General features: G+C 53.6%; 6 protein-coding genes and 2 non-coding genes across 27 annotated transcripts in view; 3 read left to right on the top strand and 5 right to left on the bottom strand.

Moving 5' to 3' along the window:
• The window catches only part of DISP2 (dispatched RND transporter family member 2), a 14,360-nt gene extending 4,691 nt beyond the window's left edge, over positions 1 to 9,669 (bottom strand). The window contains exons 1-8 of one of the 3 annotated variants that reach the window (XM_043471471.1): positions 9,504 to 9,669; positions 4,897 to 5,226; positions 4,581 to 4,610; positions 4,315 to 4,438; positions 3,945 to 4,060; positions 3,488 to 3,618; positions 3,021 to 3,118; positions 1 to 2,570 (exon numbers count right to left, since the gene is read on the bottom strand). The exon at positions 1 to 2,570 is cut by the window's left edge and continues 4,691 nt beyond it. In XM_043471471.1, the coding sequence (XP_043327406.1) occupies positions 1 to 2,570; positions 3,021 to 3,118; positions 3,488 to 3,618; positions 3,945 to 4,060; positions 4,315 to 4,438; positions 4,581 to 4,610; positions 4,897 to 5,226; positions 9,504 to 9,616 (3,512 nt within the window). In that variant the 5' untranslated portion in view covers positions 9,617 to 9,669. Of the gene's footprint in view, positions 2,571 to 3,020; positions 3,119 to 3,487; positions 3,619 to 3,944; positions 4,061 to 4,314; positions 4,439 to 4,580; positions 4,611 to 4,857; positions 5,227 to 9,503 lie in introns of those variants that run through there. The other 2 variants (XM_043471472.1, XM_043471473.1) reach the window with 2 other exon arrangements.
• Positions 9,670 to 27,672: 18,003 nt separating this feature from the next.
• Positions 27,673 to 37,000, top strand: CCDC9B (coiled-coil domain containing 9B). 11 transcript variants are annotated; one of them, XR_006269996.1, is made up of 13 exons: positions 27,679 to 28,170; positions 28,960 to 29,073; positions 29,357 to 29,455; positions 29,573 to 29,650; positions 30,033 to 30,188; positions 30,279 to 30,404; positions 31,059 to 31,258; positions 31,569 to 31,627; positions 32,240 to 32,293; positions 32,391 to 32,490; positions 33,065 to 33,107; positions 33,192 to 34,153; positions 34,500 to 37,000. XR_006269996.1 is itself a non-coding variant. In XM_043471463.1 (12 exons), the coding sequence occupies exons 1-12, from the start codon at positions 28,159 to 28,161 to the stop codon at positions 33,738 to 33,740; spliced, it is 1,581 nt and encodes a 526-aa protein (XP_043327398.1). In that variant the 5' UTR covers positions 27,673 to 28,158; the 3' UTR covers positions 33,741 to 37,000. The 11 variants fall into 11 exon arrangements, 8 of the variants coding, with proteins under 8 accessions (XP_043327398.1, XP_043327397.1, XP_043327399.1 ...); XR_006269998.1 differs by having other exon boundaries at positions 33,192 to 34,961; positions 36,117 to 37,000; XR_006269997.1 differs by having other exon boundaries at positions 33,192 to 35,970; positions 36,117 to 37,000.
• Positions 37,001 to 41,916: 4,916 nt separating this feature from the next.
• INAFM2 (InaF motif containing 2) lies at positions 41,917 to 45,139 on the bottom strand. The gene is made up of 2 exons (XM_043471461.1): positions 43,909 to 45,139; positions 41,917 to 42,230 (listed from the first exon to the last, which is right to left on the bottom strand). The coding sequence occupies exon 1, from the start codon at positions 44,510 to 44,512 to the stop codon at positions 44,057 to 44,059; it is 456 nt and encodes a 151-aa protein (XP_043327396.1). The 5' UTR covers positions 44,513 to 45,139; the 3' UTR covers positions 41,917 to 42,230; positions 43,909 to 44,056.
• Positions 45,140 to 57,412: 12,273 nt separating this feature from the next.
• PLCB2 (phospholipase C beta 2) lies at positions 57,413 to 79,066 on the top strand. Of its 3 annotated transcripts, none has more exons than XM_043471458.1 (32): positions 57,413 to 57,788; positions 61,377 to 61,454; positions 62,082 to 62,150; positions 62,727 to 62,864; positions 62,992 to 63,071; positions 63,156 to 63,209; positions 63,518 to 63,593; positions 67,917 to 68,017; positions 68,187 to 68,353; positions 68,442 to 68,588; positions 68,733 to 68,890; positions 69,176 to 69,258; positions 69,532 to 69,616; positions 70,187 to 70,349; positions 70,494 to 70,603; positions 70,692 to 70,788; positions 71,699 to 71,783; positions 71,893 to 72,017; positions 72,556 to 72,710; positions 73,251 to 73,415; positions 73,992 to 74,091; positions 74,812 to 74,916; positions 75,085 to 75,179; positions 75,303 to 75,378; positions 75,654 to 75,695; positions 75,806 to 76,037; positions 76,127 to 76,292; positions 76,439 to 76,515; positions 76,608 to 76,703; positions 77,243 to 77,300; positions 77,536 to 77,622; positions 77,986 to 79,066. In XM_043471458.1, exons 1-32 carry the CDS (start codon positions 57,705 to 57,707, stop codon positions 78,187 to 78,189), a joined length of 3,558 nt encoding a protein of 1,185 aa, XP_043327393.1. In that variant the 5' UTR covers positions 57,413 to 57,704; the 3' UTR covers positions 78,190 to 79,066. The 3 variants fall into 3 exon arrangements, with proteins under 3 accessions (XP_043327393.1, XP_043327391.1, XP_043327394.1); XM_043471456.1 differs by having other exon boundaries at positions 75,651 to 75,695; XM_043471459.1 differs by lacking the exon at positions 75,654 to 75,695.
• LOC122444421 lies at positions 67,099 to 67,201 on the bottom strand. Its single transcript, XR_006270260.1, has one exon. It is a non-coding gene; the product is annotated as a U6 spliceosomal RNA (small nuclear RNA).
• A 3,889-nt stretch (positions 79,067 to 82,955) lies between the features above and the next one.
• Positions 82,956 to 88,543, top strand: ANKRD63 (ankyrin repeat domain 63). Its single transcript, XM_043471460.1, has one exon. It carries the CDS (start codon positions 84,376 to 84,378, stop codon positions 85,522 to 85,524), a length of 1,149 nt encoding a protein of 382 aa, XP_043327395.1. The 5' UTR covers positions 82,956 to 84,375; the 3' UTR covers positions 85,525 to 88,543.
• Positions 88,544 to 89,385: 842 nt separating this feature from the next.
• PAK6 (p21 (RAC1) activated kinase 6) lies at positions 89,386 to 128,023 on the bottom strand. Of its 6 annotated transcripts, none has more exons than XM_043471451.1 (11): positions 127,333 to 128,023; positions 126,470 to 126,549; positions 116,524 to 116,641; positions 102,142 to 102,350; positions 100,600 to 101,253; positions 94,778 to 95,275; positions 94,538 to 94,671; positions 94,046 to 94,172; positions 93,831 to 93,956; positions 93,220 to 93,354; positions 89,386 to 90,933 (listed from the first exon to the last, which is right to left on the bottom strand). In XM_043471451.1, exons 4-11 carry the CDS (start codon positions 102,343 to 102,345, stop codon positions 90,766 to 90,768), a joined length of 2,046 nt encoding a protein of 681 aa, XP_043327386.1. In that variant the 5' UTR covers positions 102,346 to 102,350; positions 116,524 to 116,641; positions 126,470 to 126,549; positions 127,333 to 128,023; the 3' UTR covers positions 89,386 to 90,765. The 6 variants fall into 6 exon arrangements, with proteins under 6 accessions (XP_043327386.1, XP_043327387.1, XP_043327388.1 ...); XM_043471452.1 differs by having other exon boundaries at positions 127,517 to 128,023; XM_043471453.1 differs by lacking the exon at positions 127,333 to 128,023 and adding an exon at positions 127,098 to 127,198.
• LOC122444501 lies at positions 120,061 to 120,167 on the bottom strand. Its single transcript, XR_006270319.1, has one exon. It is a non-coding gene; the product is annotated as a U6 spliceosomal RNA (small nuclear RNA).
• Positions 128,024 to 137,513: the final 9,490 nt, after the last annotated feature.

The following is a 137,513-nucleotide window of genomic DNA, read 5'->3' as shown; positions in this document are numbered from 1 at the left end:
CGGCGTCGTGCCAGGGGCTGTAGCTCGTACTGCTCTGAGCAGGACCCGGGCACCCCTCCCACCGGCCCTGGTCGTGGGCGACCTGCCTTCTCCCCACCAGGCTCCCCAGTGCCGGCATCCCACGGCAGGTGTGCACAAGGCCAGAGGATCTGCCCACAGTTCTTCTCTGGTCCGAAGAAGCAGCAGAGAGATTGGAAGAAGAAGCTGGCGAAGCCGCAGCTGACGCACTTCACCATCATGAGGACGATGCCCAGCTTGCGATAGAGCAGCACCGTGGCCGGGAGCATGAGGACGCCGGCTGCAAACAGGGCCGCGGCCCCCACCGCCGTGGCGCAGCTGCTCTGGCGCAGCGAGAAGGCCACGCGACTCAGGCGGTCAGGGTGCGGGCACAGGTGATAGGAGATGCAGTAGTTGACAGTGAAGTCCACGGACAGGCCCACCGAGGCAGAGAGAAAGAGGGCCTCGGCAGTGTTGAGCTGCCACTCGAGCAGAACCAGGAGCCCCACGGTGAGCAGCACAGTGCCTGCCACTGCCGCCACTGAGAACAGGCTAAGGGGAACATTCCAGGTGCCCAGCAGCAGTGTGGCAAAGGCCAGCGCCAGCGCCAGGCCCAGCACCACTGCAGGCTCGGTGCTCAGGCTGTGCTGCAGGCTGTACAGCTCCAGACGGCTGGTGAACCAACCCCTGCGCAGGCCAGGGGGTGCCCTGCCCAGCTCTGCGGCCAGCCAGTGGTTGACCTCAGTGTAGAAGTGGTGAGCCTGGCTGTAGTCTGGACTGTAGGGGAAGTTGGTCTGGAACTGCAGGACCAGGGCAGCCAAGCCGCCCTGGGTATTGAAGCGGGCTCCCAGGTCCCGGGGGCTCTCGGGGCCTTGCTCCAGAGCCATCATCTTGAGGCAGTGCAGGAAAAGCTGCGGGGCCCAGGGGAAGCCCGAGTGGCCACAGCAGAGGCCCGGCCCCAGGCGGGCACAGCCGGGGCTCTCCATCCAGCGCTGGAGAGCCTCCACGAAGCACAATGTGGGCCAGCCCTCCGGCTGGGCCCCGAAGAAGCTTTGATTCCGAGCTCCGCGGCAGAGGGCCAGCAGCCAGCGCTGGGCCTCAGGACCGCTGGCTGAGAAGGCAGGGTCGCTCACCAGCGAGCTGTTGCTGCGAGGGTCCAGGGGGTCGCCCGTGTCCACGGGCAGGATGCCCCACACCAAGACCACGGGCATGTGGCCGCCCTCGCCCTGAGGCAGCCGCTCAAACAGAAACTGCTGACGGTACTCGGCGTCGAAGCGCTCGAAGGGGTGGCTGGGCCGGAAGACCTGGCCGCGGGGCGGCGGCAGCGTGGGCAGCCGCAGGCGGGGGCTGACACCGGCGATGTAGGCGCCCCCAGCCGCCAGCGCGGCGAACCAGCAGATCCAGATGTAACGGAACTTGATGACGCCGCAGGGCAGGAGGCGCTGGAAGAGCAGGCGCGAGGTGCTGGAGGCCGCCCTCCGGAGGCCGCGGAGCCGTCGGTGGAGGGCCAGTGCCAGTCGCCGGGGCGCGCTGCCGGCCCACGGGCCACGCGCCTGGGACGCACAGCCGCGCGCCAGGTAACGCTCGTGGAGCACCGCGGAGGAAGGCAGCCAGGCCAGCGTGAGCGCCAGGTGCGCCAGCACAGCCGTTCCCATATAGAGCGCGAAACAGCGCACGGCCGGGAGGCGGCTCAGGTAGCTGGCGTAGAAGGCCGCGCCCGTGGTGAGGCCCGAGACCAGCAGCAGGTAGCCGAAGTGGTGCATGGTGCGGCCCACGCGCTGCGCCAGCCCCCCGGACGGCAGCTGGCTCTTGCTGAGGCGCCAGAGGTCGAAGAAGATGAGGGTGTGGTTCGCGCAGACGCTGCTCAGCAGGACGAGGGCTGCCAGATTGACGAAGGGGAAGTAGGCCATCCGGAAGGCCACTCGGTAGAGAAAAAAGGCAACCAGCAGGGAGCCCAGCACCCCCAGCAGCACCATGAGCGTGAGGAAGAGCGAGCGCAGGTAGAGAGCGATGCTGAGGAAAATGGCAGCCAGGGCCAGCAAGGGGTACACCGTGTCCTGGGCCAGGTAGTGTCTCAGCAGTTCCTGCTTGAGGCCCAGATCCATGCCGGTGACGGATGTGTAGTTGTCGGAGAGCCCCCAGGGCATAGCGAGGCGGTCCAGGTAGATGCCCATCATGGAGGCACCCTTCAGGGTGGGCAGGAAGAGCAGGCTGTACTTGAGGGAGGGCACCTGGTAGTCAGCAGTTTGGGGACTCAGAAAGTCCCTGTCCAGCAGGAAGTGCAGGAGTTGGTAGACAGCACTGCTCTGGGAGCACTTGGTGGGAACCTGGGTACAGCGTGGGGGCTTGTCCTTTCCGGGTCCCAGACAGGAGGGCACCAGGGCACCACGGTGATAGTAGAGGGCACAGGCCCGCAGCAGGGCCAGCGTGCGGGTTGTGTCAGCTTGAGTAATGTCTAGGCAGGAGGAGCGATTGGAGAGCACAGCCACGTAGTTGCCCAGGGACCAACTTGGGCAGCACTCGTTGGCTGCCGTACGCTGGCACAGAGCCCCAAAGCTGGGATGGGAGCGGATCTGTAGGGCACACACAGCAGGAGAGAGCTCAGGGGAACTGCTGGGGCCCAGGTTTCCAAGCACTGTCCCAGGCTCTCTCACTTCCTTTGAGGCAGCAGGGCAGAGGCAGAGAGGTATCTTGACCTGACTGGTCAGGCCCCTGTTCCAGCAGCTACATCTTGACTGCTTCAAGGAGGAGCCTCAGGACCTTTTGAAAATCCCCAGGCTCTGAGGGTCTGTCTTCCAGCAGCTATGTCTTGGCACTTCTGGAAGCAGCTGACTCTTCACTTTCCTCTTCCCCCACAACCTGGAGCCTCTTAGCAGGGTTGCAATAATTTTCTAAGCAGGGAATGCTCTTTCCTAGCCCAGCCTGGCAAACTTGGTTCAACTGTATTTCCTTATGATCAGGTCCCTGGTGTCCCTGGCTCTCCCCACCCCCACCAAGCCCCGGCACCCCCTCAGCCGGCTCACCTGGTCATGTTCCATGCGACACATAGAATGAATGGCGTGCAGATTCCAGAGGCTGCCCGCTGAGGTGGACATGAACACCAGCTGTGCATAGCTCTTCTCTGCAACACACGGCCCAGAGGTTAGTGCTTTGGCCCCAGATCCTGGGCCCACCAAAGGGAAGATGCTTACTCCAGGCCATATGAGGCTCAGATTCTCAGGATCCTCAAACCTGTGCCTGGCTGCCTGATGCTGGGCCTGCATCCCTCCCCTGTGCCACACCCCCATCCAGCTTGACCCTTCCTGGCTGGAGCAACTGAGACCTGCCTCATCCTCCCAGCTGTAACCCTATTTCCTTGCCTTGAATGTGACTGGCCAGTCTCCTTCCCCTTCTGTCTGCCCAGATTTGTTCTCCTGGGCCCTTCAGTTCTAATAGGTGGGGAGAGGGAGAACCACCATTAAAGCCAGGAACTGGCCAGGCTGCAGCTTACCAGGGGGGCCACAGAAGAAGCTCTCCTGCCCTCTGTCCTCCAAGGACTCCACCATCCTTCGAGGCCGGACCAACTCCTCTTGGGCACTGCTCCAGGGTGTGGCGGGGCTCAGAGTGGTGTGGGGGTTTGAGCTAAGGTAGAGAAAAAATCTGTATCAGGCACTGTCCAGAGGTGAGGGGCTCAGAAGAGGCCAGATACCATTGCCCAGGGGGTTCCAGCAAGGCCCTCTGACCTGCCTTTTTTTGTTTTTTTTTTAAACTCTTTTTTGACTGCACTACATGGCACGTGGAATCTTAGTTCCCCAACTAGGGATCAAACCTGTGTCCCCTGCAGTGGAAATGCAGAGTCCCAACTGCTGGATAGCCAGGGAAGTCCCCTGACCTGTCTTTGGCTCCTCTCTGGAGACCTTGTTCTATCTCCGGTTTCCCCCAAAAATGGAAAGATGGGAAGCCATTACCTGTTCAGCTCAAGGTCTGGGGAAAGGGAAAGCAGCTTCTTGGGGCCTGTGAGGGCCTGCAGTGCTCTCCAGACCACTAGCTTGCGCCCAATGTCCGTGTCCCGAGGCTCAAAGCCCTGTAGGGAGGAGGGCAGAGAAGATCAGACCAGAAAGAGGGGGAGTTCTTCCTTCTCAGTTCTGCTCCTTTGGGTCCCTGGAGCAGGGAGGCCTGGCCTGCCTGCCTGTATGGTTGGACATGAGGATCACCTCTGTACCCTTTCTGAGCTCTCACTGGAGAGTCCACTGCCAGCAGGGCCACTCCAAAGTTCTGCCCCAGACCGAGCTGAGGTGGCCAGGCATGGGGGCCCCATCCCTCCCTGTGGCCCCTCACCAGTAAGGGCTTGGAGAAATCAGGTAGCTGGCCCCCCAGCAGTCCAGCCAGGGTGCAGAGGAGGATGAAAGCCAGACACAGCAGCAGCACGGCCACTGGGCACTCCGCAATCAGCTGGGAATAGCTGGGAAAGAGGAAGAGATCCCACATGAGTTGGTGTTGGGCATGGTAGCAGGGAATGGGTGAGCTTAGAAGCCACCAAGAAGGGATGGTGGAGCTAAACTGGGCCTGGTCACCCCATGGGTCCAGAGAAGGCCCAGGCCTACCTCTTTGGCATCCGGAAGGCCCGTTCCTGCCTATGGGAGAGAAGAAAAGACACTTGCTTGCTGGAGTCCTCTTGTAAGGTGGGAGGTTGGAGTAGGGGTGGAGGGTAGAGGAAGTTGGCATCGACCCTTGCAGGCCTCCCCACTCCCGAGTTCCAACCCTTCCTTCCTCTTCCCTCCAGGCTGCCTCCTCCATCAGAGGCAGGAGACACCTGGGCTGCCTCCCAGTGAAGGAGTCTAGACCCCGGGGAATTGGCCCCACTTTGAAGCCCTGCCCTACCTTCCAGGGCAGCTGGCCAACTGCTGGACTCCTCCTTACCTGACGCTGACCACATGGTGCTGCACAGATGCTGGCTTCCAGGCCCCATCACGCTGTGAGGGGGCTGGGGAAGGGCTGAGGCTGGAGCCATGGGAGCACAGCCCTGCCCGGTCCCCGAGCCCTGGCAGAGAGCTTCCCCCCCGGTACTCCTGCGGTGCTCGGGGATAGGTAAAGTGAGCAGGGGCCAAGGGGCTGGATGGGCCCACAGGCTGGAGGGTGGAAGTTGCTGGTGGTGGTCCAGAAGAACTGGAAGGGTCCTCAACGGGGCAGCTGTGGAGGGAGCAGCTTCTCTCTGGACTGGCCTCCGGGGCCACAGCCTTGCTCTGGGACCTGGGGGAGGAGGAGGCAGGGAAAATGGGAGTGGGACAGTGGTGGTCCATACCATGCCCCAGCAGTGTTCAGTGAGCTGAGATGGATGGGGCTTGGGTTTTTCTGTTACTGGTTCTGGCAGGAGGTGACGAGGATGGGGACTCAGGGTCTACACCTCCAGCCTGCTTCTTGGGGTTCATTGTCTCATTCTCTTGTTGGTTCCTGCACCCCCAAACACATATGATCTTATTTGTGCCTTTAAAAACCATACAGGGGAAGTACTTTCCTTTTATAGATTTGAGAACTGAGGTTCAGTGAGCCCTGAAGAGCCGGGCCTTGAGCCCAGCTCTGTCTGCTGCAATCGTCTCTTCATTCTCTTGTCACACGCTGATTAAGCACCTGCTGCACTTTTGTTCCCACCTTAAAAGCCAGGGAAAGTTTGGCATAAGCAATTACTGCCTTTTTACCAACCCTGGGACTTGGGGAACAGGTTTGCTGTGCAAAGGTGTGCACAGTTGGGAGAGGGAGTTAGGACCCCCAAGGAACTTGCCAGGGAGGAATCAGCAATAGATTTGTCTTTCCAAATTACTCATGGGGGCAGTATTCTGTGCATGGACCCAGCCCCACTCCTTGGGTGCAGGGGGAGTTGGAGTCTACCCCAGTGGCAGGATTGCTAGACCTAGGACAGATGCCAAGTGCCTAAGAGCCATGGGTGATTCCCAGAGGGTTCTGGGCCCACCAGTGAGTCTCCTTCCTTCATCCTTCTGGCTCACCTGGCCTGCTAGAATTTGCATAGCTCCCATGGGACAGCCAGATGTCTGCTGAGCCAACCCTGGCTTCCAGTCTTGCCTGCTGCACTGCTGAAGGGGCCGTGGGCCAGAGTCCTGGCTGTGATGGCAAGTGGACATTGCCCACAGAGGCTGGGTTCTGCCCAGAAACCAAGTAGAAGAACTGAAAAAAAGCAAGCTCCTTCTCTTCCTGCCAGAAAGCTGGGTGTCAGACAGTCGAGGGGCAGGGGATAACCCTCATGCTGAGACTAAAATGGGGGAGCAGTGGAGGTGGGATCCTGGCCCCATCATCCTTTAGCTCTGGGGTCTTGGGAAAGATACACAGTTCTTGGAACATTGGCATCCTTGTCTGCTGAGTGAGGGTATGAGGATAAGGTCCCCCTCTCAAGTTAGTATGGGAATTAACTGAGGTAAGATCCGTGAGGTGCCTGGCATGGAGCCTGGCATGTGGAAGACATTTGCTTTCCTGCCTCTTCACATTCAGTGCTGCAGGAAGTATATAGATTAAGAAGTATATTTATATTTACAATTTGAACTCTTTAGGCACTTCAGATAATATGTCTCCATTTGAGAACTTCTCACACCTTAAGAATCTGTCTACATACATAATTATAATTACTTTTCTTTTTTTTAATATTTATTTGTTTCTGGTTGTGCTGGGTCTTAGCTGCAGCATGTGGGATCTAGTTCCCTGACCAGGGATAGAATCCAGTCCCCCTACGTCAGGGGCATGGAGCCTTAGCCACTGGGCCACCAGGGAACTCCCAGTACTTTTCTGTTTGTTATCAAAAGCTGCATTAGAATTTGTCTCATGATTTAAACCACTACTTTTTCTTCTTCTTCTTCTTCTTTTTTTTTTTTTTACTAACTGTGCATTTAGAAAAATAGGAATTTGACTGAAGCAAGACCTCAGATGACCCCATAAAGTTAATGACATAGCAACCAGTGTCCTGGCAGATAAATCCCTCATACCTCCATCCCTGTGGGCCAAAGGGAAGCTGGAAAAATGACCTGGGTTTCATATGTATAAGTGGGGATATCTATTTCTTTAGGATTTTTATTCTTTTCTGAGCACTTGCCATATGCTGGGCACTGTGCTTGGTCTGGGTTGGACCCTGAAGGCATGAAGGTGACCCATTTTATTTTGTATACATTTTTGGTTGCACCCTGTGGGGTGTGGAACCTTAGTTCCCCGATCAGGGGTTGAACCCATACCCCTGCCTTGAAAGGTGGAGTCCTAAACACTGGATCACCAGGGAAGCACAAGGTGACCCATTTTAGTCTTGGTCTCCCTCTTTAGACTAGGGCCTGCTTTCCAGATTCAGGAGGGTGGGGCAGCCAGGGTGCCTATTTCAGCTGCCCGTGATCTTAAAGCATCACTGAGCTTTGGGCTTGTCTTAGGAGTCAAGTCCCCACTTGGAGTGTCAGTTTCTTTTTCATGAAGGGAAGCCAGCACTCCAGGGAGTTGTGGCTGAGAACTGAACTCAGTCCTCCTTAACCAGCCTACCAAATCTCATCAGCAACCCCCTTGCTTAGCAGGCTCCTGTTCAAGGGGGATTTCAGTCTCCACCATTGGTTTGCTTCTACTGGGATCTCCCTAGGCCAGCCCCTTCCTGTCAATCCCTTTTATCCCTCTCTAGGAACCTAGGATCAACTATCTGCCTTGCTTCCCCTGGGGGCTTTCTTTCTCACCCTCTCAGTTCCATGGCTCTGACTGGGATGACCAGTTTCCTGGGCTGCTTGCCTGAGCACATTGGCCTGTAGGCCAAGTGACTGGGGCAGGTAGGAAGGTTTAATGAAAAGTGAAGACACAGGTCTGATTCATGGCCATAGAAGTCAGGGCCTGGCTAATAGTGCCCCAGACCCTCACTTGGGAGCCCTATAAGGGGCAAATTAACCATGCCCCAAGCCCACAAACATATAGCTATATGAACATCCATGTGATCAGGCAGAATGATCAGGACAGATGAGGGAGTAGTTCATGCCACTAGGAAAATAAAAAGTAATTTTAAAGACGCAAAGAATGAACCATTTCAAATTGCCCTGTTGTCTGTACATTAGTAAATGTGTGTGTGTGCACGTGCATGCGCTGTTTTATTTACTCTCCACAGTGCTGCTTAGTTCAGCAGGGATGATTTTTGTTTCTTGGACTGAAATGAGTCCCTTTGCCTGATTTGTCTCTGGGGAGGTACAGAGAGGGGCCAGAAGTCTCAGGTAGTTACTAGAAGACAGCAAATAGTTCCTGTGTCCAAGTATGAGCCCTATGTGCAGGGGAAGTGAGTAGATCAAGATAGGGCTGATCCTGGGCAAAATATCGGAGGCAGCAAAAGACTCTCCAGCCCCTTCTAGGGATGCTCCTGGCCCCTTCCCTATCACTGTCTCTGCCTTGGCCATCCTTGGCTCTTTGGTTGGGCCATAGTGCCAGGCAGTCGCCTGGTCCAAGGAGCACATTAATCCTGTCTCTCATCCTATTGAAGAAAGTTCTGTGCCTTTCAGTCTGAAAGGTGGCTAAATCTATCCAGGCTGGTTTGACAATAGAGGGAAGGAAACATTTCTCTCTGCTTTTGGGATCTCCTCTTCACTCTGCGGTACAGAATATACATTTAACTGGGGCAGTCTGGAGATAATGTGTCCACCTCTGCTTTTTCCCCCAAAGAATGCTTCGTATTTCAGTCCAGGCAGGAGAGAGAGGCAGCGTCATGTCAGGTGAGGGATCCTGGGGGCGGCAGAACAAGCAGGGCACAGAAATTGCGCCATATTGTTACCTGGCTGGGCTGTTCCCTCACACATATGGTGGAGGAAGGGAGAGGAGAGGCACCAAGATCTGGGCCCTCAGCAGGAAGGTGTTCCTTCTGTCCTGCCAGCCTGGTGCTCCTTCAGGGAAGGTACTGACCGCGACCAGAGTCTCAAAGCCTGCCAACCCATCACATCCAAAGAGTGCAGGTGGCTGCCACACGTGGGGACTCCAGCCCACACGTGCGCAGCTGGCCATGCAGGGCGGCAGACTGGAGACTGATGGTGATGGACAAAGACAGACCCTAGTTTGGCGGCCGAGTGTCTGCCCTCTCCCTAGGACATACACCTTGGTGAGCCCACCTACAATACACACGCACCCTCGAGCACATTGACATGCTGGAACCCGGAGTGAGGTTGCTGCAGGCTTGGGGCTTACAGAGAAGACGTGGGGGCAGGGCCTAGAGGGAGGGGCTCTGGAGGCCGGAGGGGCGGGGGGAACTCGGGGTCTTAGAGGTAAGGTAGAAACAGTGGGTGGGGCAGGTCCCTGGGGCAACGAGGGCGAAGGGGGTTGATATTAGGGGGTATCAGGGAGAGTGAAAATCGACTCTGCAGAGAGAGGGCGTGGCCAGGGGGCCAGGAGTCTGGAGGCGCCAGAACGGGCTCTGGGAGGGTCTGGGGAATGAATGGGGCGACATATGGCGGCTACTGGGAATATCTGGGGCGCGGGTTCTGGGAAGGACTGAGAGCTGGGTCTGCGGAACAGTCCGCCCCTACCTGTCCGGGGAGCTGCCTTCTGGGGCCAAAAGCTCCCCCTCGGGCCGCTGCTCCCCTTCCGGACCCGGGCCGGGAACCGGATCGCTGCTGCTGCTGCCGCCACCACCGTCCATGCCCGTGGGCGGCGCCGCTGTCCGGGCGCTGGTGCTGAAGCGGCGGCGGCGGCGCGGCGGCGGCGGGTTCCTGCGCATGCGTCGACGCCAAGCGGGCCGGTCGCTGGGCGGGGCCGAGGAAGAGCTTGGCCAATGGGCGCGTCACTGGGGGGCGGGGACGGAGGCTTCCCGCCGCGGCGCTGTAGGAGCTGGGGGCTCTCTGTCTTTAAAAGACTCCCCAAGCTGGTGTTGTGGGCCCCTCTACCCAGGACATGTCTGACAGCTGCTGTTAGGAGTCTGGCCATCTGACTGTAGCTCGCACACCGGCGTTTCTGGGGGGGATCGGTCTTCCGTGAGGGAACAGGAAACGCGACCCCAGGCTCCGTGTCGAGAGCCTCATAACTTGTAACGCTGATTCTTCAAGCCCAGAAGAGCAGGCAGCTCCATGCCGGCACTTTACTGCTCAGGATGCTGAAGGGTTGAAAATTTGGGCTACTTTTACTCCCACATTTCTCTGAGCTTCCCTCAGCAGACCCCTACCACTTCCTTCCCAGTGAGGCTAGGCACCTGTTCAAGTTCGGTCTTTCTCCAAGTTGGTCTGGACCTGGGTCTGTGCACCTCAGATGTGGAACCTCGATTCTGTTATTCAAGTGCGAGTATGACCCGGAAGAGAGAGAAGCGACTCAGAGAATCCCCAGCTCTTTTTCTTATAACTACCCCACTTCAACCTGGAAATGTACTCATTAGCCACTCATTTCTGAGTTCTCGCTGCCTCCCCTATTAGGGAATGGATGTGAGAGAGGGGCAGTGTGTTGGGAGGTGGAGAGGCATGCTCCTAGAGCTCTGGTAGCACTAGAATAGGTAGGGTCCCTGTGAGAAGCCTAGGAATTGGGAAGTAGAGAGGCCCCCAAATGTGGAATTTGAATGGGTAGAACAGGTTTTACAGCAAGCAGGCTGTCTATATGTTTGGGAGATGCCTTGGCTGAAGAATAGGGCTGGGAAGAGTCAGAACCCAGTAGTGTCTGGACTCTGGGTATCCCTAAACTGTGTGCAAACACCACTCTATGCAAGGTATAGACCAGTAGGGGATGAGGGTGGGGGAGTCTAGAGGTGTAGAAGTGGTGGCCCTTCCCTGAGTAGCTTAATTTGGTTGGAGAGATAGAAGCTGTCCCATTAGTTGATGCCAACTGGGTAGGGTGTGGTTGGGCCCATGCAATGGTCAATATAAGCTGCAGAGAAAGGAGCAATGTGCAAAGACAGAGAGGACCTCACTCATCCTAAAGGGCTCTAGGGAAGGCTTCATGTTGATGGTAGAGCTTTAGCTGGCTTGGAAGGAAGGCATTCCTGACCGGGGCTGAGGTGGAGGTGGTGGTGATGGGGAAACTGTGCAAAGTTAAAGAGTCTGGAAAGTTCTATATATTTTCAGGTGATAGTCAGTTCAGGATCTGCTGAAGGCTTCTGTGGATCCTTCTAGAAGGAGGCATGCACAGCCCACCGTGTCTGAGTGTATATGATGTGGTAGAGGTGATGAGACCATCCTTGAGACCCTTTAATGGGGAGTGGGGCAGAAGTGAAAACAAAGGAGGGGTGACCTTATTCAGTCATGTGCTGTGGACACCACTGAACCAAACTACTGAGTATGCCTGACTGGGTATCAATTTCATAACTAGGAAATTCAGAGACCACTGGGCCCCCTGAGTGTCAGGTTGGATGTGAAGGAAGACAGGCTCTTTTAAGAATAGAACGTGGCCTCTAGGAGGCTGTTTATTAGGAACAGAAGATTCTGGTTCAGGCTCCATGCTAGATCAGGCTCCACATTCTTGAGTCCTGTTTCTTCTGCTTCCTCAGTGATGTGGACCAGGGGGGTGCCCAGGGGGGCCTGGTGGGTGGCCCCTTCCAGGACAGTGCCCTGATCCAGGGTGGGGACATGGAGGGTGGTTTCCAGGGCCAGGGGGGTGCCCAGGGCCATGGCTGTGCCCAGGGCCAGGGGGATGGTGGTGCCCAGGGCCAGGAGGGTGCCCACCTCCATGGCTGTGCCCAGGGCCAGGGGGGTGCCCATGGCCATGTCCCTGTGGAAAATCAGATGAACAATATTAGAGTCAGAGGTCAGTGACAGTCTTACCTGAGATCAACTCCTCCTCTCCCTTCCCCTTGTCTCTCTGCTGCTCCTCCTCTAGAGGACTCAGGATTCCTGGGCACTAGTAGGGGCTCACGGTAGAGGTCTGGGAGACAGAGATAGCAAGTGACTGCTCCTAGTTTTAGGCCTTTTGCCTTGATGAAACCAGAGCACAGAGCAGACACAACGGGAGGAAACTAGATTCATTGGGTTCTATTCCTTGAGCTGATATGACTCCCACCCTCTGGACCTCGGCTTTTTTTATCTGTGACTAAGAAGCTGAAGTATCTCATCTTCTCCCTTCCTTCACCCAAGAACCCGTGAAGAGTGATTAGAGGTTTTGCCATGTTGACTACTTAGAAATGAAGGTAGGGCTGCGGGAGGCTACAGAGGAACTCAGTGAGGGCCAGGACCATGGAAGAGACAGGAGGCACAGTGAGGAGGGATGCAGGAGCCAAGGGGAAGGAGGAGTCAGCTGAAGGGTGGGAGGAGACAAAGGTAAGGATGTGCTAGTTCTCTATGTAGGTACTACATGTGTGCAGGTAAAGATATGTACTGCCTCTACATAAAAATAGTTATGTCTGTATACATGAGCCTGTAAAGGCCTTTTGTGTACACAGGTACATGCCTATGGGTGCATGTGCCTGGCTACGTGTATACATGTCAATAGGAGTACATGTGAGCCCATGCCTGTCCCTGAGCAGGTGCCAGACTCATGAAATCAGGAAGAATAGAGGGTAAAATCAAGGTTTTATTGCTTGAGACAGAAGACTCCTGGAATGGGTGGTTTAACCTTCTGTCTTGGCTGGAACCACTCCTGAGGCCCCGAGGCCAGAAGAGTTTCTTTGCCTGTTGGCACAGGCCCAGGGAAGAGAGGAGACACAATTTTGCTTCCGGTGCTGGGCACTGGGGGCCTGGGACCCCCAAGGGAGCAGGCAGTGGAGGGTTATAGCCCCACTCTGTGTGTGTGCATAAGTTGCTTCAATTGTATCTGACTCTGCGATCTGACTCTTCTCTTGCCTAGAACTGGAGTGGGTTGCCCTGCCCTCCTCCAGGGAATCTTCCTGACCCGGGTATCAAACCATGTCTCTTAAGTCTCCTGCATGGGCAGGCAGATTCTTTACCACTGGCGCCACCTGGGAAGTCCCTAGGGGTTGGATAACTCCCCAGTTTCTGCTTCTGCTTCGTAGGACCTGATAATGGCCTATAACCTTCGGGAAAGAGGCAGGCTCCAGGGTTAGGAATCTTTCCTGTGACAATATTAAGGCAGCCACTGCCCCATCCAGGCTCAGTGACGCCTGGAAATTGCCACTTCCCACCCTGCTTGCCTCTTCTATGACTCTTTTGTGGTGGGGGCATTCCAGGCCTAGGAGTTGGGTCTGCTAGTGGTGGGGGGCTGGGGGAGGGGAAGCAGGGAGGAGGGCAGGCAGAGGCAGGTCATGGGAGGCCTGCAGTGTGGTTGGGATTTGGGAGTAAGCCAGCCATCTGAGAGGGCTGTGGGTAGCCAGGAAAGCAGAGAAGCATGGAACAGGAGGGGAAGCAGCAGGAGAGAGGATGAGCTGCTGAGGCAGGGAGGGGATGTGAGAAAAGGAGAGGGACAGATGGGAAAACTGGGGAGGAGTGGAGGAGAAGGCCTCCGCCGGCAGGGGATGGACTTGCACTGTGATACCCTCCGCCCTGGGGCTGAGGCCTCCCCGGACATTTGGGGGATGTCCGGGCTACATTTGGGGGATGTCTGGGCTACAGCCAGATGGTCTAGGAAGGAGGCTGACAGCAGGGAGGGAAAAGGGAAAAGGGAGATGGCTGGAGAACTTTCCTACCTGTGGGCCTGTGGGAGAGGAAGAAGGAAAAAAAAACAAAAAACAAAGAGCTTTGGTTATTTGGTGCTGCAGTGAGAATCCTTTCTTCTTCCTGGTGCTGATTTTGTGCCCACCTTCCACTGCCCTCCCCCAACAAGGCTCCTCAGACTTGACCAGTTGCCTGACCATCATTCCTTCGTTCATTCATTCACTCAACACACATATGTGTGTGTGTGTGTGTGTGTTTGTGTGAATGCAAAGCTCAGTTGTGTGTCCCTGTTTGCTCAAGAGTTGGCTGAGTTCTCCTGGGTGGGGTGGGGCTGGTTAGGAGGTGTGGGTTCTTGTCCTCACTCTGTCAGCTGTCTGCCTCCCTGACCTTTTTTTTTTTTTTTTTTTAATTTTTTAAATTTATTTGACTGCACTAGGTCATAGTTGCAGTGTGTGGACTCTGAGTTGTGGCATGTGGGATCTAGTTCTCGGAGCAGGGATCAAACCTTGACTTCCTGCACTGGGAGCACAGTCTTAGCCACCTGGCCCACTAGGGAAGTCCCTCAACCTTTTTAAAAACAAAATAATTTAATTTTATTATTGGAGTATAATTGTTTTACAATGTTGTGTTAATTTCTGCAACACAGAAACTGTACGAAGTGTACCCTCCCAACCTATGTCAAACTCCATGACACTAAAGCAGGCGCACTGGTTCTTTTATTTCCGCCTTCAGGTGGGCCCCACATAGCCTCCTCCTCTGCCCCCTCCCCCCAGATTCCACTTTTCTCAGCCTGATCTCTGCTCAGCTCCTCAGCTGTTTCTTTGCTCCTGCTTATGACCTTCTGGTTCCAGCTCTCAGACTTTGCTCTTGTAACCTGCCACTTGGAAATCTTTCTTGCTTCACTCTGTGTTACATTCCTGCAGGAAGTTCGCTTGGATTGGACCGTCCTGCCTGCCTTGCCTGCCCAGCTTCAGGTCCAGTGGGCTCATTCTTGCCATAACCTATCTGACTGGTCCTGAGTATTGTGAAGTGCTCTGTTGGTGGGAATCACCTACTTGATGAGATTTATATTGAGGGCCATCATGGTCTTTTGTTCCTTTTGAGGGGAGCCAATGGCATAGCTGCCGAGAGCTGAGTTCTGAGCTCCAGATCCTGCCACACCTCCAGGGCCTCACCCTGAGAAAGACTGATAACTTCCTTGGAGCTCACGTGTACAATGGAGGGAGCCCCTGCCTATTTCATTCCTGAAGTCAAAGACCTAGTAACATGAAGGATGTATGGGCATGTTTCTTAAAATGTAGAGTATATTAAAAACATAGGGCTTGTTTTCATTTTGGAACCCTACCACCACACACACACACACATGCGCACACACACACGGCTCACAATAGATGTGACTGACTGACTGCCCCTGACTTCATGACCCTCCCTTCCTTCTTATTCTTTCTTCTATACTACGGCCTCCCACCACAGTACTTACGTGGCTCCATCTTTTTGGAGCAGTCACAGGGAATGACAAAAAGAACACCTATGAATCAATGGGTAAAGTTTAGTTTACTGTAATCTAAACCTCAGTCTCTCCTTCTTCCTCCCAGGGATGTACACACATAGCCCCTTAAGATATGAAAGGGATAAACTGCTCCCTCTGGCTTAGCTTGGGGCTCAGTATGGAGCTGGGTACTGAGTAGGTGCCAGGTATGGGTGTTGAGTGAATGCAGTGGGTTTATCCATATGGTATGTAGACAGAGACATGAGAACATTATGTATCCCTGAACCATATACCCTTACATGTGACCTCTCAAGATCCAACCTCAGACTCACAATCATGTATTAACTCGTTTCTACTTGGGTCAATTTCAATCATGTTAATTATTTGTGTAGCATGCCTGCCATGTGTCAGTTTATAGTACTCAGTCAGTCCCTAGAGACTCTTGTCCCTGTGTGGATGTCTGGCATAAAGGCAGAGGGGGAAGCTTGGAGATCAGTGCACCCAGAGCTGGGAGGACTGGGTTAGTGGGTGGGGGCTTCTGGGGGATGCAGGGGACCCTAAGACCTGTGCCTCCAAGGCACAAATGAATGGAAACCTTCCCTGATCCAAGCTGCTTTTCCAACTCTTCCCACTAGGAGTGGAAGCTGGCTTGGTGGTCTGAGTCAATTTGTCATCTGCCAACAAGTGTGCTATCAGAGGATGGATCTTCTGGGCTTCTGAGGTACTCTGGTGCCAAGGCTGACATTGTCTTGCATGGGGCTGGTGCATAAGTCATAATGGGCAATTCCAGAATGGACCCAGTGCAAATGCAGTATATTCATTTCCCTTCTGACCCACAACTCAAAATATAATATGTAACATACAGACCAAATGCCTGACATCAGGGCACTCTGGTTGTTGAACATGGAAGCACAGATGTTCACAGACCACATACACATACACACATACATCTGTACTGCAACAGCCCAAGCCTCTTGCAAGACAGAACCCTGGCACCTTTGGAGTCACCCGCGTCATTGGCTTTTACTTGGGCCCCAGATGTTGGGCTGAGGTCAGCCTCTGAGCTATGCTATGATCCTCCCTGCCCCCTCCTCCTTCCCCTTAATGAGTGATGAGTCTGGAAGAAATTCGTGGGACTAGTTCTGGGGGAGGGAGTGATAAAGAAAATGTTAGGGCCAGCCAGGATCTGACTTGGAAGAAAGAGAAAAGACTGGCCTTGGAAAAAAAAAAACCACCCCATTAAGAAATGGGCAGAGAACTTGACATTTTTTTCCCAGAGAAGACAAACAGATGGCCAGCAGGTACATGAAAAGTTGTTCAACATCAGTAATCATCAGGCAAGTGGAAGCCAAAACCACAATGAGATATCACCTCACACTCACTAGAATGGCTATTATCCAAAAAACAAGAAAGATGTTGGCGAGGATGTGGAGAAAAGGAGATGTAAATTGGTACAGTCACTACAGAAAACAGTATGAGGTTCCTCAAAAAATTAAAAATAGAACTGCCATATGATTCAGTAATTCCACTGTTGGGTATTTATCCGAAGAAAACAAAAACCCTAACTTGAAAAAATATATGCACCCTCATATATTCATTGCAGCATTATTTACAATAGACAAGACATGAAAACAGTCTAAGTGTCCATCAACAGATGAATGGATACATAAAATGTATATTAGACACAATGAATAGTATTTAGCCATAAGAGAGAATGAAATCTTGCCATTTGTGACAGCATAGATGGATCTTGAGGGCCTTATGCTGAATGAAATAAGTCAGAGAAAGACAAGTACTGTATAATCTCACTAACATGTGGGATCTAAAAAAATCCACAAACAAACAAAACTTTGAGCTTATAGAATCAGAGAACAGATTGGTGGTTGCCAGAGGTGGTGAGTAGAGTTTGGGTGAAGTGGGTGAAGGGGGTCAAAAGGTACAGCTGTTGTACACCTGATATCAATATTGATATCGATAATTAATATTATCAATAATTATACCTCAATTTAAAAAAAAAGACAGGCCTTAGACTGTCCCTCCCCAGTTCAGGCTAAGGTGCTTGAGGGATAGGAGTTGGTGGCTCTGGAAGGGAACTAATACAATCCCTTCGACCTCAGCTAAACCCCTGTGCCTGGCACATTAGAGGCTGTAAATTCAATTCTAACTCAAGTAGAGAGCAGACCTAGGAGTGGGGGCAGGGCCGGGCAGGGGGCAGGCACCTAGACACACAGCACACAGACCGACATTGCATTTATGAGAGATACAGACCAACACACACACACACACACACACACACAAGACACAGTGACACAGATACCAGTTCAGTACACAGACATGCATACCCAGGGAGACCATGATCACACAGACCCACAACACAAGCTCACAGAGCCCCTCCTGTCCCCTCCCACAGCCCACAGAGCTGGACCCTTACCTGGCAGTGCAGAGCAGGGGGCAATAGGCAATCTAAGGCGCTGTCTGTCCTCAGGAGTATTTGTAAAGGATGGGGAGGGGCTGGCATAGTCAGGTTCACAGGGAGGATCTGGGCAGAGGGTGTGGAGGAATGAACAGGGTTGGGCTAAACTTAAACAGGGCAAAGAGTGGTTGGAAGCAGGGTGTGTGTGTGAATGTGTGTGTGTGTGTGTGTGTGTGTGTAAGGAGGCTGGGTGGGAGGGAGCAGGGAAGAACCCAGTACCCCATCAGTCTGGTAACAAGCTGCCACAGAACTAAGGCAGGGGGCCCACACCATGGCAAGGCTGTTTAGCACCCAGGGGCCATCTCTGAACACTGACGGAGCTCCTGCTGAATGTCAGGCCACGAAGTGCTTCACACTCTGTAGTTAACCCACTGACTCATACAGAACAGTGAGCTTATCGCCTGTTCCCATGGGTGGAGGAGGCAACGATGCGCCTGTGGAACCTTTGCCCTGCACAGCAAACCCCAGGCCTGAGCTCTCCCATGTGCCACCCCAGCTGAGGGAGCTGCCTGGGGGTGGCAGCTGAATGAGTCAGGAAAAAAAAACACAAAACAAAGCCTGTGGTTGTCAAAGAGGGGAGGGACACATCAGGGGTATGGGATTAACAGATACAAAGTACCATATATAAAATAGATAAGCAACAAAGATAAGCAACTATACTCATCATCTTGTGATAACCTCTAATGGAATATAATCTACAAAAATAATTGTAAAGCAACTGCATTTCAATTTTAAAAAATGTTTTAAAGCAGGACTAGGGATAAGATTAATCATTTGCCAGGATATTGAAAAAAAAACAAAACAAAGGCGGGACTTTGGAGATGGAATATCGACAAGCAGGAAGGGGTTTTGCAGTCCAGGCTGCCAGCTCGCTAGCTGTCTGTGCTCTGTAAGCCCCCCGTGGCCTGGGCCTGCAGAGCCCTCTGGCCTCTGCTATGTGCCACACCCCTTGACCTCCCTTAGGCCCTTGCAGACAGACCAGGTGCCCCTGTTACAAGCTCCCCTCTCTCCCTTGGTCCTTTCTTCTCCTGTCTCCTGCTCCATAGGACTGTCTGCTCACCTTTGTATTCCCAGGGACTGGCCTTTAGCAGATCTCCTGGCTCTCAGCAGGTGTTATCACCAGATGACAATCTGGTGAATGAAGGCAGGGTTCAAGGGTAGTCGTGTGCTCTCTGCTCAGTTGCTTAGTCATGTCCGACTCTTTGCAATCCCTGGATTGTGTAGCCTGCCAGGTTCCTCTGTCTGTGGGATTTCCCAGGCAAGAATACTGGGATGGGTTGCTATTTTCTCCTTCTGGGGATCTTCCTGACCCAGGGATGAAACCTTTGTGTCCTGAATTTCCTGCATTGGCAGGTGGATTCTTTACCACTTTCACCTGGGAAGCCACTAAATCAATACAGCTGATAATTTAAAAGCTTAATTCATAAGGGAAAAGTATCCACTCTATAGTCCTGGAAGCAATCTTTATGTTCATCAATGCACACCCATCACTTGAATCTGTTTTAGGTAGTTACTGTTGGGTTATAACTGGTCTTGATTTCTGTGGCTTATATTTTGTGCTTATTTTTCTCTCTTTTTTACAAATTTAGGCTTTTTTTTTTTTTCCTAGAGAAAGGAGCAGGAGGATCTCTCCCAGAAAGGCAGCTCCTCGGCTAACGTGAGTTCAGGCTGCCTACCCTTGGGCTCACCCGTGCTGGATGAAACAGGCCAACTGACACTCCCACCCTCAGCCAGGCCAAGGGGTTCTGTCGGGCCCTGTTTCAATCCAGGAGAACAATGATCATGTGAAATCTAGAACACACAGGAGGAAGCACAGAGGTTAAAGCAGCTGCTGTCCCCAGGGTGGCCTGGAAAAAGCCTGACTGAACTGGATGCCCCTGAACTGCATTAAATTCATTTTTAAAAAGTAACCTAGGACTCCCCAGGCGGCCCAGGGGTTAAGTATCCACTTTTCAATGCAGGGGACACAGGTTTGATCCCTGGTCAGGACACTACGATCTCACATGCCATAGTGAAAGATTCCATACAACCCAAGTACCCTGAGTACTGCAGCTGAGACCTGATGCAGTCAAAAAAATAAATAAATATTAACAAAAGTAAGAAGGGAAAACCTGGGCCTCACTAAAGTTTATACTTGAATGTTCATAGTAACTTTGTTTGGAATAATTAAAATGGCAGAACTTCTCAAACATCCATCAACACGTGAATGAATAAATGGGTCATGGTACATGAACTCCATGGAAAGCGAAAGAAAGTGAAGTTGCTCAGTCGTGTTTGACTCTTTGCAACCCCATGGACTGTAGCCTACCACGCTCCTCCATCCATGGAGTTTTCCAGGGAAGAGTACTGAAGTGGGTTGCCATTTCCTTCTCCAGGGGACCTTCCCGACTCAGGGATCGAACCCGGGTCTTCCGCACTGCAGGCAGACGCTTTACCATCTGAGCCGCCAGGGAAGTCCCCGAACTCCACGGAACCCCAGAGTAAAAAGGAACGAACTGCTGATACACAGGAGACCATGGCGGAACCTCAAAATCACTGCTGGTGAAAAAGGTAAGACATAAAGCATCCACACTATATAATTGTCTATAGAATTCTAGAATGGTGTAAAATTCTAGAAAATGCGAACTAACTGATAATGATAGCGGATCAGTGGTTGCTCAGGGAAAATGTGGTAGGAAGGGGAGGGGCTGGAGGGAGCCGTTAGGAAGGGACACAGGACAGCTTTGCGTTTCAGGGATGTGTTCATTATCTTGACTGTGGTGATGTTTTCATGGAGTAAACTTATTAAACTGTATAATTTGTGCTGTTTCCGGTATATCATTTTGGCTTCCATCAGAGCCGTAAAAACAGAAGCAACATAACCACATCAGAAAACAATTTGAAAAATGGAGAGGCGGAAAATAGTGATTCTCCTTTATTTCCATGGTGGGCAGGAATGGAAAGTATTTTGTGTGTCAGCTTCTGTTAAAATACCAATTATCTCACATCAGGTCTTGGGGATACGTGTTATTATCTTCTTCTCTCTTCTAGATTAGAAAAAGCCAGGATTCAGAGAAGTTAAGACACTGGCCTGAAGTCACCTAGCCAGTGTGTAGTTGGTCCCAGTTGGGGACCATCTGAGTCTAGAGACTGGGCCCCTTTTCCAGATTATGTTTTCTCTCTTTTCAGGAATGCTCTTCTGAAAAATTCCAGCCTGCTTTGGTAACACTGTGGACAAAGGACTTTGGTTTATGACTGGGTGTGGAGCTATTAATCCATCATGCACACATTTGCTGTGAGCCTTCAGGGAGCCAGGGCATGGAGGGCGGGCAGAGGTTCACAAAGGCATGGGCCTGGAATGCTCACACCCTGCAGCCTGGGCTGTCTGAATGGCACCACCCACGGCCACCACACCCTGCCCTCCCCAGCCCTTCCAGCACCCTCTTACAGGAACCGTCCTGATGACATGAACTGTCACCTCCCTTTAGCTAGAAGTTGAAAAAAGAGGCCTATGACTTCATGGACTCCAAAGGGGAGAGGGGGCTGCAGGGCTGAGGCGGGCAGTAACGGCTCTGGGCTCAGTACCCCAGTTCCCTGTGTCTGGAGTCAGGGTCTGGGTCATGACAGGCAGGTAGGTAGTAGGCAGTACTGAGGTCTTGGGCCAAGGAGGGAGACCCATCTTGATGGGGCGGACAGAGAAGTGAGGATCGTCTGAGTGGGTCCTCAGACAGGTGGCGCGCAGGCCTTTGGGAAGCGAGGAGAGTGCCCATAGCAGTGGTGGGCACACTGGAGTCAATTTATAGCAGAGCATGATGTGGGGCTTCCCAGGTGGTGCTAGGAGTAAAGAACTTTCCTGTCAGTGCAGGAGATGTAAGAGACATGGGTTCGATGGCTGGGTTGGGAAGATCTCCTGGAGGAGGGCATGGCAACCCACTCCAGTATTCTAGCCTGGAGAATCCCATGGGCAGAGGAGCCTGGTGGGCTACAGTCCATAGAGTCACAGAGTAGGACACGACTGAGGAACTGAGCATGCATGATATTCATGGGATCCCCCTACCCAGTCCTAAGATGTTGTGGGTGAGCAGAGCCTAGACCACGTGTGAGTCCCCCCACCCTCAGGCACTGTGCACTACAGATAGGTCAGCCACAAACTGGCACTAGCCAAGAGCATTTGCCAGTGACTGAACAACAATAGCAGGGGCATTTGCCATCTGCTCTGTGGAGGAGATTGAACCCTGTGCAGCTGTCGACCTTCAACAGCCCCTGAGGGGGATTCAGGGTGGAGACTGAGGCACTCTGTGCTCCAGGGAAACTGGTGGAACAGGTCTTTACATAGATATTTGCAGGAACTGATGTCCAGATCCCAATCCCTGCATCTCCTCATATCTAGAAAATCACCAGATCCCTTCATGGTGACATCAGCTTCTCATGACTATCAGAAAACCTTTTGTAAAGTAAGCGCTTGACTGCACTAAACACAAAAGAAAGCCTTTTGTGGCTCAGATGGTAAAGAAGCTGCCTGCAATGTAGGAGACCCAGGTTCCTGGGTCAGGAAGATCCCCTGAAGGACATGGCAACTCACTCCAGTAGTCTTGCTTGGAGAATTCCATGGACAGAGGAGCCTGGCGGGCTACAGTCCAGGGGGTCGCAAAGAGTTGGACACGACTGAGCAACTAACACTTTCACTTTTCCACCGTCACCAAAATCATATATACTGACCTTCCCCCACTTCCTCTTTCGAACAGTTTCTCAAAGCTATCTGAGGTGCTGTCTCCGGGGCTGCAGCCTTCATTTTGCCCCAAATAAAACTTAACTTGCAACTCATTGTGTGTCTTTTTAGTCAACAGATACTAAGCGCTCACCAAGTGCTTGAGTTTATTGCCTGGCAGAGAGAGGTGGCCCTTCCCTGCCAGAAAGGCACCAAGTGGAGAATAAAGGCACTCAGGGGACAAGAAGAGACATTTCCGGGCTCAGGGAGAGGAGAGGCTGAGAGGCCAATGGTGGCGGTCCTAGGGAGCATGTGGATGGACAGTGAAGGCCAAAAGGCAGGATATCGGCCCTTTCTGTGACCCCCTAACCCCTTTCAGCAGAGCCAGCAAGGCCCCTGCTCCTGGACTGTCCTATAAGGTGGGGAGGGAGATAGGAGAGCCAGGCACATTTGCAGGGTTTGGGGAGGGGGGCTGGACAGGTTTCCCATGGCAGGAGGGCATAGGTGGCTGGCTCTGGCTTGGGTTGGAGAGAGTGCCATGGGAACCAGGCAGGTTTGGTGGGAGACCTCCACCTCACCACAGAGAACCCTGGGCAGGTCACTGACCCTGATCTCCAAAAAGTGAAAAACATCAGCCCTGACTAATTCACAGATTTCAAAGCCTGATGAGATCAAATGACACAGGGTATGTGTGAGGGCTTTGGCAGTGTTGGGTGTAAGTGCAAGGTATTATTGTGATGATCGGTAGTATCAGCACTGATGACCCATTTGTCTTCCTGGCCTCACTGTTCTTCCCCTTGCCTTACACTGGGATCTTCCTTCAGGACACATCCCTACCTTTGGCCTCCAGCTTCACTCAGAATATTTCACTCACAGGCTCCTGAGAGGTTCCCTCCCTGCTCCAGCCACTTGCCGCAGCCTCCTGCCCCAGAAAGTCACCAAACAGCCAGGCTCACCTAGGACCGAAGCAGCTCTGGACACAGGACTTTTCGTGCTGAGTTGGGTTCCATTCCAGGCAAACCTGGACAACAGGTCACCCTACTGCCTTCCCACCCCCAGGGTGATTTTGCTGATTCTTCCCCATGGTGACTGGTGTTCCAGGCATGTCAGCATTCTCTCTCACCTCTCACGCCTTGAAGCCTCTAGGCTGGCTGACACCACCCATGCCACGCCCCACCATTCCACAGGCCCTTTCATCTTCTCAGTGGGACTGGTGACCTGCTGTCAGAACTGTGCCAGATCTTTTCCCCATCCCTGGAGGGTATGAACCCATCCACATCTCACCCCCCTGAGAGCCAGCCCTCCATGGTAAGTGTCAAGGTGGGGAGAGCCTGTCCATCCCAAGCCAGCCTTCCAGCCTCTCTGTCGGGAGGAAGGAGCACCCGGGCACATGCAGGCAAGCCCGCCTGCTCCCCGCATCCATGAGGGCCCCAGGCTGCAGTCCTTGATACTGTCTTGGCTGCCCTGCCCCATCTCTCACTGAATGCACGGACCTGCCCCCACCCCCGCCACACTCTGATGTTCTGAGGTGCTTGTGCTCACTCTTCCGTTGTAGAGTCCCCTGCCCTGCCTGGTGCAGACCCCTCCCTCCAGGATCTGGACTTGGCCTCCTCCTTGGCTTCCGAAACCACTGCATGGCCTCTTTGGCCCCTGCTGTGAAACCTTCAGTGAGCCCCTCTGGACTCCTCTGCCCCCTTGGCCTGCCCCTCAGTGACCTCCCCTTTAGGACTGCACCCTCCTAAGCTGATGTTCCCTCACTGGTAAGAAGACACTGCTGCTTCTCAGGCTGCATTCTTGCAACATTCTCACTGCCAGCCCCTTGCTGAGTCTTGCTCTTCCCCTGGAAGCTTATCGTCTGGGAAACTCAGTTGGTCTGGGTCCCATGTCACCCTAGCCTCAGGCTAAGGCAACCTGGTATCCTCAAATGCCTCTGAGGTGGAGCCTGGATCTTCACTTTTTGTTCCCCTGTGCTGAAGGGGCTGAGTGAAGTAGATCAGGAGTTCAGTCCATATCAGAGCTCTTCTCCCACTACTAGTCCGGAGCTGGAAAACTCAGGATACCCCAGCCCAGGGTGTGCCCTGGAGAGCAGACTGGAAGAGGGGCCTCTGGGCCATCTTTCTGCCACCCACTGCTTCAAAGGACTTCGGCTCCACCCTGCTCTGGCACCAAGATTGCTGGGAGAGATATCAATAATCTCAGATATGCAGATGACACCACCCTTATGGTAGAAAGCGAAGAGGAACTAAAGAGCCTTTAGATGAGGGTGAAAGAGGAGAATAAAAAAGCTGGCTTCAAACTCAACATTCAAAAACCCAAGACCATGGCATCCGTTCCCATCATTTCATAGCAAATAGATGGGGGAAAAATGCAAATAGTGACAGACTATTTCCTTGGGCTCCAAAATCACTGCGGACAGTGACTGCAGCCATGAAATTAAGGGACACTTGCTCCTTGGAAGAAAAGTTATGACAAACTTAGACAGCATGTTAAAAAGCAGAGACGTTACTTTGCTGACAAAGGGCCATCTAGTCAAAGCTATAATTTTTCCAGTAGTCATATATGGATATGAGAATTGGACCATAAAGAAGGCTGAGCACCGAAGAATTGATGCTTTAGCACTGCAATGTTGGAGAAGACTCTCGAGATCCCTTGGATAGCAAGGAGATCAAACCAGTCAATCCTGTAGGAAATCAACTCTGAATATTCATTGGAAGGACTGATGCTGAAGCTGAAGCTCCAATACTTTGGCCACCTGATGAGAAGAGCCAACTCACTGGAAAGGACCCTGGTGCTGGGAAAGATTGAAGGCAGGAGGAGAAGGGGGGCGACAGAGGATGAGATGGTTGGATGGCATCACTGACTCAATGGACATGAATTTCGGCAAACTCCAGGAGATGGTGAAGGACAGGGAAGCCTAGTGTACTGCAGTTCATAGGGTCACAAAGAATCTGACACGACTGGGCAACTAAACGACAACAACAACCGCTCTGGCATTTGTGTTCTTGGAGCCGTAGGGCCCAGACTGTCCCTGGCAGCTGCAGCCTGACAAGAGCTCATCCATCTGCCCCTACATCACACACTCTGAGTCCTCCTTACCCAGGGCCAGGCCTGGCCTGAGCTGAGAGGCCTAAACTAAATCTCTAGTCAATAGGAATCGTAACAGCAGTTTCTTGATCCAAGAAGGTGCTGGAGGTGGGTAGTTATGGCTATGGGCCCAGTTGGCAGGCTGCCTGAGAGGGTGGTGAACCAGCCACAGAAGAGACATGACCCAGACCTATGGTTGAGGTATTGGGACAATGGGCCTATTCCTGGGCAGAGAAAGGGAGGGCACAGCATGGAGTGTCAACAGAAACAGTGTTGTTGTAGCAGCCAGGAAGAGCAATGGGCAGGAGGCAGATGTCTACGTGCTGGTTTTTTCTGAGCCACAAACAGGCTGAGCAGCCCAGGGAGTGGGTGCTACCTCTCTGGTCTCATCACCAATAAGATGGGGCTTCTACAACCTGTGTGGCTTCTCTAGTTTGATGGAGTTGGGAGGTGGGGTTGATTCAGACTTGCTGAGAGGAGCTGGCAGCAGAAGTGGGTGAAGAAGAGCCATCCCCCACCTCCAACCAGGCTTTTTGAAGCCCTGCTGCCCCCTAGTGGTGACACAGACTAATACGGCATGGTCCCCATCCCCTGCACCAGGGACCATTCTGGTGGTCATGCCCTGCCTTCTCCAGACAGGGAAAGGAAATTCACGGTGGACATTACCGACCACCTCCTCCCTCAGGTGCGAGTATTCTGGGTGGAGGGAACAGCAGCCCCAGTCGATGCACAGGTACCCAGAGCCATGCACAGGACAACGTGGGTTACTCACTCATGTGAGTTACTCATTCATTCTGCAAGCCCCCAGGAAGGCACTGTAGCTTGCAGGGGCACTTGCCAGGCCCTGGGGATTTAGAGGCCCTCAGTACACCTTTCCTGCCCTTAGAGAGCCTCTCCCCAGTAGGGAACAGACAGGCACACCACAGACTCTGGAGAAAATAGGAGAATGTGGGGGCTGCTCTGAGGATGACATTGTGTGAGTAACACTTGGGAAGCACATGGCCTGCAGCCGTGGGGCTGTCTGACTATTGGTCCGTCCTGATCACATGGGCGTTCAGCCTGCTAGATGTAGAGGCCTTTGCCACGAGGTTAGGGGAGTCTTTTCCTGCAGGCCCTTCCAGAGATCTGGGTCGCCCATCCTGTATGATGGCTGAATATCTACCCAGCCTGCTGCTCCTCGCTGCTGTCTGGCCCCCACCCTGGCTGGGAACAGGCACAATGGGGAAAGCAGACCTTGTCTCCTCTATCTCCATTCCTCCTCCCCAGACCTGGGTTCCAAAGATCATGGAGATCATTAGGTCTCAGCTGCATCCCTCATTCCCAGGCTGGTACTCTGAGGGCCTTCCAACTCCAAACACGGGGCATGGGACAGGTAACAGGAGACCCAACTGCCACCCCACCAGGGCCCTGCTCTGGCTGTCAGAGACTAGACTGGAACTCAGTAGGCAGTACGTGGAAAGGGTAGGAGAAGTGTGTGTGTGTGTGTGTGTGTGTAGCCTGGGTGCGTCACTGTAGCTGGGAATGTAGACGAGTCTGACTCAGTGGGAACATCCGGCATGAAAGGAAGAGAGAGCGCAGTGGCATTTCCAAGCAGGATGGGAACTCTAAGGTGGCGGAGAGCGGCTGCCAGGTCAGTGGTGCTGCTCCAAGGCCTGGCCTGGAAAGAGGCTCAGTGTGGTGGGGAGGGGAGGGCAGAGCAGATAGGAAGGGGTGGTTCAAGGGGAGCAGAGGCTGGATCTCTGGCTGCCTGGGCTGGTCTGGGTAGGAAGGAGAGGGCAGCAGGGCTTTCTGCCTTGGAGACAGGAGGGGACAAGGCATCCATGGGATTAGGGAAATAGGCCCCAGTCAGTCAGGACTGAGGGGGAATGCAGGAACCTCTGACCTGTCCTTCAGGGCCTGGAGGTTGGGGACCTGTTACTACAGAACCAGACCCCAGATGCTCCTGATACAGAGACCACCCCTCCTCCTGGCACCCCGAAACTCCTGGTCCTGGAGGCCCTAGGGGTGAGATTGCCAGGCAAGCTGCTGTCCAGGGCAGAGACAGCAGCCTCAGGTGTACTGGCAAGATCTGGGGAGAGACTTCCCCAGAAGAGGCTCCTTCCAGTCTCAGGGTCAGAGAGGCTGAGAGGGCCAGCCATGGAGAGCAAGGCCAGGAAGGACTCCGAGGTAGGAGCTGAGGAGGAAGGCTGTTGGCCAGGCCTGAGCTGTGGCGGCGTGGGCCCTGAGGGAGGCGCCCCACACCAAGGGGTGACCCAGGCAGTTGAGCGTCCCAGGAGCAACTGTACTTGAACGTACAGGGAAGGCAACGCTAAACCCAAAGGAATGAATGACTAATGGTGTTATTTTAGGTATGCGGTAGTACTTGATGGCCTAGGGGAGGTGAACTCCTTGAGCCCTTCGAGTTACTTAAACCAGAACTGGTGAGGAGAGTGAAAGGCCAGGGGACGCTCATTTGAGCGGAGGCCCTCGGACCAGGCAGGGCAATGGGCTGGACTATAGGCCTCTCTCTACTAATGGGAGGGACGGAGGCCTACTTGGCTGCCCATCTGTCTGCAGGCAGGCCCAGGCTGGGGTCCTACTGGAGCGTAAGGCCCCCTGTGTGGGCTCGCCCCGCCAGGCAGAAGTCCCCGCCAGTCTGTCTGGGGACACTGGGGCAGGGCAGGGAGAGGTGCTGGGCAGGGCCAGCTGGCTGCCGGTGCCCTGGTCCTCGCCCTCTGAGAGTGGATGGTGGGGGCGGTGGCCGCGGCGTTCCTGGCTGGGAGCCCAGAGGAGTCTTTTGTAATCACAACATGATCTCGTGTGCTGAGCGGCGAAGCCGGCAGGGAGAGGCCGGCGGAGGGAGGCCCGGCTCCGGTGGCTCCGGCTTCCCTCCCGCTCTAGCTCCCCCCAGGACTGCTCTGGAATTCTCTCCGTGCCCGCCGTTGCCATGCACTCAGCTGTGAGTGGCACCTTGCCTTTGGCGGGGGGCTTCTTGGGGCTGGGACGCCAGGCGGCCACACTCTGAGGGCAGCTGGGGACAGCTGGGCCCGGGAGGAAGAGGGCTGTGCCTAGGCGGGAGCGGGGGGCGCTGGGCAGGGGTGTCGGCCACGACGGAGTCCCTGCAGCCAGACAAGGAGGGACCCGAGGATCACAGTGTGCCCAGGGGGCTCCCGGGCGGGGCCCACCCACAGAGCTGACTCTTGCCGGCAGCTCTCGGCCTGGAAAGGCTGGGCCTGTGGGAGCGGCTCTTTCCCACAGGCTGGGCGCAGGCCTGAGAAGTGGGGTCCGTGGCCTGGGAGCCCAGGACAGAGCAAGGGCCTCTCTTTTCACTGAGGTTCTCAGCCTGGGAGCCCAACAGCTCCCCCCTCGACCTCCTGAATCCCCTGGCAACTTCCCAGTCACGGCAGGTTCCACTGCCAGAGCCATTTATAACTCCCATTCCAGGCTCTGCTCCGCAGCTGAGCTCCCTGGAGAGCCGGGGGGAGGGGCAGCCACTGCTGGGAGCTGCGGGCCTGGGTATAAGGCTCTGACCTGAGCCCCCGGAGAGGACGCAGAGAGATGGCAGGCAGGCCTAGCAGGGTGGGGGCTTACGGCCTTCCATGGGCCGGCTCCCCATGCAACCCTAGCTCTGGGCCTAGGTCTATTCCTTGGGTGGTAAGAATAGGGTAGAACGGGTGGATGTAAAAGTTGAGGAACTGGTAAGGGATGGGCCCAGCAGTCAGGAGCTTGGGCCCCCTGCCCTCTGCAGGGGCCTCCCGGGGCTGAGTCCCCGATGAGCAGGCAGGAGGAGAAGGATGCAGAGCTGGACCGGAGGATAGTCGCCCTTCGCAAGAAGAACCAGGCCCTATTGCGCAGGTACCAGGTGAGTGGGCTGTGCGGGGCGGGAGGACTGACTGGGCTGGCCCTTCTGGGCTGACCTGCAGACTCCGGCATGGTGGTCTCTCCCTGCAGGCTTGGGTCTGGGTCCGGGGCGAGGGTGGCTGTGTTCCATCTCAGAGGCTCGGCGAGGGTCTTGGGGACTCTGTGATATGGTGCATCTGCCCCCTGGTGTCCCACTGGTGTCTCTCTGTGTAGGCCTGTCGGCGTCTGTGTATCTGTGCCTCTGGGGGGCCGTGGCCTGTGCTGACCCCGGGGCCCTCCCACAGGAGATCCAGGAAGACCGGCGGCAGGCAGAGCAGGGGGGCATGGCTGTGACCACGCCGGAGCTCCTTCGTCCTCACGGCCTCACTGTCACCGTCAGCCAGGTTCCTAGAGGAAGACCCGCCCGGGAGGCAGGGTGGGGTGGCAGGGAGGTGGCGGCCCAGCTTGTGCGGGGGGAGCACAGCCACCCCTGCTCCTCCGCTTCTCCCACTTCTCTTCAGGGACATACCTCCCAGATCCCAACCTCATGCAGCCCAGGCCCACTGCTGGCCCCCACCCCAGAGAGCCACAGCTGGAAGGTGACCGTGCCCTTTTCCAGCCCCAGAGCTCTGCACCTGTGCCCCCACGCACAGGCCGCCCCTAAACCCCAAGTCCCCGGGCACAGAGACGTTGGGCTGAATGCCAGGAACAGCGTCTGAGAACAGAGCCTCGTTGTCTGAGTGCTTTGGATTTCCCAGCTCAGAGATGGGCCACTGTGGCGTCTTGGGCCCCTGGGTGGCCCCAGGCCTGGATAACCTAATGCCACTGGTATGTGAATGCCTCACAGAGGCAGCTCCTCAGTGGGCATTCCAGGGAGGGCCAGGGCTGGAACCCAGCCTGGGAAGCACCCAAAGGATCCAACCCCCAACTTCTGCCCAGTGCTGCCCATGTGGCCTCACGGCATGGCACCTCATTCTGCAGGGGAAGCGGGTGGTCAGCCGGAACTGGGGAAGGAGTGCCCTTGGACCTGGAGCAGCCAGTGAGATTCTTGAGGATGAGCAGGCAGAGGCCCACACTGGCACCTTCTGCTTGGGGGAGCGGGTGGATCTGGCTGTGACCATGGAAAACAAAGCCGAGGTGAGCAGGGTGGGTCGGGGAAGCCTATGAGCCAGGAAGCCTCCTCTTCTTCCCTGCCTGTGCTACACTGCCCATCCTTACCTCCCCCAGGCCAAGCGTATCGTAAGTGAGAAGCCCACCAGAGCACGGAACCAGGGAGCAGAAGGGTCACCTGGAGGGGGCTTGGGCCGGAGCCCCTGCATGCCAACGGCCATCAGCTCAGATTCTGCACGGAAGGTACCTCCCCAAAAAGGGATGGGGACATGAATGTGGTGGTCCCCACTTGGGGGAGGCATGGAAGCTGAATCGCATATGTCCCCATCTGTGGGGATGTGGCCCAGGCAGCACCTGCAAGAATTCCCACTCCTTCTTCCCTTCTCTGACCAGTCTCCATGTCTGGTGGGTCATGCAGTGAGAGACAGTGTAAGCGAGAGACGTGTCCCAGCCCCTAACCCTGCCTGGACCTCTGGTGGCAAGCTGGTGGGGTGAGGAGGTGGGTCCAGGGTGTGAAACTGGCCGTGTGCCAGGTGTGACCTCTAGATGGCAGCAGTCCCTAGTCTTGGTTCTTGCTCCCAGCAGCTGGGTGTCCCTTCACCCTGGGCCTGACCACACTCCAGCAACAACCCCCTGGATAGCACTATCATTATCCCCATTTCACAGATGAGGAAATACCAACGGAGAGGTCATCTTGCCCCAAAGACACAGCTAACCCTGGATGGAAGCCATGCCTGTGGCAAACAGGATTTAACCTACATGGAATGGATCTAATTTTGGGGTGGGGACGTCAAAACCTTCAGAGAGGAAGGGGTTAGCAGACTCTCTGAATCCCCATCCCAAACCCAGGGCTGTTTCTGCTTCCACCCCATGGTGCTTAATGTCTTCTCCCTGCAGGGTGTCCGGGAGCCCCGGAGTCCAGCCCTGGTCCCAGGCCCAGCTCCCCGCCGGGCACCGGGGGGCCCCCTGGAGGTGGGCTGGGACTATGCCCAGTGGAAGCAGGAGCGGGAGCAGATTGACCAGGCCCGCCTGGCACGGCACAGAGACTCACAGGGTGACTGGCGCCGCCCGTGGGACCTGGACAAGGCCAAGCCCACGTGGGTGGCAGGGCCCGGCAGCTGCTGGGTTGACATGCTGTGGGGCTGTGGCAGGCTAACTGTGGGCGCCTCTTGCAGGGCGGCTGGGCCCCTCCCCAGGGTGTGAGGATCTGCCTGGCCCTCCGGTTGTGCCTGGGGCTACGGGCTCTGTACAGGCGCTGGGTTTCCCATCTTCCTTGGGCCCATGCTCTCCCTTCTGTCCTTAGGCCTGGGGCTGGGGGAAGGGGAGGGGGGTCTGGCCCACCAGCAGCTCTGCAGCCTCTGTCCTTCCCGCCACCAGCCAGCCTGACTCCTTCTCTCTGCAATGCAGGCGACAGGGCTCCAGCAAGCTTCGGGAAGAGGGCCCGGCCAGGGTGGGCAGCACGAGGGGTGAGCCGAAACCCCACTACCCCCACTCCTTCTGCAGTTTTTCACCCCTTGCTCCCTCTTTCTCTCTGTCCTTTGTCTCTTGGTCTACCACCTATTTTCAGAGCTGGAAAGAAGCATGAAAGAACATCTTCCTTCCTCCCCTCCCTATCAGAGTAGGCACCATGACCTTCCTTCGCATCCTCTAAACCCACAACCCCTGCCCTGGGTTCTGACCCCAGAAGGTCTGGAGAGAAGGCTCACTAGGAAGTCAGCACTGGGGTCCTTTTGAGGTGTGGGACCCTCCTGGGTGGCAGCTGCTCCTTATCTATTATAGGGATAATTCCACTGCATCTCTGGCCCCTCATTTCACACGTGAGGAAGTCAAGGCTGGAGAGGCTGCTCTGCTGGTCACCTAGCCAGGACTGGCAAAGCAAGCACAGGGACCCAGCTCCCCTGACACTGCCCTAACCGCACCCTCCCAACCCTAGCACCCAGGCCAGACGTCTTTCTGGGAACCAGAACACTCACAACTGGACCAAGAGAAGGACTAACTTCCTGGTCCTGAAAGAGCTGATGTTCCTGCTTTGGCTCTTTTGTGATCCCACCCTTTCCCAATTTCCTCTTCCCCCTTAGGTCCCAGGAGCCAGCGAAAGCTACAGCCCCCACCACTGTCCCCTGATGGCAAAGGTGAGCTGAGAGAGGAGGAGGATCAGGTCCCAGGAGCAGGTGAAGGAACCGGGCTGCCATGACCCCCTTCTCTCTTGATGTGTACCATCTCTTACAGGCAGTGCTACTCGGGGTGGGCAACAGGGCAGACCCATGGTGGCGCTGGCCACACGCAGCAAGGCTCGAGGGACAGAGAGGCTGACTGGCAGGGCCCGCAGGTAACATGAGACAGGGAGCAAAATCAGGGGAGGTTCTGGGCTCCTGGATTTCCTGGCCCTGTCTTGCCTCTGGGAGGTCAGGCTGGCCTGGCCCAGGTGCCTGCTGCAGCCCCCAGGGCCTCTGCCTCTTGGCTGACTGCTGCCTGGTGGCAGGTTAATGAGATGCGGGGAGAGACCATCGGCAAAGGCAGCTGCAGCAAGAGCCTGGTGCCCTGGGAGGCCGGGTGTAATTACAGCAGTTCCCTTCCCGGGGGAAGTCAGGCACGCCTTTCCCAGGCAGCACAGGCCGGGACACGCCCATCGTCCCCATAGAACTCAAGGTGCTGCAGGCTTGGCCATAAACAGCAGCTGGGGACCTGCCTTAGTGGGCAGTGTTCAGAGGAAATGGCTGGGTTTGGGGCGGAAGGTCAGGCTGGAAGGGAAACATCCTGGAGCCTTGTTGTGGCTCTGACCTTCCTCTGAGACCCCTGGGCACTCGTTTCCCCCTGGGGGACGTGGGCTGCCTGCTATGGAGCAGGTGACGTGAGGTGGGGTGGGTTAGGAGTGGGGCCTGCCATATGCTGTGTTTCTGCAGGTGGGAAATGAAGGAAGACAGGGAGGAGCCGGAGAGCCAGGAGGTGGGTACTCGGACATAGGATGGGGCGGGTTAGGGACGTGAGCCCTAAATTCACCAACTAGTAGAGCCAACCTCTTGTTTTCAGGGAAGCCAAAGTACCAGAAAGACTCCGAATGAGAAGGAACATGAGCAGACTCAGAGCAGGATGGAGCCGGGCGGACCCACCAGTGCCCTGGGAACCACCCCCACCCCAGCATCGGCATCACCAGAGGGGCTGAAAGAGGAGTCGGGAGATTTGGCAGCCAGTCCAGCCAGTCCGGGCTCTCCACCAAACTCAGACTTGGTTCCCCTCGATCTCTCTCTAGGAGGCGCCAGTAGCTCTGGGCCTCAGGAGAGCACCTGTGTGCTCAGTTCAAAGCCTGGGGACCAGGAGAGCCCTGTGACCCAGCTGGAGGGCCATGAGCAGCCCCTGGGGTCAACCGAGCCCCAGGCCGAGCCAGAAGCCCAGACTTGTTCCGGGCCCCCCAAAGAGGCAGGGGCCCTGGAGCCCAGAGAAGACAGGCCTGGCAAGGCTGGGACCCAGCAGGGCCTGACACCTCGGAGCAGGGCCCCTAGAGGAGGCAGCCAAAGGGCGAGGGGTGCGGGAGGTGTGAGGAGCAGGACAGGGGGTCCTGGCCCTGCAGGAAGATGCTGAGCAAAGCTCTTGGGAGCAGGGGGCCAGGCTGGGGACAGGAGGGGAGACACTGTCCAGAGTCTTTGCACCATGGGTGTGTGGTGGCTGGTGGCTGTGGCGGCCTGGCTGAGCAGTTTGGCAAACTCTCCAGGGGAGTGAGACTGTGAAGGCCAGGAGCCAGCCCCTGCCCTCATAGGCGCCACCAGTGCACACGTGTGCTCTCGCCCACAGGTACGGCCGCTGGTGCATGCCCGCGCCACGCCTGGTCTGTGAGACTGGTGAGCTCTGTCCCAAGCCTACTGCTGTCCAGGCCACAGGCTCCCTGCTGTGATGAGAGGACAAGGCTTGGAAGCACTCAGCAGCCGGCTCACCTAGCTCCCGTCACCCCCTGGGGCCTGGCCACCCTCTCCAGCTGCCGGCTCCTGGCTCGTCAGGTACTGCCAGCTCATCAGCTGCTGCCAGCCTCAGCAGCTGGCATGGCTAGCCCAGGCCTGGGGCCCTTTCCTACACTTTCCCCAGCCTTGTACCCATGTGACACTCAGTCCCAGAATCACTGGATGACCCGCGGGGGATCCTTTCGGGAAGAGGAGGCTGAGGCCCAGAGGAAGGGAGGCCACAGCCGGCAGGGACGGAGCTGGGGACAGAAGAGCAGAGCTCTGGTCTCCTCTGTGAAAGGAAGGATCTCTGAAGCGGGGTGGGGTGAAGAGGGGACAGACAGCTGCCTCTCCCCACCGCAGGGTGGGGGAGCTCATCTTCGGGGACCTCCTCCCCCATCCCCAGGTCAGACCTGAGTGCATCCTGAGTGGGGGAGGGGGAGCCTGCTACCTGGGGTCGTTTCCTGCCATCTTCCCACCGCGTCCCTGCAGTGTGTCATGTCAGAGGAGGTCTCAGGCAGGGACTCGAGGCAGAGAAACAGCAACTCCAGCTAAGTACGACATCAGGACTCGTCTTTCCTACTTAGTCTCTGTTCCCCCCACCACTGAGGCCCACGTCTGGTGAATTATCCAGACTCCGCACAAGCTGTGGCTTCCTCTCAATTCAACAAACATTTCCTGAGCACCCACTACCAGCAATGCAGCCGGTGGGCGATGGTGACTTTGCCAGCAAGAGGGAGGGAAGAAGCCTCGTCATCCGGCAGATCCAGGCTGCACGGCAGGAGCTGTTCTTGGCTGTAGGTGCCCGACAGGGGCTGAAGATGGTGGTAGGAGCCCAGAGGGAACCATCCCACCGCTGTGTGCAAAGGTGGGCGTGCCTCTCTTTCTCATCAGGTGTCCCCTTTGCCCCCAAACCCCTGCCTGGATCTCCCCACATAGCCCGGCCGTGGCTGTTCCTCTCTGCTGAGGGTGCCAGGCTTCACTGGCTTCTCTGGGTTCTCTCGGGAGTGTCCAGATCATCCCCAGCATTTCTCTCCACTGTCAAAGGGAGGTCTGAATTGTGGCTCAACTGTGAGGCCAGGCTTCCTCACTGGCCCTTGCTCCACGAACCACCCCCTCTATTGAGGAGGAGGGTGGAGGGGATGACTTTTCAGCAGATCAGACTGTTTCAAGCAGTGCTTCTTACACATTAAGGTATAGATGAATGCAGACTCTAACTCTGGGCTGGGCCTGGGAACCTGCATTTCTCATAGGCTCCAGGTGCTGCCTTTACTGCGGATTCCTGGACCACACTTTGAGAGGAAGGATTTGGATTAGAATATATGGAGGGCTGAGGACAGAGACAGACTAGACTCTAAAGGGCTGGCTGCTGGCTCTACATGGGGTGGTGGCAGGCTGCCCCCACCAGGTAGGAGCTTCCTGGTCTCAGAGTAGGGTGGGAAGCTGAGGCTTTGGGCTAGAGGCTTGAGAACTGTGGTGCCAACTCCCTGTAGTGGGGAGTGAGAAAGTTGATTGGGAGTGGGGTGAGGTGAAGGTGGTTGGAAGAGGTGGGGATTGATCAGAGGAATTCTGGAAAGGTTTGGGAACATTCTGTGCATGTAGAGAGAAGACCCCTGTGAGATATGAAAAGGCAAGGGTGAAAGATTTCAAGCTTAAGTTTTCCTCTTGCCATCCGGTCACACGTTTGTGACTTCAGAGCATGAAACTGGCTCTGGAACCCATGACTCCCAAAGATGGAGCCGGAGTAGAGCAGATTCAAGCAGAGCCCTTGAATTCAGATGTCTCCCAAATTGTGAACCAGAATTTGGATTCTAAGAAGTACAAACTTCCCCCAACCACCAATGCTGCCAACTATACAGATGTGCCTTCATTAAAGGGTATGTGCCTAGTCATGTTTGACTGTGGGTTGGAGATGTAGTTAGGGCAGAGATCTGCTTGAGGCCTCATGACAAGACCTAAGTGGGAGAGGAAGCTGGTCTAAAGGGCTATGGAAAAATGGGCTTCTCTCTCTTTTGGGTATTAGGAGGAAGGGATGTCATGGGAGTGAGTCACTAGCAGTTGGAGAGAATGGAGTCTGGCATAGGACATCTTCATTATAGGAAGAACTATAGCACAAGGCAAGTATCATTGAGCTTTACTTAGAAAAGGGGAGCCCTTCTTCAGGAGCAATGAGCTAGCACTTCTGGTGGCCACAAACCCTGCTCCAGGATGAAACCAGCTAAGGGGCAGGAGGGAAGGGTAGACATCCCTCCACAAAGCTCGGGGCCATGGAAGGCTGCTCTGTTTCTTCCTGGATCTTTTGGTTAAAGGCCTGGCTGGGAGCTGCCTTCTTGGATGTCCTTCTCCTCTCCAACCAACAGACAAGACTGCTCCTCAAAGGTGGGAAGTTCTTCATGGGACATGGAATCAGGAGCCCAGGCACAGAGCTGGGGGAATTGACAAGGGAGAGTGCAGAGGGCAGTAGAGGGCCAGCGGGGACATGACAGCTTTACCCAAGGCCTCAAAACAAGGAAGGCAGAAGAGGTGGAAAGCATCTCTGTCCTGGCACTGATCACCTTACAGAGGGGAGTGGCAGACCACGCTGTGAGGGAGGTATTTGGGGGATGATAGGCAGCATGGTAGAGTGGAACAAACACGGGCCTTGGAATCCAAGAGACTGAATCTGAATTTTATGTCTGTCACCTGCTAGCTGGATGGCTCTGGTCAATTTTAATGTCTAAAAGCTTCAGTTTTCTTGTTTGCAAAATGGAGCTAGTAATACCTATGTTGAAGGATTGTTAAGAAAATTAAAGATGAAAATATGCAAAATACCCCGGGCACATAGTAGGCACTCTGTTAACAGTAGCCTGGCACGAAGAAGACACTCAGTAAATGTTTGTTGAATAAAGAAGCAGTGATTTGTTGTGATCTTGGTCTACTTTGTTTTCTGTCTTTTCCATTGCCTTCTCTTCTACTCTCATCTTCACTGGGGTCAACACACTCTCAAAAGAAGGGAAGGTCTGTAAAGGGTACTTGACCTTCTAGGACAGTAAGCTGCTTTTACTTCCCTGGGGTGGTCTGGGTGAGTTAAAAGCAGCAAGAAGTCACTCTCCTCTTACAGGAAATGTTCTTTGCCCTCATCCACCCACTGGATCACAGGGATGTCCTAAACATTTCCCCCTAACTTTCACACTGGCTTTTGCAGTTCAGGCATTTCCTCTTTTCTTCTGTTTACATCAGCAGCAATCTCACAAATTTACTCCCCAGAAATAGACTCCTTTGTGGAGTTGGCTTCAGGCCTCCCGAAGTTTTACCACCCAAAGGAGTAGCATGCCTGTATTTTCATATAATCAAGGGATGGGTAACTGGGGATCTCTGGAACTAGGGGATCCGCAGCTATCTAACAAGGTCCAAATTTGGAAGGAACCAATCAGTTCCAGCCCCAAAATCTAGCCTCAGGGACAGGAATAAAAGGAAAAGATGGCACTGGCCCCAGAAAAGAATAAAGGAAATGCCAAAAATCCCAATATGGCCACATCTTCTTAATTGGGGGTTAAGTCCCGGGCGGGGAGTTCAAGGGAATAGGAGAAACGACAGGCACCGCTTCACTTCTGCCTCTTGAGTCATTTACCAGTGTCCACAGACCCTACAAGCATCTTGTCCTGAGCGAGGGCTATCAGGGCTTATGCGGGAGAGCAGACACAAGGTGACCACAGCCCCGCGGGAGGCTGGGGGAGAATGTGAGGCTGGGGAAGGCAGTGAGAGAAGCTGCAGAAAACACAGTCCGAGGCTGCTTTCTCTCAACAAGTCTGCCAGTCTACGTCACGGCCTCTCATTAAGCATCCACTTGACGCCAGCGAAGTGAAATAGCACAGACCTGGCACCAGAAAGAACAAATGTGGCACCCACTGCTCCTTTTAAGGACTGGCTCGAGGAGCAGCAGGCCCCAAGGCAGAAGGTCAGGCAAACACATCAGTATCTTTGTGGGATGGGGAGAGAGGACTCTTTCAGGTCTGCCTCCTTCTTAACAAGCTTTCCAGGGTAAGTTCTCCTGCAACTTTCAAAAAGAACCAACAATGAAGGCCTTTTCCCTTTTAAAACTCTAGGGACACAGTGCTTCCTCTTCCCCCAGCAGGGCAGCTGGCTTCAACCCAGAAGGAGGGTCAAAAGTCACCTTTGATAACCATCTGTCCAAACAGTAATACCCTAACCCCAACTTACCGAATCAGAGGGAAAGACTGGACCAGTGCTTCTCACATGTTAGTGTGCATCCGAATCACCTGGAAGCCTAGTTAACGCCCTGCCCAGCTCCATCTCCTGACTTCCTCATCCAGTCGCTGTGGGATGGGATCTAAGCCATGGCAGTTCTTATAAGTTCCCAGGTGATGCTGATGTTGATGGTCTGCGCTCTGGTGTAATGTTTACTCCTTCTCCTTCACATTTCTTTCTATGCAGCATTTTTGCCCAAAGGGACAGACACTCCCTTGAAAATATATTAATTACCTCATGTGAATATACTGTACTTTTATTCCCAAGATCTCCAAGCCCTGTCACATCTATTAGCTCCATCTGCCCTCATGAATTCCCATTTGGTGAGAAGGAAAGAGAGGGGTGAAGGGTGATAACTAATGCAATGTTGAGTCTGTAGGTTGTGTCTCTTCCAGTTCAGGGGTCCCTGCCCCTAGCCCGCTGCGGGGTCAGCCCAGGTCCTGGTGATACTGTGAGCTGCCTACAGCTCAGAGACTGGCTGTGACTCAACACTGCCCAGACACCCAGACTACTAGCAGGGAGCTTAAGGGGACAGGTGGCCTGCAGGACGAAGTGAGAGACCTCAACTCATCCTCTGAACACTGAGCTAGCAGAGAGGGAAGGCTAAAAGGAAACAACCATTTTTTTGAACAAGTTGGTTTGGGGACTTCTGAGGCTCACTTGGCACACTGTAGGCAATAAAGAGTTCTTGAAATAATGGTAGCAGTTTACGGAAAATGTCCTAAGGAAAGTTAGAATCTTATTGCTGGGACTTCCCTGGTGGTCCAATGACTAAAACTCCATACTCCCAATGCAGGGGGCCCAGGTTTGATCCCTGGTCAGGGAACTAGGTCCCACATGCCACAGTTAAAGATCCCTTATGCCGCAACGAAGACCAAAGATCCGGCAAGCTGCAACTAAAGACCCAGTGAAGCCAAATCAATATTTTTTAAAAAAAGAATCTTGTCACTGATTAACGGATAGGCTATAGCAAAAACAGATAACTGAAGTTAAGAAAACAGAGAAGTAACAAGAGTGGATTCTTGTTGGAGTGACTATACATTCCTCGTGGGCAAACACTGTACAGTAGTTTTCTGGTCCCACAGTAGTTTAACAACTGTTTACAGAATGGCATTGGGCACAGGGAAGCTGGTTTGGCTCTGGTGGTTCACGAGCGCAGTGTGCTGCTGGGAGCCGTGGCTGTTTCGGCTCTCAGGATAGAAGGCCTGGTAGAGTCTGGGTGTGTGGTTGAAAAAAAGAATTTTTGTCTTTGTCTTTTAAAATTAGCTACTGGAGGGAACAAAGAGCATAACACAGGTTTTCTGGCAGTAGAAACCCACAGGCTATGTCCCGTGGGACATAATGTGACCAAAAACCTGTCTGTAGAGCAGATATTTTTATAACTCACGATTAGGCCACAGAGCCAGGACAAAGGAGACAATGAAGGGGTTACATAGTTCATGCTGCTCTGTTAACAGCACCACATGGAACACAACTGTGGACTTCTGGCACCTGGCAAGAACAGGCAGCCAAGCCCAAGCCCAAGCCCCTCAACTTGGCAGCAAAGAAACTTTGACCAGAGTGGCCAGTGAGGCTGTCATCTAGCAATCCATCCCCTGAACCAAGGTTATCAACTGTGGGTATAGGTACACAAGTGGATCATGATGGGGACACCACAATGACACCAGGGCCAGCTCTATCCAACACAGATCAAGCAGATGATCGACAAACCTGAGTGCCTGTTCCTGTGTGCCAGGCCCTGAGCTTACTGCTGGTCTTTGAAATGAATAAGACCTCTGTGGTCCCTCCCTCCGCCGAGGGAGACCAACGAAGAATACGGTGGTGGCCCTTCTGTAACTGCACTGCAATTCCAGAAACCCCTCCATTCTCTGCAGACAGGAAGGGGAGGACAGTTACTACCTCTTTTAAATAGCTGTGGTAGCCCTAAAGCTTGGGACCTGACCTTTCAGTTCCCCTTAAAGAAACATGTAGAAACAAGTTGATGCTCTCCACTCAGCATTTCAAAACAGGATATAAATACTCAATGCAAGAACACACTATCTTAGGACTCCCTAGTGAAAAGCAAAAAACAAGGTAGACAGAAAAAATTCCAAAGCTGTGGTCTCATATGTGTGGAAATCTAGAGCTGTTAGGAAGAAAAATGTTTCTTATGCTGCAAACTTCAGAGAAACCCTTCCTCAGCACAATGGGGGACAGAAATGATACCCACACAAGCCCAGTCTAAATGGCTTAGCAAACTCCTCACCCCTCATCCTCCCAAAATACTTTCATAAGAGGTGGTTATTTCATCAAATTCAGGCTGTCAGGAAATAAATCACACAGTCACTTGTAATATAAGCAAATACCTAGAAATGGTCCAGGTAGTCCTGGTGCAAAGCAGTTAAAAGGAAAGCAATCTTGCCCAGACTTCTTCCTGGCTCAAAACCTGATGGGCAATTTTGCAGCTAATTTCTAACCCTTGAAAATAAAACGATTCTGACCGCTGCTCCCCGCCTCCAGGCCCTGTTCTGGTGGAACAGGGCCCTTCACTTCGGTCAGCAGGTTCCTGCTGCACACACTGCTATGTGTGCCCAGTGTGTGAAGCCGCGTGCAACTGCAGAAGCCACATGTTCCTGTCTACAGAAAGGAGGGGCTGGCTAGAACCTTGGAAACTCTTTTCACTCCCCTTCTGCTCTGCCTTACCAAGCCCTCTCACAGAAAGCCATTGTGTAGGTTCAAGAAAGAAAGAAAAGAAGGGCGGACTTTCCCCGGCTCCCCTGCGGACTACAAGGTGATATAAAAGCCCAGCAGCCACCCCCGACAGCTCCGGAGAAGTGCAGGCCTCAGGGGGCTGCGCCGACACTGGCTTCTCACTCTGGTTCGCGCAGGGCAGCATTGTCTAATAATGAGCTGAGCTCAATTGCTTGCTGTGTATTTTGCAGCACAACTAATCCCTCATATTTGTGCTTTTCACCCACATGTCTTTTATTGTTTGCTCTGGGGAAGAAAAAGCCTCACCTTTGAAGCAACCCACACCTTCTCTCTGCCCTGTGGCTCTCTCGCTGCCTCCTCCTCCTCCCTTGTAGACAAAGCTCTGACCAACCACTGCAGACGCATCCATTTGTCTCCCCCACTATTAGCGCTTCTTGAGCTTTCTAGGGGCCAATGGTCTAAAGGTAAGAACAGTGATTCTATCAGGCAGCTGATCCTCTAGGTCTCAGCCAGCTCAGTGTTTATAATAATTCTTAAACGCATGCTTACTGATCCCTTAGCTTCCTCAGTTAGGCATCTGCTCAGAGTCCTTTAAAAGAAGAACTTTTTTCCAACCATTTTGAGGTTAGCCAAAGGTAGCTGAACTAGCTATCACTGTTCTTCTGACCCCGTGATTGCTTCTGGACTAAGATGGATTCCTGCCACCCTTCACTGATCAATTTGGTCAAACTACCAGGCACAGAGAACATTACAGCAATTGCTTTTCCTCCTACACTTATTCATCATCATCCATCCACCACACCTTAGACCATTGCCTCTTCCAACCTCTAATTCCTTCCCCAAGAAGTATGAAAAGAGAAACGATCCACTTACACAGGCTGACGTAGAGTTCTTAGAATGTATTTTTGTTCACCTGAAAAATAAAACTTTTAAAAAATATACAGGACTTTTTGAGTACAGGTATATCTTAAATGGCTGAATTATAAATAATGTCTCTGGTCACGCTCCCAGCTGGGGCTGGAGCTGATGTCCCAATTCCAGTGAAGGCGTTAGAGTCAGGAGGCCAACAGCTGAACCCACGAGTGGTCTCTCTAGACGCCGATCCATCCCAGAGTGGATTCAACAGTCCAGAATGCAGGGGTCAGAATGGGGACAGGGGACTGGACTCCCAGATGTTCTCCTGCCAGTTCAAAGGATTCTTGGAATAAGAGATCGATTTACAAATTATTAAAATATAGGACTAAAAATTCACACAATAAATATAAATTACAGGCTATTATTGAAGTTATAAAGTGGCATTTTATGTTTCTTTCCCCAGGCCCTCACCAAAAATTTTAAAAGGTCTCAAAGGCTTCCTAATGACTGAAGTCAAGTGCTCGGAAATCTCCTTCAGCCAAGACACCTTGGGGGTGCTACCAGCCTGCCCCTAGGCAATGACAGCTCAGCTGCTTTTATCTTGCCCACAGCAGGACAGGGCTGAAATCGAGGCTGTGGTCCTGTAAACCTGGATCAGAGCTAACAGGAGTATAGGCCAGAAAACCGGAGAGACAAATTGTTTCAGGACTCAGGTGGATAAGTTGTTGTTGTCGTTGTTTTAAAGTGCCTCATTCCCAAAAAGGAAACACGAAGGGGTTGCCTAAAAGCAAGTGGCGGAAGGAAATGGAATCCAAATTGAGGATGTAGAATTCTTGTGGCCCCAGAGCTAGCTTTACATCTGTCATTTCACTTGGTGCTTCTCATCTCAACGAAAGTATAGGCTGCATGTAAGTCGGGCTTATCAGGAAAGGTAAAGGCTAGCCAGTTTATCCTTCCCATGGGTGGTCTATTATCTGCCTATCAAAACACAATCCTGAGTTTGAAGCCCATCTTTCAGCCTTTTGGGTTCTTCAAAACCAGAGGATGTGCTCAAAGCTCTGGGTTTACAACAGATTTCGTTCACAGGGCTACACTGTCACTACAGGCTGAGGGCAAGACGGAAGGTGAAGGTGATTACAGAACAAGACCTGACCTTGAAAAGTAAGAAAAAAAAAAAAAAAGATAAAACACTTGAGAGCCATTCCACTTACAAAAGCTTGCTCTTCCTAACCTCTGTGAGAAGGCCAAGGGTTGAAGCACAGAGACATTGCTCTTTCCCTTCCTTTCTTCCCTGGCGGGTATCCAGATACTTAGGGCTGCAACAGAAAGCCTCTTAGGTGGGGGCACTAGGCTGGGAAGAGGAGGGGACCGGTACATTCCCCACCCTCCCCAAACTGCTTCTACTTCTCCAAAGGTTTTCCATCGTCCTTTCAACAGGTTTGAGAACAATTATACTCTTTTGTGTCATAAACCTATCTTTCTGAAATAGGAGGGGGGAAAAGGTAAAAAAATGGGTAATGAAAAAAGTGTTTGTGCCCTTCTGGCTAGCTGCACTTTGGGGGCCAGCAAATAGCCCTTGCTTAACCCCATCAGTCAGTAGCTACCCAGGGTGTGGGAGGATACATGTAGTTCTATGTAATTATAGCTTCTAGTGCATATGTCAACAACTATATACAGGGATCTATAAATTAAATGCATCTGTGGCCACTGCAACTAGGTTGACATACCTGAGCTCCACTACTTTCGGTGCCCTCCTCCTTGCAAGAGCTTCGACTTATTAAAGAAGAGCCCCTACAGCTCCCTCTTTTCTTTAAGTCTTGGGGGAAAGCCCGAGTCACCCCTCCACGTAGAATACATAAGAACTAGCGGCGCAGAAGGGTTCAGTGCTGGGATCTCCCCACCCCTCCCCCACCCCCCTTATGGCTCAGGGCCCTGGCGCAGCACCGTCCGTAGGAAGACCAAAACCGGAGCCCCCGGGGAACAGTGGTCCCTTGGCTGAAGATGAGCTGCAGGCCCCTCACCCCTGGGGCTAGCCGGCGATCATCGGGGGAAGAGAGGCGTTCACTCCCGTGGGGGTCACTTCCGCGGGCTCCCCGCCCGGTCCTGCTGCAAAGTCCTGCCTCCGGGCTTGGGGAGGATGGTTTCCGGCCGCCCCTGCCACCGAGGGGTTCAACGACTGCCCGGCGCCGCCGCCGCTTCCTCCTCGTCCTCGGCCCCCCGCGGCTGCTCCAGCGGCCCGGCCTGGGGGCTGTCGGGAGAGGGTTCCGGAGACACTGGCCGCGCCGCCTGCAGCGGGGGCGCGTCGCGCGGCGCCTCGCGGCGGGACAATCCCGTGTTGTTGGGCCCCGCCGCCGCCCCCGAAGTCCCGGACGGGCCGGTGGCGTTGGAGCCGCCGGGGGGCTGGCCGGCGGCTCCCCCCGAGGTCCCGGCGCCCACCGGCTGCCAGATGAGGCTGTAGTAGACGGCGAGCACGATGGCGGCCAGCGACACGGAGAGCACGTAGGCGAACACGGTGGCGAGCCGGACCCACTTCTTGTTGGTCTTGGCCGCCATCTTCGCCTTCTTGTCCCCGGTGTAGGTGGCCGGCTTGCCCCGCTCGGCCGGGGCCGCGTCGCGCTCCTTCATGGGGGGGCCCCGGCCTTTGCCCCGGTGCTCCACGGCCCCGGTTGGAGGGGGCCTGGCGGCCTGCGAGGACTGGGCAAGGGGCGGCCCGGCGCCCTCGGTTCCCGGCCGCTCGGCTCTCCGCAGCCGCTCCTCACGCCGCCAGCCCGCAGCCCGCCACCGCGTAGCTGCAGCCGCCGCCGGGGCCTGGACCAGTCACCGCCGCCAGCGCCGCCGCCGCCGCCGGCCCGTCAGTTGCTTCCTCGCTGCCGCCACAGCCACAGCCGCAACAGTCGCCCGACTCCAAGTCCCCATCCGCCGCCGCCGCCGCCTGCCCGGCCGCCGGCCGCCCGGTCTCCAGTGGCCGCGCGGACAGCGCTCTCTGCTCCAGCCGGGCTCCCCCGCCTCGCGCGCCGGCAACAAGGGGCGGGAAGCGCTGCTGGGGGCTGCCTCTTAAAAGGGCAACGGCGGGGGTCCGGAAATGCCGCGCGGGGAGGAGGCTGGCTGCTGGCGAGCGCCGGGAGCCCCCCGCCGGGACGCCCCGTTAAGAGAGGGTTAACAGAAGCTTTCTCTTAAAAGGGCAACGTCGCCGCAGCCCCGCACGGGCTGACGCGGCGAGGGTGGGAGCCTCCGGCTCTTCTTTAAAAGGGGAACAGCGTCTTTTGGGGCGGAGTGGTGAGCTGAAGCCGGGCGGGGAGGGGCGGTCGGAGCGCGGAGCTGTCAACTCTGGCGCCTCCCCTCTGTGTTCAGACTGCCCGAGTGACAGGTTATGTAGCAGCAGCGGCTTTGGCTCCCAGGCCTCAGTTTACCTCCAGAGGTGGGGGTGATTTCACGTTGGTGCTCTCGACTCGCGCCCGGTCCCACGTACCCTCGGGGCGGGCCTTTCAGACCCCTTTACTCCTAGCTAGCCTGGCCCACGTCTGGCGTAGGCAACCCAGGAACGTGGAGAATGCACTGTGGTTGCAGCCGGTCGGGTCGGTTCCTTTCCTAGCCCTCACTCCCACCCGCAGCCGCATCCCGCCTGGGCTTCAGGCGCTCTCCCGATTCTTTATCCTCTTAGATTCCCGAGTTGGTTGCCTAGACCTTCCGGAGCTTTCGGGAGAGTACACGTGCTGAGCTGGTTCTCCAGACTCTCCTCCCACCTTAGTCCTGAAGTTTGCAACAGGTCCCAGATCCTGCTTTAGGGGCATTCTGACTCCCGGGTTTAGGCTTGATCCATGGACTCAAGAGGCTCCACTGAACCGGTGGAGCGGCTTACAGGGCTTTCCCCTCCTCTGACTCAATTCAGGTCTCACAGCCTGGGCGGTGTTCCTTTGACACCCTTCCCATGTGGGGCTTGTCATCCCTCCTTTAGGTGCTGAGGACCCCTCTCCAAGCTCGGACTCTCAGTAACCACTTCTCTCTTTTGCCTTCTCTCTGCCCCCGCCCGCATTCCCTGTCTGTGAGATTTTCTAAAATTTCTGGTTCTCTCCTCTTGAGTTCTACTTCCTTTGTTCCCAGAGCTGGGTCTATGGACCGCCTGGGTATCTCAATGGGTGTGGGGGAACTGCCTTGGAGTGGTGGGGGTGGGGTGGGGAGAAGACAGTCCTCATGGGGTTCTGTGGGTGAATCTTTCCTCCTGGCTCCTGGCTTCAGATTCTGTGGAGCTGAACCATCTTTATCTTTTCCATTTCTCCAGCTTCTTAGTTTCAAGACACCATGCCCCCTTATGAAGAAGTCCCACCCCAACGCTGCTGCCCTGCATCCTTAGCAGCCCAGAAGTCAAGTGGTGGCCAGAGTTGTGTGTGCTGATGAGTGCCTGGAACCGCAGCACCATAGCCAGGTGATTCCTGAAGCTCAGGTGTGAGCCTGCCACTAGCAATGGCCAGCCGGATTCTTATTTCCAAGAACAGCATGCCCTTTTACTTTTCTGAGAAATTTTAAGGACACTGAGTGCGTATTGCCTTCTGCAGGCTGATGGGGAAAAGACAACCACTCCTTCCCCATTCTGCTCCCACGGTGGCCAGAGCCCATCATGCAGAGTGACCTGTTAAGTCAGAACCCCTGGATTGTTTCTGGATGTTGAACTCTTTTCTCTCCCTTACTCTCTGACCTTCCTGGTGGGACTATTCCTACCAGCTATACCAAGGTGAATTATTAGTAAAGGTTCCAAGTGAGTCCATCCAACCCAAAGCCTCCTTTCAACTGCTTCCTTGAATGCACTCAATTTCTTCTGTTGCAAATTAAACTTCTTTCTTCTTGCTTGGCTCTCAGTGAAGTAGGAAAACAGCCTGTCACTTTTTTCCATACCGAAGAATAAATATACTTGCAGCCCCTATTCAAATCCTCTCACCCTATCCTTCTCCAAACTAAGCAGTGCCAGCTTCTTTAACCTGTCATCAATAAGCTCTATTTATTATCTGGATTTACACAGTGTCTTTTACCCTAGGAACTCAAAATCCTTTCAGATATAATTGAGCCTGATCTCCGTGGTGCCTGAGCCATTAAGAAACCATTAGTGCATTGCTATTGCAGGCAACTAAATGGCCCCCTAGTGGCCTGAAAGTGAATATGCTTCTTTAAGAGCCTCTCTTGGACTAAAGGTGGGTAGAGTCAGAGTAGAGAATCAACGCAGCGTGGGGACAGAATAGGCCCCAAAGGTCCTCTTTTGTAAATACCCTAGAACCTTGCCCACAGCATCCTATGGAGCACCCTCCAGCATCATCTAAAAGACCCTCCATGTTGGTGTACCTTATTGTCTGCTCCCTAAGGCAGCCCTTTCAGGGTTTGGAAAGTTCTGACCAATTGTAGCAGCACCGACATCCACATCTTTATTATATGCTCGGCATTATGCTAGGGCTTCCCAGGTGGCTCGGTGGTAAAGAACTCACCTGCCAATGTAAGAGCCGCAGGAGACTCAGGTTCAATCCCTGGGTCAGGGAGATTCCCTGGAGGGGGAAATGGCAACCCACTCCAGTATTCTTGCCTGGAAAATCCCCTGGACAGAGGAGTCTGGTGGGCTACAGTCCATGGGGTCGCAAAGAGTTCAACACAACTGACGTGCATGCAGCCAGCACTTACCTTCCTTGTCTCATTTGTCTCACAATAATCTATCAGGAAGTTATTATTTATCTTCATTTTAGAGATGAATAAATTGCCTCCAGAAAAGTTCAACAACTTATCCAAAGTCTCATAACTAGAGAGAATTCAAACCTGAGTCTTTCTGACTCTAGGGCCTTAGATCCTGATCTCTGCTCTCCTCTGCCTCATAGGTAGAGCTGAAAGTTGTCTCTGTCATGGATGTTGGGAGTACCGCCCACATCACCCTCAGGATCAAGGCACTCATTCCTCCAGCTGCTAGGGATGTTGACTTCTGATGGCTCACAGTTGCCACTGTCTCTCAGCATTGCCCGTAGGCACCGAAGGAAGCTGCATCTTTCTCTTGGCTCACAAGACCAACAAATGGGGCCAAGTTGCAACAAACCTGGGAAGAGCGGGAGGAGGGCTCCATCTCCAAGATGCTGCAGAAGTAGCTGGTATGTATGATAGGAGCCAGGAGACAATGTACAGGCTGAATCAAGGGGAGCTGAATAGTATTAATAAGTTGAATGAGGGGGAGTTTATTGATTTAGGAGCACTCTCCTGTGAAATAGGATTTCATATCCTGACAAGGATCCTGGGAGACAGGCTACCAACTGAAATGGAAACGCCAGAAGTATCATGGCAGAAGGTGGAAGGAGGATTCAAGAAACCCAGAGAAGTGGTCATGCTCTAGTGGATATTCTGTGTAAGGCCAGAAACCCACTTCAGTTCTGCAGGAGGGCCCAGAGGATACTCTTGTTATCAGAACAAAGAGGAGTGCACTTACTGAAAAGCTGAGTTTTGGCTGTCCTCTGCAGGTCAGGGCTGACAGCAAGAGATCAAAACAGAACCGGCTCCCTAATAACAGTGGGGATGGCAGGACCACAAAATGATGGAAACCGGAAATTGGCACACCACTGTAAGGGGCAGCAAGTTGGACTGGCAGTGGCGGGGAGGTCCTGATGGTAGAGTCATGCAGATGGTTAATAGAATGTAACGTTACTGGGGCAAATTAGTGCGAAGAATTCCCTTTTCACATTTTTGCAAGTCTCTTAAATGTGGTTTTATAGACAACAGCTGGATTCTCATATCTGCTGTGGTTGGCTATTTTGGTTATATATGTTATTTTGGTTAACATGTGTGAAGAAAATCTGGCCTCACAAAGATATGTAGTTGGAAAAGGAGCATTTTAATACTCTTTTCAGCTAATTGTGGGTATTTTTCTTTGATACTACACCAAAACTCAACAAGTGGTATTTTCTTAAATGGTAGTTATAATGTAGAATATGAAACTCTTTCAATGAACTTTTCTACTCAATCACATTAAAGTCGATTGCTCTATCTTGTATTCTTTTATTTTTTTCAGCATTCACCAGCTTTATTTTTATTTTAGAAGGTAATATATACTCTTGGTAAAAAAATATCTTGCATTCTGGATGACTTTTCTACCTGTGCATGATTTTGTGACATCCTTTGGTCATTTGGAAAATATTAGGTCATTGAATTATACAGATCTTTCATATATTGATACAATTCATTATATAATACTAAAAATCAAATTTGTTATTATCATCAAAAAAAGTTTTAAGTATTGGGAATCTGTCAACTTGATGATAGTGCATACAAGTTTCCTAAAATTCCAATTTTCATTTGAAAGCTCAAATTGTATCATTGGCAACAGATACTATCAGTTGTTTTCCTCAGAGTTACAGGCTTACTTGGCTTGAATTTGAGAAAATATCTGCCAAATAACCAAGTCCAATGACCATAGTTTGAAATTTCTGTCAGTTATTTTTTCCAAGTGAAAGTGATGTTTCATGAAAAACAAAAGGCTAGTTTAGCTTATTCTCAATTGTGCAAGTACTTTTTTTGAGAGAACCATTCTATTTCTGTGTGCAATACAGTGCTCTATTTAATTACAGAGAAAATTAAAAAGACATGTATTTAAAGGTTATGATTTAATAAAATTTAACAAATTTCATTGTTTCATTAAGGACATTCTTAAGTAAAACTGACTATTTTCTTCTCTTCTTTCCTTCCCTTTCCTCTCTCCCTGGCCACTACCAGAACAGTTTAGTTCCACTGCCTTGGTTTGATAAGACATTTTATCCAACATGGCTTTTGCACCATCAGTTCAAATGTCAACACAGTTAAAAAGATAACGTCTTAGTATTATTACACAAATATTTTGACCGTGTGAAATACCTGAAATGGTTTCAGGAACTCCCAGGGATCTACAGACCACACACAGAATTGCTGAGTTGTACAATGAAAAGAAATCAAGAATGAAAGGCCAGGAGACTGGTGATAGTTGCTCCAATGAAAAGTCACAATACCAGGCTTCCCCGGTGGCCCAGTGGTAAAGAATCCACCAGTCAAAGCAGGAGACACAGGTTGAATCCCTGATCCTGGAAGATCCCACGTGCCGTGGAGCATCTAAACCCATGCAGCCACAACTACTGAGCCTGTGGTCTAGAGCCTGGGAGCTGCAACTACTGAGCCCACGGGCCTCAACTCCAGAAGCCCACGCACTGAGAGCCTGCGCTCCACGCCAAGGGAAGTGGCTGCAAAGAGAAGCCCACACATCACAATGAGAAAGTAGCCACTGCTCCACACAACTAGAGAAAAGTCTGCACAGCAACCAAGAGCCAGCACAGCCAAAGTAAATAAATACAACTTAAATAAACCCATAAAAGGATTAGAAATATCAACTTAAAAAAAAAAAAAAAAAAGGCACAATAGCTTGTCTGGTTTCTAGACCTGACTCCATTTTCAGATCCAAAACCCTTTGACTGAAGGAGAGACTGGGTCCCAGGAGGAAGGCTTCTGTAATACTGTGGCAATACAGTGATGATTGTTCTACTCCTTCCCCAAAGGGAATATGGCTGTTTACTTGGGTAACTGTACAGGGGGGAAAGTGGAATAGCCAAACATTTTAAGGTCATACAGTGTCTGAGATCTGGAGACCTGAATTATCTTCATGGCTGCCTGGTAGAGTAGCCCTACATAAAAATATGTGCAGGCCCACAGGCTGTAACAAATGGCTTGATGAGTTGGTTAGAGGCCTAGAAAGAGAAACAATGGAAAACTGGGAACAGGAAGAAGCATGTGGATGTATCTATAGGAGTGGACACAAAGTGTGAAGACCCACACATTGTATGTTAATGGGCACCAGAGAGGACCCACCATGGAGGAGAGGCTAAATAATCAAGTAGTTATAATGGTTTGGCTAGTTGACATTAGTCAGTCTTTGTCACTGACCGCTTGTGCTGGCCCAGTGGGTACACAGATAAAGTGGCCAAGTTGGCATAGATGGAGGCGACACATAGTGTATGGTGGCAGGGATAGGCCTAACAGAATGGGCTCCCATTCACCAAGGCTGACTTTTTATTGTTCCTGCCAAATCTCCAACCTGCCAACATCTGACAGCCAACCAGCTACTTGGTGATGAATTGACTACATTGTACCGGTTTTAATGTAGAAGGGTTGGTGATTTATCTGGACTTGAACTGGCATGTATTCTGAATTGTTTTCTCTTTCTTACTAAAGGCCTCAAGTAGCACTGCTCTCTGAGAGCTTAAAGAGTGTTTGATTCATAGACATGGGATCTCACTCAACATTACATCAGACCAAGAGTCCTACTTCACAGCAAAACAATGGGCACATAGTCACAGAAGCTTCTGGGTTTATCACATTCTTTGCTACCCATCTACTGGTGAAAAGAGCTGATAGAGTGAAGGAACAGTCTTTCAAAGGTGCAGCTGAAGCACCATTTTAGAGATGGTGGGACATCATGCTCCAGGATGAAGTATGCACCCTGTTTAATAATTATAATATGGCCCAGCAGTAGGATACAGAAGCCTAAAAACATGGGGTTGAAGTTGGAGCAGCCCCACTCACCATCACTCCCAATGATACTTTGGAAGAATTTATGGTTCCTATTCCTACAGTTCTAGGATCTCTGGGTTTAGAGAATCTAGTTCCTAGAGGTGGAACATTTCCATGAGGGCACAGAAAAAAAACCAACTCATGAACTTTAAGTGTGGCTGCTTCCCACCTTTTAGTTTCCTTGCGTCAAGAGACCAGCAGGCGAGAAAAAGGAGTCACTTCTTGCTGGGGGTACTGGACCCTGATCCTTGGGAAGAGAATGGCTGCTGCTCTATCATGGGGCCGGGGAAGGATGTGTTCGGCACCCAGGCGATCCTCTAGTGTTTCTCTTGATACTCTTTTGCCCAATTTTGATAGGTTTGGCAGCGTGGCTTGAAAAGGGCATGGTGATTAGAAGCTCAGACTCCTGAGCCAGGGGGGCCACTTAGATCACAATAGATACCAGCTGAAGAGAAAGAGAATCTAGAAGGGGTAATGGAGGGATGCTGGCTATCAGCCCGACACCAAGACAAGCTTCAGTAGTGAGGACTACAATTCATCCTACTTGCCTCCCTGTAAGTTTCCCAGAGGAAACAATCACCAGAATTCTGGAGTGGCTCTTCCCAGGCAGAGAGTGCTTACCATATGACACAAATATTTCTGAGCTGTGCAAAGGGGAATACTGTCCTGGTTGTTAGGATGCACCACCCAGATCTTGCCTCTGGGACCAAGAAGCTTATCCCCAAGTTGACAGGAGTGTTGCTGCTGATGGCTCACAGCTGAGTCTCTCTCCTAGGCATTTCCTTCAACTGCCAAAGTGAGCTGTCTTTCCTGACTTCATGAAGGATAATCTACCAGGTCAGTGTTGCACGAGGGCGTTTAACCTCAGTCGGGACCAACTCTGAAAGGTCCTCCCCACCTTCAGGCTCCCTGTGGAGGAGTCCGAGATTGTGACTGCATCCTTGATCGTTTTCTTTGCTCAATCTTGATTCCTTCACTCCCTCAGATACGTTGTTTCTGAGAGCACTAAATAACTAAATAACTCCCAATAAACTTCCTACAAGCAAATCTTCATTTCATAATATTTCATGAGAAACCTGATCTAAGACAGTCACCTAAACCACCTAAAATTCCAATCTTTGGGACCCAGGTGAATAAGTCTCATCCATCTCAAGGTGGACCTCACCATCATCTTCTATGCTATGGCTCCCTCCACCAGCCCTCACAGAGCTTTGGGTGCATCCTACATCCTGGCCACCTCCCACCAAATGTCCCCCAGCTTGCTTTTCCCCATGATAAAGCCACCGATATTGAAGTTCTGGAGTACAGTCAATGTGGTCTGACATGCCAAGAATGAGGATGGGATTGAGTCTTCCTTGGTTTTAGAGTCCTGGCTACACATTGGAACCAAGGCTGAAGCTCTTTAGAAATCCAAACTCCTCACTTCCCCTTCCCCACCCACACATCCCAGGTCCTGATTCAGAAGGTCTGGGTGCAGCAAGGAATAGGCAGTGTTTCCAGAGCTTCCCAGGCGATTCTGATTGACATCAAAATGGAGAGTCACTGGGCTCAGTATTCCACTTTAATTCAGCAGCCTGAGTCTGTCCGCTTTTTTGGCAGCCTTTTCTTTTGACTCATATGGAACTGGCTGTCAGCGAAAACCCTCAGTTTTATTCACACATGCTTCTGCTAAGCCGCTACTTCCCCACCCTGTCCTTGTACAGTCGGTGCCTTGGAGCCAAGCCCAGATCTCTCAGTTAAGCCCTGTTCATTTTACCTTGTGAGGTTCAGGCTATTGCTCCAGCAGGTTAGGATGTCTGGGGATCCTGAGTGTGTCTCTCAGCACCTTCCCTGTCCTCACTGGCTTCCTGCTACTTGCAAAGTTGAAGGGCTGGTTCACTGTGGCTTTGCCTGGGTCCTGATAAAAAGATGGACCAGGATAGGAGTAAGGATGGAACCAATCAATCAGTTCTGAGGGCATTCCTTATGCACAAGTCACCATGCCTGCCTGGAGAAGACTGTGTCTAACTTATTTCCATCACACTTTTGAAAACAGGTCCATTTTCACAGACAGATAAACTGAGGCAGAGAAAATGAGAAATGTGTCCAAGAACAGCCTGTGGGAGGAAGAGGCAATCCTTTTCCTGCTGTTTTCAGCTCTCATCTCTAGGTTTGTCATCTCTCAGAGGAAAGTGATAAGGTTGGCCCTTCTGAATGGAAAGATTTTTAGAGCTGGAATGAATCTTGGAAATGATCAAAAGCTTAAAGATCAGAGAGATCAGGTAACTTGCCACGATCTCATAGCAAATCTTTTCCCCAGTTGAGATGGAAATCAATGTTTCTTGAGGATGGATCCAGGCTTCCCCTAGCTATACCTCCATGTAAGTTTGATCCAAAATGACACTTCAAAGGGAAACACACATGGGGACTGCTTCTTTTCCACTTTGAAGTCCCAGATGGTTTCTTCTATGATTCTAGGAGGGATTGGCATGGAAGGACAGGCAACATCTTCCTCCTGGGTCTCTGCAGAGAACTCTTGACCTGCTTTCTTCCCTAAGGGATTAGAAGCTCAGCACCTGTTACCCAGCCTTGTCCATGCCTGCATTCACACTCAGCTCTCAGCATGCCTCTGGTGGCTGGGTCCAGAGCCACAGCTGGACGTACAGCCAGACTAATGGACAGCCCCTGGTCCTTACTCGCATGCCTGCCTCATCAGCCGTGCGGGCTGTGATGATGTGAAGGTGGTGGGAGGCTTGTGCTTGTCCATGATGTGAGCCCTTGTGCTTATGATGTCATGAGTACAGGCTGCTTGGCGGACAGTCTGCTTCAGGCCTACAACCAGGAGCATCCCTAGCTCAATCTGCCCTGGGAAGGGTAGGATTACACCTTGGGATCAGCCCCTGATCCACACAAACTGCCGAAAAAGAATCCAGAGAGCAAGTCAGTGCAGATGCTTGTGGAAAGGATAGCAATACATACTGAGGAGAAAGTAATGAGAAACTGATTTTCTCCTGTCTGTGTCTGCTAACAAGTAATATTATTAACAACAACAACAACAAAAATAATGATAATACTATTGTGCTCATGTGCAGGCCTGTATAAGTACTTTACACCCATTATATAATTTAATTCTTACAGAGTCCTGTGAGGCATAACGATCCCCATTTTACAGGTGAGAAAGCTGAGGCACAGGAAGGTTAGATATCACAAGACAAACCAGCTAGTAGGTAGCTGGGTTCATAGAGCAGTGATCCCAGCCTGGCTCCCCGTGCCAGACTAGGAAATCGATCTTCAAGGATGCAACATCTGAGCCATTTTCATTTCAAAAGTAAGCTGGCCACTGGCCCAAGGCTCACCACAGGCCTCTGGGCTCCTGAACCCCACTGCTTCATCAGGTAAATCATGGCAACAGGTGAGAAACCCACCTGATCTGACTCTCTCATTTGTCTGGTAACTGGGCCACCCAAAGACCTAAGTTCAATTTCCACCACTAAACTTCTCTGATGAACAGGTAGAAAAACCAAAAAGCATGGGGTCCCCACACAGAGCTGCCAGGTGAGCAAGTGACCTTGGGACCTGCCTATGGGGCTCCAGGCCACCTGGATCTCCCTGGGAGACAGCACCCTGTTGCAGTTAAGTTCTCACAGCCTTCTACCACCCAAAGCTCGGCCATACCAAACTCTCCAGCATACCCATCTCCACAACTGACACAGACCCTCCAGAGGCTTCCCTGGGGATCTGCCCTCTGCAGATTCCCAACCTTTCCCGAGGAGGCCCGTGTTTTCTAGTGCGCCCAGCAGGGGGCATCCTCACCCTTCCTCCTTCTGCCCTGGGGGTGAGATTGGGAGACGGGGTGAGGCACTCTCTATTCAGCTCAGCCCAGGAGCCAGTTTCCCAAACTGAGTATTCATGTGACCTCTCTGATTTTCTCTATATCTACTTTACCATTAATTACACAATATTTTTGTCATTCATATTTTAAAATACCTAAATGTATTTTTGAAGGAAAATATGCCCTCTTTGGGCTTCCCTGGTGACGCAGACAAGGAAAGAATCTGCCTGCAATGCAGGAGACCCGGGTTCTGTCCCTGGGTCAGGAAGACCCCCTGGAGGAGGAAATGGCAACCTGCTGCAGTATTCTTGCCTGGAAAATTCCATGGACAGAAGAGCCTGGCTGGCTACAGTCCATGGGGTTGCAAAGAGCCAAATAATACTGAGCATCTAACACTTTCACTTTCAAACCCTCTTTGATGAACGTCTACCCCCCTCCCTTTGCTGCATGGGTCTGCTGTATTCTGGGGGTTGCTTTGCAGGATGTGGGCAGGAGAGGACAGTTGAAGCTATAGCTGGGGGTCTCAAGAACTGGATGTGTGATGGGGAGGGAGGGTCAGGAGGGAGGGGAAATACATAATTATAACTGATTCAAGTTGATGTACAGCAGAGACCACCACAAAATGGTAACGCAATTATCCTCCAATTAAAAAAAAAAAAGAACTGGGTCCAGGTAGTGAATGTCATCACTGGGTAAAGATGAGTGAAATTTTATTCTGTGGATTCAGAGCTTCAACATTCAGAGGCTGAGATAGAAAGGGTAAGAGAGTAAAGAACCCTGAAATCCTTGCCCCAGTCCCATGAAATGAGGGAGTGTGTACAGGGTGAGGATTGTCTTTCCAGATCCGGAGAGAAGGCTGCAGGGTGGACAAGAGGGAGGGACTTGGGTGCGGGAAGGGGGTGGCTGCAGGTGACAGGTGCAGGGGCTTTGGGAAGGGACAAGGATTTCCCTTGCAAAATGCATTCAAACAGACAGAGAGGGAACCTGATCCCCGGGAGGGACTCATCGGAAGAGCAGGAGACACCAGAGGGGCCCACAGATGGACCCGGGCTGGAGGGATGGGGGAGGAGAGGTGAGAGACAGCAGGACTTAAGAGGGAGGGGGAGCTTGGCTGAGTGCTTCGGCAGAGGGCAGGTCAGCATGGCGGATTCCCATGCGGATTCCACAGGCTGTCAGGCCTTACTCCACCCCAGTGGTCTTAGAGTTGTTTTTCTGGGAGTTAATTTTGTGCTAGGAATCCCCTCAGCTCCGGCCCCCAAAGGGCCCCCCTCCTCCTGCCCTGGGCCAGAATGGCCATCGGAGGCAGTTCTAGGGCCTGGGCAAGGGTCCCGTGGTGGCCAGGGGGTGGTACCAGGGTCCATGATGGGACCTGGGGCAGAAATCGGGGCCCTGAGAGGGGAAGGAAGTCCTGGTCAGAGCTCTGGCTCCCCCAGCTGGGTTAAGAAGGGTGATAAGAGCAGGTTGGGCAAGAGGAAGTGGGCTGGGCTGCCCTGGGCTATGACCGAGCTCCCGGGGGCCTGGGCCCTGGGCTGGAGGAGAGTTAGGGTCATGCGCCCTGAGCAGACGGAGCAGAGGCCTCTCTGAACAGCTCCCCTGCCCTAAGCGTTCTCCCCGACAGACAGGCCCCAGCACAGGGCAGAGGAGGGAGCCTGCAGGAGATCACAGTTGGGGGGTGGTGGCTGAAGGGTGCTCAGGGCAGCTGTGTGCCGAGTGGCGGCTGGTCAGTAAGGGTCCAGGCCTCGGCCACTCTGGAGGGCTGAGAGGAGGGAGTCATGTGACAGGTGAGGGGTGCCGTTGCCTCACTTGCACCTCATTTTCATGGGGAGGAAGGGTTGAGAAAGAGGAGCTGGGTGTTCAGCAAACTTTGCTTATTCAAAGCACTCAATCCCAGCTGGACCCTGCCCCACCCTCAACTCCCATCTTCAGGGGGGTCCCAGCCTCCTCCTCAGCCTCTGAGAGAGAGTCTCTGGTGCTCAGGACCCCACCTCTGTGGGGGTCCCTTCCCCCTCAGTGTCCACCTGGGGAAGAGTACCCCTAGCGTATGCCCCTGCCGCATCTGATCTGGGACTGAGAGGCCCCTGCTCCGAGGCGACCAGACCTCATGACCTGCCTCTCAGGGCCGAGCAGCACCGAGAAGGAAGCCCTGAGCAGGAAGTGCCGAGGCGCCGGGTGAGGGCGGGGGCTTTGGGGAGGGGAGTCCGGCCTCCAGGGGCAGGAGCAGTGACCACAGCCCCCCACTGCAGGCTGGCGGAAGGAGGCTGATTTAAAAGGCAGATGGGCCTCTGGCCGAAGCGCTCAGTCCTGCACCCTGCGGGCTGCAGGAGCACCCAGACTTCCGGACTAGCTGGGGCGGGTGCCATGTGAGCCCGGCTAGGCTCCCCTCCTGCCCGCCCTCCTTCCTCCCCTCCTCCCGGGCACTCTGCCTGCCCAGCCTCTCCAAGAGGGACGCCTGGCAACATGTCTCTTCTGAACCCCGTCCTGCTGCCCCCCAAGGTGAAGGCCTATCTGAGCCAAGGGGAGCGCTTCATCAAATGGGATGATGTGAGTGGGGCTGGAGAGGGCTGCTGCAGGGATGGGGTGGCGGATGGGCTGCTGCGGGCTTTGCCAGGGGGACTGGGTTGGTTTATGTCTGCCAGGATTCAGGCGCCCATGTGGCTTGGCCAGGCAGCTGATACAGCTGTCCAGATAAACAAACCTAGGGGTGAGGGTGCGTGCCCAAGCCCGTGTTCCTGGGCGGCCAGGGGCTAAGGTTCTGTGAGAGGAGGATAGCTGCTCGAGTGGTCGCAGGAGGAAGCCTCTTTGGGTCTGGGTCTTCCTTTCCCCCAAGCCCCCAAGAAGAGCAGGGTGTGTTTCTCCTGGTCTCATTGCGGGAGGGAGGAAAGGTGCCCCAGAGCCAAGGCCGGACCAGAAGCCGAGGTGAGCCAGGCCCTTGCTCCCAGCACAAGCACCGGCTCCTCCCCACCCACCCTGGCCTGTCCCGGGGAGGTCCCACTCCCTGCCAGCGGCTGTGGGGTGACCCTGAGCAAGTGAGACCTGGAGGCTCTGCTCCCCGGGGCCTGGGAGGGAACTGATAGACTTCTGCTTTTGCCAGCTGCTCTCTGCCTGGCTCCCTGACGCCTGCCTGTCTGCAGGGAATGGGGAAACCACGCTGTGTCCTGCACCTCTGTCTCCAGGGTGTCTGCTCCTTCTCAAACTGGGCTTGCTTCCTAGCCTCTGGTTCTCCTGGACCCTGAAAATGTGTGTGTCGCCACAGGCCAGGAGTTCTCCAGGAGGCAGGGGCAAGGGCTTGGGGTCCTCCTCAGGGAGTGGAGGCTGCTGGGCTGGCCTGGTGTGAGAGTCAGAGCTGGCTGGTCTCAGGGAGGGAACCTGAAGGCTGGGTGGTGGGGCAGGAAGGGTGGGCCCTTAGGGCTGGTTCCTCCTCCTCACAGGTGGGATGAGGGAGCTCAGTGTCCATGAGTTAAGGCTCTCAGGCCTTAGGGACTGGGCTCGGCTGAGGAATCTGGTTGCTATGACTAGGGAGAGGGGCCCATGGTAAGGGGTTTTCTGCTTTGACAGGAGTGGTGTGGGCACTGCGGCATGGTGGAGGTATATCCCAGGAGTCTGCGGGACAAGGGAAGTGGCTCAGAATGAAAAGTGAAGTGGCCTCTCTCAGTTCCTCTGGGAAATGTGTGTAACCTTAGCATCATTATGGATGGGGATGTGCCATGTGGCCTTCTCTGCAAGCCAGCCTCCGTGTACCCAGCGGGCCCGCTGCCCTCCCTGAGGCAGGGCACTGCAGGGTCCTGGACCCTGCCTCCCACAAGCAGGAAGCTCCCTGTCTCAGGGCACATGCACCTGCCAGATGAGGCTCTGGTCTCAGACTGCCTTTGGTCCAGTTGGCAGATGACCTGGGTATTGGATAAGCACAGTGCATGGGATGTAATGAGCTCCCAACTTAATTTTGTGTCCCAGAGCCCGTTTACAATGTATTCTGTGGGAGAAGCTCCCCTATGACCCCGGGAAGGACAATCAGTCAGTCATGAGACATTCCACTTGCTCGCTCTTGGGGAATAGACAAGCCTATGGACTCTTTTCCTCACAAAGCCCAGTCTAACTTCAGAGACTAGTTACCTCAAAACTCCAACCTGACTTAGAATGCCATCTTTTACCCCACCTCCAAGAATAGTTTCAGGTGGGCTGCAGACCCTCTGCAAAGGCCTGTGGGGGGATCCCCTGCTCCTCCTCTATGCCTACTAGGAGTAGGGTGCACAGAGGGAGGGAGCAAAGAGGTACTGAAGCTCTTAACTGAGCAGCTGCTATCATGGACTGGGCCTGGCAAAAGGGTAAGACTTCTTTTTATTCTCATGATATTTTTGAGGATTCTTAGGAGACCCACCAACCCCCTTCCCAGAACTGGGGAATCTCTTTTTTTCCTTAATTAAAAAAATTTTTTTTGGCCCGTACCACACAGCATGTGGGGGTCTTAATTCCTTGAGCAAGGATGGAACCTCCGCACCCCACCCTGCAATGAAAGTGCAGAATCTTAATCACCAGACCTTCCAGGGAAGCCCCTGGGGATCTCTTACTTAGGGTCCTCCTGGGTTTGTGCTAAGTACTTCCGTTGTGAATGACTCTTTGCGACCTCATGGACTGTAGCCTGCCAGGCTTCTTTGTCCATGGGATTCTCCAGGCAAGAATGCTGAAATGGGTTACCATACCCTCCTCTAGGGAATCTTCCCTACTCAGGAATTGAACCCGTTGTCTCCTGCAGCTTTTTCATTGCAGACGGATTCTTTATCCTTGAGCCACTGGGGAAGCCCAGGGTCCTCCTATCATTTCTATTTCAGGAGGTCACTTGAAATTACTTCTTCAGCCCCTCTGAATCCAGTTACCACTTTCAGTTTCTTGCAACTTTGGCTTTGCCCCTCTCTCCCACAGGCCCATTTTGGACCCAGAAAATACGGATTCATTGCCCTACAGACTCTGGGGGTTTGGGCTAGCCATCACACCACTATGACTCTCTCTCCCCAATAGTCAGCCCATCTGTCACCCATTCGTTTTCCCAGGCAGGTGTCAGACCCCACAACCTTAGGGGGTGACAAAAGCTTTCCAAGTGCAGGAAGTTTAAGGTGAGGGCTCAGGCACCTCAACCCTCCCTTGGGGAGGGAAGGGAACGGAGTTCACAACATAGCTTTTTCCAGAATTAGCAGTGTTCTCTTCCCTCTCATATCCTAACCACCCCGGATTTGAGAAACTTTTTCTGGACCATTTCCTTTGTAAATTCTGCATTTGTTCTGGTTTGGTGCGTAGCGACTACTGTGCCTTGTTGGAAACTTCATCTTTAGTATCTTGTTATTTGTGCATACAAAGACCATTAAGATAAAAGGTAACCTGTGTGCTCTGTGAGTGGAACAGGAGTTCAGAAGTGAGTTCATTCCTCATTCTCTCGCTCCTTCAGCAAACATGGTGCACAGAACTCACGGTCTAGTAGAGGCTTGTTTCCTGGCAGTCTGTGAGCCCTGGGGGATTTCTTAGACAGGCTTCTAGGTCTGAGAACTGGCTCTTACCCTGTTTTTGCAGCATGTCTCAGGAAAGGCTTTCCAGAAGCTAGTCTTTGATGATATTTTAGGCAAGAAAGTTTGGGTGCTTGTGCTGGGAGGTGGGAAGGCATGTGGGACAGTTGGGTGGTTGGGATCCATGGATGGGAGGACTGGGCAGCAAGGAAGCGAGGCTGCTTTGCAGGGATTGGGTTCTCGGCTCTCACTGTGTTTAGCTCTCCTGGAGGTTGCATGGAGTCTTGGTGAGGAACATTCTACCCCCTTGGTTGAGTTGTGGGCCTTGAACACAGGGTAAGGTGGGGACCAAGACTCTTGCTTGGGGTCTAAAGGGAGAACTTCTATTTGGGATTTAGAGGGGAAACCCTCTTCTCTTCCAGAAATGTCATTTCCAACCCTCTACCCCTTCCCACCCCTGGTTCAGAGCTTTTAAGGCTTATACCCTGCCCTTAGCTCTGGAGAACAAAGAGAAATACCCACAGACCCCTGAGACAGCCACCTCCTAGGCAGACAGTGAGCTCTGAAACCCCTGGCTGGGGCCAGGAGCACTCAGCCTGAAGTTTCAGAGCAGGGGGCTGACTCTTTCTCTCTGCAGGAAACGACGATAGCCTCTCCGGTTATCCTTCGAGTGGATCCCAAGGGCTACTACTTGTACTGGACCTATCAGAGTAAGGTGAGGCAGCCCCTGTCTACCATGGCCCTGAGCTGCTGCCGATCCATCGAATCCAAGCAGCTTCTTGATGACACAGGGGTGAAGGTGTGGATGCCAGCAGTATACAGTGACATGGAAGGGTGGCTCCACGCGACCTCCTGTGGGCAGGGTCTGGCTGTTTTGGGAGGGAGGACCCCAAGGAGGACCATGACTACCTCGGCCCTGATGCTCCACCCTTAGCATCCCTTGGAGAGACAGAATAGAATTAGAATTGCTGCCAAAGGCTGATTCCCTGTCTGGTTCTGGGTAACCTTGAGGGTCCAGAGAGATCAGAGAAGTCTCAGCACCTGGGCAGAAAGAAGGCGGGGGGACTCTGGGGAGAGTGCATCTGGGATGGAGGTGGGGAGATGAGGTCACAGCTCCCCAGTAATTTGAGTGGCCAGGGGAGGCATGGCTGTAGAGGAAGGGAGGAGGGTCACATGAGGAAGGCGAGCCTGCTTGCTGAGAAGGGAAGTTTGCAGTCTGGGAGACCCCACAGTCTTGGCATCCAGAAAAGGCAGTTGGCCAAGATGTGAAGGGGTGCAAAGCTTCCTGCCCTTCATCCTCGATCTGATGTCTCGGTCCACATCCCATCTTTGCTGCTACCAGGAGATGGAGCTTCTGGATATCACCAGCATCCGGGACACCCGCTTTGGGAAGTTTGCCAAGATGCCCAAGGTAAATGGGCCCGGAGGAGACCAGGTTCAGCACGGCCACCAGCTCCACGGGGCAGGGGTCCTTGTGGGGGCGGGGAGCCTGATCTCTGGAGCGAGCAGAGGGTCTCTTCCTGAGCCATGAAGGGGTGTGGCTGCCCCCTGGCTTGCTGGGGCTTTGGTATCAGGACACAGTGAATGGAGACATTGCATGGCCAGCTCTCCCTAGAGCACCCCAGGCTGTCTGAGAGATGTGGCTTGCCCTCTCTCCCCTCCCCTCTAAATGCTTTCCTGTTTTTGCCTAATGCTGGTAGGGAAGTTGGAAGAAGGGATTGGTGGGAAGCAAGATTCCCTGAATCTGGGGACTAAGAATCTGTCTTCAAATGAGAAATGGCAAACAAAATACACAGAACTTGCAGGCCCCACGGCCTTGGTTTGTCTCTTCCTGTGGGCCTCTCCTTCCGTGGCTCCCACGATGGGCACAGATGAGATGCCCTCCAGTGGGCCAGATTTCACGACTGAGAAGGAGAGACAGGGAGAGCCACGGTGCGGAAAGCCGGGGGTGCACTGCTGATCCCCACCGCGTCACCACCCACTGCAGAGCCAGAAGCTCCGGGAAGTCTTCAACATGAACATCCCCGACAACTTCCTGCTGAAGACGCTCACAGTGGTATCCGGTCCTGACATGGTGGACCTCACCTTCCATAACTTCGTCTCCTACAAGGAGAACGTGGGCAAGGTGTGTGGGGGGGCACAGATCTGGGTCCTGGGGGCTGCCCAGAAATCCCGAGGGACAGGCCTGGCTGTGGGGTGTGGTGGCACCTCTGGGGTCAGGGACCTGACCGCTGTGCTCTGGGGTCCTGCAGGACTGGGCTGAAGATGTACTGGCTCTGGCCAAGCATCCGCTGACGGCCAACGCCTCCCGCAGCACCTTCCTGGACAAGATGTAAGTGCCCCCTCGCCTGGCCTTAGTGCATGCAGGGCTAAGTGTGCGGGACTGGGCCTTAACAGGTTGCTTTCTGCCCACCAGCCTTGTGAAGCTCAAGATGCAGCTTAACCCTGAGGGCAAGATTCCCGTGAAGAAGTGAGTCTCCCCTATTCCCTCCCCATGCGTCCTCCCCTCCCCTCCCCCAAGCTCTTCAAAGCCTTCCCTCTCCAGGCCTGACACCCCTTCTTTGCCTGATGCCTTTCTCAGCTGGTAAAGAATCTGCCTGCAATTCAGAAGACCTGGGTTCGATCCCTGGGTTGGGAAGATCCCCTAGAGAAGGAAAAGGCTACCCACTCCAGTATTCTGGCCTGGAGAATTCCATGGACTGTAGTCCATGGCGTAGCAAAGAGTCGGACATGACTGAGCGACTTTCACTTTTCACTTTCACTTTCTCTGCTCCTCAGTTTTTTCCAGATGTTCCCTGCTGACCGCAAGCGGGTGGAAGCTGCCCTCAGTGCCTGCCACCTCCCCAAAGGCAAGGTGAGTGGTTCTCCTTCCCCAACCCACTCCCAGCATTCTCCTTCTCACCTGAGTTGCCTCTGGCTAGAGGGTAACTTGGGCAGACCTCATGGGGATGGGGAGGGCAGAAATGATGGTACAGCCCTGGCCAACAGCCCCAAAAGCCAGGTAACTCCAGAGCCACTGATTCCTGACATCAGGAGCAGTGACAGAATCAGGGCAGGCGGCTGAGGTGCCCGGATTCAGAGTAGGTTGGTCTACACTCCTTCAGCTCAGCACATGAAAGTTTCTTTCTTTCTACTGGTGTGCTTGCGTGCTCAGTCGTGTCTGACTCTGCGACCCCGTGGACCATAGCCCATCAGGTTCCTCTGTCCATGGGATTTTTCAGGCAAGAATACTGGCGTGAGTAGCCATTTCCTCCTTCAAGGGATCTTTCCAAACCAGTGATTGAATCCAGGTCTTCTGTGTCTCCTGCATTGTAGGCAGATGCTTTACCACTTGAGCCATCGGGGAAGCCCCTTCTTTTTACTTAAGTAATTAATTTTGAATTACAAGTTGTATGTGGGGTCACCCATGAGGTACCTTACATGACTTACAAAAAGGAGCTGTCTGGGCAGACGTAGCCCTGAGCCAGGGTTCCTGCCTGGCAGGGTGAATCAGGCTCCCATCCTCCCTTGACTGGTGCCTCAGTATAGAGTACCACCTGGAATCCATGGAGTCTTTTCTCCTGATAAGAATTTGGAACGTTATAAATAAATAAAACTGAGGCCTCATTGATTACCTGTCCACATGAATTCCAGGAGGAATCCTTCCCTGTGATCAGCTCTATGGAGCTGGGAACCCCTTGGTGCCATGAGTCACAGAGGAAGCAAGCTGGAGGTTGGGGAGAGGGTTCGAGTGAGCTCCTGCTAGGGCATCACTGGCTGCTGTCAGCAACATCCACGCTTCTTTACTCTTACCTCCTGAGCTCCCACCTTGGCCACGTCCTCCTTATTGGTCAATTCTCCAGCATCATAGTAGGAGCCCCTGAGCCAGCTTTGCTTGTAGTTGATGGCTCCAAGATTCAGTCTAGCTCGTCTGCTCAGAGCCTCTACTCCAAACTGAGACCGATATTGGCTTTCCAGAGTGAACCTGGAAAACAACTGATGGGGTTTTTTTGGAATGAAATGCAAAGGCACAGAATTCTTGAATGCCACCAAAGCTACTTTCTGTTTCTATAGATTTGTCTATTCTGGACAATTCATGTAAATGGAATCATACAATATGTGGTTTTTGATCTTAAGCTTCATTCATTTAGCACAATGTTTTCAAGCTTTATCCATGTTGTAGCATCTAGCAGTACTTCATTCCTCTTTATGTGGAATAATATTCCATGGTGTAGATATACCACATTTTACCTACCTGTTCAACAGTTGATGGGCATTTGGGTCATTTTCACTTTTTGGCAATTATGAATAATGCTTCTATGAACGATTTTGTCTGGACATATGTTTTCAAGTCACTTGGGTACATACCTAGGGATGGAATTTTTGGGTCATATAGTAACTCTATATTTAACATTTTGAGGAAATGCTAGACTATTTTCCAAAATGACCATACCATTTTACAATCCCACTAGCATTGTACAAGTGTTCCAATTTCTCCACGTCTTCACCTTACTCTCTTTTTTATTTCTTACTTTACTTTAGTCATTCTGTGTGATATAGTATCTCACTGTGGTTTTATGCTCTTTTTCCATTTGGCTCCACCCCCTGGCTTGTGGGATCTTAGTTCCCTGACCAGGGATAGAACCTGTGCTCCCTGCAGTGGAAGGGTGGAGTCTTAACCATTGGACTGCCAGGGAATTCCCCTCACTGTGGTTTTGATTTGCAATTACTTCCCCGGTGGCTCAGAGGTTAAAGCGTCTGCCTGCAATGCAGGAGACTTGGGGTCGATCCCTGGGTTGGGAAGATCCCCTGGAGAAGGAAATGGCAACCCACTCCAGTATTCTTGCCTGGAGAATCCCATGGACGGAGGAGCCTGGTGGGCTACAGTCCACGGGGTCGCAAAGAGTCGGACATGACTGAGCGATTTCACTTCACTTCACTTCAAGGCTAAAGAGAAGGCATTAGCTTGGAGAAGGCAATGGCTACCCACTCCAGTATTCTTACCGGGAAAATCCCATGGACAAAGGGACCTGGCGGGCTACAGTCCACGGGGGTCGCAGAGTCAGGCACGACTGAGCGACTAAGCACAGACACACACAGTTTATCCAGATTTTCTTCAGAATGTTTTTTAAAAGTGCAAAACCCTTTAACATGTTTACTAGTTGTATTGGTTTCCCTGGCCGCTGTAATAAATTACCACAAACTAGGTGACCTGACATATCAGAAATTTATTCTCTCATGGTTGTTGTGGCCAGATGTCCAAAATCAAGGGCCACGCTCCTTCCAGAGGCTCTAGAGGAAAATATTCCCTTGCCTCTTCCAGCTTTGGGCGGCTATTGGCATTCTTGGGTTATGACCACATCTCTCTGTCTGCTCTGTCTTCACATTACTTTCTGCTCTATGTACTTAATCTTCCTATGCCTCTCTCTTGTAAGGACACTTTTGTTGTAATTTCAAGCCCACTGAGATAATCCAGGATAATTTCACATGAAGAGCCGAAACTTAATTACATCTGTAAGACCCTTTTTCCAAATAAGGAGACATTAAAAGGTTCTGGGGATTAAGATATGGACATATTTTTTTTGGAGGTGACCTTTAGCCCACTCCAGTCTGCCTTCTGGATCCCCAAATTTATGTCTGTCCCCTGTGCAAAATATATTCACCCTACCCTAATATTCCCCAAAGTCTCAAGCCTAAAGTTTAAACTCTCATCCAAACATCATCAGTTCAAAATCTAGATCTCATCTAGATCATCTAAATCAGCAACAGGTCAAAACCCTGGGGCAAAATTCCATTACATCTGTGAATCAGTGAAAAAGACAACAGGGCTTCTGCTTCCAAAATGCAGTGGTGTGATAGGCATATGATAATAGTTATAAACATTCCTATTCCAGAAGGAAGAAAATGGAACATAGAAAGGAGTTCCTTGTCCTGATGATTTTCAGAATTTGGCCCAGCAGAATCCCCTTCTCTGGTGGCTCAAATGGCAAATACAGGAGACCTGGGTTTGATCCCTGGGTTAGAAAGATCTTCTGGAGGAGGTCATGGCAACCCACTCCAGTATTCTTGCCTAGAGAATCCCATGGGCAGAGGAGCCTGCAGGGCTGCAGTCCATGGTGTCGCAAAGAGTCGGACACAACTGAGTCACTAAGCCCAGCACACAAGGCTAATGACGTTGAGCATCTCTTCATGTGCTTATTGGTCATTTTCATATCGTCTCTGGAGAAATATCTATTCAAATCCATTGCCCATCTTTCAATTGGACTGTCTTTTACTGTGGCATGATCAATTATTGGATATCTGATTTGCAAATATTTTCTCCCATTCTGTGGTTTGTCTTTTTACTTTATTGACAGTGTCCTTTGGAATACAATTTTTAAAACAATATGGAGCACTTCATGAATTTACATGTCATCCTTGCACAGGGGTCATGCTAACCTTCTCTGAAAGAATATAAACATTTTAAATTTGGATGATGTCCAATCTGTCTATGTTTTGTTATCATTCCTTGTGCTTTTTGGTGTCTCCAACTATTGTTGTTGAACCGTCTATTTCTCCCTTCAATTCTGTCCATTTTGCTTCATGCATTTTGAGGTTCTGTTGTTAGGTGCATTGTTTGTATGCAAATTGCTTTCTTTTGAAAATTTATCCTTCACTTAAAAAGAAAAAGATAGCCCACAGCTTTGACAAACAGCCCTACTTGCTTCTCACCTCTTTCCTTCCCTGTTCTGGTCATTCTTAGTTCAAATTCTGTCTTAGCCAAGAGACTCATGCTCATTCACTCAATCGTGTTTGACTCTTTATGACCCCACGGACTATAGCCCTCCAGGCTTCTCTGTCCATGGGATTTTTCAGGCAAGAATACTGGAGTGGGTTGCCATTTCCTCCTCCAGGGGATCTTCCTGACCCAGGGATTGAACCTGCATTTCCCCGCATTGCAGGCGATTCTTTTACCACTGAGCCACCTGGGGAGTGACTAGCTGAGGTCAATTCAGGGGCAAAGCAAACCAGCTAAGATGCTGTCTGCTCAGCAACAAGGGCCTTGCAAAGCAGGGGCTCAGGGTGCCCTTGATGCTCTTCTGTCTGTCCCCTGAGCCGTCCCTCTCCCCAGGTCCCCGTGCACAGGGCTGGGCCTAGTCTGAGGTTCTTAGTGTTGGGAGGTGGACCCAGGAGTCATCAGTGACTCTCTATCTCCCAGAACGATGCCATCAATCCCGAGGACTTCCCAGAGTCCGTGTACAAGAGCTTCCTCATGAGCCTCTGTCCTCGGCCAGAAATAGATGAGATCTTCACTTCCTAGTGAGCGTCTTGGGCTGGGCTGGGCTTGGGGAAGGGGTGGTGGCTGAAATTCCCACCTGCCATGCTGATAATTAGGTGGTGTTGATGGAGAAGGGGGTTGTTTGAGCCCCCTCTCACCCCAGCCCAGGGGATCTAGAGGGGGACCCGTGCTCCTCTGTCTGGCCTGCAGCCACTCCAAGGCCAAACCCTATATGACTAAGGAGCACCTGGCCAAATTCATCAACCAGAAACAGCGCGACTCCAGGCTCAATTCCCTGCTGTTTCCGCCAGCGCGTCCTGACCAAGTGCAGGGCCTCATCGACAAGTACGAGCCCAGCGGCATCAACGTGCAGCGGGGTGAGGACGGAGGGAAACTTGGGCCCCCTGTGGACCTTTCCCGTTCCGGCGGCTAGGCTGCAGCCCTGACAACCACCCCGTCCCCCAGGCCAGCTGTCCCCCGAGGGCATGGTGTGGTTTCTCTGCGGGCCGGAGAACAGTGTGCTGGCCCAGGACAAGCTGCTGCTGCACCAGGACATGACCCAGCCGCTCAACCATTACTTCATCAACTCCTCCCACAACACCTACCTGACAGGTGGGCCCCGGCAACCTCACAGCCAACCTCTCTTCTTCTGGGCCCTGTCCCTGTCCCCTGAATCCCCTGCAGGGGGAGTGGGGCGGGGCGGAGCCGGACTGCCCTTGAGTGAAGCCCCTGCCCCTCACCCCTCCTCCGGCTCAGCCGGCCAGTTCTCAGGCCTTTCCTCTGCTGAGATGTACCGCCAAGTGCTGCTGGCAGGCTGCCGCTGCGTGGAGCTGGACTGCTGGAAGGGGAAGCCCCCCGACGAGGAGCCCATCATCACCCACGGTTTCACCATGACCACAGACATCTATTTCAAGGTGAGACTCGGTGTGCAGAGGCTGGTGGCAGTGGCACTAATGAAGGGCCCTGGGCCAAGAGCCTTTGTGGGTTGGGGGTGGTGAAGCAGGAGAGGAGGGATGGCTGGCAGGCCTTGGACCAGCGTGGGGACTAGAGGGGACCAGAAGGGACAGGGGCCAAGAGTCGCCCTCCAGTTCTGTATGTGTGTTGAAACTGGAGAGTGGACAATGGTGCCTTTGGGGGAGTGGAAGCCTGTAACACAGCACTGACTTCCTTCTTCCCCATGGGGTCCTCTTCTTCTCCAGGAAGCAATCGAAGCCATTGCAGAAAGTGCCTTTAAGACCTCCCCTTATCCGGTCATCCTGTCATTTGAAAACCACGTGGACTCGTGTGTATCCAGGCCACCCAGCCTTGTTCTCTACCCTGGCCCCATCTCCCACCTGCTGCTACCCTCCCCACAGTCATTCCCCCGCCTCTTAGCCATGCCTTCCAGCTCCCTCCCAGGTCTCCTCACAATCTCCTTGGGACTGAGGGCTCTCCTGCCTGTGTCCCTGACTCCCCAAATTCCTGAGCCTCTGATCTGGGTCATCGGGGAGCACAAAAAGATGGATAAGAGGGTAGAGAGGAGCAGCTGAACACCACCTACGTCTGCTCCCTGCAGACCCCGCCAACAGGCTAAGATGGCCGAGTACTGCCGGACGATGTTTGGGGATATGCTGCTCACAGAACCCCTGGAGAAGTTCCCGGTGAGCAGACTTCACTGTGGGGCATCTGGGGCTGAGGGCTGTGGACCCAGCGCAGGGTGCCAGGATGCTGAGGCTCACCTGGGAGGATTGTTGGGTCCTACTGTCTACCACATGTCAGACACTATGCTGGGCTTGAGGGACATATTAGTGGCAAAGGGGCCAGTCCCAGCGCTCAGATTGCTTACTCTCTAGTTGGGAGGCAGACAAGTAACCATGCCATTACAACCAGTGGCTGCTTTAGGAGCACGTGGGGCTCCAGATCTGGTCCTGGGGATTAGGGAAGGCTTCCTGGAGAAGGTGATGATTAAGTTGTAACCTGAGGGAGATAATGGATTCATCTTGATGACAGTGGGCAAGGGTGTTCCAGGCAGACTGAATAAGGTGAGAAAACATCACTGAGGAGCTACAGTAAGTTGGGTCAGACAGAGGACTGGGGCACTAGGTGAAGTGAGGAGACACGAGGCTGGAGAAGTAGGCAGGGGGCAAGTGGAACGCAGCCTGGCCTGAAGGAGCTTAGGCTATACCCTGAAGGTAAGGAGATGGCTGAGGCCTCTCTCTCTTCTCCCACAGCTGAAACCTGGCATCCCCCTGCCCAGCCCTGAGGATCTCCGAGGCAAGATCCTAATCAAGAACAAGAAGAACCAGTTTTCTGGCCCTGCATCCTCCGGCAAGGAGCCGGATGGGGAGGCTGAGGGTAGCAGCCCACCCAATGCCCCTGTGGGTGAGGATACAGGTGAGTCAGCCTGGGAGGAGTGGGGGTGGGCGTGGGCATGGGGAAGCATCTGGAATGGGAGAGAGGGGCTGGGCCTGGAGGGGAGAGCCAGCCTGGTGTAGGGTCTCCTGGTGCCCCCAGCACTGACAGAGCTGTATGTTGCAGTGTGGGCTGGTGAGGAAGGGGCTGAGCTGGAGGAGGAGGAGGTAGAAGAAGAAGAGGAGGAGTCGGGAAACCTGGATGAAGAAGGGATAAAGAAGATGCAATCAGATGAGGTGTGTGCGGAGTCCTCCCGGCGGGGGTGTGGGGCCAGGTCCCTGGGCCCTCTGCTGGCCTCTCCTCTACCCTCCCCCTCCTCCCTAGGGCACAGCGGGCCTGGAGGTGACGGCCTATGAGGAGATGTCCAGCCTAGTCAATTACATCCAGCCCACCAAGTTCATCTCCTTCGAGCTCTCTGCCCGTGAGTTAGCACGGGGTGGTGGGAAGCTGGAAGTCACGATTCGATGCAGAAGAAGGCCCTTAGGAAGTGTGTCCTGACACCAGAGCAGCCTGATGGGTGGGGCTGAGAGCCAGGCAGGTCCTCCCCTCCCTTGGGCTGGGAGCCTTGTCTATAAATACCCAGCAGAGGAGCCAGGCAAAGGGCATGTTTAAGTGGCAGTGGCTGCCAGTGTGCTGTCACTGTACGGGAACTTGGCAGCATGCAGAATGCTCTGGAATGTGTCGGTGACAGGCAGGTCATTTACAACAGGCCACCTCAGCTGGGCGTCCGGGGCTCCTGCGGCCTCCAGGGCCCGAGAACTCCTGGGAGGGGGTGGTCGGCAAAGACACCAGCCAGAGCACAGTGCCCTGTCCCCTTCCCTCTCTGAGTGCACCCGTGCTGTTTACCTTTATCTTCTCCAGACATGCTCACAGTGAGTTCCTCTCACCCTCTATGCATGTCCCCATCACCAACACCTGTTTCTGTGTCCACTCTGCGATGCTTCTCATCCCTGAACCTCCAGCCTGCGCCCTTTCCTGGGCACCACTCTTGCTGTGGGCCTCTAACCCCTGCGCCCTGTACTTCATGGAGTGTTCCTGATCCCTGGGGTCATCTCTGTGTGTTCCCCACACCCCTCTGTGTGTGCCCAGGGCATGCACCCCACCCTCCAGGACTCTGGCACTCACAATCCACCCCTGTGTATATCCACTGTGCATACCCTTTACCCCAGGACACACTGCTACCCACAGAGATCTGCACATTTCCTACCCTGGGCCTGGCCCCTCAACCCTCAGGCCTCAGTGGTGAAGTGAAGTGTTAGCTGTACCAAAGTGGGGGGCAGGCCTGTGGGAGGGGACATCCTGATGTGGACTCTCGGTCATTCTCTATGCAGAGAAGAACCGAAGTTATGTTATCTCCTCCTTCACGGAGCTCAAGGCTTACGATCTGCTCTCCAAGTCCTCAGTGCAGTTTGTGGAGTATCCTTGAGACCTCTGTAGCCAGGGTCCCTGGTGGGGTGGAGGGGCAGGGGGCCTGGGACGAGGCTCGTGGGTCTGTGGTCCTCCCGGTTCCTATACTCCATGGCAGCTACAACAAGCGCCAGATGAGCCGCATCTACCCCAAGGGGACCCGCATGGACTCCTCCAACTACATGCCCCAGATGTTCTGGAACGCTGGTTGTCAGATGGTTGCCCTCAACTTCCAGACGATGGGTAAGAGCATGATCAGGCCCTTAAGAACATTCCCTTGCTCCTCCCACCTTTACCCCTTCCCTGGGGAGGGGGAGGTCTTTGGAACAGACTTGGGGGAGCTGATGTTGGGGGAGCTAACTTAGGCTGATGCAGTTAGGTGGGTGCACGTGCAGGTGTGTGAGTGTTGACTGCATCAGCTCACACCTGTGTGACTGCAGGTACACCAGTGTGTATGTGGTGATGCCAGGGTGCTGGCAAGGGTTCTGGCGTTCTGGCTGCTCAGCCTGAGCGGGTCTGTGGGAACCCCTGCTCCACTGGTCTCAGCTCCCACTCTGAGTGTGAGGTCCGGTCATGGCTTTTGCTCCTGCTGACTTCAGGCTGGGGCCCTTCCTGAGAGATGAGACCCTGAGGAACCAATATGGGACATGAGAAACCCTCATCCTCACGGCCGTCCCAACCTCCCTGCTCACAAGATGGGAAAGGCGGGGAAATGTGGAAAGAGAGGCTGTGTGCAGACTCAGAGCTGGGGCTCCCTGCCTGACTGCCCCTGTCCCCCCAGACCTGCCCATGCAGCAGAACATGGCGCTTTTCGAGTTCAACGGGCAGAGTGGCTACCTCCTCAAGCATGAGTTCATGCGTCGGTCGGACAAGCAGTTCAATCCCTTCTCAGTGGACCGCATCGACGTGGTGGTAGCCACCACCCTTTCCATTACGGCAAGGCCCTGAGGTGGACAAGTAGCTGGGAGGGCTGGGGTCTTGAGGAAAAAGACACAGGAGCCCCACCCCTCCATTCCCAACCCCCTCCCCTGATATCCTGAAAACTTCAGCCCCAGCCAGTTTCGTGCAGTAGCAAGTTGCCTTGGAAACTGCCTCCTCCTCGGCACTGGAGGCTGCCTCTTGGTCCCCATGGAAACCAAGGGGAAGGGCTGAGGCCGGGTTGGGGGAGGGGAGAAGAGTGGGCAGAGTGGGGCAGCAGGAGCCCCAGGCCCTGGGGGAGGGCCCTGCTCCTTCCTCACTGGAGAGGGAGGTGGGGAAGCCCACACCTCTTCCCTGAAGGCTGGAAACACCCTGGATTCAGAGCTTAGCTGTAATCCTTGAGCCACACAGCCTCTATTCTGTGGCCAGAATTGAACGGGGCTCTTCCCAGTACCCAAGAATGGATGTTTCAGCCAGGGGGCTGGAGGACTTAGGTTCCGGGCACGGCCTGAGTGGGAAACTGATACTGATCTCCAGTGCCACACCCCACCCCTCCAGGTGATCTCTGGGCAGTTCCTGTCAGAACGCAGTGTGCGCACTTATGTGGAAGTGGAGCTGTTTGGCCTTCCGGGAGATCCCAAGAGGCGCTATCGCACCAAGCTGTCACCCAATACCAACTCCATCAATCCGGTCTGGAAGGAGGAGCCCTTTGTCTTTGAGAAGGTGGGGCGGGGCCCATGGCAAACAGGGGCTGGGACCTGCCCCTCCTTCTTGGTCTCTACTTGTAGAAGAGGAAATACATAAAGGGAGTTCTTTGAACCTCCTCCTCTCCCCACCCCTCACCTGTGCCCTCCTGAGTTTCAAGAGTTCAAAAACCAAGTTTACAGAAATTTACTTGGTGGGCAGGTTTTGTGTGTGTGCACAGGTGTATGCATATGCTTGTTCATGTTAGGATTAGAGGCAGAAATGTGCATTCCCAGACCAGGGTGCAGGGGCCCAATGAATCATGGGGGTCTTTTGCCTCCATTGGATACTTGCTGACAAAGCTGCCAAGGGCTGTCTGCAGCAGGCCCCTGGAGCCCCAGGCCACATATCCAGCTCTCTGCCCCGTGTGGACCAGCTATGACTTGAGTTGTTAGGATGGCTATGTGTGTGGCTTAGACTGGGCCTTTTGTCCTCACCAAATCTGGTAACACCTGCCATGTTCTCACACTGACCCTAGATTTCTGGAGCCAGGAAGGGGGAAAGCCTGGCTGCCCCCTCCCCACTCCAGCTTGCCCTGTCCTGAACTCTCACCAGATCTTGATGCCTGAGCTGGCTTCCCTCAGAGTCGCTGTGATGGAGGAAGGCAATAAGTTTCTTGGACACCGCATCATCCCCATCAGTGCCCTGAATTCTGGTAAGGACAGGGGTCCTTCTTTGCTGTTCCCAGTGGGTCTGAGACCAAGACCAGTATCAGGATCCCATCCACAGATGGCAGCTTCAGGAAGGTAGCCCTATCATGTTATCAGCCTGAGAAAGTGGGGCAGGAATAGCACCTCTCCAGGAAACTGACAGAGGTTGAGGCCTCTGCCCACCCAACAGAATGTCTCTAATTTTCCAGAATTACTGGGGCAGTTTCCCAAGCAGCTGATGCTCACTGGGCACTTAAAATGCTTTAACAGCTTATAACACATTCTCACTTTATTTAGAGAATAACTACATGAAGTGGGCTTCCCCAGGGGCTCAGTAGTAAAGAATCTGCTTGCAATGCAGGAGCTGCAGGAAACACAGGTTCGATCCCTAGGTCGGGAAGATCCCCTGGAGGAGGGCATCGCAATCCACTCCAGTAGTCTTGCCTGGGAGTATCCCAGGGACAGAGGAGCCTGATGGACTACCGTCCATAGGGTCGCAAAGTCGGACACGACTGACTCCACTTAGCATGCACACAACCACATGAGGTAGACACTGTTACCCCCATTTCACAGATGTGGAAAGTCTCAGAGATTTAAAGTAATCTACTCAAGATCACACAGCCAGGAAGCAGACTAAAGGCAGGAGTGTTGAGTACTGGGCTGCTGGTGAGCAGCGCTGGAAGCAGTGGGCTCTGGCTCACTGGTCACCTGGTCATGTCCCACAGGATACCACCATCTCTGTCTGCACAATGAGAGCAACATGCCGCTCACCATGCCCGCGCTGTTTGTCTTCCTGGAGATGAAGGACTATGTGCCTGACACCTGGGCAGGTAGGAGGTCCTTGGAATGCTGGGAGCCCCAGGCTGTCCATCCTCTCTCCTTTCTCCTCAAGCCAGCCTCCAGAGGAAGGCAGAACAGGGCATCCTGGGGCAGGTGAGGATGGGAGAGGCTCCGAAGGACATCTCCTCACCAGGTCCACCATGTCCCTGTGCACCCAGATCTCACGGTGGCCCTCGCTAACCCTATCAAGTTCTTCAGTGCCCATGATAAGAAGTCTGTGAAGCTCAAGGAAGCCATGGGAGGCCAGCCCGAGGTCTGTGTTGTCAGGGCTCCTGCCAGCGCCCCGCACAGGCCTGCCCCATCTGCAGGAAGATGAGGGTGGGGGCGACTCCCGGCTCAGGGCAAGAGGCACCCTCCCAATCCGCTCTTCCTACAGAGTCCCTTCCCTCTTGGGAATCACCCTGCCAACCAGGTCAATGGGGCATCGGCTCCAACAAGCAATGGGTCAGCAGGTACGCACTCGGGGTCCTCCCACCTATCCGAAGGGTCTTGACCTTGCCGCTGCACGCATAGGCACATCCCAGCCTGGCAGCAGCTTTTCATAAAAAAAAATAATAATAATAAAAAAGCAAAGACTTTCACCTGGGGAGGGAACAGCTGCGTGTGAAGCCTCGGGCTGGGCAGTGCTCAGCAGGCGGCCCACATTGTCGCGGGACTGGGAGGGGAGCAGCCGAGCCCAGGGGCCCGCAGGGCACCCCAAGAGCCTCGCCTTTGGCTCTTGCAGCAGCCGGGGCCAAGGCCAGGGAGGAGGCCACGAAAGAAGCTGCGGGTAAGGCCTGCTGAGTCCGAGAAACGTGGGGGTCCAGTTTGGGGAGGGTCGGGGACTCTGTGGCGGGGGGAGGCTCCCGGGGGGCGCACGCCTCACCCTGGCCCCCACAGAACCGCAGACCGCCAGCCTGGAGGAGCTGCGGGAGCTGAAGGGCGTCGTGAAGCTGCAGCGGCGCCAGGAGAAGGAGCTGCGGGAACTGGGGCGGCGCGGCGTGCGGCGCTGGGAGGAGCTGCTGCAGAGGGGCGCGGCGCAGCTGGCCGGGCTCGGGCCTCCGAGCGCGGGGGGCGGCGGCGGGTGTCGGGGCCGTAAGCTCGGCCCGGGCAAGGGATCCCGCAAAAAGAGGTAAGGGCGGTGGCGACGGCGGCGGCATTCTGCCCTCGGCGGCGCGGGCGGCCTGGGGCTCACGGCGTGTTCCCACGTGGCCGTCTCAGGACCCTGCCCGGCGAGGACACCGCCGGGGCGGCATCGGCCGAAGGCCCGGAGGGCGAGGACGTGCGCCTGCGAGAGCTGAGGGACAGTCTGGAGCTGGAGCTGCTGCAGCTGGGCGAAGAGCAGTGCGAGTGTGTCCTGAAGCTCAAGGAGCAGCACGCGGCCCAGGTGCCAGGGGGAGGGGAGGGGAGGGGGAGGGGAGGGAGGGGAGGGACGGGGAGGGGAGGAAGCGACGGCCCGACCCCACCTTCGGCACATTGCGCATCGAAGGGCTTCTCTTCTGCTTGGCTTAGCCGGTTCTTCCTTTCCCTCAGCAAATGACCAAGATGATGGAGCTGGCCAGGGAGAAACAGGCTGCAGAGCGGAAGACCCTCAAGGAGACCTTGGAGACGTACGGCCTGCCCTCCCTTCTACTCCTGACTCTTACCTTCCAGGAAGTCCCAGGCGGAAGGCAACTTCTTCCTGATGCCTGTTTCTCTGCAGTGACACCAAAGAGATGAAGAAGAAGCTGGAGGCCAAGAGGCTGGAGCGGATCCAGGCCATGATGAAGGTCACCACAGACAAGATGGCTCAGGAGAGGTGAGTCCTGGAGGGGAGGCACAAGACTCATACTCCAGGCCCCGTGCTGAGCAGGAACCACTCGGGTGGGAAGGGGCCTCCCTACAAGGGGGTCCTGACTTGTTTCCCGGAGTCTGCTGGTTCTTGAAAGGTGATTCCACTTCTGTCACCTCTGAATCAGAGAATGTCCTCCTTAGGCAAAACACAGATGCCACCACTATTTGAGCAGAGAGGAGAATTTAAGGGAAAATTAAACATGCCAAGAGGGAAGCAAAACCTTGGGACAGCTGATCTGCACCTACACTTTCCAATGCATACCTTAAGGAACAATGCATTTTAGTGAGGAAGCCCCTTCCCTCAGAAGGCCCCCAGGGCTCCCAAAGGCTCCTCAGGTCCTCTGCTTACCCCTCTGGCTGGTTCCCAGACCAGACATAGATGTGCCAGCCACAGATGATTCTATGATGAAGTTCTCATTTTGCCTACACACTGTGGAGACTTTGTCCCACCCAGCTCTCCTCAGCAGCCTCTTATCCCATCTGAAACTCTGATCACTCCAACAGGTTGAAGAGAGAGATTAACAACTCCCACATCCAGGAGGTGGTGCAGGTGATCAAGCAGGTGTGTGAGAGCTATGTTCTTCCCAAACACACTCTCTCTGAGGGAAGAGGTGGTCCCAGGCCTTTACTTTGCCCTTAGGAGCTGCACTGTCTCAGTTGGCCCATGCAGCTAGGGATGGGGCAGGTGGCAGTGCAGGGGTGGGGCTACCCCTTGGGCCATCCAGGATTCTAGTATTTGTGCAGAGGTTGGGACACCAGCCTAAAGGGGTCTGTATCTGCCACTTACTCCTGCCCAGATGACGGAGAACCTGGAGAGGCACCAGGAGAAGTTGGAGGAGAAGCAGGCAGCCTGCCTGGAACAGATCCAGGAGATGGAAAAACAGGTGGGGGTGGAGGGGTGTGGACCACTACCCAGGCCCACAGCAGAGCTGGCCTGGCTCCAGGGTGCAAAGGGACCGGGCTCTGGGGAGCTGCCAGTCAGGAGGTGGGAGGAAAGGGATTGGCCCCTCTCCTGGGGGGGTCAGGGCTGTGGTTCCCAGGGGGTCATGAGGCATCTCTGCAGATGTCTTCGCTTGGTTGGCAGACCCTCCCCTGAGAAACCCCCTGATGGGCTCCACTTCCCACCCTGATTTTCTGGGCAGTCTAAACAAACCAGGCATCTCCCGGTTAGGTTCCACTGTCCTGGGGAGGGAGGCGGGGCAGGTGGCCCATCCTGAGCCAGGGGGTGGTCTTCACTGTCCCTACAGTTCCAGCAGGAGGCGATGGCAGAGTACGAGGCCAAGATGAAGGGCCTGGAGATGGAAGTGAAGGAGTCAGTGAGGACCTGCCTCCAGGCCTGCTTCCCCTCTGAGGAGGAGGACAAGCCTGAGAGACCCTGCGTGGTCTCCAGGGAGCTGTGTGAGCAGGACACACTCGCAGAGCAGGCAGAGACCCAGGAGAGCCACCTCTGATGCCCCCATCCCATGGGGACATCCTGCAAGGACATTCACTCTTTTCTGGGATATGGCTCCAACCCCTGGAGGAGAGGGCCCCTTGCGTTCTGAGGTGCAGGAAGCTGGGGCTCCCTCGGACACTGGAGCCCCTCCCTCAGCTGCAGGCTAAGGTGGAGGCTGGAACCATGTGGGACCCCTCTGAGGCCTTGAGGCCCTCTCCAAGCCAACATCCTGCTCCTCCTCCCCTCCTCTCTGAACAAGTGTCACATATTTGTTGAGGGAAAAAATATGACCTGTGAGGCAGAAAATGGGGTCCTGGCCCCCCACTCTTGCCTTTCCTAGTGAGCCACTCTGGACTCGGTTTCCTCTCCTGGAGGGTTAGACCTGGCCGCCTGGAACCTCCACTCCTGCCCCTGTAGTTCAAGCAGGGCCAAACTCCAAAAACTCCTGCCCTAAGGCAGGCGACTCAGCCTGGCTCATAGGCCCCATCTCCGGCTTGCCCTGAGTTGACCTCATTGTCAGTTCCTGGATACAGAGTTTGGCACTTCCTTCCAGTTCTTTGGGGATGGATGGCTGCTCCCAGGATCCCAGGCTGAGATGCCTTTCCTGCCTCCTGCCTGTGGGGGATGGGAGGCTGATGTGGAAAAGCTGCCTCAGCTGTATGACCCTCAGGCCGCTGAGACAACTGGGGCTGGGGGAGAGGGGAGAAAGACTGCCTTTTGTGCTCTCTCCCACCCAAAGCCTGATCACCCCTTTTCTGAGACCTGGGGGCACTTCCCAGCATGTGCCCCCGACTGTGGCTGTCTGATAAGGTCAGCACTATTTTCTCTCCTGACTGTATGAGGTTTATTTATTTTTCTCTTTCTAACTCCTACTAAAGAACCCTGTCCCAAGATTTTCTGCCTATGCCTGGCCTCTGTTCTCTGAGAAATGGGGGGCAGCAGAGTAGAGTGCCCCTCAACTGAAATGCGCTGGGGAAAAAGCCCTTAAGAGTTGAACTGGGCGCCAGGTTCCTTCCAGAGCACAGTGGAAAAGCCCTGCCTCTTGGTTTGAAGAGGATTCACTTCCCCTTCTGCCAGCCCTGATGCCATAACCACTGGAAAATGACATCACCCTTCTGCTCCACTCCCCACCCAAATGTGGCCATTCCTTGCCTCCGCCCTCAGGGCTGGGGCAAAAGAACAAAGGTGTCCCCTACCCTCTTGGGGAGTCAGAATCTTTCAGGCCAACTGGGCCCCTTGAGGCACACTTAGAGTGGTCACTTAGGGTTGACCTGTGGCAGTTAGGGTTGACCCCACCATATGCTGTAGGAGGCTTCTATGCAGCTATTCACTGCACCTATTGTGCTTGCATCTGTGCCAAGTTGCTCAGTCATCTCCGACTCTTTGCGACCCTATGGACTGTAGCTCGCCAGGCTCCTCTGTCCATGGGGATTCATGGGGATTCTCCACGCAAGAATACTGGAGTGGGTTGCCATGCCTTTCTCCAGGGGATCTTCCACACCCAGGGATTGAACCTGAGTCTCTGAGGCTCCTGAGGCTCTTGCATTTTGCTGGCAGATTCTTTACCACTGAGCCACCGGGGAAGCCTAACACCTATGACACAGTCTCAAATCCCACATGAAGACAGGCCCTGGCTTGGGAGAAGCAGGGTGGGAGGTAGATTCTGGGAAGAGGTTGTTTTCTTATCAGAGAATTATAGCAAATGCCATTAGCTATGAGCACCTGTACCTTCGGAAAATAAACAGGAGCCCCCATCCCTCTGGGGGCTGATCTCTGAGATGCTAGCAGTCTCTGGTGGCAGGATGAGGCTGGGGCCCTGCTCATTCACAAGAGTAAGGCCTGTCATTGATCAGCCTGCATACACGCTGGAGGCAGCTAAGCCTGGGACATCTACATCCCAGGCTAGTGTCCCGTCTTCAGCCCTCCAGCTGAGCACTCAGCTGCCCCCTCTCCTCCTCAACCCAGGGGTAGAACTTCACAGGAATGAGCATCCAGGCCTAAAGGAACTCACTGACCTAGCCAGAGTCAGTGCCAAATAGGGCCCACTGGGCAGTTCCCAGTTTTGTCAATGGCCACTCACTGGAAGAAGACTTCCTTCTCTCTGCCTCTCAGTCACTTTTGGGCAGCATCCCTAAGCCTCCAGCCTGGGGCTAACATGCCCAGGAATGGGGGAGAGGATGCAATCCTGCTTCCTGGAGAGGCTGGGGGCTTCCCAGAAGGACGGGGCAAATATCCACCTTCCTGCTTTCTATCCTCTGGAAAAACAGCAGGTTGCCCCTGGGAACATGCCATATTCCTTGGACCCTAGGGGTGCATTAATCTCTGGCCCCTCAGAGATATGCAGAGGAAGAACTGATGCCCTCTCTCAGGGCTCTGGGCCAGGGAAGGGCACCTGAGTTCCACTCCTGCTGCAGATCTAGGGGGCTGCGGCCAGATTCCCCATCAGCAGCATGCCTCAGTTTCACCTTTTTCACAAAAAGAAAGGTCCCTGCCCCCTTCCCAGTCCCACTGCTGACTCACTGCCAGAGTCCCCTGCTGACTCACCCCGTCCCCTACACCCCCCTCCCCCCAGCTCTCTGGATCTCCCAGCCACGTGCCACCAGGCCCAACCCTGCTGAGCTGGTGCAACGTGACTGGATGAGGGGGCTGGTGACACTTGAGGAAGAAAGAAGGGAGCCTTCGGAGTGGGGGCAGCTGCAGACAGAGTGACAGACTGCAGACCCCAGCCGCCTCTGGGAGGAAGCCCTTTGCCAGCCTGGGGCCTGCAGTGGGGGAGGCTCAGCAGGTGGGAGGGGAGGGGAGTGTGGCATGCCTGCCTGCCCCCTGCCTGCCTCAGCTCCATCGCCTGTCAGCCTTCAGCTCCCTAAGCGACAGCTTCTAATTCCGGCTGTTGGTGCCTCTGTGCTCCAAAGCAAAGTCTCGGCTTTTTTTCATCGTTGCTATTTCTTTTCTGCTCAGAACATGCTGAGCCCACAGGGAAGTCAGAGCAAAGGCTTTAGGGCATGAGACCTGGCATCGCCCTCCCCCCCATCCCACCCCCCTCCACCCCATCCTAGCCCACCTCTACACCATCCCGCCATAGGCCTCGCTGGGCTGGAGCAACGGAACTGCTGCTCCTCCCGTAGTGTACCCAGCACAGCACACCCTGACAGGCCAGAGAGAGGCCTTGCCTCAACTCCCCTTCTTCCTTCGAACTCTCTTCATCTACCACAGAGAAAAAGGACGGAAATGAGGCTGGGTGGCCCAGGGAGGAGAGGCATGGCTCTTTGGGACCAGGGCCCCTTCTGTGTTCTAGCTGCTTCTCTCCTCCACCTGGGGGTGTCAGGGCCTGGCTTGTCAGGCCGGCCTGCCACACAGACTTCTGGGATACCTCCTCCCTTAGTCCTGGAAACAGAGAAAGAAGAGAAGACAGCAATTTCCTTCATGCCGAAGAAAAGGGAAATTGAGTCATGAAGAGAGGAATACCTTTCTTCTGCAGCCTGAGAAAACAGGGAGATCATTCCTGTGTTCTTGCTAGGGTTAGAGAGTCTATTCCTACCACCGCCCCCCAACCCCGCGCCCCGGTCTGGGGGTGGGATTGGACTTTCTGCCCTCTAACTGAACAGTTCTTTCCCTGACACTCTCTAGCTTGCTGTTGCTTGCAGGCAGGGCTGGTGTTGCAGATGAGAGTATTGGGCCTGGAGCCACACTGCTAGTGAATGCCTTCAAGCTGGGACAACTCTACTGTCAAATACTGTGCCCTTTCTGTGACACCTTGAGAGAAAATCAGCAGATCCCAGAGTAGGGGGATTAAAAAATGCGAAAAGTAAAAGGGGAGGTTTCATGGTGTGTGCAGGCATACATCACATGCTCCCCCCAGGCAAGAGGGGAGTTGGGAGCCCCTGCTCCATGACTGGCCCCGATGCCAGGTGGACATCTCAGAAGTCTGGGAGCTGGAGAGAGGTGAGATGCTTAGGGGGTGCAGGGCCAGGCATCCACTTTGCCACTCTGCCATCTGGGCCCATTGGCTTTTCCTAGAGACAAATCTTCTCCCTGCCCATACCTTTCCCCAGGCAGGTTCTGCTGCAAAGCTTCTAGTCACTGCTTTGCCCAGGCTGAGGACAAAGCAGTCTTCAGCCTGGACTTCATTCTTCCTTTATTTTCCTGTCTTTCATATAAAAGGACCCTGTAAAACAGCCCTCAACACTGTCCCCTAAAGGTGTTTTTCCTGTCTCCATGCCCTGGCCTCAGCAACCCCATCCGGATGTCTACCTCGCTTCTTAGCAGCCAGATTCCATCTCAGAAGGCCTATCCTGGGAAGACCCTAGGGCCTGCCCCTTCTCCACAACTCCCTTTTTTCCCTCAGGGACTGCCTCAGTTTTGTATTTTACCTGCCTATTCAGCCCCGGGGCCATAAACTCGACTTTTTATGTTCTGGTCGTGTCTTCCAGCTTGAGAGGGGAGGTCTCTTCTATCCGGGACCAAATTTCCGCCTCTGTATTTCCCACACCTGGGAACACACAATACTTGGCTCACTAAAAGTCTCAGTGAATTCTGTAGTGGATTCCTGACTCACTTCTTACCTCACAAATATTCATTCCACCCTACACACCTCCACCCCCAGCAGATCTTAGGCGCTCGGACTCCCCACCGCCGAGGCCTGCACACCCCTCCCTGGATGCCCAGGGGGGAGCAGCGGGCCAGAGGGAGAGAGGGAATGGTGGTTTCCCCACACTCTGACTCGTGCTCTCTTCCTCTCGGAAGAGGTCAGCTAGTGGTAAAGGTCAGAGTCCTGTGGTCTGGGGGTGGTTTTGTGCTCAAGAGGGAGACGGGGACCCTGGGACGAGGCTTGCATGTCCCTTGCACTTTCCCGGGTAGCGACGGGTCCTGAAGCAGCGGGGAGGCTGTGCCGAGGAGCTGCTAACGCGGTTGCCGCACTCTGGGATCTGAAGACGCCCGCTCCGGTCGCCGCGTCTCCGCTCCACCAGCTTCTCAGCCGCCGGGAGCTGGCGGGCGGGCGCTTTGTCGGGGTTGAAACGTCTGAGATTGGAGAGCGCACTCCCCCTCCCACCCCCGCGCCGAATGAGCGTGTGCAGGAGGAACGATTGTGTGTGTGCGCGCGTGATTCGCTACACTTCCAGTGGCCGTTCCCAGCCAGACCTAGCGGCCCCAGCCCCGCGCAGCGCAGGTACCCCCTCACCGGATTTGGAGAGTGATTTACTCCCAGTCCGCCTTTCGCCTCCACCCCCAGCTCGCTTATGGTCGAGTTCTGCTCTCATGGGGCTCCATTTCCTTCCACCCACACCGCTGGGGGTAGCTCTCTTCTTCCCCGACGGGCTCAGGGTCCCGCCAGTTTCTAAGGAGCCCAGGGAACCAACTCTGGTGGGGGCGGAGGGTGGGGATAGCAGACTGTGACACTGAGATTGGCCAGGTTGGGTGCACATAGCCCCCGACGAGCTGCCCCCGCCCCATCCCCGCTGCCGCAGTCCTGGGGAAGCGCGGAGGAGGTACTGCTCCCCGACATCGTGGCCCACGAAGGGGTGGGTGGCGGTCAGAGGCGGTCTCCCCCGTCGAGTCCGTTTCGGCCCAGAGAGCTCAGCCCGCTTCCAGAGCAGCCATTGTCATGGACACCCCCAAGGCTATAAAACCAGGTATCCAGGCGGGCGGCAGCTCCCGCGCCGCCGAGCCCCCTAAGTAAGGAGCAAGCGCCCTGGCGTGGCCCGGCCCCCGCGAGAGGGGAGGAGGCGGAGGAGCGGCGCCAGCAGATGAGGAGCGGCGCGCCCCGCCAGGGCTAGAGGCAGGCGCGCACGGCGGGCGCCACCGTCTCTTCGGGGGAGCGGGGCTGCCCCGGGTGCGGGTGAGTGGCGCGGCTCCCAGCCACGAGGGACTGAGAGGCGCCGGACACCGGGAAAGCAGCGGGAGAGTCAGGAGGGGCCTGAGTTTCGGTTCCCGTCGTCTCGTGGCGGGCCAGGTGCGGAGCCCGGAGTAGCAAGCAATCTACACCTTCAGGCGGGAAGCTCAAGAAAGGAGCAGCGAGACACCAGGGGTGCAGCCCAGGAGCGGCGGGGCAACTGGGGACCGAGCCGGAACCTCAGGACCCTCGGCTGCAGCCGCCCACGCAAGGAGGGGTCTATACCGGAGCGCCCGGGAGCCCGGCGGGGCGCGGGAGCAGGGGCGCCCCCGCGCGGAGCTGCCGGGCCGCCTGGGCGCGGCGGCCGAGGCCATGCTTAAGCCCAAGGACCTGTGCCCCCGAGCGGGTACGCGCACCTTCCTGGAGGCCATGCAGGCGGGCAAAGTGCACCTGGCTCGCTTTGTCCTGGATGCGCTGGACCGTAGCATCATCGACTGCCGCGCGGAGCAGGGCCGCACGCCGCTCATGGTGGCCGTGGGCTTACCAGACCCCGCGCTGCGCGCGCGCTTTGTGCGACTACTGCTGGAGCAGGGTGCGGCAGTGAACCTGCGGGACGAGCGCGGCCGCACAGCGCTCAGCCTGGCGTGCGAGCGCGGCCACCTGGACGCCGTGCAACTGCTGGTGCAGTTCAGCGGCGACCCCGAGGCGGCCGACTCGGCAGGCAACAGCCCGGTGATGTGGGCGGCCGCGTGCGGCCACGGGGCGGTGCTCGAGTTCCTGGTGCGCTCCTTCCGCCGCCTAGGCCTACGCCTCGACCGCACTAATCGGGCGGGCCTCACGGCCCTGCAGCTGGCGGCCGCCCGCGGCCACGGGACCTGTGTGCAGGCCCTCACAGGGCCGTGGGGCCGCGCAGCCGCCGCTGCCGCGGCCCGGGGCTCCAACTCTGACAGCCCCCCTGGCCGTCCGGTCCCCGCGCCCAGCCCTGAGCGCCGACGACCCAGCCCCCGCCGCCTACCGCGGCCTCTCCTGGCGCGCTTTGCCCGAGCGGCGGGCGGCCATGGTCACGGCGGCGAGGCTGGCTCGGGGGGTAAGGGCTTCGGTCGGCATCGGGCACAGGGCTGCGAGCGGCCGGAGCTGGGCCGGAGCATGAGCCTGGCGCTGGGTGCCGTGACCGAGGAGGAGGCGGCGCGACTGCGAGCGGGAGCCCTGATGACCCTACCGCACTCGCCCCAGTCCTCGGGGGCTGGGCGGTGGCGGTCGCAGGAGGTGCTGGAGGGAGCACCCCCAACCTTAGTGCAAGCCCCCATTGGTCTTAGCCCCCACCCCGAAGGCGATCCCGGCTCTGGCCGCTTGGGTTTGCGCCGACGCTCCACAGCTCCAGACATCCCCAGCCTGGTCGGGGAGGCATCTGGGCCAGAGAGCGGCCAAGAATTAGAGCCCAATGCTCTGCCACATTCGGTGCCCGGGCCTCAGCCTTGGCAGGGGGGCACGGAGGCCGTGGTGCTGCACGCTCAGCGGTAAACAGCCTCGAGGCTGAGTCCTGCTCCCCCCACCTCCCAATCTCTGCTCTACTGGGATTTCTTCTTCCCAGGCCCCTCACTTTCCTGGCAGTTTCTTACCCACAGAGCCTAGAACTTGTCCCTACTGCTGAGATGAGACCTCCCTCCCTCAGCCCTCTCTCTGAAAGGGACCCCATCTTATTTCTTTTTCGTGCTTGTTGATACTCCCTAAGTCTCACATTCTCTGAAGGCTTGCTGTTCCTGTTGTGAAAGCAAGGAGTAGAAGACTGGATCCATAGGCTACAACCTTCCAGCTGGACTTCCTTCCCTCCTTGCTAAGGTGCAGTCCAGAGTCCTTCTGGCTCCCGCAGGGTTTCCTTCCCCTTGGAGGGTTTTCTTACACCCGCCTCAGCCAGGCAGAGATAAGAGTTGACCTGTAGAACAAAGGCCTAGTCTCCCCACTCCAACTCCAATGATGCTGACAATAATGCCCCACACCACCTAAATCTCCCTTCCCCTTAAGTGCTGGAGTGTTGGAGAAGGGGAGCCCTTCTGGACAGAAGGGAAGGAATCTGGAAGTTTAGTTTTTCTGGGGAGAAACTCCTGCCTCAAGACACTGAAAGCAGCTTTTGAGGGTGGCAGGAATGCCAGGTGTCCCTTGAACCAGCAGCTGAGTAATTTTAGCTCCCTCTGCCTGAGCCAGATCCAAAGATTCAGCTTCATTGACAATGTGGGGTCTTCCGCCCTCTCCCCTTGCCCAGCCCAGTTCTGGGCTCTTGAGTTATTTCCTCTCACTTTCAGAGACCTGAAATGAAAAGAACGTAGCCCTTCCCCCGTCCCCACCGCCTCCCAGCTCCCCCGTCCCGCACGTGGGTGCTCCCGCAGGGTGGAACGGTTGCGAAGGCTTTGCTTAATTGTATTGCTTCCAATCCTCAAAGAACTCATGTTTTGAGTCTTTGTATGTGAAGCAGAAAGCAGCGGGTCTGATCCGAGGCTTAAGAACCTGACAATGTCTCTTTAAATAGAAGCTCCGCGAGGGGGATAATTGACTGAAGTGTTTGCCACGGTAAACGGCTGCGGCGCGAGGGAGTCTGAAGCCCACACGAGCCTCGGGTCCGGGTTTAAATTATATCAAACTGGCGAGAGCTAGAAGGAGGCTGTTAAACGGTTCCTGCTTCTTGCTGGGCCGTTAATGGAGGGCAGGGCAGATGATGGATGCTAGAGGTCGAGACCAAGGACCTCTGCCTCTGCCCCAACGCGTGGGACGCAGGCTCGGCCCAGCTTCAATACTGGGCAGATTAGTGAGTCAGAGGCAACTGTGGAGAGGTGGTTAAAGGCCTTTTCCTGGCCTGGCCCTTGGTCCCCTACATCCTCGCCCTCGCCCTCTTTGTGTCAGCCACGTGGGAGGGGTCCGGAGGATCTGGCGAATCGCGTGCCCTGCGGAAGCGCCAACACACGAACCCGCGCGCCCAGCGGTTCGTGGTAGCGGGGCGTGGGGGAGTTTTTTGTGAATCCCTGAGGTTGAGTTTGCAGCCACTCACCCGCCGGCAGTGGGGTCCTTTCAAGACGTCTATCTGTTCATCTTTGCAGAACGGAAGGGTTATCGCCAGTAACTCTAAGGAAACTGCCCAGAGCGAGAATAACCTGTGATGAGAAATTGGGCCTGCGGTGAGGGGTGGGTGATCAGAGGCCCGCCTCGTGTAGGTGTCAGACGCTTCCGCAGGGCTTCCACCCCTCCAGGGTCCGCGAGGCTGCCCGGGCCCAGACTCTGGACGTGATCTCTGGTGCCCCCTGGTGGCAACACTGCGCTCTAGTTGCCCCCTGGCTCGGAGTTCAGACTTCTGGTTTTGTTTGAAAGCAACGCTGTGTACTTCTCCGTTCCTGTGCACTTACCCGTGGAATCCTCTTCCTCTTGTAGTATGTTAAATCCGGATACTTGAAGTCATTTCACAGGGACAATGAACAAAAAACTCGCATGTGGAGTAGCAGGAGCCCAGACCCTTCACTTAGGACCCCAAGATCTTCCAAGGCTGCATGTGGAGAGCTCCTGCTGACTTCTGAGAGACTGAGAGCTTCCAAGCGGTCCCTTGTGATTTCTGAACCTACTGTTAAGAATCAGTGGGGCCTACTGATTCTGTACTGTTTTCTTCTGATAAGATTTGCTTTCGTTTCTGGGGTGTTTTGCCCTTTCCCCCACTCTTCTCTCCCTGAATATCTGCCTCTCCTCAGTCCCACTGTCTGAGTGGTGGGTTAACTGAAAAGTTCTGAAAAAGCGCCTGAAAAGCCAGAGGGAGAGGATCTGGGGTGGGATGGGGGGGTGGTAACTGGATGTGCCAAGTGCAAACTCCTTTTTTCCCCTGATCCTTGCTTGCTCACTTATCCTTTTCCAACTGTGTTTAATTTTTATGAAGTTTTTAATGGTGTAAGAATATAAGTATTTTGGCTTCTTCAAAACACCACATTGAAGACGTGGGTCTGCGTTGCATGTTGTGTTGAAGGTGCTGTCGTGTTTTAAGTGTCGCTGACGCGGGGATTTCTGGTTGAAGGTCACCCTAGGCCCTCTCTATTGGGTAAACAACTTCGAGGGCTTCTCTCTGTGGAGTTGCCAAGGGTTTGATGGTTGAAAGTGCTGTTTCTAAAAAACCACAGCAGATCTTTCCTGTCTGAACTAAATTGTGTATTTTGACTGCCTTGCTGTTCTTGCAGACTTCTTACCTGGCCCAGCTCTGTGCAAAACTTTGACGTTTCACCACAATTCGCTCTCCTGAACTTCCTCTCATTGTCAGCCCCAGAGCATTGAGGCTGGGGTCCTCTTGAGCTCACTCTGGTCTAGCAGAGACTTTTTGAAACATTTTGCTTTTCCAATTCTTGTTGCTTTCATCGTTGTGAAGTCACCTGTGCCCCTGGAGCTGATGTAAGCTCAGAACTGGTCTGTGTGTGAGGCTAAATGACACAATGCACATGCTTTGGGAATGACACTGCAGTGGAAGGACTCTTAGAACTCAAAAGAACAGTTAATAAATCCAGTGTTCTTCAGTTAAGAGGACTGGTGTCTTTTTGCCTTGTCAACCACTCCTGACTGTGGGCACCCGTTGGGAGGGGGAAGGTCCTGCCTTCTCTCAGCCTCCTTCTCTGCCCAGCCCACTGTGGCTGCCTCCTGGAGGTAACAATCAGGTGCTGCTGAGCTGGTGGGACTGGGACCCTCAGACCAGGGCAGCTGTCTACGTGGGGTTGTGGTAGGGAGCTGTGGGGAGAAAGTCTGTGGGACTCCTTGCTCCTCCTAGGTAAGAGGTTTCAGTGACCCTGACAGAGGGTAGGATGAGACCTCAGGAAGGAAGTGCTAGAATCAGTGTCAGAGCTAGAAGTTTAAAGACCCAGGTTTCTTGATTTCCCGTTGTGCTCTTCACAGCTCCTCACGGTCTCCTTCCTCTCTGAGAACCAAAACAGAGACTGCTTTCTCACTAGAGGCATTTCCAGGCCACTTCCTGTAGACATCTTGAGGAGAGCCGCAACTGACTTGGGAGAAGCAAACGGGGAAAGGGAGATGCTGCTCCAGAAAGTGGTCACTATCCCTGGTGGCTGCCCCAGAGCCCCCGTGGTGGCAAGCACGGCCCATGGCCCTGGCTTTCTGGGTTGAGTTCTTCTCCCCTGGGAAGGAGCCTTGTCTATTTTTCAGCTCATTCAGCCCCAAGGGCCTTTCACTTCCTGTTTCCCTCCTTCTCGGCCCTCGTTGCCACCAGAGAGTTGGATTTTCTGTGAATCAGAATGACCATTGGGGAACTCACATCAGGGAGGAGGGGGGACCACCCTGGACACCCATTATAGTGTGTCTAGTTTGAAGACAGCTTGGCTACACTCCCAGAGACAACAGGGAGGCCAGAGGTTTTGAACACTCAGTTTAATTTAAAACAGGCACAAGTGCAAACAATTCACAAAAGGGGAGATGCTTTTGTTTTTTAAAACTCTGACCCTTAAAAAAAAGTTCTTGCAATTTTTTCTTTTTGCCCCAAAGCAGGGCTCTAGGGACAGAGGAATCTAAAAATATTGTCTAGATAGGGTCCGGACACCTGGAGTTCTTCCCTGGGATTCCCTGTCTCACAACAGCCCTGAAGGCTGGGAGGACAAGGAGACAGGTGTATGAGGAGGAGTTAGGGGTGGGTGGTCTGCACAGGTGGGGTGCCCACTCCAGTGACATGATGGCCCCTGGGAGCTGGTTCACCTCCCCCAGACCAGGATTTTAAAATGAACCGGTCCCCCAAGCACACACAAAAAGGAGCGGGTCCCTGATGACCTGGTTGTTGAGATGAAGCTCACAAAGTCTGTTCTCTCACCATTCTGGTCCCTGGCTCTCAGACTCCACAGTACAGGAGAAAACTGCCAAGCACCTGGGTTATGTTCGACTCAATATAGACCTCTTCATTGGTCAGGTAGAAACCCGGGACTTAAGTGATAGGAGGCCAGGCAGGTCGCCTTCAGAGCAGAATTTAGTGGGGAGAAGATGGAGAAGCCCAACTGAAGCCAGCCGTGGGTGACCTTCCTCCCCGCCCACACGCACACCCTGTAAAGTGAGACCACCTTTACTGCCAGTTGCCTCCTTCCTCTTTCACCCAGAAAATTCCCCTCCCTCACCCATGTCCTCTGAGCAGGCTGTTCACACCCGGGCGCTAGCTGTGCTAGGGGTGTGTTGTCATCACAGGTGGGTCAGGAAGCCAGTGGCAGGTGAAACTGCAACTTCAGGAAGTCAGACACAAAGGGAGGAAGATGGATTCGGGCAATAAACGCCTTCCCGGTGGCCCTCTCAGACCCCAGGGTTTGGAGCTGGAGCTGAGAACAGCAAGCATCCTAGTGAAGACAGGCAGTCTGCCTCTTGGGTGACCTGGGATGCTCGATTACAACTACCGTTATATATATATAAAAAAGAACCACAGCAGCCTTTTCTGCTGTGTTGGCCACCATGGCCAGAAACGCTGGTCTCCATGTTTCATAGAAATATCCCTGTGCAAATAACAAAGGGTCATCCCGCAGAAGGGGTCTCCATCATCCCAAAGGCAACTGGGCACTCCTGGGAGGGAGAGTGACCGAGGGGCAGGTCCGGCCTGGCCCAGTGGGCTGAGGGGCAGGAGGGTAGGGTGGGGGCTTCACATTCAATCTTTGGAGAGAATACTGAGAGTGAGGCAGGCAGGCAGGCAGGCCTGTTGGCAAGCTGGCGGCCCAGTGTCTCCTGCCTGTGGGCACAGGTGGCAGGCGCACTCTGGGGCTGGGCTCAGCAGTTGGAGGTCTGCTTGCGGTAGAGCTGGATCAAGGGCACCAGGCACTCGGGCAGCCCGGTCTGTAGCAGGAAGGGGTGGTCCAGGAGCTCCTGGGCCGTGGCTCTCTCCTGGGGGTCCCGCACCAGCATCCGCTCCAGGAAGTCTCGCAGCACTGGGGAGACCTGTGGAGGCAGGGCAATGAGAGGAAGCCACAGCTGGTAGCCACTTGGGGGTGACCCAATTTGCCTGGCTCCACCACCATATGAAAGCCTTATATTCTCTTGTTTCTTACTTCCTGGTTCCTCCCAGGCTCAGCACTTTTTGGATTATCAGGTAGGTAAGCCTGGCAAGCTACAGTCCATGGGATCGCAAGAGTGGGACATGACCTAGTGACTAAACAACAACAAAAGAAAATCAGCATCCGTCCAGGAAAAGTGGCCAGTTCACCTACAGGGGTGCTGTTGAGCAATGGAATTAGGGTACCTGGAGAGCTGGGCTCCCAATACAGCCCATCTACCACGCTGCTTCTCAGGGCTCTCAGTGTTCAGACTCTGTGGAAAGGTACCAGTGATCCAGTTCTGGGTCTATCCCTGATCCCTTGACAAGTTGTACTTTTCTCTACAGCTCAGTTTTCTCATCTGTAGAATGGGCTAATGATAATATCTGCTTGCCTTGTCTTTCACATAGGGCTTTAGTGAAGATTAAAGAAAAAAAGGTCAGGGATGAAGAAGTGTTTTGAAAACTAGAAAAGAACAAAGTGAGACCTGGAAAGAAGATGCCTTAGAGTCTAAGTCAAGGGCTTGCCTCAGTTTATTCTGAGAAATATTTTAGGATAAGGCTGAGTCTTAGGCTGCTTATTTAACTTATATGCAGAGTACATCATGAGAAGCCCTGGGCTGGAAGAAGCACAAGCTGGAATCAAGATTGCCGGGAGAAATATCAATAACCTCAGATATGCAGATGACACCACCCTTATGGCAGAAAGTGAAGAGGAACTAAAAAGCCTCTTGATGAAAGTGAAAGAGGAAAGTGAAAAAGTTGGCTTAAAGCTCAACATTCAGAAAACTGAGATCATGGCATCTGGTCCCATCACCTCATGGGAAATAGATGGGGAGACAGTGGAAACAGTGTCAGACTTTATTTTTTTGGGCTCCAAAATCACTGCAGATGGTGACTGCAGCCATGAAATTAAAAGACGCTTACTCCTTGGAAGGAAAGTTATGACCAACCTAGATAGCATATTAAAAAACAGAGACATTACTTTGCCAACAAAGGTCGTCTAGTCAAGGCTATGGTTTTTCCAGTGGTCATGTATGGATGTGAGAGTTGGACTGTGAAGAAAGCTGAGCACCGAAAAATTGATGCTTTTGAACTGTGGTGTTGGAGAAGACTCTTGAGAGTCCCTTGGACTGCAAGGAGATCCAACCAGTCCATCCTAAAGGAGATCAGTGCTGGGTGTTCATTGGAAGGACTAATGCTGAAGCTGAAACTCCAATCCTTTGGCCACCTCATGCAAAGAGTTGACTCGTTGGAAAAGACCCTGATGCTGGGAGGGACTGGGGGCAGGAGGAGAAGGGGACGACAAAGGATGAGATGGCTAGATGGCAACACCAACTCGATGGGCATGAGTTTGGGTAAACTCCGGGAGTTTGTGATGGACAGGGAGGCCTGGTGTGCTGCGATTCATGGGGTCGCAAAGAATCAGACACGACTGAGCGACTGAACTGAAACTGAGTCTTAGGCTGTTACAGAAAGCTGTATCCTCTGGGGAATTAGCTAATTAGAACTATCCGCTAGTTTAGGGGTCAGGAGTGCAGGCTCTAAGGACCATTTGTCTCAAAGTATTTCCTGTCTGTCCTCTCATCCAGCTGGGCTATGAAACCATTTTGCCATTTAGGCACCCGGCTTCAACCCTCTGGGACATTTCTTACTCGGGCCACCAGAGGGCAGTGCCATTTTGCAGCTCTGTGTTGAGCTGGCCACCAGCAGGGGGTACCCACAGGTAAGGACTGGGGGTTGGGGTGGATTAGGCAGAAAAAGGTTCAACAGGCGCACGCGCGCGCACACACACACACACACACGCACACACACACACACATGAACATTGGTTTGAAGGGGAAACTGGCTTAGATGTGGTTAGGATATACACTGACGGGGAGGGCAAGCCAATTCTCTGTGATGGACTGGGAACATGTGCTGTGGTATGGCTCCCCAACACATGGGATAGAGGGGGTTCCTGCTCAGTTAGCTTCTCTAGATTCTTTTCCAGGACATCAGGGTTTCCCACAGCCTTGCTTCTTTTTCTTCGGCCCCTGTCATTGCCTGCAGGTGGAAACTTGTCAGAGTGACTGTAAGAGGTTGTGACTAGGCTCCACACCCAGGTACAGCTGGTCCTGAGAGCCAGGCTCTGGTCCTTGAAGCCTCAGGAAGAACAGGGCCTGCAGGCTCACACCTGTGTGCTGACTGACCTTGTGGGAGTTCTTCAGCTTGGGTGGGGGGCTGTCCCGGAGCCTCTTCATGGCTTGCACCGGGGAGTCACTGAAGTAGGGGGGCTCTCCATCCACCATCTCAATCACCATGATGCCCAGAGACCAGATATCTACCTGCAAGAGGAGAATGTCCCTGATTCCACTGGCCGGAGTCTGGCCCCTTGGTAGTGAGCAGCGTGCTACAGGCGGAGAGGAGCGGCTGGTCCCAGGTCTACCTGTTGAGTTGCCTTCCTTCCTGGCCACCCACCCAGTGCCCTGCTTCAGTGACCACTGACTGTTAGGGTCAAGCTGTCAGCCACTCTCTTAGAAAGGCCATCACACACAGGGAAGCCTGGCCTGCCCTTGAGCTTCGGGCACATCCCGACCTGCCCTTGAGCTTGGGGGAGAGCATTTGGGGGGCCAGCTTGTGGCAGCAAAGTCATAGAACAGAGAAGAACCAACCAAAAGGGGCCAGTGGACAGCACTGACCAAGCGGGAACCTAAGAACCGGGGGCAATCTTTGGTGGGAGGCTTTGGGGAGGACCACAAGTAGAAGAACCATGTGTCTCCAAGCCCTTCTGGGAGGACTGGGGGCTGGAGAGAGTGGTTACCTCAGTTGCATACAGAGACCTGGAGATCACTTCTGGAGCCATCCAGTAGGGGGTTCCCACCAGGGACTTCCTCTTAGGGACATCTTTGCTGATCTGTGCACAGAACCCGAAGTCCGAGAGTTTCACCTGGAGTTAGGGTGACAGGCAGGAAAGGGAGTGAGAGGTGAGGGAGCCGGGAGGGGGGTGGTGGGTGTGCCAGGGTGGGCAGGGCTTACCCTGCCGTCGAGAGTCAGCAGGATGGAGTCGCTCTTGATGTCCCGGTGGATGACACCCTGGGCGTGCAGGTAAGCCAGGGCCTGTAGCACAGCCTCGCACACGGTGGCGATCTGCTCCTCATTCAGCCTGGATGTACAAGGCATGGCCACCAGCAAAAGAGAATGTTAGCTTTGGCAGGGCGACCGGGCAGAGGGGCTGGGCAGAGTGGGTGCCCCAATACTGGGCCCCATAGCTCCTGGGCAATGTGTGGGGGAGCCGAGTCAGGCCAGAGCCCTGGTGGAAATGGGCCTGGGCCCAGGCTGGAGACCCAGTGTCTTCCCCACTCCCCTAAGACCCCCCAGGTTGGTTTACCCAGGCTGATGGTCGTGGGGAGGGTGGCTCGGGACAACGTGACAGGTACCTCAATCATCTGGGACTCAGGCTACCTGACGGCCCTGCCAGGGCAGTAGTGGGGCAGCCAGTGCCGGGGTCCCGCCCTCCCAGCTGCCCACCTGACTTGGGAGACAATGTCCGTGAGGGCCCCGCCCTGCAGGAACTCCATAAGCACCCACAGCTCCTCGCCCACCAGGTAGCTCTTGTACATCTCCACCACGTTGAGGTGCTGGTAGTCCCGCATGATCACCACCTGGAGCCAGGAGGGGATGCCTGAGTGCCAGCACTCTCCCCAGAGCCCCTGCTCCGGGAGGTCCATCACTGACCCGCCACACGCCCGCCACACCCTCTCCTCCCACCTCGTTAAAGAGCAGCTCCCTGCGCTGCTGCTTCCTGAGGTCCATCATCTTGACGGCCACCTGGCGGCCCGAGTGCTTCTCCCGGGCTAGGCAGACGATGCCCGTGGAGCCCTCGCCAATCTTCACGTAGCTGTCCAGCAGCAGCCGCGGGTCACCCTGGTCCACCACCATCCTGAGCGCAGCCTTGAACTGCTCGTGCGTCACAACGCCTGTGTCCTCGCCTGCTAGGGCACCCTTGGCCACTGCGGGGTCTTGGGGCAGGTACAGGTTGCTGGTGCTGATCTGGGCATGCCGGGTGCGGGGGGACCCCGCGGGGGAAGAGCGGCCTGGAGGAGGGCCGGCGGCTGGGGCCGCGCGGAGGGACTTCTGGGGGCTGCTGGTATCCAAGGTGGTCAGAGGGCTGAAAGGCCCCACGGGCTGGTCTGAGGGCAAGGACTGGGCCTTGGCTACCAGGCTGGGGGGGCCGCCTTTCAGTGCCGGTCTGAAGGAGGAGCTGGGCTGTAGAAAGAAACAGAAAGAAATGTTGGCTGTGAGAGCACTTGGCGCACCGTTCCCAGGGACAGGGGGTGACCGCTGTGACCTCTGGACAAGTGTAGGGTCAGGCAGGGCATCAGATGAATATGGGAGGGTGCCTCAAGCAAAGATTTTCAAATGGAACTGCAATCAAACCATAGTCCTGCTTGAGAAGCCAACCTCCAGTGTTCCCACGTGAGCAGAAAAAATAACAGCTGTTTATATCCACTTTACCCCTCCTGGGAAGACAAAGTCAGGTCCCTGGAGTGTCCTGGGCTGGGTGTTTCTTCCCTGGGTGATGGACAGTCAGACCCCAGGGAGGCCACCAGGAGGCCATCCCTGCTGTGTGCTATGGGGCTGCACAGGGAATCTGGGTCAGAGGCATCCACAGCTGTGTCTCTCCCACCCAAGGGCTCAGGTGGGCAGAAGAGGCCCTGGGCATCGGGTGGGGGACGCAGCAGTGCAGCTGTGACTGACTCCCAGGGCAGGGAAGGAAAGTCCCAGTCGAGGTCTGATAGTCCTGCTCATTCCTGACCATGCGGAGTCTGCGTGTCTGTGCTGTGAGACACACAGCACATGTTACCTGGGGGCGGGGGGTCCTTGGGTGTCCCCTGGACTGGGGATTTGGTGCTAGAGAGATGTGGAGTCAGGAGGGTAGGTCCGGCCAAACACAAGCCTTGGGGCCGGGGTGAGAGGTTTCCTAAGGGCCCCCTGGAGCAGCCCCTCTGGGTGATCTATACCCCTAAAAGGAAGAGAGGTCAGGGGGCCCATGTTTCTGATCTCTGGCGGGGAGGTAGGGAGAGAAGGTGGAACTGAGTGCAGACTGGGCCCCCAGTGAGCCCTTCACAGTTCCAGCCCTCCTGGCAGCCCCAGCAAGAAAGGGTCCCATCCTTGGGTTTTCCCAAGAAGCTGGTAAGGTACAACACAACACCTCCCAGGGGCACCTGGGAGGGTCATCCCCCAAAGTGACCTATTGGGGGACACTTGAGGAGCTGCAAAGGGACCTTCCAAGAACATCTCATAGTCCATCTCATAGACAGTTTGTCTAGGTGCCTAGAGGGTGCTGGCCCTCCCTCATCCTCACAACTGAGTCAGCGTCCAGAGAATCGACTTAAGCACTCAGCTTGAGCTGGGCTGTGTCAATCTGGGCCTTGGGTCCTACCAGGCTCAGCCAGAGCCTTCTCAACCTCTTCAGCCCCCACCCCAATCCCTAGCTTGGCCTGGCCTAGGGTTGAGCAAGTGCGCGATGCCACTGCTGTGGCTGCTCTGCCAGCCCCAGCCCCACGTGCCCACTGGGTGTGCTCCAGCCTCCGGCAGGCCATGCCTGGCTTCAGCTCAGTCCTTGAGGTGAAGGAGCAGTCCCTCCTGGGACTGCTGAGACCACTCCACCCCGGCCTGGGGAGCACGTAGGTAGACTGTCCCATGTCCCTGCCAGTACCCAACCCTCAGCTGCCTTTCCCTAGCCTGTTGTGGTGAAGCAGTGGGACCTCCAGCTGAGTTCAGGAAAGGACCCGGATTCTGGGCTTGCTCTGCTCTAACCTGCATGAATCCTAGGCCGGTCCCCCTCTCTGAGCCCCTGTTTCCTTCGATCTGGGGAGCTGGATAAAATGCAGAATCCTGGGCCTTGGGAATGGCCTCAGTAGGTTCCAAGAGCAGGGACTCTGCATTTTAACAAGGCCCTGGAGACCCGGGTTCAATCCCTGGGTAAGGAAGATCTCCTGGAGGAGGAAATGGCAACCCACTCCAGTATTCTGGCCTGGAGAATTCCACGGACAGAGAAGCCTGGTCCATGGGGTCTCGTTGAGTCAGACATGACTGAGCAGCTAACACACTAGAACTGGGTTTTGAGGTGGGAGGAACCTTGAACCGCAATTTGAGGTGCTCTGTGATTCCATGGCTGCAGGGAGCCCATGGGGGTGCTGGGACTCGGGGAGGGGAGGGCGTGGCCACCACTGAAGCTGTGGGGCCACAACCAGGAACAGAAGTACCACACGCTGTCACCCAGAAGCAACGCCCAAGGCTCTGTAAAAAGGCTGCCTGCTGGCCAAGGCGGATTTAATATAGAAAATGAGCAGCATTGGTGTGGGGCTGGGCAGAGCTTGGGGACGTGAAAAGCTCCTCAAGTTGCCCTCAACGTTATCTTCTCAGCCTTTGACCTCTCTCCACCCTGGATCTCTAAGGAAGGCAGTGAGACAGTTTCCCATTCCTTCCGGCCTCTCAGCCTCCTGCACAAGCTCTCTGCTCTGAGGATGTGTGGACACGGGGAGGGTGGGGACAGGCCACGCAGAGGGGCTGAGGAGGGGGTCCCAAGTGTCCCTTTGTGGGCTTTGCTGCCGGTCTCCACAAGGAGGGAGCTTCTACCTCACAGAGCCACCAGAAAGGACGGAGTGAAGCTTGTTAAAGCACTCCAAGAAAGCGAAAGGGCAACAAAACGTGGAATTAATTAAGGTCTCTGGATTAATTCTGGAATTACTTGTGTGAGGCCTCTCGCAGGGCAGGAAGCCACTAGAAAGAAGAGTCATTCGTGGAGTTACAACACTGCTGCACGTTCCCTTCCCAGGCTGTGGTGACGGGGTCGGGCTCTCCAGCTGTGGGCTCAGGAGGCTGTTCTGTCAGGGCTGCACAGGCAGAGGCCATCTCATAATATTTAAGAAATAATAAAGCCATTTACAGAGGGCTTACCACTTTAACAAGGGCATTAAGTGCCTTATCTCATTTAATGCTCATGGCCCTGTGGATTGTTTTATTAAGCCATGGGTAATATTATTATCTACATTTGTAGATGAGGAAATAGGCTCAGAGAGGTTAAGTAACTTGCTTAGAGTCACTCAGTAGGAAGCCGACTTCAGCCCTGTGCAGTGGTGTGACTGGGGGACTTGGCATATAATGGAGTACATGATACACAGCAGCTATTTAAGCCAGGTTTGCTGATTGCTGAGGTCTTTCTGACTCGGCCTTTCTGCCACTAAGTGGGACCACTGCTAAATCGCTCAAGCTCTGTCTTACCTCCTTGGCCTCCCTGTCCCTTCTTGGGGTCCTCTTTTGCTCTCTGGTCAAAGTGAGTGACTGCAGGCCAAGTGTACAAGAGCTGAGGGCAGTAGTTCTCAACTGGGGGTGATTTTTTTCCCTTGAGGAACACTTGGCAATGTCTAGAGGAATTTGAGGTTGTCCCATCTGAGGGATGCCACTAGCATCCAGAGGGTAGAGACCGGAGATGCTCCTGAATATCCTTCAATACACAGGAGAGTCCCTACCACAAAGGATTATCTGATACAAACGTCAGCGGTACAAGGTTGAGAAGCCTGGACCCAGAGTGGCTCAGGGGCAGTCTTGGCCCTGCCTTTTAGGGGCCTGGCTTGAGAACATCTGTCCAGAAGGGTGTGCCCAGGGGGCCAGATTGGGAACTGTGGTGTCTCTGAGTGCCAGACAAGCGCCACCTGCCTCCACAGGTACAGGGGAGACCCTGCACCCCCTGCAGCAGCAGCCCACAGTAGGTGCCTGGTAAAGTGTGCAGAGATGGGGGATGGCCTGGCCCCCTGCTGTGGGGTGCGGGAGCGAGCCCTGGGCCATACATGCCAGTTTTGACACCCCCATTCTCCACATCCCTGAAACCATCCCCCTGCTCCATCAGGACCCTCTAAGTGCATTTTCTGGTGGTATGCACTGTCCTGCTCCTTCCTTAGTTTTCTGGGGAATGTCTCTCCTGGGACACAGCCTTCCACACCCCTCTACCCGCTCACAGGCACTCATGTTTTCTCACACAACATATCAAGCCACATCTCATCTGTTTCTCCCCAAAACAGAACCCTGCAGAGGATCCCAGCCCACTGTCCTTTGTCCCGGGGTGGGGGGGCGGGCGGCTGGAGGGCACAAAGCCCAGATCGCCTCTGGCTGGCAGTGACTGAGAAGGGGTTGAGGGTCCAGGTCACTCCCAACCCCGCTGTCCCCCATGCTCAGGCGGGACACACAGGCGCCCTCTGGGAGGGGAGACTCTGTCACTCATGCTGCTGTGGTGGTTATTTCTTAGATCTGAACTACAATCCTCGTGGGCTTTGCTAGTGACTCAGGGCTAAAGAACCTGCCTGCCAAGCAGGAGACACGTTGATCCCTGGGTCTGGAAGATCCCCTGGAGAAGGAAATGGCAACCCACTCCAGTATTCTTGTCTGGGAAATCCCATGGACAGAAGAGCCTGGTGGGCTGCAGTCCACAAGGTTGCAAAGAGTCAGACATGACTGGGTGACTAAACAACAACAAGCTTGTGCTGCAGCCTAAGCTCATTTCTGTCTGTCCCTCAGGAAGGAGCTAAAAGATGCCTTCGTGAAAAGGCCTTCATGAGCAGGAGGTGTGAGCCCAGTGGGCCCCCCACCCCTGGCTGACTCTTTGAGTCAGTCTTCTCATCTGCCAAATGGGAAAGGATGTTACTGTCACCACGGACGGGGTGTCACTGGGTATGGAAGAAGCCAAAGCATTCTCCTCTGCCTGCCAAGAAATGTCACCATTAGGGCTTCCTTCACTGTTTCCTTTTTAACAAGAAAAATGTGTGCATTTGATACTGTCACACATGCTGAATGTTGGTTTTCCCGATGCTCCCAGACCCAGGCAAATTCAATCCTCTAGCTTTTCATATGGCACACAATATGAGAAAAAAATAATTATAGAAATGTTAAACAGAGCAACAACCACTAGAAAAAGGGTAGGCAGGAAGGAGGGGAGGAAGGGAGGGAGTGAGGAGGAAGAAATCCTCACTAGGGAAGGGCTAACGCGAGCATTTCTGAATGCCTATGGGAGAAGCAGCACAGGGAGGCTGTGCCTGACCTCAGGAGAGCCCTGGGACAAGCAGGGGGTTGAGGCCAAAAGAAGATCTGAGAAGAGAGAGCCAGAGAGACCCTGCCCCCTAAGTCCTAGAGCACCTACTTCTGCTGGGGCCTGGGTGGGGGGTGCTGAGCACTGGGGACAGGGGAGGGTCTGGGCTTGTGGTTAAAAATGCTGCTTTTTCAGGGGGCGTACCTGCCTCCCTGTGCGGTTTGCCTAGACACACCCCAGAGGGCAGGAGTGTCATTTGGGGCATCCTGGAGCCCCTCAGAAGCCTCTGCAAAGTGACCTGGCTTGCAACCTCTGACCCACACGTGCTAAGCCTTTGGAGGAGGAGCGCTCAGCTGGTTCAGGGTAGAATCCTCAGCTGACGATCTGTTGCCTTCCCCCAACCCGACCATGTAAGCAGGAAAGGCGGGCAGGGTCTGTGTCCCCAGTGGATGCAGTGGGCCCAGCTGCCTACCCTGGTGAGAGTGGGGGCCCCGGCCTGACCTACCTTGCTCTGCGCTGGAGGGCCTGGCTTGCTGCTGCTTGGAGGGGCCGTGGCAGGAGCAGACAGGAACATGCTTCGGAACAGCCTGCGCTTCAGGCTGCTCTCCTGGGTCTTAGGGCTGGGGCTGCCCTCCCCACCAGGCCTGCCCGTGGCTGAGGCCACCAGGCAGGACTGCGGCCGGGCCTCCTCGGGGCCACGCCTGGCAGTCTTGGTCCCACGCCTGCCCGTGGCCGTTGGGGGTGAGGTCCCAGTGGGGGAACTCTGCATACAGGTAGCCAGCTGCAGGCAGCGCTGTGTGGCACCCTGGAACTCAGCAGGGCCCAGGGACTGTGCTTTGGCGGCCAGTCCGTTGGGAAGGACCCGTGGGCTCTGCAGCTCGGGCCACGGCACCTGCCTGCGTCCTGCTGGTGCGCCCCCGTTGCAACTGAGGTAGAGTCCGTGGGGGTCGCTGCGCTCAGACTGGGGGCTCTGAAGGTACATGTCCGGGTCAGCAGCCCACTGCTCATCCCCCAGCAGCCCCAGGGACTGTGCCCGCCGCCGGCTGGTGGGGCTGCGGCCACGCAGGGTGTTGGAACTGATGACCGACAACTTTTGGATGTCGTTAAGCAGCCCAGAGATGTAGCCGTCTGTGGGCACTGAGCTGCCCCGCACCACCGTCTGCAGGAGGGGTGGAGAAAGAGTGTGGTGAGCCTCCTGTTCATGGTGGAGGGTGGGGGTCAGGTTAGAGAGGGGGGTCTGGAGGAGGAGGAACACCTGAGGACCTTGCTTGCTGCATCATCTACCTGCTCCTTAATTTTTCAGTCCCTTACCAGGGCTCACAGAGGGCCAGGCCGGTGCTGGGGTGGGCATACAGGAAGAAAGTTCATTCTCATGGGCTCAAGAGCGCTGCAGTCTGGCAGGGCAGACAGGTGAGTAACCATAGTGTTTAATCCAGAATGCCTGATGGTGTGGGTGGCTGAGCCTGGGGAGCTGGTGGGACTTCAGACCCTGCCTGGGGCCCGCTGCCATTCTCCAGCTCTATCTGTGGTCTTCTGGGGGGGGCACACAGAGGTCTCCGGGGGGACAGGCTCCAGGCTAGGGCTCTCCTCCACACACATGGGCTTCGTGGCCTCCAAACCCCGCCAGGGCCCTGACCCCAACCCCCATCAGGCTCTTCATCACGTTATGTCCTGACCTACACAACGCAATAATCCCCTTGGCCTGTGAGAGCCCCAGGTCCAAACATTGCTTTGGGACATACTTAAAGATTGTTCACTGTTATCTGAAACTCAAATTTTATTGGGCCTCCTGTATCTTTATTTGCTAAATCTGGCACCCCTCCCACCCTGTGGGTAGGGATACCCCTCCCCCTTCAAACCAGACTCCTTTTCCCTAGGGAGAAGAGAAGAGGCTGATTAGCAGGGAAAGAAAACAAGGTAACTAACTGATAGCTGGTCATCAGGTGTTTCCTCAGGTGCCTGGGTGGTCCTGCCAGCTACCCTCAGTGGAGAGGGATGGTCTGAACCCCACCCTCCGCACTCACCCCCCCCCCCCCCCACACCTCACCTTCATGGGCTGGAGCTGCACCCGGGTGATGCGTGAAGGGTCTACCACGGGCTTGGGTCGCCGCAGTGTGTCCAGGATGTTCTGCCATTGTGGGGGGAGGCCCACGAACTTGCCTTCTTTGGGGTCGAAGGAGGTGTGCACGCGGTGCTGGAAGTTCTGTGGGGCTGAGATCTCAGGGCGTTTCTTCTTTTTCTTGCGGAACATGGTGCCTGCCTGGGGAGGATCAGGCTGAGTTCCGGCTTCACAGGGGCCTGGCCCCAGTGTGCTGGGGCCCCAGGCTCCCTTCCCGGGCACAGCCCCCCTGCACCGGCCCAGGCTCCCCCTACCCCACCTCGCAGGCCTCTTCCTCGGGGGAATGGGCTAGCTCCCCACAGAGCAGTCCCAGAAGTAGCAAGAGCCCCATAAATAAGCCAACACAGACTACAAACATGGAAAAGAGGTGTCTGTTTTCTTGTCTGCGCCAAGTCCCCTGCCAAGCACGCAGACTCTGGGGGTGTGTTTTTATAAGATCCAAAGCCCATGACAAATATCATTCCACCATCAAAGAGCTAAAAGAGGGGTGAGGAAGAAGGAGGAAAACCGGGAAACTCATCGTATGAAGTGAGCATGATCTTGATTCTTAAAGCAGATAAGACTAGCACAAGAAAAGGAAAATGTGAACCAAGTTCATTTATGAACAATGAAAGAAAATCCTAAATAAAATTAGCAAATTGAATCCAACTATGCATCAAAGGTTTTTTTTTTTTTTCCTTTTATATCACAGTCAACTCGGGTTTGTCCCAGGATGGTTCTAAAACAAAAGCTGTCAATGTGACATGCACCTTCACAAAAAGGCAAGCTGCTGATTCACAGGCATGCTGCCCAGTCAGGGACCAAACTAAAAGGACCCTCGTGGTCCCCAGGTGCTTGGCCCTAATTCTGGAAAGGCCCTGAGCCAAAGGCACTGCTTGGGGAGGGTGAGGGCCACTATCTTAGGGGGAAAAGACAGCCCACCTCAGCTTGGGCTCCTTTCTCTCTGGTCTCAGAACTCTGACTATACAAAACGTCCCCTACAGTCAAACCTCCATCCCTTACTTTGCAGTTGGGGGTTTGCCTAAGGCCCTAAGGGCCTTCCCTCATAGCTCAGTCAGTAAAGAATCTGCCTGCAATGCAGGAGATCTGGGTTCGATTCCTGCGTCGGGAAGATGCTCTGGAGAAGGAAATGGCAACCCACTCCAGTATTCTCACCTGGCAAATCCCATAGACAGAGAAGCCTGGCAGGCTACAGTTCATGGGATTGCAAGAGTCAGACACAACTTAGCAACTAAACCACCACCACCTAAGGCCCTACTTAGCTCCATCAACAGCTCTGAGTGACATGGGCATGCAGATGTGAGAGAGGGAGACTGGAGACCCAAGAGGCAAACTGCTGACCCTTCCAAGTGCTGCTCTGGCCTTGCCTTCAGGGAGCCCTAGGCTGGGACCAGATGTGATGGAAGATACCGCTGGGGTACCCACTCAAATACTTTTATATCTGATGTGGCTCAAAACAGCTCAATGGGTTTGTGTGTATATGTGGGTGGGGGTGTGTGTGTGCAAAAGACACTCAGTAGGCTCTAGTGTCAGATAGAAAGGTCACTTTCAACAAGACATGTTTTGTTTCTTGAATTGAATGCTTGGATCATTCATCTATCCACAGAATTGAATATGTTCATGGCATGCTCTTTTTGCTTCTGCTCTGGAGGCAGAATTTTCCTGGTGACTTTCACAGGTTCTGGAGTAGGTCACAGATCTAGGAGGGAGCTGGTGCCCACTTGGAGGGCAGGGGGCCCAAACAGCCATAGCCTCTCCACATTCACCAAGCATGAATCAGTCTGAATCCAGGTCATACCTCTTAGAATGGCCATTACTTTTGGGACCTTGAAATTCAGGAATCTATCAAACATTCCCACCAGGCAAAGCCACATGTGCAGAAGCTCCAAGAACCAAGGGCTTTAGAATGAAATATACCTTTGAGTTATAGGAGAGCAGCAGGAAGTCTGCCACTAATTTGGGGAGATTCTGAGTGAGTTATATAAATGCTGTGACCCTCAGCACTCTTCATCTATAAAGTGGGGTTAATAAAAGATAAGACACAGGTTTAGGGAATGTTAAGTGAGCAGATTCCCATGAAACAGAGGCTTTTTCTCTTGCTCTGTTACCTCTCTGAGCATCCTCTCAGTTCAGGGTCCTGCAGACAGCAGAACATGAGCAGATACAAGTCTGGAAGTGATGCTCAACCCCTGTCCTCTCCGAGTCACCTGGCAGGGGTTATGCGTGATTTCCGGTACTGGGGAGGCCCTTGCTACCTCTCCACATGGTAGACTCTTCATAGTTTGGTAAAACTTGACCTTCTCCTGGTGGTCTTTGGCTGCAGAAGAATCTCAGTTCTGCAATTCTGTTCTCAGAGCCTCTCAGACCCCCTGGATCTGTCCAGACACCTCTGAATTAGCTCAGCTGATGGTTTCACTCTCCTCTCCACTCTGTGAACTCTTCTAGATGTACAGGGAGCAGCCTAGAGTTGAAAAAGAGCTGGCTAATACTCCCTCCTGCAAGGAGATCAAATCAGTCAGTCCTAAAGGAAATTAACTGAATATTTATTGGAAGGATTGATGCTGAAGCTCCAATACTATGGCCACCTGATGGGAAGAGCTGACTCATTAGAAAAGGCCCTGATGCTGGGAAAGATTGAAGGCAGGAGGAGAAGGGGACGACAGAGGACAAGATGGTTGGATGGCATCACCAACTTGATGGATATGAGTTTGAGCAAGCTCCAGGAGATGGTGAAGGACAGGGAAGCCTGGTGTGCTGCAGTCCATGGGGTCGCAAAGAGTCGGACAACGACTTAACAACAACAATTTTCCCCCCAACCTCACCCAGAACACGCCCCGCCCTAACTTCTTGACCCCACTCATGGGCCCAGCATTTGCTGCAGGAATGTGCGGAGACAGCATCTTTAGTAAATGGTCTATGTGACTCTGAGATCACCCTAACAACGATTCCAGAATAAAGTTCTTCCCACAGGTATCAGGAAGGGCCTGAGGAGAAAGGAAGACAGTGTAGGGTCCTAGGGCCCAGGAGTTGGGGTGGGAGGTCAGGAGCTGACAGAAGTAATGAACTGAGCTCAGGCTTCAGGGGAGGGGAAGTAGAGATTTAGAAATTGGAGCCAGTCACTTAGCTAGTGGGAAATCCACACCTAAAGGGAAGCTGCCAGGACTCATCCAAAATGATAGAAAGGCCAACACTGCTTGAGACAACACAACTGTGCACACAGAAAAATCTACACACAATCTTTTGGGATTAAACGTGAATTTTAAAAGTCCCCAAATCAAGATCAAAATTTTAAAAAATCAATTGTATTTTTGCATATCTGCAACAAACAAATAGAAAATGAAATTAAAAAAAAAATTCTATGGGACAATGGGAAATAGACCTTTGGGCTTTGTACCCCAACCCTCCCACCCTGCCCCCATGTCTGGTAAAGAGCTCTTAAAACTCTTGGAATCACACTGTTGGTGGGAATGCAAACTAGTACAGCCGCTATGGAGAACAGTGTGGAGATTTCTTAAAAAACTGGAAATAGAACTGCCATATGACCCAGCAATCCCACTTCTGGGCATACACACTGAGGAAACCAGATCTGAAAGAGACACGTGCACCCCAATGTTCATCACAGCACTGTTTATAATAGCCAGGACATGGAAGCAACCTAGATGCCCATCAGGAGATGAATGGATAAGGAAGCTGTGGTACATATACACCATGGAATATTACTCAGCTGTTAAAAAGAATTCATTTGAACCAGTCCTAATGAGATGGATGAAGCTGGAGGAGCCCATTATACAGAGTGAAGTAAGCCAGAAAGATGAAGAACATTACAGCATACTAACACATATATATGGAATTTAGAAAGATGGTAACGATAACCCTATATGCAAAACAGAAAAAGAGACACAGAAGTACAGAACAGACTTTTGAACTCTGTGGGAGAAGGTGAGGGTGGGATGTTGTGAAAGAACAGCATGTATATTATCTATGGTGAAACAGGTCACCAGCCCAGGTGGGATGCATGAGACAAGTGCTCGAGCCTGGTGCACTGGGAAGACCCAGAGGAATCGGGTGGAGAGGGAGGTGGGAGGGGGGATCGGGATGGGGAATACGTGTAAATCCATGGCTGATTCATGTCAATGTATGACAAAACCCACTGAAAAAATAAATAAATTAATTAATTAATTAAAAAAAAAAAAACTCTTGGAATCCCCAGAGTGATAAGACTGTTGAAACTTTTAGCCTCCCCCACTCCTACTTCCGCAAAGGGAAGAGGGGGCTGGAGACTGAGTTAATCATCAGGTTCAGTGGTAAAGAATCTGCCTTCCAATGTAGGGGATGTGGGTTTGAGCCCTGGTAGGGAAAACAAGATCCCACATGCCACAGGGCAACTAGTCACAACTGGAAAGTGCACACCGCAAGGAAGACCTAGCACAGACCCCCCCCCCCCAAAGTCATCAATAGCCAATGATTTAATCAATTGTGCCTACTTAATGAAACCTCCATAAAACCCCTCCAGGATAGGTTTCAGGGCTGGTGAACCCAGGTGCTGAAAGGGTGTCTGGGGAGAGCATGGACGCTCTATGCCCTTCCCCTTTCCTGCCCAGAATCTCTTCTTCCCTTTAGCTGTTCCTGAGTTGTCTCTTTTCTAGTGAACTAGTCATAGTAAAGTGCCTTCCTGACTTCCACCAGCCATCTCAGCAAATTATCAAATGTGAGAAGAGGTTGTGGGAAACTTAATTTATAGCCAGCTGGTCAGAAGTACTGGCTTTGGAGTGGGAGTCCAAAAGAGGGGGCAGTTTGTAGGGCTGAGCCTGAGGGGTCTGTGCTATTCTAGGTAATTAGTGTCAGAATCAAACTGCATTGTGGAACACCCAGTTGATGCCAGAGAGTTGGAGAAGTTATCTTAGGAGAAAAAACTTCTCATTTGATGTCAGAAGTGTTATTAGGTAAAACCCTTCAGACATCCTTTCCCATTATACGTTAAAAATATCAGATTTTTATGAATAAATCTGATTGAAGAGGTACAAGGTCTCTACATGGAAAAATATCAAACATTAAAGATAATAAAGAATGTTCATAGGTTGTAAAACTCAATATTATAAAATTATCAATTATTCCCAAATTAACCTACAGAGTTATTGCAATATCAATCAAAATCACAGCATAATTCTGTTGATAGAAATTTATAAACTGTTCTATATTCTAACAATGAAAAATCAGAAAGAGAAATTAAGGAATCAATCTCATTCACCATTGCAACAAAAACAATTAAATATCTAGGAATAAACTTACGTAAGGAGACAAAAGAACTGTACACTGAAAATTATAAGATACTAATGAAAGAAATCAAAGATGACATAAACAGATGGAGAGATATTCTATGTTCCTGGGTAGGAAGAATCAATATTGTGAAAATGACTATACTACCAAATGCAATCTACAGATTCAATGTGATCCTTATCAAATTACCAATGGTGTTTTTCACAGAACTAGAACAAAAAATTCCACAATTCATATGGAAACACAAAAGACCCCGAATAGCCAAAGCAGTCTTGAGAAAGAAGGATGGAGCTGGAGGAATCAACCTTCCTGACTTCAGATTATACTACAAAGCTACAGTCATCAAGATACTATGGTACTAGCAAAAAAAAAAAACAGAAACATAGACCAATGGAACAAGATAGGAAGCCCAGAAATAAACCCATGCACCTATGGGTACCTTATATTTGACAAAGGAGGCAAGAATATACAATGGGGCAAAAACAGTCTTTTCAATAAATGGTGCTGGGAAAACTGGACAGCTACATGTAAAAGAATGAAATTAGAACACTTCCTAACACCATACACAAAAATAAACTCAGAATGGATTAAAGACCTAACTGTAAGACCAGAAACTATAAAACCCTTAGAGGAAGACATAGGCAGAACACTCAGTGACATAAATCAAAGCAAGATCCTCTATGATCCACCTCCTAGAGTAATGGAAATAAAAACAAAAGTAAACAAGTGGGACCTCATTAAACTTAAAAGCTTTTGCACAGCAAAGGAAACTATAAGTAAGGTGAAAAGACAACCCTCAGAATGGGAGAAAATAACAGCGAATGAAACAACTGACAAAGGTTTAATTTCCAAAATACACAAACAGCTCATACAACTCAATACCAGAAAAACAAACAACCCAATCAAAAAGTGGGAAAAAGGCCTAAACAGACATTTCTCCAAAGAAGACATACAGATGGCTAACAAACACATGAAAAGATGCTCAACATTGCTCATTATTAGAGAAATGCAAATCAAAAATACAATGAGTTATCATCTCACACTGGTCAGAATGGCCATCATCAGAAAGTCTACAAACAATAAATTCTGGAGAGGATGTGGAGAAAAGGGAATGCTCTTGCACTGTTGGTGGGAATGTAAATTGATACAGCCACTGTGGAAGACAGTATGGGGATTCCCTAAAAAAACTAGGAATAAAATCATCTTATGACCCAGCAATCCCACTCCTAGGCATATACTCTGAGAAAACCAAAATTGAAAAAGACACACATATCCCATTGTTCCTTGCAGCACTATTTACAATTGCTGAAGAACATGGAAGCAACCCAGATGTTCATCGACAAATGAATGGATAAAGAAGTTGGTACATATACACAATGGAATATTACTCAGCCATAAAAAGGAACACCTTTGAGTCAGTTCTAATGGGGTGGATGAACCCAGAACCTATTAAACAGAGTGAAGTAAATCAGAAACAGAAAGACAAATATTGGATTCTAATGCATATATACGGAATCTAGAAAAATGGTACTGAAGAATTTACTTACAGAGCAGCAATGGAGAAACAGACATAGAGAATAGACTTGTGGACATGGGGAGAGGGGAGGAGAGGGTGAGATGTATGGAAAGAGTAACATGGAAACTTACATTACCATATGTAAAATAGACAGCCAAGGGGAATTTGCAGTATGGCTAAGAAATTCAAACAGGGGCTCTGTAGAGGGGTGGGATGGGGAGGGAGATGGGAGGGAAGTCCAAAGGGAAGGGCTATATGTATGCCTATGGCTGATTCAGGTTGAGGTTTGACAGAAAACAACAAAGTTCTGTAAAGTAATTATCCTTCAATAAAAAAACAAATTAAAAAAAAAAGAAATTGACAAACTGATTCTAAAATGTACAGAGAAACATAAAGAATCAGGAATAGCCAAGACAGTCTTGAAGAACACAGTTGGAGAGTTATGTTACTAGATATCAAGACTGATTATAAAGCTACCATAATTAATGCACTGTGGAACTGGCACACAGATTGATGAGCAGACCAATGGAACAGAAGAGAGAATCCAGAAATAGACTCACTCACATAAGGTCATTTAATTTATGACAAAGGTGACACTGCAATATGGTAGGGAACGATGATCTTTTCCATAAATGTAGCTGAAGCAATTAGATGTTCATATGAAAAAAAAAAAGAATCCAGAAAAATGAATTCCTATCATATCCCCAAACTAATTGGCTCTAAATGTGAAAGGTAAAATAATAAAGTGATGGTGAGGGGCTGGAGAGGGAAACCCATAGTCTGGCCATCCCTTGCCCTAGGTCTGCTCTGAGTGACTATGGGGGCCTCTCCTGGAGGCCCTGACATGCTGGGGCCCAAACCTGTCCATACCCATGGGTCCCAAGGACAAGTTAAACTACCAAGGTTTTCTTTGTCCAAAGCAGGCCTAGATTAGCAGTAGTAATTTCTTTCTAAAGATTTCACAAATATTTTTATAAAGATTTTACAAAGATTAATTTGTAAATGCAGCATGAACACAATGACTATCTGAAGGGAAATACAGCAAAATATTCATTATTGTGTTTGACTGGTGGGGCCCCAGGTGATTTCCTCCTACTCCATCTTTGTACTCTTCTGAATTTTCCTTAAAGACAATGGGCTGCTTTTCTAAAGAAAACAACATATTTTTAAATAAAGAAAAGAGTGATCCATGAGGACTGAGTACCTAAGAGATATGCACCCACTTAAGTCTCTGATGTTGCTAGGTCACTGGGTATCAATCACCTGAGTGCCTCTCTCCAGCTCCGTGTCCTGGACACACACACGAATGCCCAGACAGGGGCCCTCCCTTGCCATTCCTAGGTCTCCATCTTCCACCCAGTTTCCCACCTTCTGACAAGCCCAGGAGTCCCAGGGCTGAGGGAGAACTGGTGCTGAGTCAGCCTTGAGGTTAAATCAAATCAGTTTAAAATTGTCACCCAGAAGCTCCAGCTCTTTGCATCTATACTCCATTCACTTAGTGGAAGAGCTCTGCTTAAAGAAGATACTCTGGAGTGGGAAGCAGGAAGAGGGATGCTGTCCCCTCAGAGAGCCAGTCCCGGCCTTGCCTTCTGCCCAGCCTGACAGAAAATATGTGGGCTTAAGTCACAGAAGAAAGTGGGCAGAGGCAGGGCGCCCGCTCTGGTTCAGGGTGAACTCCATCTGACACCTCGCCAGACCAGGGGAGGGAGGGGCGAGGAGTCTTCCTTAGGCTGGGATGCATCTCTACGCCTGAGGAATGCTTTGAACATTCCTCTTCTGAATGGCCAAGTCACCTTCCAGCCAGCAGGCTGGCCCATGACTGGGTGGGAGAAGAATGCCCATCGCCAGGGAGGGGAGGGAAGGGGAGAGAAAGGGAGGGGAGGGGAGAGCCCTGCCCCAACCAGTCTGAGAAGGAAGCTCTGGGCACAGCTCCTGCCGAGGCTGCTCCCTCCAGTGGAGCCGAGCCTGGCACTTGGGGAGCCGGTCAGCTCCTGGCAGAGCCTTCTGGAGGAAGAGCTGCCACACCCAGTAACACTGAGGGTGGAGTTGGCGGGAGAGTTCAGGGAGCCACAAGCCCGGGGTCACTGAGGGGTGAGACTCTCGTGTCAGAGGAGCAGGAGACTCCAGAGAGAAAGGGAAGTAACTTTTCTTGAACACCTATGTGTTAGGCACTTTCCAAGCACCAACTAATTTAATCCTCACAACGACCCTGGGAGGTAGGCATATTATTATCATCTGCAACTCCAGATGGGGTTCAGGGAGGCTGAATAACTTGTCCAGGGTCACAGAACCAGGAAATGACCGAGTTGGGGTTTGAACCCAGACCTGATTCCCAAGTCCTGCTCCATCCACCATGCCCACCCAGAATGACTCGGGCTGTTGTTAGTCTCCTTCCCAGAGGCCTCTGTGAACAGGGAGGGGCTGCGCAGCCTGAGTAGAAGGGGGTGGGCCAGGGCCCGCTCCCTCAACCAAGATTGCTGGGTTCTTTCCTGTTCTGATCTGTGAGTCAGAGGCCAAGGGAGACGGGTGCTGTCCTGACTTGTAAGCTGACCCTTACTTTGGAACCAGGATTTGTTTTTGTTTTGCCTTGTAATGGTGGTGGTGCGGGTATTCTAAAGAGCTTGCCTTGGCAGCTGTGATGCAGGGCCTGGCACACGCGGAAAGACTGCAGAAATAGCAGGAGAGTATTTTCTCCAGCACAGGTCACGTCCCCTCGTAGGGTCTCAGCCTAAAGTCAGGCAACTGGCAAGCCTGGCTCAAGGAGGGTAGGCAGAGCTTTGTGGCTGATGCTGGGGTTCTATGGTGATGGGTGTTGGGGGCGGGGTTTGGGTGGTGGAGCCCCCAGACTAGGCACTGTGGCTCAGCTGGTCCAGGGTCCATAATAGGGATGGCAGACAGCTGCGCTGGGTGGGTCACTCCCTCAAACTGCTCTTCCTCTGAGTAAGGAGACATCCGTCTGCCAGGCCTGGGTGCCAGGACCATCCAGTTGTTGGGACCCCACCAACCCAAGGCAGAGCCATGAAGGCATGAATCTGCGCTAAACCTCAAAGCAGAGCACAGGCTTCCCAGTGAACACTGCCATTTGAGGCAGACCCTGGGGAATGAAACTGCCCGCTCCAGACGTGCTCCAAGACTGCCTTCCTGCCAGAAGTCCTCTTGGGACGTAACTCTGGGGCCCGTCTAGAGCCAGCGTCAACTGTTTTCTTAACCTGTGGTCTCTGCTTTTCACCAGAAAAGCTGGTGTCCAATGTGGCTGCCTCACCCCCAGACCTGGCTTCCAGTGGGCTCTGGTTGTTCCCACATGTTGAATTCTTTTCAAGGAAAGGACACTACTCCACTGAAGGGATTCACAAGAGCACACTACAGGCTGGGGAGGTGCTTTCCAGAAAGTGAGCCTGAAGGAGTTTGCAGCCACTCGTAGGGAACAGGATTTGGTTGGCTGTATAAGCTCTGGGATGTTGTAAGCTGTCTGTTAGGATGAGGCTGGTGGGATTCCCCTCCACCTCCAGACTACTGGGAAAAGAGATGGCAACTGCCCCCGGGGCCCCACTCCATCCGAGGGCTAGGGAGTGAGAGTGGGGTGCACACCTAGACACCCCCTGAGGGAGGCCCAGGGCCGGTCTGTCAGGGCTGTGTGCTGGCTCAGCGGGGACTGGGGTATGCGATCCCTAAGTTCCGCTTGTGATCCTGGCCCCCTCTTCCTTTCTAGGACTCAGCGTTTCTGGGGGCAACAGGGGAATGGATTTATTCACATCTGCCAGCTTCTCTAGGTACAGAGAGGCGAGAAACACCATCTGTCCCAGCTGGAGGGGCCGTTTGGGGTATTTTTAGTAATCATCCCTCAGGGAGTGCCTCGTGTAAGCACCAGGCTCTGGGCTGAGCATTTCACACACAGAATCCTCTCCACAAGCCCGTGAGGTGGGCCTATTATTGTACCCATTATGCAGATGAGGAAGCCCTTGCTCAGAGATTGATCTGGCCCAGTGAAGCAGCCGAGAAGGGAAAGCTCTCTGTCAACTGGACCCAGACCCTGATGTGAACGCAGCTGCAGTCAGCTGTCACCTCCGACCACCCCACCCATGTCATCTCAGAGTCACGCAAGAGGCTCTGTGACATCGAGGAGAGGTAAGCCCCTGAGTCCCAGAGCATGTACAAAGGTGCCCGACTGCTGCCACCGTCCAGTCACAGAAGGGCCTACGGGGGACCCTGGTACCTCCAGAGCTGGGCCCTTTCACCCCGAGATCTGCAGCCTGACCTCTTCATCACGGTCTGTGGGAACTGTCACCCCCCAACCCTTCCATGACAAGGAATGTGCCTCACCAGCCCCCTGGTTGAGAATACCCTGGACAGAAGCCAGTCTTTCACTGGAGTATTCTCATCCGCCAGCAAGATTATTCTCAAAATTTTACGTCTTGGAGTTTGTTTAAATATAAAATTGCATTATTTGTTCATTTATTCAATAAATTTCATTTGTTGTGCATCTGCTCTGCTCAAGGCTCTGGGGATCGTGGTGAACAAAACAGAATCCTTGCTCTTGTGCGGTTTAGCTGACTTTTCCAAATAGATGATGCTAGTCCCCTGACCTGCATTGCCTGCCTGTAGGACTTGCTGGGGTCTGGCTTCCCCTGAGCCCCTGCCTCATTTTCCATCCCTTGGTGGCATTCTCTGTAGGAGCTCGCCCACACCCTGCTGGCCTGTGCCAATGCATTCAGTGATGGGGATGTCCCCCTTCCTAAGGCCCCTGCCCTCTGCCCCCTCAGAGCTCGTCATCCTTCGTGTACGGCTGAGCTCTATCCTCCCTCAGCTCACCAGGGGCCTGGGCCTCAAACGGCCCTCTTCACGTGACAAGAGAGGTGGCACCCCAGCACCCTTCCTGGCCCCTAGAAATGCACCAGGCAAAGGGCCTGAAGAGAATTTCATTTGCTCTTCTGCCCAATTGTCCCCTGCAGTGTAGGTGGGTCCTAGACCCAGGCTGTGCCCCTTACTGCCCCTGCCCGCAGGCTCTGTAAGATCTTCCCAGGGCGCTGTGCGGAAATGTGGACGGAGCATCCCCAGGATGCAAAGCAGTACCCTGAGGTTCTTCTGCTCCACCAGAGAGGCCCAGGGAGAAGCCCAGTGTGCAGGACAAAGGGCCTGTGCACAGAATGCACCAGAATGTCTGGGTTCCCCACCCCTGGCATCCTACCCACACTACAGGTCTTAGTGAATCCCCAAGGGAAAGATAATGGGGCTGCTGTTGAAAAGAATATGATAATAAGTCTCATTCAATCACTTGTGTCAACACTCCAGCTGAATGAGAGGCCGAAGAGTCAGGCTGGTCAGCCAGGGAAGGTCAATATTGACTCAGGCCTGCCTCCTGGGCCCAGCTCCAGCCTGCAAGTGCCGTGCTGCGGTCCAGCCACAGCTCAAGCCAGAGCGGCCCTCTGACCTCTGTTCACCATACTTAGAATCTCAACTGCTTCCCCAGTCGGCAGCGCTGGGATTTCATGGGCACAGGATTATCTCCAAGGGCAGAGGGAAGCATGGCAGGGCTCCAGGCCTGGCCCCTCTTTGCTATTCGATTTTCACCAGCTTCCACATAGATAGAGAGGCCCAAAACCTCATCACAGAGCCCTCGGGGCCTCGCCCAAAGAACCTCCAGGGTTCCCTAGTCACAGAAAGATTGTTTTTACAGTTATCGTTTTTTAACTTTATCTCTATGCTGTTCCCCTCCTCACTCCAAATTCACAAAACTGCAGTGAGATGGGCCAAACCTGTCTGACTGAGTGTATTTTTTAGGACAACCAGTGACCAAGGAGAGGAAGGCAGAGTGGAGAAAGGGAACCTACACATACACGTGTATTAAGTGCCCAGCACGTGTCAGACACCGTGGTCATGACGGTGACGACTCTACAAGGTAGATTTTAAGAGCTTAAATCTACAGGTGGAGAAACTGAGGCTCAGAGGGAAGTCATTGTCTGAGGTGGTGAGAGAGCAGCTAGGATTCAAGGCCAACTCCCAAGCTCTTCCATGATGCCTGGTTTACCCGGAGAAGCCAACTGACCTGCCCCAGATCACACAGCTCCTCTGGGCAGAGGTAGGACCAGAAGGCTCAAGCCAGAGTTTCTCTCTGGCCCAATCTGCACTGGTGGTAACAGCGTGTCCAGGGTCACCTATGAACAGGTGAAGCCCTGCAAAGTGTTTAGAGCATGCTATTGTTTCTGCCTCCAAAGCCAATTCCCTTCCAGAAATGGCCCCTGCCCAGGGTCGCCTCACTACCCACCCTCCACAGACCCTCGGCCTTGACTTTATTCCCACTGCTTGGCTCTAACATCCTCTACAATCTCTTGCCACATAGCCAGACCATTCTTCATGTTCTCCCAGAGAGGGCTCAGGTGGCTTAACCTTTTCCAAAACTAGAGGCAAGGCAGGTAGGCTCCTGCTGGGGCTGTCCTCCTTTATCAGTTATTATTGTCACTTCACCAGCTGCCTTATGAGGAAGGCACGATCACCCCCATGTTATAGATAACTACATTAAAGTTAGGAGAGAAACAAAGCAACTTGCCTAAGGAATCAAAGGCAAACAGAATTCGAACCCAGCTCTTTCTGGGTTCCAAATGCTGTGCCCGCCACCACTGTGTCCTACGTGTGACTGGGAAGAGCTCCCAGCAGAACTGACACCGTGGGCTTCCCTGGTGGTCCAGTGGCTGGGAATCCACCGTGCAATGCAGGTTCAATCCCTGATCTGGGGAGATCCCACATGTCACGGAGAAACTAAGCCCATGTGTCACAACCTCGAAACCCACATTCTAGAGCCCTCAAGACACAACTACTGAAGCCCGCACACCCTTGAACCTGTGCTTGGCGACAAGAGAAGCCACTGCAGTGAGAAACGCTCACACCACGATGGAGAGTAGCCCCTGCTCTAACTAGAAAAAGCCTGAGTGCAGCAACAAAGTCAACAAATAAATACATACATCTTAAAAAAAAAAAAAAATAGCACACACCAGAATGGGGCAAGGTAGAGAAAATGCAGCCTACACACCGGAAATCTTCATGTCCTGGCCCGTGGTGTTCTCAGGGGCATCTCCCTCCCAATTGGAATCCACTCACTGGGTGTGGGTGAAGTTGGAGAGATTTTAGCAGGTTGGAGAGCTGGGGAGTGAGCTGGCAGGCTGGGATATACGGAGCAGCACCTCTGGCTGGGGCTCTTTCCTGACCTGCTCAGCCCAAAGGCTGGGCCTGCTTCACTCCTCCTGTTTGGGAACGTCAGTGCACTGGCCTTGGTGACATTGCCTCACCCTAGACAGGCATCAGACCTGGGCAGGAACAAGGGCGGGCCATGTGAAGCCCTGCGCCGCCGGCTGTGGGTGCAGGCGGTTAAGTAAAATGCACGCCCACTAAGGACCTGGAGGACCACTGCCTAACAGTACCGAAAACGGGCCAGCATAGGGGACTACCTGCCTGCCCACTGTCCCAGCCTGTGCCTCACGCAGGTCCCGAGAAGTCCCCTGGACACCCTCCCGGGGCTCACTCACCTCTGGGCCGCCTTCCCGGCCTCTTCTTTCTCCCGACTCCTCACTCTTTAGAGGGCAGAGCTCTCAGGCACCGAGGAAAGGGAAGGCCTGGTACCTTCCAGGGCCAGTCCTCCGAGGCCTGGGTGGAAACAGATCAGAAACTCATTGTGACTAAGGTAGTAAGTATCCCCGCGGATTTTGCGACTGGCCGGAATCCAAAGGCTTCGGAACCGCCCCTCATCCCCCTCCGCCCGGCCTCCGACCGAGCCACCTTCTCAGGTGCGAGGGGAGGCGGCGTGCTCCCCGCGGGGCGCACGGGGACAGGGGGCCGTACGCTCAGCGCTCCCTCTGACTGCCTCGCTCCGACCCAGCGCGGCCGCCGGCCCCGCCTCGGCCGCCCGAGCTGGGCGCTCTCTGGACGAAGCCCAGCCCCGCCAGCCTGGGAGCGAGCGCCGGGCGCACACGCGGAGGGAGGTCGGCTCCCGGCGCAGCCGAGTCCCCGCTGCCCGCGCCGGCGGCCCCGCACTTCGGGGAAGGAAAACCCGGGGAGCCGCGCGCGCGGGGAGGCCGGTCCCCGCCCCGGCGGAGCTCACAGCCCCTCGGCGGTCAGGACACCCACCTGCCGAGCGGGAAGCCCCCGGAGCTCTCCGAGAGGCCGCGGCAGCCCGGCCCACCCTCCGCAGGGAGGCGCCGGGAACGACGAGGAGAGGCCGCGCTTACATGTTTGTGCCGCGCCGGCTTCACCTGCCCCGAGTTTGATTTCGGGGTGTGGCCTCAGGTAGGACGCGGCGAACGCCGAGCCCTGGAAAAGTCGCCGAGGCGCGCCGGGGCCGCGGCCAGGGTCCTCTTCTCCTGAGGAGCGCCCTTTTCTCAACCCTTTTTCTCTGACCGCTCGGCTCCAGCGGCGGCCAACCCTTTGCCTTCGGGTGCTGGTCCCGGCCGCTGCCTGCCGTGACCTACACGTGGCCCCTCGGACCCTGGGCTGCCGCATAGAGGCCTGACCTGGACTGTCCGCCTAGCGCCTCTCTGTAATTAACTCCCTAATTTGCATTGAAGACGCATGCTCGGGCGGTGTGTGCCCACCGGCCCACCCTGGGGAGCCCAGCTGGAGTCCTGAAACTTGCCACCTTGGCCTGTCCTGTCCCATTGGGACGAGGTCCCACGACTGCCTTGGGGTAGCCCCCCTTGTGTGGGCAGGAAAGTGGAAATTATAGAGATCCCAATGCCTTTGTCAGATCTTGCTCAGTTTTGAGAACCCTCTGGTCTCAGGATTGTAGGGGATCTCTGGGGAAAGAAAGCTTCTGGGAGCCCTGGACCCCCACCCCAACCCCCGCCAAACAGAGGAGAATATATGGTTCTAAAGCCAGTATCTCCTAGCTGTCCCCAGCAGTGCCCTGGCTGAAGGTTAGGATGGCTATCCCAAGTGGCTCACTCTGGGCTGCCCTTTGCCCTGCCTCTGGATTGGATTTGTCCTGTGTTTATATGTGTAGGAGAGGAGCAGGGGCCATCTGTCTCTTCCCCAAACAAGGAAGTGAGAAGACTCCTCCTGTCCTTGGCTCCAGAGAGAGGGCTGTGTCCAACTGAGTATCCAGGGGATTCTAGCCTACAAATTCAGTATATCTGGACCCCAGATGGCTGCCCTCAAAGTAGTGGCAGGCACTGGGGACAATGCAGGGATTTTCATCACTTTGAGCACCTCAAACTTTATCATTGAGGTCACTGTTGCCATGTACATTTTTGCTCACGGATTCTTTAGACATTTGTGCAATTTATGGATAAAGAATTTGCATTTTAGGCTCAGTTGCTTATGCACAGTTTACTGTAGGCTCCCACCAAACAGAGCTGAGATGGCCAGTGGGACTTCATCACCCCAAACAGGCCTGCACCCTGTCTGGCTGCATCTCAAGGCCCCGATGTCCGTCCTCAGCCTCCCTGGGGAAGGCATGGTGGTGCCAGGTGGACAGGCTGGCTATGGGAAGCCGGTTGTGCTGGGTGGGAGGAGGAGGGAGAAGGGAAGATGGTTGTTGAGGATTTGAAACGAAGTAGGAACCAAAGCTAAAATGAAATGCATTACACTATTGAATCTAGAATCAACACCCTAAATTATTTTTTTAATTGACACACATGAATTATTTTCTTTTAATTCAAATACCTTATATTCCAAAACCACAGTTCCAAGCAGGACTTTTGAACTGTTAAGCTACACTAAAGTGTGAACATTATAGTATTATCAGAAATGAACTGGTATTTAATTTGGTTGGATACAGGTTTGGGTATCCCAGAAAGGCTACAAGCCAAGTCCAATCCTTACCCCATAGGGAGAAAGTCTAGGGAAACTTGGGGGGCCTTTCATCTTTGATAGCTGCAGTGGGGTTTGGGGCCTTAAGAGAGACTGGACTCCTACCTAAGTAAGACTGACTGAGGAAGTAATGAATCCCCCATCTATGGAGGTATTCAAGAAGCAGATAAGTGTCTGTCAGATGTGCTAGAGTAAAGGTTCCCATAGTGAATACCAGACTAGACCAGGGGGCCTCTTGGGCCCATCACAGCTCCACCTTTCTGCACTTCCAGGTGGGGTACAGATGGGTCAGCTGCAGTGGGTTGGATGACCCTCTGCATATCTGGATGGGGGAGGTGCAGAATGGATCCTGAGTGAGTCACTTGTGTGTGTGACTCTGTCCCCTTCCCCATCTTCCTCTCATCCACTCCCAACTCAGCCCTGCCCAGGAGGAGGAGGCAGAACAACAGTGCCGGAAGTGGTGGGAACAGTCTAGGGACAGCTTCTCCAGCATCTACAAGCCTCCTTCTGGCCTATTTCCAGGTTGCCACCCCAAGCACAGGGAGCAGGACCAGGCACACCCTCCTTTGAAGAGCCTTGGCAGCTGGCATAGGCCTTCCGGTCGAGGGAGTTGTCCATGCACTGCCATTCCACAGATTGGGCAGGAGTGCTGGACTGGGGCACTGGAAGCTGGCATTTCACCGTGGGCTGTGGCTCTCAGAGCCCTACCAGCTCTGGGGCACTGGTCAACCAGCCTGGTCTGGGAGGGTGTCAGGGAGGGCACATGGGCAGGGCAGGCACTCCCTGGCTCTCAGCCTGTGGCTGTTGGGGCCTGTTGTAACATCTGAGCTGAGAGCCCGGGTTAGGGCCAAGGAGGAGAGATACTGATCGACTTGTGGTTTGGAAACACAAACACATTATCCTTTCCCGGCACCTTTCTGCTCCGTGACTTGAAAAGCTTCCTCAGGGTCCTTTCTCTGGATGACTGCCCTTCTCTAATAATAGTAATAATAATGCCTACCGATTATTGAATGCTTCCGATGGGCCAGGCCCCATGCTAAGCTATTTACACATATCATCACTCAAGTCTTCACAACAGCCCTGAGACAGAAGGACTATACTGTTGTTATTCTCATTTTACGGATGAGGAAACAAATGAGGCCCAGACTGGTTAAGCAGCCGGCTCAGGGTCTTGTAGTTACTGAGTGGTGGAGCCAGAATTTCAACCCAAGAGTATCTGTCCCCGGCCCATTCTTTTTTTTTTTTTTTATAATTAAAGAAAAAATATGGAACGCTTCACGAATTTGCGTGTCATCCTTGCGCAGGGGCCATGCTAATCTTCTCTGTATCGTTCCAATTTTAGTATATGTGCTGCCGAAGCGAGCACCCGGCCCATTCTTATAACTCGGTACTGCTCGGAGTTCCCTGGTTGCAGAGACTGTCAGATATGATTGACCATGCGGATCAGGTCCATGGCAGCGGTTGGTGGGGGAGGCACTGGTAATTTGCCTCTTGGTGCCGGCCCTGACTACCACCCAGGAAGGGTAAGTCATGTGACACAGAGAAGTGTGTGGGGTAATCCCTCCTCCATTTCTGGTGAGGGGATGAGGAACCCCACATGGCCCTGGGTACAAGGGGCAGAGAGGGCCTCAGTTTCTGCCGTCTCTCACTGAGCTAGCACTCTGCCTGAAATCCCTGCATCAAGTCGTCTGTCCTTCACAGACCCAGAATGTGCCAGGTACCCCCAGGCCACATGGGGAGGTGGGGCCTTGCACCTGCTTGCTACCTGGCTGGAGAAACCCCTTGGGGCCGGGCTCTAGGAGGAGTAGTGGCCTGTTCACCCTGAGCCCCTAGTCTGAGGAGAGGAGGCATTCTTTGGAGAAGATCCCTTCCTTCCCATCTCTTGCAGGCTGCCCACTCCTGTCCCTTCCTGCTCTTGGGGTGGCCTGGATCAGTGCCCCTCAGCCTGATAGAACTATCCATCTCTCTCCTGATGGGCCTGGGAGGCAACCTCTGAGGGTCTGGGAGGATGAATTGAGAAAGTTGAGGTTGCCAAACCCTTGGGGTCTTCAGGCAGGAGGGAGGTTGAATCTAGCCACAGAGATCATGAGTTCCTACAGGATCGGAGCCCTTCTGCCTTTCTAGACTTCCAGCTAGTCTCAGCGTTAGTCTTGATATGTATAATGGGGGAGAGGGTTCCCTTCTTAGGGGGGATTCCCTGATGGCTCAGTGGGTAAAGAATATGTTTGCAATGCAGGAGACGTGGGTTCGATCCCTGGGTCAGGAAGATCCCCTGAAGTAGGAAATGGCCACCCACTGCAGTATTCTTGCCTGGGAAATGCCATGGACAGAGAAGTCTGAAGGCCTATAGTCCATAGGGGAGCAAAGAGTCTGACATAGCTGAGCAACTGAGCGTGCATACATGTGCCCTTCTTCCTTGGGAAGATGGTGGAATGATGAGGGCTAGAGCATTGGGGAAGAGGGGCCCCAAAGGACCAGCACTCCCAAGCAGGGTGAGAGTTCTTGGCTCTTGGCCCTCACAGCTGCTGATGGGTCCAAGGAGGAAACGCCCCCCCACACATCATGTATGCACAAGCTGCCACTGGGAGCAATGGAGCCCAGTTTGGTGCGCCACCAGGGCAGAATCCCAGGGTTCTTCCAGGAGACCTCGATACTAAATTGCTCCAAATCCCAGAGAAAGAACCCCAGCCCCCTCTGGCAGCACGATCTGGGCCCAGTTAGGTTTGGGGAAAGTCCATAGGACTCCCCAGCCTGGTCACTGTCACTCTGAACCTCAGCTGAAGGAAATGATCACACCTTGCCTTTTTATCAAGCATGCATCTGTACTGGGCTTCCTTTACCAACTAGAATACATAGGCCCGTCTTCTCTAAAAGAAAATTGACACTGAGGCTGAGCTTGCCTGAAAGTCCCAAAGGGACCTGGTGACCTGAACGAACCACCCAGATGCAGGGACCACTGTCCACCCAGCTCAAGGGGCTGAAGTAGGGGAAGGGCAGACTGCAGCACCCTTCCTGGGTACTTGGGGGCATGAGCTACGCTGGGGAGGGTGGCACCGGAAAGGGCCACCTCTGTGCTAAGGACACTCATGTTAGAGACATGATGAATTCCTTTAATATCTTCTCACTATGATCACTTTGCAGCCCCTGCTCTTAATGGGCTCCAAAGTTCCATCCAAATGTCTGTTGTTGGCAGTTTAGCTCTCTAGCTGGCATTTTTGCTGGCAGAACTAACAGCTGGAAGCTTCCTGAATGGAAACCCTTCATTGTCTTTTCATCTCTCCTAGGAACCTCCAGCAGCTGCCCCCAGTCTAAGGTCTGGGCAGGGTTCTGATGGGCACCCATGTCCTGGAGCCCAGGGCCTGACTTTTAGGAAGGACAAGTGAGTTGGAGCAGCAGAAAGCTTGTGCCCAGAGTAGGTATGAACTCCGGTCAGAGCCCAGGGAAGGAAAGAGTGAGGAAGCATGATGTTGGCTGCCTAAGCCACACCTACAACCCTCTGGGGGACACCTTAGCTCTAAATGCACGAAGTTCACAGACTCTGGCCCATGTGGCCTCTTGGGAGCATTAACCATCTTGCTATAAAGCTTGTGGCACTCCACCTTCTGCATCCGCCTTGGGTCAGTGTGAGAAGACATGACTTGCCACTTGGCTGGGCTGGGCTATGCTTAGAGGGTGCTAGGATGGGGGGTGGGCAGACAGCTACCATCATCTGTTCTCAGGGTGTTTCATTCTTTAGTCTCCGGACCACACCTCAACTGTCCTGGGTGGGCCTGTGGGACCTTTATGTGAACACTGAAATGAAGGGTCCTGGTGTGCACTGCCCTACCCGCCTCTCCTCCTAGCGGTTCTTGCTGACAGGCAGCTCCACCTCCTGTCTGACCAACCTCTCCTCTATAGGAGGCCTGCATGCTTGTTAACTCCTGGCCTTGCATTCATGTCCCTGGGTCTGGTTCCATCCCTCCTCAGGGTCTGAGACCTCCACCTTTCCTGATCCCTGACATACCATCTCCCAGAAAAACCCACTATCGTGGGATATAAAAGCTAGCTTGGGCCTGGTGTCAGGGAGACAAATGACAGATGACAGGCCGCCTGCTCCTGGAATCTGACCTTTGATGGTGGCCACTTAAATTCCTGCCCGGGGTCATGGCATATAACCAGGGGAAAGACCACCTGAGGCAGAGGATCTCCTGTGTGCCTCCTGGTCACGGAGTCAGCTCCAGAATCTCTTTCCTTCCTAGATGCTATCACCATTACCCCGTCCTTTGGCTTTAGACATTAACAGGCTTATGTTTAAAATAGAAAATGCTTCCTGGAACAAGTAGAGCTGAGTCTGTCTATTTACAAATTAGCTGGATCTGTTTATCAGAGAGTGGCTTGGTCCCAGGAGGGGATCAAGCCTGTCTCCTTGTGGGGAGCTGGCGAAAGAGCACAGGCTGAGCTGGGGCTCCAGGTCAAATGAGAAGTAGGGGCTGGGGAAGGGCAGGGCCCAGCCCTGATAGGGCAGGAAGCACAGAGGAGCAAGGGAACCGGTCCAGCCTCCTACTGTATCAGGCCGACTGCCTCTCCCAACCATTGTGTTACCTGGCAGCTCTCATCTGGCCCTGCTTGGGGGTGCTTGACCAATGCTCCTAATGTAAAGGCTGGGACCCCCAGGCCAGAAACTGACTCTGCTGCCAGTCAGTTCTGTGATCTCAGGACCCCGCTTTCCTTCTCTGGGTTCTGTTTCACTCTGAAATGATGAGGGCTGCGTTACTCTGAAATGATGAGGGAAGTCTTGGGGCTTCCCTTTGGCTTGATACTCTCCAGCGATCCATCCAGGGCGGCCAGCTCCTGCCTGGGGCAGCCCTTCCCTCCTCCACGCTCCTCCCCACTGACCTGGGATTGTGCTCTACATGCACAGCTGGTCCCTGTCTCCCTGCACCCTCCATGCCTTCTTGCACAACTCCCTAGGGAACCTCATTCGAAGCTGAAAGAAAATGGAGGTTGGAGGCGCCAGGCCAGGACTGAACCAGAGAACTAGTCCTCCCGGTTTTAAGGTTTTAACCCTGCCACAGCAGCAGCACTCAGGGGCGGGGTGGCGGGCAGGCAGTGGGGGCCTTGAGCAAGGTGACCGGTTCCTTGCTATTTGCCCTGCAGTGGGTGAGCGGGCTGGGTTCCTGCTGCATGGGATTCAGAGACCAGAATTGGGAACCAGCAGACCTGAGCTTCCTGGTCAGGCTTCTCTGAGCACGCGGAGCCCCTCCCCGTCCCCAGTCCTGGGCAGCCTGAGTGTGCAGGAGAACACAGCCCTGCCTCCCCCCACCATTAGCCAGAGGCCTGAGGCCCCCCAAGTCTTGGTGAACTTGGGAAAACCAGAGCCAAACAGAAAGGTGTCAGCATCGCTGACCGAGCACTTCAAGGGTGAAAAGTCACCACAGAGAACCCATGGGTGTACAAAAAGCCATCATTGTCCCTCTGTAAAGTCTCTGCCCTGCCTGGTGAGTCGTGATGAGGTTTTATAGAAAATGCTGGCCAGCATGAGTGTCCCTTTGTTGGGGTGGGTATGGTGCCATGGAGTTCTAAGGGAACGTGTCCCCTGCCCCACCCCCCACCCGCCTGTGCTAACTACCCCCAGGATGTGAAAATCCATCATGTTCAGCTTTCCTTTCCCCTGTCTGTTGAAGGGCTGTAAGCTCCCCAGGGCAAGGGTTCTGTCCTGCTCACTCTTCAGCACTCCCATCCCTCTCCCCATCCAGAATTTGGCTCCTCGCAGTCAGGCCATTGCTCCTCACTGCCGGTGATCCAGTGAGCCAGCACAAGGGGCCAGTGGCCATCACCCAGTGCCGCCTGCAGCCCACACCCCGCCCACCCCTCACACCTCTCACCTTAGCCCCCGTGGGCTCTCGGACTGAGCTTGGAAAGGGCGGCTCCCAGGACCAGTGGGCCTGTTAATCCCAGACAGGAGGGCCAGCCCGCCTTGAAGAAGTCAGAGCTCTTCCGGCTTCCGAAGCTTCCATTTTCCATGATCTAGTCCAACCTGTCAGCTAGTTCTTCTTTTAGGGACAGGCTGCAGAGGGCCCGTTGTGAGGTTTACTAGCACGCTTCCTACAGCCTGAGTCTCCTTCCCACTCGGGTGTGGGGGGCATCCAGCAGGAAGGACTCTGCTTCCGGCCACAGGTCAGCTTCCCCCAAGTCCTTCTGGCCTTGTGAACCCAGGACTGAGTGCACAGAGGGCCTCTGGGGCCATTTGTGTGATCAGTGTGGTCTCTCAGGGTCTCTGCCTCCTGCCTATCCGGCCCTCCCACCCGGCCCAGCCAGCTACCACCCTGCTGGCCTGCTGTTTGTCTGGTGCTCCCCCGCTGCTGCCACTCTGCCCCCAGCCGGACACCAGCTGCTGCTCAGCTCTGCATATGTGGGGCACTGCCAGGTGTGGAGTGGTCTTTTCCCAGGCAGTGGGAATACCCCTCAGCTGGTAATGCCACAGCTAGTAAAGACTCCCTTTTTCCTTGCCCTGGAGCCAGGTGTGGGGATTAAATGAGTGGGAGACACTTGTGTTCATCCTGACTCTGGTCCCGTGAGCTCCTCCAGGATAGGATCATTCCTGGTCATTTTGGGGGATTATGTGCAGCGTGGGTTTGCCCTGGTTGGAGGCCGCTGACCTGCCTGCCCCTCTGTCTGTGCCTGGCATGTTCCAGATTGCTCAGCTCACCAAGAATGTCTGTCCTTGGGGGGCTGAAATGTCCATGCAGACCCTATCTTCCTCCCTTGTAGCCACTGCAAGGTGCACAGAGCTTTCCACCCAAATCAGGGGCTCCCAGGCCTGCTACTGGGGCCAACTCCTCTTCACAAGGCACCCTGCTCACCAGGGCTCCCAGGTTTGTCACTCCTGAGCTGCAAAGGGGACCCCTTGCTTAGCCCAAAGGCCTTGTTCTTGGCTAGGTGAGCTTCTGTGAGGCTGAGTCCCAGGCCCACCAGGCCTGGGGACCATGCAGTCCAGAGCTCATCTTCTACTTCAGAAACCTGGTTCCCACGAAAATCACTTAAGGAGAGACCCCAAGCAGGACCCTCTGACCTTGGTGTGTGATATTAGGGAAAAAGCAAACTACACCATGTGAGCCTTGCTTCTTGCGGGGCGGGGCGGGGTGGGGGGCCTAGTGCTTTATAAACGAGCTCAGTGGGCCTGGTGTCCCTGAGCCGACTAGGTCATTAACCCTGCAGGGGGTCTGGGGCCTGCTCTCAGCCCAGCAGTCCCCTGAACTGGGCTGATGCCGAGTTTCAGAGTCAGAATCTGTGCCAAGTCAAGCTCAGCATGAGGGTGTGACTTGGATCCCAGGCCCCAGTGGATGCTCCATAAATATTTGTGGGATGAACACATGAGGGGAGTGTCCCAGAGGTGGTGGGGCCTCCCGCAGGGGCGTCCTGGTGGCAGTGAGCTGCCCAGCAGGAAGGGGAGGTGAAGGCAGGAGTAGCGGAAACAAGCATTTCTCTCTCTGGCTGGGGAGCCACAGGCCAGCTTGGAGAGGGTTGCTTCCAAATCCATCTGGGAAGCGGGGCAGATGGGGTGGGGTATGGGCGTGGGGCTCCTGAGCCCAGAAACCCACAGCTGCCGCTCCTGTCCCAGATGGTGGGCAACCCGAACACCTCGGCACCCCCACCCTGCCCGGGGGGCCCGAGCCACAGGGATCTTACCTGAGCTGTTCTTGGGCAGCTGGGCCCCGAGCTCCCCACTGCAGGCCACCGCTTGTCTCTAGCTCAGGAAGCGGCACTCCCTTCAGGCGAAAAAAAAAAGGAAAAGAAAAAGAAAACCTCAGTGCTTTTCTCACTCAGCTGCTTCTCCCTAAGGCTCCTGGTTGGTGTCGTCCTGCCTCTGTGGGCACACAGCCTCCTCCCTCCCAGCGGCTTACTCACCGGTGTGCCTGCGAGGCTGCCAGCCGTGTGGGGGAGGCAGAGGCCCCACGCCCCTCGGCCTGACACACACCGGAGCGTGCCGCGTGGGGTCGAGGGCCCGAGGGGCTGGCCCTCTGGGTCCTGAGTATGGCGGACCGGAGCCCTGGGCAACATCTTCCCCAGGGATGTTCCCAAACGAGCTCGGTGGGAGACACACGTGGGTGCTGACTGGCACTGCTGGAGAGGGACTGAATTCCTCTAGGAAGCTGAGTGCCCAGGGCTGCCAGAAGAGAGGGCAGCCCAAGCGCTGTCCGGCGCTCTGGGGTGTTGGCTTCCAACCTGGGACCACTCCCTACCCTGGCCCCCTGTGTGTCTCTGTCCTGTGGACTCAGTGGGTCCTGGGCCCATCTGAGCTGGAACTGCACCTCACCTGCTCAGGCCAGGTGCCTGGCATCCTTTTCAACACCACCCATCTTGGGCAGGCCCAGCATCGGTCAGGGTGAATGGATGCCGGATCCCCCACCCCCAACTCTCACTGGCCCCGCTGTGGTCTGCTCTCACACACTTGCTCCTCTCTCTCTCTCTCTCTCTCTCTCTCTCTCTCTCACACACACACACACACACACACACACACACGTGGGGCCACACCCAGCAGAGCCACCTACCTTCCCCAGGCCAGCCTAAGCCAATCCAGCCTCGATCTCCAAGTGCCACTCTGACCCTAGGAGCCGCTCATTTATAGAAATATCTCGTAGGAGGTGTGTTCAAAGCCGGGCGGGAGGACTCCGGTCGGCTGGACCAGACTCCCCTTCTCTCCCGACACATCCAGAGGACAGGCCGCCTCATCACCTTATCTGCTATTGCACTTTGCCGACTGACGTCTCTCCCCGGGCACCTTGGGCCCCCACAGCATCTTCCATATCCTTATGGGGTGGCGGCAGGCTTGTGGCAGGTCCCATCTTCCGTGGAGCCCCAGGTAGGGAGGGGAGAGCTGGAAGGGGCGGGACCCAGGTGCAGCTCCAAGTTTCCAGATCCCAAAATAATCAGATGCAAAAGGGAAGGAAGAAATCTCCAGGCCAGCGGGTGACTCAGTGCCTGTGGGCTGGCTTAGTCACCTGGATGGCTGCTCCTGGCTCCCAGCACCTCAGGCTGGGAGCGATGCCCTGCCCCCTGCAGCCAGCAGCAGCAGGCTGTCAAAGGCAGTGCGGCCACAGAGCCCCAGCTGGCCCAGGGCTCCTGGCAGGCGGGCTCCGGCTTCCTCCCCGGCCGCCTGTCCCTCCTCCACCGAGCACCCCGGCTCACTTTGGGATTTCTCCATTAAATCCTCAGGCAGCGACCTGCTCGTTTGGGGTGCCGAGCTGCTCCAACGTTGCTTGGCAATTTTGATATCGTCGGGGGTTGCCATGGGGAGGAGGGTGATGTCATTGACACAAAAAAACCCACTGAATTTACAAATCAGCTGGGGCTGGAGCTATTTATAAAAACACGTTTTTTCCTGCCTTCCTTTACTGAGGGGGAGGCGGGGGGAAGGGCTGCCTGTGCTCTCAGAGCGAGCCTCCCCTCCGCAGCCCCGGACCTCCCAGGCTCCCCGCCCCCAGGGCCGCAAGACCTGGCTGCCTGGCCACAGCTGGCTGAGCCCTGCTTTAGGGGTTTCGGTTGGTTTTGCTGTGAAGAGTGAGAAAGCGGCACATAGAGGGTGCTGGGCATCATGGGCATCAGCTTCAGGGCTTGGCAAGGACCCTTTGTTTCCCAGCCCCTGATCTGAAGTATTGGCCTTTGCAGGTGGGTGCTTAATCTCCCCTGGGGCCAGGGAGAGCTCAATCTTGCACAATGTTCTCCGGGTCCCCGAACCCACCCCATCTCCTCACTGGTTCTTTATCTTCTCCCAATGTCCAAGCCCAGTCTCGGGCCCCTGCTCCTCTCTCCCACACTCGCCCATGGTCCTGTTGGAAAACTATCCTATCCATGGTTTTGACCATCAGCCTGGAAATGCTCACTCCAGAGCCCAAGTCACAGCTGCCAAGGTGGGCACCACCCTCACCAGCCAGTTCCCACCCCAGTGCCCACTGCTGCTGATGGCCAGATGGAAACCCACCATTCCCCTCGATGCTTCCCCGCCCCCGCCCCCTACATCCAAGGCGGCACTAGGCTGCTCATGTTATTTTTGAAAACTCCTTCATGAATTTTCTTCCATAAAGAAACAATGTGGTGTTTGGTTAAAAGCCCAGGTTCTGAGTTTTCCATCCTGAGTTCACATCCCAGCTTTACCGTTCATCAGCTGAGTGACTTTTGGCATGTTATGTAACACCTGGACCTTGATTTCCTCATCTGTAAAATGGGGATGATTTCACCTGCCTACAGGGTTGTGGGAAATAAGTGAACAAAGCTCCTGGCACAGGAACTGCTCATCCTGAGAACTCAGAAAACATGAATGTTCTCAGCTTTCTGCTTCATGACTGTGCTGTTTGGGGCTCACTCTTATCCACCCGCCAAACAGCGGCAGGTTAATCTTCGAAACGATGACCCCAGTCTCCTCCCGTGTGAAGCTCTCAGGCTGCACACAGACATTTTGATTGAGCTGTGCAGTAGGGGACCACGTGGCCTGTATAGTCATAAAAACTCAATTAGGGTTTCTAATTACTAGTCATCTTGAGCAGAAAAGGGATTTTTTTGGGCAGCCATCAGGTAACTAGTTCCCAGCACTGATAAGAAATGTGGAGAATCAAGTCCGGGACAGAAGCCAGGCAGTACACTAGGCATCAGACCTGACTGCAGATTCCGTGCCTCCCCCACCTGGATGGAAGGTGCTCCCACCACGTGCTCCCCCTGCTGCACCTCTGGTCTGGTAGAGCAGAGGGCAGCCTAGTCACGGGCTCCCATTACCCACATGAGGTGGGAAAGAAGATTAGGGTGCAGGTGCTGAAGGAAAGGGTGCATGCATGAGTGCTCAGTTATTCAGTTGTGTCTGTCTGTCTGCGACCCCCTGGACTGTAGCCCACCAGGCTCCTCTGGGATTCTCCAGGCAAGAATACTGAAGTGAGTTGCCATTTCCTCCTCCAGGGAGTCTTCCTGACCCAGGGATCGAACCCACATCTCCTGCAGCTCCTGCATTGGCAGGTGGATTCTTTACCACTGAGCCACCTGGGAAGCCCCAAAGGAAAGGGTGCTGGAGGTCAGAAATTAGTCAAGGGTCACCATGGGTCTTGGCCACTTTTGCTCATTCTTCCAAATTCCTGAGAGTAATAATCAGACATTGTTGATTCTGTTAGTCTTGTCTTCAGGGACTTTGGGAAGCTGATGCATGCACAGGCTAGAACTCATTCATTCCTCTACGTAATGTTGCATGGATTCTTTTTTTTTTTTTTTTGACAGAGATTCTTGATTTGGTGAGAATTGCTGCCAACTGAGACCCCTTTCCTCACAGGTTGTAGAAAAGGGGAAATCTGTCAGCCATTGGAAGAAACCCTACAAAGGCTTGGCTGCCTCTTGTAGGGGGCAGCCAGGCAGATGCCTGCATTCTTGGGCCACTGCCTGGGTACTCTGCACCCTTTGTTACCCCAGCGGGTCACCTCTGCTGATCCCAGCAGGCTGAGCTCTTGGGGGCAGGAACCCCAGCATGGTGCTCGGCACACAGGAGATGCTGAGGCACACTCGGTTGAGTGAACGAAAGCGTGAGGAGGTTCTGTGCTCTGGCCCCCCGTATACTTGGAACACAGTGAGTCATGGAGTTGCCCGGGACTCTAAAATCATCAGCCCTGCCCCACCTTCCGCAGGTGAGGAAACTGCAGCCCCCAGAGATGAAGTGACTCAGCAAAGCCACACAGGAAATTAGAGGCAGAGTCAGGACTGGAACTCAGCCTTCCTCCTCACAGGCCGGTGATGCTCCTTTTGCTGCCCACGCAGGCCCGTTCTGCTGAAGCCCCAAGAGTGAGGTATCTGCCGTTTAGTCCGAGGCAGCAGCGGGGCTGTCACTGTGCGTTTTTCTGCCTTTTACTCTTGGCTCCCAGGGAGTGGCAGTGTGTGAATCGGCCTAGATGGTATCCTTACAACTAATTATTATAGTCTTCCACTGTTCTCCATTTTACTGTTGAAAATGGTGATATTCTTAAAGCCTGAAAAGTAACTTGTCTGGTCGGCACCATTTTGGTGAGTCAGGTTCCACTGGATTGAAAGCTTACACTGAAATATCCCACCGACTGGCTTTAAACAGATCATCTGGGGATTGGTTTGGAAAGGCCCTGTAATAGCGAAGTCCTCACATTTTCATCGATGAATGCTTCCCAGGCTTTTCTTAAGAATAACAAGTTTCAGAAACAAAGTCTAGGGTTCTAACGTGTGGGAAAAAATGCCCTTTTACTGCCAGCTTTTTCTAGATCTTTAGCTTCTTTCCTACACTTCCCACCTCCTTTGTGCTGTGTGTATAGAGGGTTGCTTCACGTAGGCCTTTCTGACGGCTGTGCGGGCCTGTCTCCACCTGCCTACACTCGTCAGTACCTCTTGCCAAAGGGCCAGGAAGCGAGGAACAAATCTGCCTGCCTTCACCTCCACTGCTGTCCCAAGCCGGGGCAGGTTCCGGAAAGAAAGGGCTGGGACTAACGAGCCGGTGTTGTCATTGGAGGTCTGTATCCTCCATTCCAGGGCTGGTGTTACCTCAGAGGTGGCCCTCAGCCTGCAGCCTCCATGTCAGAGGTAGAGGCCCCACCTTTAAGAGATTTTCCCAAATGGCTTCCCACGGGGCGGGTGGGGTTCCCATAGCAGATGCCTCCAGAGCCCCCACTCACCCTCCAAGGTGCTGGTAGGGAGAAGGGCAAGCAGAGTCCTGGGGGTCCTGACTGGAAAGGAGCTTAAAAGGCCTTGTCATATAAGGGGGCCCTTCTGTGCCTCTCCCCCTGCCCTGCCCCGTTTCCCCCCTGTGGGGGTGGAGTGGGGCGAGGAGCCCAGGGTAACGGGCACGCCCTGGTGGTGGAGCAAGGTGTGTGGAGAAGGCCTGGCCGGGGGCTGTAAGCGTGACTGGTGGGACTCCCCACCATGCTCCTGGAGTAGGAGTGCCTGCTGGGCTGCTGTTAGGGACTTTCTCTAGGAATGCTTCTTCAACAAAAGCAAATTGGAACAACTCAATTTGACTCCAATAGGAATTACTATCGCTGCTGGCCAACGGCCTTGCTGCACGGCCACTGCCCTTCTGGCCTTGATAGAGGGCTCCGCAGCGGCCCTCTGACTAGAAGTAGAGAGGGGATGACGAGGCCTTCCAGAAGCCCAGTTTGGGCTGCAGAACCCGTCCTGGACACCGATGGGCAGGGCAGGTGGGGAGGAGGCTGGGGGGCCACGGCGCAGACTGAGGGAGACAGGTATTCATTCCCTGAGAAGCTGGTGTAACAGCTCTCAAGCTAGGAGCCTGGTGGCCACAGTCCGTGGGGTTGCAAAGAGTCAGACAGGACAGAGTGACTGAGCACACATGCCTCTACCACCGCCCCGCCCCTCCCAGCCCCTCTGCTCCTGGGAAAAGCAAGTGGGGAAAGCAAGAAGAAAGGGTGACAGGATCGTGGCCAGTCGGGAGACAGACCCAGAGCAGACTGCAGTGTTAGCACACGGCCTGGGAAGGCAGAAGGCAGACATCACTTTGTATGGCCTTCCCTTCTGGCCCCGCCTGTCACAGTGCTACTGGGGACACAAGGGAGGATTTGGAGTGAGTCTGGCAAGGGTGCCTGCTCTTGACCTCCAGGAGAGGTTTCCTCTCAGGAGAAATGGGATTTTTCAAGTAGGTGAATAGGGAATGGAATTTCTTTTTCTAGAATCAAGTTTGTGAAAATTCCTGGTTTCGTGAGATGGAGGTGGCCACAGAAGAGAACATGTTAATCAAGTATATACCATGTTCCAGGATAGGAAGGCTTGGCTCTCCCTGCTTGTTAGATCACTGAATCCTTAAAACACCAAGGGGTAGGTATTATTATCCCAATTCATATAGATGAGCAGTCTGCAGCTCAGAGTGTTTCAATAACTTTCCCTGAATCAGCTAGGAGGTGGCAGAGCCAGGATCAGCGTGCAAGCCCTGGCTCCTGCTGTAACGCCCTGTGCCAAGGCAGGAAGCTTTGGCGTGACTGTTTCTGGGGGACACTGCACCCTTCGGCTGAAGGGAGCCACTCAGTCAAGGTCTGGCCACAACCTGCTCTGACCGGGCTGAGTGCTGCCTTTGGCTGACTTTCATTGCTATGTGACAAGGACACAGACTTTAACTTAGAATTCAGGAGGGGGTCAGCCCCCAGTTCCCAGTTCAGTGGCTAGCAGTAGGTCCAGCAGATTCGGTTGCTGGCATTTCCCAGAGATGAGACTTCCTGGGAGCAGCCTTAATAGGAGGGGCTGGACCCCTTCTGTCAGAGAAGGGAAAAGGAGGGACTAGAGGAAACTTCACTTGAGACACAGCTGAAAAGAAAAGCCTTCTGTGGGTGATGTGGGTGCCCCTTCTCCACTCTGGCACATACAGCTTTAGAGGTGAGCAAGGCTGGTCTCCGGAGGCTTTAGGGGATTAACCCTGAAGTGTTAATGGTAATGTGGGGGCTGGCTCAGAAACTGGTCAGAGCAAAGTTGCAAACTGCAGAGTCCCAAGTGCACAGGCCCCTGCCATCCCAGGCCCATTGCCCCAGGAGAGCCTTCCAGACACACCTGAGCTTCTGCTCAATGAGCAAGGGCGAGTGATAAGCCTGGCAGCACAGGAGAAAGCGCAGCAGCAGCAGCACATGCATGGAGGGTTCCCACTGCATCAGTGACTGGCCAAAAAACCCATTTTCTTGAGCAGACATTAGAGACTATGCACAGTGCTAAGCCCTTGCCACACATTAACTCATTAAATCCTCCCAACAATCCGATTAACGAGTCCATTCAATAAATAGCTATTGAATACTTACTAGGTGCTAAGCTCTGTGCTAGGCGCTAGGGGTAACTTTGTGGACAAGTCCCTGTCCTCATGAAATTTATAATCTAGGTGGGAACTATTAACTATCTCATTTTAGAGGTGATGAACCTAAGGCCTCCTGAAGTTCTTGCTCAGGTCACTAAGTGACAGGGCAGGGGTTTGAACCCAGGCAACGTTTCAGAGTCCAGGGTGGTGTTTTCCTACCAAATTCTGCCTTTTTTTCCTTCCCAACACCACCCATGTGCAAGACACTACCAGTCGCCTCTCTAAATGTCTCATATCCCCTTTCTGACTTGCTGGAAGAAGCCCAGCTTATTTGCATGTATCCTTTTCCCCTTCCTGTGTGCTCACGGAAGGGCTCCTCCCTGGCACCAGCCCTGGGGGTAATCTCAATTAGTTTGAACCAATCTTGGTAATTCCCTTCTTTTTGCCAGGGACTGGTTTAGACCCTAGGCATGTGACAATCCAGACAGGAGTGCAAGTTTGCCTAAGAGTTTTTGGGAAGAATTTCCTTGCACTGCTCCAAGCTGTTTGGCTTGCTGAGGGAGCCAACTGGGTTCCAGAGGGGGACCAGCCTGAGGACAAAAGCCAGCATGCTGAGAATGGGGAAATCGGGAGAAGCATGGGTCTTCTGTGAATTGCTGGGCTTCAGACTGTTATGTGAGATGACAGATATTCTTACCCATTATGCTAGTTCAGATTTTCTGATTTTCGCAGCTGAAAACTACCTGATACAGACAAGCTCCAAACCCTGCCATGCCCTGATGAACCCCCAGGACACTGTAACCCATGCTGGCCCTCACTTCTTCAAAGTGTCCTAACACATCTGCTCAACTCCTTAGCTCTTGGTCAAGCCTTACCTTGAGATGTTATAGAGATTCCCCTCTATATTCTCTTAGCCTTTAACCTATAATATCCTGTCCCAGTAACTAAAATATAAACTCTCTGAAGGGAGAGAGCATGCCTCATATTCTTTATATCCTTCATGGTGCCTGACATTAAAAGTGGATCCCCAGTAGAGTTTATATTTATTGGCTAATCATTTTTGCCACATCTCAAGAGATTATTTGCTGTCCTGAAGGGGGTAAATGAACATGTTCCAACAAAGAGTAGAACAGGATTCAACAGGTTGCAACTAGAAGCCTGAGTGAATAGGAATGTCAGGTATCTCCACTGTACTGTAGATTCCACGATGGGTTACACTGGCTCTGGCTGCCTCCTGTACCCAGCTCTGGGCTGACTGCTGGGCAGACAGAGATGAATCCACTGCTTGCCAGGAACCATGGAACTTTCAAGTTTAGCAACCATATTGTGTTAATTCTCACAACTGCCCTTAGCACTAGTTTATAGATGGCAGATTGACCCACCCTGATCAAGCAGCCAGGGTGGAGCAGACCTGGGGTTGCAGGCCAGGTTTTCCAGTTCATGAATCAAACTCATAGGACTTCTTGCATTCTGTTTCCTTCTTCCTATCAAGCAAGTGGTCACTTTTCATCCACTGGCTCAGGGGAGGGATGCAGCAGAAGGTGATATAGAAGTGGTTCTGAAAGCCTAAGCTTAGCAGCAAGAGTCTCAGGAAGACACTAAATATCTTGGTCTTAAATGGGGTGAGTAAGTCCTGTGCCTAAGCCAGAAGGGGTTTCCCCTGGTGAAGGAGAGAAGAGAGGGCAGAAGAGTGAGATACATCTACAGATGGCGAGAGGAGAGGGAATCCGCATCCTGCTTCCCACCAGTGCAGGCAGCAAGACCCTATCTGATATGTATCATCAGGGCAAACAGGACCCGAGGCAACATTTAAGATTCCTGTGCTCTGAACATGGCCAAGGAGCAGCAGAGAGCTGCAAGCCAGGACTGAAACAGCCTTGTGGGGTGAAGATGGGACTAGATGGACCTTCCTGATAGCTTAGAACTTGGCTGATCTTGAGATTGTTTAAGTACAACTATTTGGTTTCCTGAATGTCACTCCCAATAGAAGTAACTATTTCCCCTTTAGAATACAGAACATCATGTTTCTTTCAACTGCCTTTATTATATTACAGATTTAGCTGTACTCTGTGCAGTAAATTATAGTAAGGCCCTAATCTAGCTGAGGTTCCAATTTACTCGAGAAGTTTCCAGAGGACTTTAGACCACATTAGAACTAAACCAATACAAACATCTATAAACATCTGTACTAAAAGCTTCATTTAGTTCTAAATACTCTATAAAGTAACCTATCTTCACCTTAGAGGACAACACCGGCTTCAGAGAGGATAAGTAACTTGTTCATTGCCACACAGCCAGGATTTAAACCCAGGCATTCTGGCCATAGAGGCAGCATCTTTAAACGCCAAGCTAGTGGCACCATAGGCAGGGGGCCACCTCAATACTGAGGAGATTCTGGTAGGCCTTAGGCCTGTGAAGCTGACCCGCTATAATGTGAGCACCACATATAAGTTGTAACTCTACTATAAAAAGACACATGTACATGCACCTATCCAAGGCAACTATAATGGTATAATGCAGCCAGGAGCTATGGGGCCACCCCAGTGGCCTATACCACTTGTCGACATGCTAGGTAGGGTACTGGATGTGCCTGCTTGGGTGAGTTCTGAGTGAGTGGCTTCCTTATCTGTTCAGTGACAGTGTAGGTGATCTGGACGGTCTCTCCTAGCAATGCCAGCTAACTTCTGTCTGCTCTGCCTAGCTCATATTTCTGCCTGCCTGATTCCTTCAATTCGCTGGGACTCCTTGACTTGCTGTACCACACACTCACTCACCTTCAGCTGTCTCATTTCCTGGAATGAGCGTCTCATTGAAGCTTCATGTGTCATCCTTTTCAGTATTTTTATCACTTCATTCTAGAGTTACCAGATTTTTTCCAATTCTGTTTTAAAAATGCAAAGGCAAATGTATATTCATCTTTTTGTTCACAGATTTTAATGGGTATTTGTTTTTATGAAATGCCATCCTCACTTTGCTAATTATAGGACTGAAGCAATTAAATGTATCAGAGGAACAGGCCGGTAAGATTAAAGAAACATACCCAAAGGGACACACTAGAAATGAAAGTGAGGCAATTCCAGACACATCTGCAGCCTAGGAGAGATTTTTCCTCCTCACCAAGACTCTGATGTAACTAGCTTTTGAACTTGTGGCCACATTTTTCACATTTTAATTCACTATTTTTTTTTTAAACTCACTACATATTTAATTCACTCCTAATTTCTAGGACTATATAAAGTTAATAGACAGTCCTTTGTTCACAAGGGGTTTGAGAACTAGCAGTGTGATTGGGCAACCACTACTTCCCATGGAGAAGTCAATTTGAATTAGGGGACAACACTGCTCGGCAGCTGAGACTTTGCTATAGGAACCTCTAAAGAGCAAGACTGTTGGAAGTAGTATGCTTTGATGGAAAAAAGTATGCTTACAGACATTTAGCCTGAGTTTATTAGTTTGTTCTTTTCTTAATCATACTATGTCAGTTTGTGGAAACTCAATGAGCTTTTATATAAAACCTGTAAAATGCTTTTTGTCTTGAAAAAAGTCAAATTTTGTCATTCAAACCCCAGGTCAGACATAGGAAGTTGTAATCGTAGGAAGATGATAATTTTAGAAAGAGTATTTTGAATAGAAACATTATAAAATATTTGAACATGTATGGATTTTTAACATACCAAAGATGGAAGTTTAGATATATTATCTTCAATAATGTAAAATTGTTTTTACTCTCTCATTTTAATTCCAAATTAACCTTGTTTTTATATTTGGATGATAAAGTCTCCTAAATTTCCTGCTTAAAAAACAGAAACCCAATATTTATTAGGGCTTTTGTTTTTTTAATGTGGAGAAGGGAAAAGATGACAAAACCACAGCCCATAATTTTTTAGCCTAGATTATCCCATAGACATAAAAGAAGTGATCAGAATGTTCAAAGTGCTCAGAAATGCACAA

Source organism: Cervus canadensis, chromosome 6, assembly GCF_019320065.1.
Source record: "Cervus canadensis isolate Bull #8, Minnesota chromosome 6, ASM1932006v1, whole genome shotgun sequence".
Classification (NCBI taxonomy): Eukaryota; Metazoa; Chordata; class Mammalia; order Artiodactyla; family Cervidae; genus Cervus; species Cervus canadensis.
Note: the sequence above shows the minus strand (reverse complement) of the source record. Positions and strands in the feature narration are given on the sequence as shown.

Excerpts from the sequence above, each read along its gene's own strand:
- CCDC9B (XM_043471462.1), top strand. Across the intron at positions 30,189-30,278 it reads CCATGGAAAACAAAGCCGAG|GCCAAGCGTATCGTAAGTGA; the intron begins GTGAGCAGGGTG and ends TACCTCCCCCAG. Across the intron at positions 30,405-31,058 it reads GCTCAGATTCTGCACGGAAG|GGTGTCCGGGAGCCCCGGAG; the intron begins GTACCTCCCCAA and ends TTCTCCCTGCAG.
- INAFM2 (XM_043471461.1), bottom strand. The coding sequence starts at position 44,512 with ATGAAGGAGCGCGACGCGGCCCCGGCCGAGCGGGGCAAGCCGGCCACC.
- PLCB2 (XM_043471456.1), top strand. The coding sequence starts at position 57,705 with ATGTCTCTTCTGAACCCCGTCCTGCTGCCCCCCAAGGTGAAGGCCTAT. Across the intron at positions 74,917-75,084 it reads TGTGCCTGACACCTGGGCAG|ATCTCACGGTGGCCCTCGCT; the intron begins GTAGGAGGTCCT and ends CTGTGCACCCAG. Across the intron at positions 76,704-77,242 it reads GACAAGATGGCTCAGGAGAG|GTTGAAGAGAGAGATTAACA; the intron begins GTGAGTCCTGGA and ends TCACTCCAACAG.
- ANKRD63 (XM_043471460.1), top strand. The coding sequence starts at position 84,376 with ATGCTTAAGCCCAAGGACCTGTGCCCCCGAGCGGGTACGCGCACCTTC.
- PAK6 (XM_043471451.1), bottom strand. The coding sequence starts at position 102,345 with ATGTTCCGCAAGAAAAAGAAGAAACGCCCTGAGATCTCAGCCCCACAG. Across the intron at positions 101,254-102,141 it reads TGCAGCTCCAGCCCATGAAG|ACGGTGGTGCGGGGCAGCTC; the intron begins GTGAGGTGTGGG and ends CCCCTCCTGCAG. Across the intron at positions 93,957-94,045 it reads TGCTGACTCTCGACGGCAGG|GTGAAACTCTCGGACTTCGG; the intron begins GTAAGCCCTGCC and ends CCCTAACTCCAG.